The sequence below is a fragment of the Rhinichthys klamathensis genome, unplaced genomic scaffold (assembly GCF_029890125.1).
Source record: "Rhinichthys klamathensis goyatoka isolate OS25496 unplaced genomic scaffold, OSU_Roscu_1.1 h1tg000114l_1, whole genome shotgun sequence".
NCBI classification, from domain to species: domain Eukaryota; kingdom Metazoa; phylum Chordata; class Actinopteri; order Cypriniformes; family Leuciscidae; genus Rhinichthys; species Rhinichthys klamathensis.
This window is the reverse complement of record NW_026606651.1, coordinates 1,763,223-1,907,401: the sequence shown is the minus strand read 5'-3', so window position 1 is coordinate 1,907,401 and position 144,179 is coordinate 1,763,223. Positions and strand designations below refer to the sequence as shown.

General features: G+C 38.1%; 4 protein-coding genes across 6 annotated transcripts; 2 read left to right on the top strand and 2 right to left on the bottom strand.

The window, feature by feature from the left end:
* Positions 1-44,960: 44,960 nt before the first annotated feature.
* nf2a (NF2, moesin-ezrin-radixin like (MERLIN) tumor suppressor a) lies at positions 44,961-81,559 on the bottom strand. The gene is given in 20 exon segments (XM_056254765.1): positions 44,961-45,664; positions 45,667-45,691; positions 52,112-52,271; positions 52,927-53,054; positions 54,558-54,663; positions 55,246-55,346; positions 55,441-55,557; positions 56,819-56,941; positions 59,033-59,146; positions 59,512-59,586; positions 59,686-59,820; positions 60,152-60,227; positions 61,656-61,738; positions 63,015-63,083; positions 68,419-68,502; positions 75,409-75,531; positions 76,430-76,555; positions 80,712-80,848; positions 81,015-81,083; positions 81,442-81,559. Coding segments are annotated over 18 exon segments (1,782 nt in total). The 5' UTR covers positions 80,826-80,848; positions 81,015-81,083; positions 81,442-81,559; the 3' UTR covers positions 44,961-45,641.
* Positions 81,560-82,288: 729 nt separating this feature from the next.
* On the top strand, positions 82,289-99,190 carry fbxo21 (F-box protein 21). Of its 3 annotated transcripts, none has more exons than XM_056254762.1 (12): positions 82,289-82,546; positions 83,158-83,293; positions 83,459-83,553; positions 83,652-83,773; positions 84,903-85,049; positions 85,320-85,456; positions 87,756-87,892; positions 88,034-88,213; positions 88,880-89,012; positions 92,750-92,940; positions 94,410-94,567; positions 98,268-99,190. In XM_056254762.1, exons 1-12 carry the CDS (start codon positions 82,323-82,325, stop codon positions 98,504-98,506), a joined length of 1,899 nt encoding a protein of 632 aa, XP_056110737.1. In that variant the 5' UTR covers positions 82,289-82,322; the 3' UTR covers positions 98,507-99,190. The 3 variants fall into 3 exon arrangements, with proteins under 3 accessions (XP_056110737.1, XP_056110736.1, XP_056110738.1); XM_056254761.1 differs by having other exon boundaries at positions 83,444-83,553; XM_056254763.1 differs by having other exon boundaries at positions 82,353-82,520; positions 83,444-83,553.
* A 1,084-nt stretch (positions 99,191-100,274) lies between these two features.
* On the top strand, positions 100,275-112,698 carry tesca (tescalcin a). The gene is made up of 8 exons (XM_056254767.1): positions 100,275-100,382; positions 103,325-103,394; positions 103,714-103,794; positions 108,035-108,174; positions 108,641-108,702; positions 108,782-108,889; positions 111,140-111,187; positions 111,871-112,698. Exons 1-8 carry the CDS (start codon positions 100,322-100,324, stop codon positions 111,946-111,948), a joined length of 648 nt encoding a protein of 215 aa, XP_056110742.1. The 5' UTR covers positions 100,275-100,321; the 3' UTR covers positions 111,949-112,698.
* A 644-nt stretch (positions 112,699-113,342) lies between these two features.
* On the bottom strand, positions 113,343-140,687 carry fbxw8 (F-box and WD repeat domain containing 8). Its single transcript, XM_056254764.1, has 11 exons — positions 140,058-140,687; positions 139,870-139,974; positions 138,885-139,049; positions 138,610-138,698; positions 138,359-138,510; positions 137,136-137,332; positions 136,716-136,940; positions 126,669-126,796; positions 115,350-115,523; positions 114,043-114,159; positions 113,343-113,958 (listed from the first exon to the last, which is right to left on the bottom strand). The coding sequence occupies exons 1-11, from the start codon at positions 140,430-140,432 to the stop codon at positions 113,805-113,807; spliced, it is 1,881 nt and encodes a 626-aa protein (XP_056110739.1). The 5' UTR covers positions 140,433-140,687; the 3' UTR covers positions 113,343-113,804.
* Positions 140,688-144,179: the final 3,492 nt, after the last annotated feature.

Below are 144,179 nucleotides of genomic sequence, written 5' to 3'. Positions count from 1 at the left end.
TATACTAGCGTTATACTAGATTTATAGGCTAAACTGTTTGTAGAGATAAAACTATTTACATTCGATAATCATGAAAACAAATCTCAGATAACGGTTGACGGAGTTCTCCTTTAAATGCCCTAATTGGACTAAGGCCTTATCCTGGATTAATCCATACCTGACAACACTCCCGTTTCTCTCGGGAAACTCCCGTAATTTCTATGGCCTGTAGTGTTACAAACTTATTAAATGTTTAATTAGGTTCCAATTCAATAGTATTTAAACTGTACACAGTGTTTTCCATTTTGAGGCATAGATGATGAGATTTAAAGAAGTTTAAGTCAAGCCACCCTGCTTGCTGACATTAACCTTTTGTCACTTCTCAAAGTACAGCTGGGCCTTTGTCTCTATGATAATGTTAAGGTTTGAGTGATCTAATCAGGCTGATTGGATCACCATCTATACATGACACTGTTATGCTGATGAGATCAGGGCTGGGGAATTTCCGGTAACGAGCTGAATCCTGTACTTCATTTACATGCTTTGTTTCAGAGTGTCTCCACCTCTATGTAATCCCTCCCCCTTGAAAGGTATATAAACTACAATGTATACTGCCTTAGTTAGACTTGTCTTGACGTTACTGCAGCTACCAACAGCTCGTGTTTCTTAATAAAGAATCCTGCTGAAGATACAACCAAGTCTCCTGGTCTTCGCTTCTGAGTTTCCTACACTTTAGTAGAAAAAAGTTCACAACAGGCCCAAACCTCGTTATATGAATAATCACATGTATATTAGGCTATTCCAAGATTTTTCAGTTGCCACATCTTGTATGAAATGCGTCCTACTCGATCGAAACATCATACAAATTGTAGCAACCTACAACTCAGTTGCGCTGTTAATATCTGCACAGGTAGTAGAGGCGGGAAGTTGAAATCGAGCATCACTGGTAGAAATGGGAGGAGAAGTCGGCACGATAGCCTCGTGGGAAGCGCGTTGACATATTTCGCTGTTGCGCTTCGGGCGACCCGAGTTCAAGTCCCGGCTCGTGGACCTTTCCCAATCCCGTACCCCTCTCTCTCCCACCTTGCTTCCTGTCCACTCTATAACATCCTATCACAATAAAGGCAAAAATCATCAAAAATAAATCGCTTTTAAAAAAAAAATTGTGAGGAGAAGATCAGGTAGTGCGGAAAAAAATATATATATATGTCAATTTAACAACAGCTGGACTGAAGAATTAAATTTCATATCTCGAAGCCATATCGACATTTCCAACGCCTTTTGCAAAGTGTGTCGCACTGATTCGGACACGGTGGGGACAAATGACGTCACTCAGCACATTAAATCACAACGGCACAATCGCGCAGCGGAGGCACAGAAGGGAAGACCGGCCATATTGACCTTCATCACTAAGGTGTTTAACTGCTGTGCAGTGTTTCTGTTTATGTAACTCAATTTGGAATAATGGTAAAAATAAATGGTTTTAAATGGTATTAAAAGAAACCTGTACACACGTACGTACAAGAGACTGAATGTGATAAAAGGCCGGATATTCTCACGACAAAGTTCTTTACATTTTTTGTTTAGAAGTAAAAAGATGTTTGAAATACCTTTGCAGAAATATACTGTTAACGAACATTGTACCACGTCCTCTCAATGACAAAATAAATTCACAACAAAATTGACAACGGCTAAAAAACAGCGGTTAAGAGAGCATCTGATCATAGCGATGTGGATATGTTTGCACAAGCTGTGTGATTCACATCCATCATGTCGATAGATAAGATCATTAAAATTAGTTATGATAAAAGTTATCATTATTATTATAATTAAGTTATTATTAAGTATATGTGAGACTATAGACTATATCGATCTGACTATGTGAGGCTATAGTTTGAATGAATTCCTTTTTCTTTGCATGACAGATTGACATTACAGTACAGAATGACTTTTTAGCCATTATCCTGAACATGAGCATTTATTTCCAAGGCAATTACGCATAGGATTGAAGAGATGCTCTTGAGGGCCTGCACAAATGCCCCGAGTGCTTCAAAATAGTCTATAGTCAACCTATATGATGTCGGGGAAGGTCTCGTTTTTGTTTGTTTTTTACTTTCGTTACAAGCTGTTCGCATAATGGCAATAAAATTAATTCTTACATATACCCCTTTAAGAAATAATGCAATCACATGCTCATCAAAATGGAGGCAAACACTTCTCAGTTGACTGAAAAGAGCAAAGCCTCATTTGAAAGCAATTAAATCTGATAACATTAGTGTATGAGAACAGAACTGTTTCTACCGTTTCCACTACATATGTGAACCCTTTGGTTACCACAATATCACCACCATCTGAATCCATATGCAAATAATGTTATATTGGTACCATTTATTGATCCTGAAGAAAATGTTGTACAGGTTAATTTGAAAATTCATTATTCAATCCACAGCATAGGTTACAAGCAAGAACAATAAATTGAGAACAATATTTACAAAGCCTGCTTTATTTCTGTCTTCAGACTTCCGTCAGTAAATGTGAATGTTTGACCTTTAGGTCAGAACATTCCGTATTGAATCCTGCATCTTATATTTCATCATCATCATCATCATCATCATCATCATTTTTGCGTATAAATTACACGATAAACACACTGCGTGCTATAGAGACGCATTTAGTGTGATCGGGTTGCACAGATAGTACGACAAATACTATAACAGTCTCCTTATCTTGCAGTTTCTAGGAAGCCTTGAAACTTTGGGGTGTTTATTTTTTATCATTCTTGATTTCTGAGGGGGGGGGGGGGGGAGAATGGCAAGACTGCAAACAAATCCATCTAACAGAACTAATAGAGATAGAAGAGCGAGCCAGAGACAGCAGAAGTGCTTTGTTAATTTGTAAAAGGGTCATGGCTGTGTGTGTTCAGGGAGAAATGTAAAGGGAGAAAAGTGCTGAAAAAATAAAACATCAAAGGAGAACCTTTGGCGTACCATTTTTTCTCTCAGACACAAAAACATGGGTATTTTTCTAGCATCCAAGTCTAGATATCTGAAAGCCACATCTGCAACAAAACATAGATATACATAGACCGGGGCTAGTTGTCACAGCAATGCTTGTTTTCTCTAGCAGTGGTTTTGTATGTTGATTCCATTTTAATATATTTTAAAAGGTAATTTATTCCTGTGATCAAAGCTGAATTTTCAGCATCATTACTCCAGTCTTCAGTGTCACATGATCCTTCAGAAATCATTCTAATATGCTGATTTGTTGCTCAAGAAACATTTTATTATCAATGCTGAAAAAAGCTGCACTGTTTAATAGAGGAAACTGTGCAGCTTTTTTCCCCCAGGATTTTTTGCCGAATAGAAAGTTCAATAAACATGATTTATTTTAAATAGATATCTTTTGTAACATAATACATGTCTTTACTGTCACTTTAGTTCAATTTAATGCATCCTTTCTGATTGAAAGTAGGCTTTCCTTAACAAAAAAGTAAAAAATACTGATCCCAAACTTTTGAACAGTAGTGTAAATATAGTATGACTTATTCAAACCACACCGATCTATCTCATACACAGACACTGCAGTACTTCAAAAGCTGATTGTTTCTCAGCACATTCTTTTGAAATCATTATCTATTTGAATGCTTGCAGTATCCATATACCCTCGAGTGAGTTTGACTAACAGCAGGTGAACGATCTAATTCTGAAGACAATTTGAAAAGAATTCTCCTCGTCAAAAAGCAATGGATTACCATTTAATGATGACTTCACGAAGAGAGGAGCAGTCTCAAGCTTTTCAAAGGAGCATCTCTGGTTCCTTAAGAAAGAAAATGTAAAAGTGTGTGTGTTACCCAAATATTATCTATGATCTTACGTTCTCTTTCTTTAAACCATAATGTGATTAATCAGCGAAACATGAATCAGATCTAAATGAGTGGGCGTCTCAGTGTATTAACAGAGCCGAATAAAACTGTGTGGAATTGCTCTAAGTATTGTAACGTGCATTTGCCGTTCTTTAAGGTGTACGTGTGAAAACCTGGAATGTGCTGAAGGCTCTGTCGTTGATGCTGCTAATGTCAGAACATGGACGTTCAAAGGTGTTTGTTAGTAGCCTGGTTAAAACCAGAACATTCTCAGTTGTAACTGAGTTATGGTCTGGCAAAGCGTCATAGACAAATCATTTCCAGAGGAGCGTCACCAACGGACGTCGCGGATAGACCTAAAACCAATCAGAGCGATGAAGGAGATGACGTATGCAGAGTGGCGGAGAAACATCTCCGAGTGTTGTTCTTTGCTCGGTTTTTAACAAAGGAAACGTTCAAATCGCTTAAAACAGACGCGATAGCTGATTCGAACGAGTGATGTTCGACGGCGAAATCCATCTTTGTAATGTAGGCTACAAAATCTGCTTCAAAATCCCAGCGCTGTCGTCATCGTGTAAAGCCCGCCCCAACGTTTCTGATTGGTGCCTCGAATTTCGACGGATTGGAAATGGGCTTGAATGAGCTCTTTGCCAGACTAACTTTCAGAGCAAATCTAAATTTGCCGGAAGTTGTCTGGGTTTTCCCCAGGCTAGTTTGTTAGGTAAAGTGGCATTCAAAGTCCACTATTTGGTCACTTAAACACACTTAAAATGTATGAATGTCATTGCATTAGATAACAAAATACTAAACCAAAATAAATATCCACTTCCGTTCAAATGTTTGAGGTCAGCTAAATGTTTTTTGAAAATAAATCAATAATTATATTTGGCAAGGATCCATTAAATTAAGCAAAATTGACAGTAAAGACATTTATAATGTTAACTTTCTTTTAAAAAAAATGTATCATGGTTTCCACAAAGATATTCAGCAGCACAACAGTTTTCAACATTGATAATAATAATAAATGTTTCTTGAGCAGCAAATCATCATATTAGAATGATTTCTGAAGGATCATGTGACATTGAAAACTAGGAGTAGTGATGCTAAAAATTCAGCTTTGATCACAGGAAAAAATTACGAAGATAAAAATATATTCAAATAGAAAACAGTTGTTTTATATCAAAATATTTCACAATATTTTTACTGTATTTTTAATACAATAAATGCAGCCTTGGTGAGCACTAAAGGCTTCTTACCAAAACAATATATTCAAAATAAAAACTTTGCACTAGTGTATTATAAAGAAAGATAACAAACACATACTTTTCAAGCAAAACATTTCACAAAAAAAAATACTTTTTTAGGCTTTACATGGTAAAACAGTAGATATACTATTCAAAGTGTTATCCCTGGAACAAAAAAGGAGAAAATTGGAGAACATTTTTCATTCAATTACATGAACTGAGGCATTTAAGCTTAAAAAAAGACACAAAAGAACCTTAAAATATTGTAGAAGTAAATTTGGCTAGTGTGCAATATGTAAAGCCTTTTTAAGCCATAGTTTAGTTTAGTTTATTTGCCAGACTCATGTCAAAAAACCAAGACAAATAACAACAAACAAAACAAGAAAAAACAAATACAAGAATTAAAATATAATTCTTTATTAATATAATATTATTCCATAGTATAGCTTTGTTTGAGAAACCTTATTGAGACTTTTTGACGAATGAAATGTAGAAACATTCTTCAAAATTTCTCCTTTTGGTATGAAAGAAAGTCATCCAGGTTTGCAACGACATCAGGGAGAGTATATGTTGACCGATTTTTGTTTGTTTTGGGGTGAACTATCCCTTCATGAACTACAGGAACAAAACCCCAAGCGTCTTATTTTCTCTGACGTGAACGGCAGAACTTCTTTTCATCGCAGTGCAAAACACCCTTCGTAACCTTCATTTTCCATCTGAAATCAATAGCTTATAGACAGGCGGAACAGCTCGACTGTAGTTCATTTGGGAACTGTACCTGTGGATCCTGCATTTGATTGTCTATCTATAGACCACAGCTCGATATTGCCACGCTATTTCATAATCCTTTAGCGCTGTAATGAGGAGATATCAAATATAGACCGTGCGATTGTCAGCCTTGCTCTCTAGCGTGACTGGTAATCAGCTCCTCCTCTTTTTTTCTTCTTCTTTAAGCAGCAGAGATTCCAGATGCATCAACCTTGATCCCTCATTAAGAGAGTGTCTTTATCCTATCCAGAACACAGCTGGAATATAAAGAGACTTCAGACAGCAATGAACACTTCATTCAATCCCGAACCGCCTGCTAAACCCTTCATATTGATCTGCTGGGCATGGAGAGGCTAGATAGATTTATCAAACAGGTTGTCGTAAAGGCGGCATTGGGGTGTCACAAAATCCCACCTGTCCAGGTGTAGTCCGATCTGTTATCTCTAAAACGCCCTAATACAACGCTGCATCTCTGCTAAGCCCATCAAAACCAGTAGCTGTATTTATAACCCAATGGCAACAGATGCTGCGAAGGGAGAGGGGTAGATGCAGCGGCACGATGCCTAAAAGGACATTAGTTTGGGCATCGCCAGGTGAGACAGGCTGAATGACACACGGCATTTTGACCCGTCGCTAACGAGACACTTCACAGGCCGGCTGAAGTGTCACTCCTAATGAGAGCCGTGTCTGGATGATGTGGCGACGTACCCAACAGGTGCTGCACGTGCTCATTAACAGCTGTTCACTTGCTCCATGTGCCGCTGATGCCCAGTGACTTTCAGAAAGAGAGTTTGGAGAGGAGGATGAGAGTAAGACAGAGATACTGCATATTGATGAAGGGATCATATAATAGAAAATAGAGACACACACCCCAGTCAATCCAGACTAATTATGGAAATTAAAAGGGTTATTAAAATAGAGGGTATGCATTGACGTCACTTTCCCAGAACACACCCCCCTCGGCCGGACTGAGTGGCAGAAGAGCTGCTGCGTGACTGGGTTTAATAGGGGAAACCGCGAAAACAGCAGTGAAACGAATGATTATCAGTTTAAACTAAAGGTTGGACTCGATATAGTGTTCCTTACAACTTACCAAAAATCCAGTGATCCATGGATATTGACATGCAGCCAGGAATCTTGTTTCCTGACAATTATTTGTGCCTGATTTAACCGCCTGGGAAAAAGGCCTATAAAGTGAACGCCTGTGAACGCTTAATATTACAATACAGGTAGGTCTAAAACATCCAATTATGCAGAATATACGATGGTAAATATTTAATTGATGATTTGTCAATACAATATATGTACACTCACCTAAAGGATTATTAGGAACACCTGTTCAAGTTCTCATTAATGCAATTATCTAATCAACCAATCACATGGCAGTTGTTTCAATGCATTTAGGGGTGTGGTCCTGGTCAAGACAATCTCCTGAACTCCAAACTGAATGTCAGAATGGGAAAGAAAGGTGATTTAAGCAATTTTGAGCGTGGCATGGTTGTTGGGCGAAAATGCCTTGTTGATGCTAGAGGTCAGAGGAGAATGGGCGACTGATTCAAGCTGATAGAAGAGCAACTTTGACTGAAATAACCACTCGTTACAACCGAGGTATGCAGCAAAGCATTTGTGAAGCCACAACACGCACAACCTTGAGGCGGATGGGCTACAACAGCAGAAGACCCCACCGGGTACCACTCATCTCCATTACAAATAGGAAAAAGAGGCTACAATTTGCAAGAGCTCACCAAAATTGGACAGTTAAAGACTGGAAAAATGTTGCCTGGTCTGATGAGTCTCGATTTCTGTTGAGACATTCAGATGGTTGAGTCAAAATTTGGTGTAAACAGAATGAGAACATGGATCCATCATGCCTTGTTACCACTGTGCAGGCTGGTGGTGGTGGTGTAATGGTGTGGGGGATGTTTTCTTGGCACACTTTAGGCCCCTTAGTGTCAATTGGGCATCGTTTAAATGCCACGGCCTACCTGAGCATTGTTTCTGACCATGTCCATCCCTTTATGGCCACCATGTACCCATCCTCTGATGGCTACTTCCAGCAGGATAAAGCACCATGTCACAAAGCTCGAATCATTTCAAATTGGTTTCTTGAACATGACAATGAGTTTACTGTACTAAAATGGCCCCCACAGTCACCAGATCTCAACCCAATAGAGCATCTTTGGGATGTGGTGGAACGGGAGCTTCTTGCCCTGGATGTGCATCCCACAAATCTCCATCAACTGCAAGATGCTATCCTATCAATATGGGCCAACATTTCTAAAGAATGCTTTCAGCACCTTGTTGAATCAATGCCACGTAGAATTATAGCAGTTCTGAAGGCAAAAGGGGGTCAAACACAGTATTAGTATGGTGTTCCTAATAATCCTTTAGGTGAGTGTATAAGATATGATTTTACCCCAAAATTCAACATATTGACACAAAATGATAACTGCAAATCCACATTTCGCTGCCTGGAGTCCAGTTGTTTCTATAAATTGCAGCGATCTATTTGCTTCTCTGTTCTGTAGCTTTCGGCAGTCTGTAAAAATATACCTCAGATTTCTTGTCAAATCGAGTTGTACAGTCAATTGCAAAGCTCTTTCCCGTTTTAGATGCGTTTAAGTGTGTTTTTCATTCACGCTGAAAACAAATGCTGCCGCTCAGTCTTTTTGCCACTTAGTGGTCATAACCGCAGTCACTCCGGCTGATGGTGACGTCACGCACATACCCTCTATAATTATAGTTATGATGTCACAACCATAAGTAAGAATGGAAATAGCAAGAAATGTAACAATTCCGATTATGTTTAATTCCGAAGTGCAGTTAAGAAAGCATCTGATCATAGTGATGTGGATATGTTTGCACCAGATCTGCAATTCACCGGCATCATTCAAAATTGCACTTTTATAGTTTGATTCTAAAGTATGTTTGAAACTATAGACTATATAGATCTGGCTATGTGAGACTATAGTTTGAATGAATCCCTTTTCTTTGCAGGACACATTGACATTACAGTACAGAATAGCTCTTTCGCCATTACCCTGAACCTTGTATAAACAGTATAAGTTTCATGTGTCATGAGAGTAGAAAATGGTCATGCAAAACAAAAACATAAATGGTTTTTGTGAATAAAAAATTTGACTAACATTATGAGTGGATTTCATTGGGGGTAAAAATTCTAAAAGTGCAGAATATGATTAATTGATACGCCATTAATTGAAGGTACAGAGAGACCTGGACTATATAATACAAATAAAAGGGTAAAAATCATGATGCATCAGTGAGCCAACGAGAATCAAAGCCCAAATCTAGATGGAAATGAGCTAGAGATAGATAGAAAGAAAGAGAGAGAGAGAGAGAGAGAGAGAGAAGAAAGGACAATAAGAGCTTCAATTTAAAAATTGTCACTACAGCAACTGCGCCTGTAATTGGCTTTATAGCCATAGTGTTCACTATGTTTCACTAAAGCAATTCACCATCTGGATCACGCCATGCACCGCCAATGCATGCTCAGCCTCTTCTGAGGAACACAACCATGATTTGAATGTCTCATATGCAGTATCAGTCTCCATCCAAAAAGTTTCACATCAGTTGTGCCAAAAGTTCTGAATTCAATTATATTTAAAGCACAAAGTCATAGCCACATTTCAGTGGGGATTTTGGGAAATGTGATTTGAATAGCAATATTTCTGAAGTCTACCCTGCAAAATCCACCCAGCTAATCACTTTGACAGCCTGCACTGATGTAGCACTGAGACAATTTAGCCACTGTCACCTTTAATGTGGTCCAGGGCTTCCGAGAACATTGTTTGGGACAGTCAGAACTAGGGGTGGGCGACATGACCAAAATCTTATATCACGATATGAGTCATTTTATTTCAGGATAATGATATACATAACGATATAGTTATTTTTGCTATAACAAACTTGTACTAAAGACAAGTAAACAGTGATAAAGAAAATACAATGAAACAAGCATCTAACAAACTAGAACAAAGACACAAATGAAATGGACCTCCCTGAAAAACTTCAAGCACTAGAAATAAGAAATACTTACATATATTGTATCAAGTAATCAAATGTATAAAAAAAAAACACTGTATAATCATCACTGTGTAAATTAAATATGCACATGTTCTTTAAAGGGTTAGTTCACCCAAAAATGAAAATTATGTCATTAATGACTCACCCTCATGTCGTTCCAAGCCCGTAAGACCTCCGTTCATCTTCGGAACACAGTTTAAGATATTTTAGATTTAGTCCGAGAGATTTCTGTCTGATTTTTGACAACAGAACCGGAAGAGAATACAATGCTGAATAAAGTCGTAGCTTTTGTTATTTTTGGACCAAAATGTATTTTCGATGCTTCAAAACATTCTAACTAACCCACTGATGTCACATGGACTACTTTGATGATGTCTTTATTCCCTTTCTGGACAAGGACAGTATACATACATTTTCAATGGAGGGACAGAAAGCTCTCGGACTAAATCTAAAATATCTTAAACTGTGTTCTGAAGATGAACGGAGGTCTTACGGGCTTGGAACGACATCAGGGTGAGTCATTAATGACATAACTTTCATTTTTGGGTGAACTAACCCTTTAAAGTCTATTAAAGTTACAAAAGTAATTCAGTCAAGAGCAGTGAGAGATTTTCTCTTTTGTTGTTTGATTAACATTAATGACAGATGGCAGCAGGTATATTAGGATGCTGTCACTTTAAAACTCAATGGATGGATCCAACATCATGCGTTTTCTTTCTCAACTGTTTACGTTCACTTAAGACATAAACGATTGTTTACTCGCAAAGACGTCATTATGACACATAAGTATGTGTTTTTAATATTCAAGCCCAATTAGGCGGTAAAAAGAACCGTGTTCAAGTTCTCACACGCTTTATGAGCGGCGGCTTCATGTGTGCGCATCTGTCAGACAGTGCCTATAAACCATCTCTCAGATAACATGTGCATATAGTGAAATGCTGTCTTTCTCTGCTTAGTGCTTACTGCGCTCAATGCTTAAAAACACATTCAAGTGATGCTTTCAGAGCGGCGCATGCACAGCAACGTCATGCAAGTTTAACCGCAATACAGACGTCTATACTGACTGACAAATTTTACCGGTTAATAGTGTCTACTGGTAAATCGCCCACCTCTTGTCAGGACTGAGTGGTTCTGGGCGGGAAGAATCGCTTCAGATCTCACTGAAGAATCTCATGACTTACTGAAGAACTGCACCCTAGCATCTCTCAAGGGCGTATGGACAGTTTGGGCAGAATTTGCAAAATACGAGAGAGACCTCCATTAACCTTCAGAATGTCTTGTAAAATATTAAAGTCTCTGAGGAAATCACTTCTCATTTTATTTCTGACTTATTTCATTTCCAGACATTGGCAGAAATCCACCAGTTATAATTTATTAATCATTCTCTGTTATTTTCTTGTGTGAAATGTAAAATAGACAAAACTTTATATGATGCCATCAGATGCCAGCCAATTAATTTACTGCAGTTGATATTATTAGCATTAGATCTTAAAAGTATATTTAAAATTGTTTATAAAACTATGTGCACATTATTGTGACTTTGATAATGTTACAAAGGGTTATAATGGTATACAAATATGTTGAAAATACATTAAATTTCCAAATAAATGCAGTCTTGGTGAGCTTGAGATTTCCTTATTTTTTTTCAAACTTTTGAAAAAAGGAAACGAAGAGTATTTTCAGTTTCCTATTACACCAGGCTTAAGTTGTGATCACACAAGTTTTTGAGCATGCAAAATCACTTCGGACTGCAACACTTCAAAGCATTACAGACTTCCGGTTCCCCGTGTCAACACGCGTTTGAAATGGAAATGAATGAGTGAGAATGAATGTGAAGTGTGACCACGGCTTGGCCTCTAGGCTCGACACCAGAAAACCTGCCATGCATCAATCACTCCAATCACATTCTGCCTTTCACATGTTGCCTAGAAAGCCTTCCAATTAACATCCATATTAAAAACGTGATATCCCAAACTAACAGTGTTCATTTGCATATAACATTTATGAACGCAAGTAGTTCAGCAAATCCATATCAGCGAGGCCCACCGGTTACGTGAGGCGCCAGCAGATCTCGCGCTGGTCTCGAATTAGGATTCTGTGAGTGTTCCTGCTGCAGATTTCATCTTTACCTAATGTTTAATGGCCAGAAACTGCACCGACCTGATGTTTATTTATTTATTTTATCCGTGCAATTGTGCCGCAGTGTCTGTCACATCGCAGGATCCTATTCATTTTAATTTTCCGCCTTCAAATATTTTGACACGATGGGAATGCGTGGTTTATTTATTTATTAGGCCAAACTAGCAATCCATTTGCAAACACAAATACAGCGATCTACCATGCACGCACGTTTTAGTAGGATGCAATGAATATTTCATCACTTATAATACCTGTCATTTCATGAGATAAAATGCCTTTGAATGGCAAGTGTAATTTAATCTGTAGCCCAGGTCTAAGTAAATTATCCTTCTGGGTTTCTGCTCTACACAATATTCCTGTCAATCAACGACTTGAATATCAACGTTCAATTCACCTTGAGGGTGTTTAAACTGAACTGCTATCTCCTGAGTGAGCATATTCGTTTTGTTTTCATTCGCGTATCTCGCAAATGTGACTCTCTCTGTGTGCCGTTTACGAGGAGCTTCCCTGGTTGTAATTTGAGTGTGATTTCTGCGGGTGTGTGTGTGTGTGTGTTTGTTTGTTAGCTCTCCTGTCAGGCAGCTCTCCCAGGGCTTGAGTGGAAAATCCCTGCAACGGAGCTGCTGTTCCATTAACATTCTCCACCACAAGCAGCGTAAGCCTTCACACGCTGCCGCAGCAGAAGAACTTCTTTATCACTCTCACTGTTTCTCTCCCTTTCCCCCGACACGTCTTTCTCTATCACATTGTCCACATTCGTATTGTGTTTTTCCCCTCGCTCCATCTCTCTGACCCTCTCCTCCTTTCTCGTTTTCTCAAGCTTTGTTCATCGTCCTGTAGATTTTCGTCGGATCTTCCCGTTTGACCGTTCTGCCAGGGGCAAGATTAATTCACCTCAATCTGACATCAAGAAATGAGCTGTGATCCCTGCACTGCTACACGTATGCACTAATAAAGTGGCTTAAAAGGTCATATCATACAATTCTTTTTTTTTTACTTTTTAAAGGGAGATCACCTATAATAGAAAATTCTCTCATCATTTACCCTCACGTTGTTCCAAACCCACCAACCTCATGTTGTTCCTCTTTCTTTTGTGGAAAACAAATAGTGAATTATTGAAGAATGTAATATAATGGGGACTTTTAATGGCAAAAAAAGGACATTTGGTCAAAATAAATTGATGTCCACTCAATATTATTTCCAGCTGAATACTGTTTCACTAGAAAATATCATATTACGTTTGCAAAGTGCTGGTTGATTTTTACAGTCAGCAGAACTGAAGTAAAAATGTGCAAAAATAATATTCCAATATCTAGTCTTTTGCATAATATCCATCAATTATAAATCCCATGCTAACTCTTTAAACTGCATCTGCTTTGATCATTCCTCCGTCGGGAAATACACTTCGGTCTGCCACAGCCTAAGCTCAAGCCAAGCAAAGCCAAAGCAAACTATTTACCACAGGATACTATCTAATAATTTCCTGTGATGGGAATTTTGATATATGTGGCTCTAGAGGATATACGTGCTCTGAATATCTGAAGAATGGTGAAGAAGTCCACCAAAGCGTCAAAAACTCATCGTGTGTGATACTCAGCTAATAGACTACAGGCAAAAGCATGCCAAACCAAATATTTCAAATTTTCAACTAATTTTCTTCTTCAACATCCTCGATAACACTGATATTATTAAAAATCACAAAAATGTTATTTTATTTTTGTATGCATACTCATATTCACTCACCGGGCACTTTATTAGCTACACCTTGCTAGTACTGGGTTTGACACCCTTTTGCCTTCAGAACTGCCTTAATTCTTCATGGCATAAATCCAAGGCTCTGGAAACATTCCTCAGAGATTATGGTTCATATTGTCATGATAGCATCACACAGTTGATGCAGATTTATCAGATGCACATCCATGATGCAATCTCCCGGTTCACCACATCCCAAAGGTGCTCTACTGGATTGATATCTGGAGACTGTGGAGGCCATTGAAGAAACCAGTTTGAGATGATTTGAGCTTTGTGAGATGGTGCATTATCCTGCTGGAAGTATCCATCAGAGGATGGGTTCACTGCGGTCATAAAGGGATGGACTTGATCAGCAACAATACTCAGGCTGTGGTGTTTAAACAATGCTCAGTTGGTACTAAGAGGCCAAAAGTATGCTGAGAAAACATCCCAGACACCATTACACCACCAGCAGCCTGAACCGTTGATACAAGACAGGATGAATACATGCTTTTATGTTGTTTACGCCAAATTCTGACCCGAACATCTGAATGTTGCAGTTGCAGTAGCCTTTTTATCAGCTCAAACCAGTCTGGTCATTCTCCTCTGACATCTGGCATCAACAAGGCACTTTCGCCCACAGAACTGCCGCTCACTGGATATTTCCTCTTTTTTCAGATCGTTCTAAACCCTAGACATGGTTGTGCGAGAAAATCCCAGTAAATACTCAGACCAGCCCGTCTGGCACCATCAACCATGCCACGTTCAAAGTCACTTAAATCCCCTTTCTTCCCCATTCGGATGCTCAGTTTGAACTTCAGCAGATCATCTTGACCATGGCTTCATGCCTAAGTGCATTGAGTTGCTGCCATGTGATTGGTTGATAAGATATTTGCATTAACGAGTAGTGAATAAAGTGGCCAGATCAAATTAATGATGCAAGACTGCACTTGAAATAAGTCTTCTTCAGACTTGTTCACTTTATCACACAGATATTTTTTCTCACCTTCCACTAAAGTTTTTAAAATACGTTTTAAAATATATTATACGATTCATTTAAACAATGTTTACTTCTTGATTTATGACACAAAGCATGGACAACAGCAGTGTATTTTCTTAAATTAACAACATCATAATTTCAGCTTCTGAAAAAAGTATTGTTTTTTTACTGACTATTTAAAAACATGTAAATGAGAAGAAGAATCTTAACCACTTATCACTCTATTCACCTGTAGCGTCTAACCAACTGGTTAATATGCACCGTACAATCAGTGCTTGTTTGTGAAAGAAAAATATATTCCAATGTGAAAAGCTAGAGGTGTTTTCTTGAAATGTATATACATTTAAAAGACACAATTTAATCCAACTAATAAAGAAGCCAATTATTAAAACCTGTTTAAACTGTATAAGCACACAAAGAAATCAATTAAATGTCAACTACGTACACAAAAATAGACAAAAATTAATTATCTTCCTTTATCCATCTTCATGATTTGCTAGATGGCATGATTTTCATTTAAAACAATAGGCCTACTAAATAAACTTTAAAAAAATGTTGAAACTCTCATTTGAATTCCCCACATGAGGGATATACACAGAGAGAGAGAGATGTATTGCTTTTCTTGTTTGTTTCATTCCATTCTCTCTAGGAAAAAGAGGTTTAATTTTACACGGCTGACCTTTATAGAGATGACACAGTTTGCTGCATTGTGCACCGCAATGTGTTTATGTTTATACATCCGCAGGAGGAAGCCAGAGCGAACGCTTCACAAAGAGAGAGAGAAAGCACATAATGACATTCAATTCCTAAACAGTGACTGATGCTTTTTGTACGAGAACAGTAATACATCAGTGTGACCCGCACACCACAGACAGGGATATCCTCATGATGTGCTTCGCAATGAATCCACATCTCAGTCAATAACATCCTCTGACAAAACCCATCACAACAACCCCACTACCTGCTCGCTGCAAGTCAAACAGACAAGATGACATTTTGGATGTCATAACTCATGATTCAAACTGGTTTACAGGCTCTATCCTTGGCACGACTCAATTCCGACCCCTTCCCTGACCCTGAAAACCATCAACCAAAATCACTGCCTGACCGTACCTCAAAACATGCTCATTACCTGCATGCGGGATACAAGCGCGACAGCATGACATCACACATGAGAGGTCATCATCAGCTTTAAGAGCGCTCGAGAGGAGCCGGGTGATAAATAAAGAACTCGGATGCGCTGCTCACATGGACTTCATTACATTCCCGGGTGTGTGGGTGGGATGCATCAGGTCTCTTGCTGATGGATCAGTGAGGTTAATGCAGTTCAGGCAGAGGCAAACAGGTAGAGATCGACTCGGATGTAGGGCTTCATATCACCCACGGTACATTATGCAGATAGATATCATTTGACATTAAGTGGCAATTAACCCCTATTCGCAAATTCTGAACTACTACAAACACAGGTTTGGGTAAGTGTCCGATCCAGCTTACATAATATACCATCACAACCATTATGCCCACTTGGTTTTGTGGCTTCCGCTGCACAGTGTAATGATATACTTGGTAACCTGCATAATATTATGTTCAAATCAGCAGTTATCTCTTTGGTTGCAGTTAAAGAATTAGTTGCCCTTTCTGTTCTGATGGATTAAAGTTGAACTTTTATTTTGGCAATACTTTTTGGAAATAACATTTAAAACTCACAATGACTCTTTACCTTGGGAAAGGAATAGTTCACCCAAAAATTAAAAAGTTGTCGTCATTTACTCACCCTCATGTTGTTACAAACCTATGAATTTCTTTTTCTGTTGAAGAAAAGAAGATATTTTAAATAATTTTGGTAACGTATCTCTTAAAAAATTTGTTCACCTCAAAATGAAAATTTCCTGATAATTTACTCACCCCAATGCCATCCAAGATGTTCATGTCTTTCTTTCTTCAGTGGAAAAGAAATTAAGTTTTTTGAGGAAAACATTTAAGGATTTTTCTCCACACAATGGACTTCAACGGTAACCAAATTGTTGAAGTCCAAATCAATGCAGTTTCAAAGAGCTTCAAACGGCTCTGCACGATCCCAGCTGAGGAATAGGGTCTTATCTGGCGAAACGAATGGTCATTTTCTAAAAATAAAATAAAAATGTATATACTTTTTAACCACAATTGTTCATCCTGCGCTGGGTCACGCTGGACGTAGGCGGAAGTACCGCCCCATTGTTTTAAACATCCAAGATACGCACACGAAAGGACCATTTTAAACAATAAACTGACACAAAGACATAAATATGTCATTCAACATACAATAAAATTTAAACAATCCTCCTTCTCCAAGCTTTTAAACAACGGGGCAGTACTTCAGCCTACTTCCAGCGTGACCTTTCCAATGCCTATTAGTATCTTCATATTATTAATATTACTATTATTTTTATATATTATTTATTAATATTGTTTTTTTAGTCCTCTATCGGCATGGTCCTTTTATATCGTGGTGCCTCTATTTGGGTTTTACATTTCTTTTAATGTTGTGCATGTTGTGTCAATGAGTTACTTTTATTTTTTATTGACATGGCAGATTGTAGCAAAAATGACAGTGCTCCAATAACATTTGCTAGCTGAATACATTAATAAATAACATTGAACACGATATTGACGTAATGAAGACCAAGTTCCAGTGAAATAGTTCATGCAGCTTCTCTCTGCAGATGATGAGGTTATGATACGTGACAGCATCTGAAATACACAATTGAGTTTAGAGTTACATTGTGTCTCTTCCATTTGATTATGTAAAACCAATTATGTTAAAAAGGCCAAATTTAGCAAAAATGGACAGTATGAGCCCTTTAAAGGGATAGTTCACTTGGAAATTAATTTTTGATATGTTTTAGCTTACCTCAAGGGCATCCAAGATGTAGGTGTCTTTGTTTCCGCAGTAGTTTCAATTTTGATATTTTTAGGTCAAACCGTTCTTGTCTGTCAGTCATATAATGCAGGTCTATGGTCACCACCTCAAAGAGCATGCACAGAGAAGTCCAAATTAAACATGATTTAATGACTCGTAAATGTAAGTACACATTGATGGCCTAAGACACGAAACGAGCGGTTTGTGTGAGAAAACGAAAAGTATTATATCGTTTTTACCTCTTGTAAACACAGCCACGTCCAAGTGATCTGACGGCGCGGGCGCTTCGGTCTTTTCCGGAAAGCACCGGAAGTGATCTCTCGCGCGTGTACGTCACTCATTGTTTATACAGAACAGAGATTGTAGGTAAGACGGCTAATTAAAATGGTACTAATTTGCGCTTATCCGGGATGTTTAAACCGTCGTAAAAAAATAAAAATAAATAAAAATAATAAAAAAAATTGTATGAGTGACGTACACGCAGGGATTATAAATTCCATATCTGTTACTTACGTTGTGGAGAAGAGAAGATGAGTATCCTGAACAGAGCTGCTCACACTTACATGTTCTGTTAAACTAAAAAGAGAAAAAAGACATGATTGGTAGGAAACCAGTTACAAGTTATAATTTATAGACATTTTGAGAAAGAAATAATTTACCTGTTGAGAGTATGTTGACAGTCTGTGTAGTAACTGTAGTTGTATAGCTGAGCTCCAGAAAATCAGTAATGAGGTGACTGACAGTTACAGATTTGAAAAACAAAAAGGCGGGAATAAAGAACCCTAAACTCTAAAACAAAGAATCATTTCAGTAAAGGGTTCTTCAGGACGATACGGTTCTAAATAGAACTGTTACTACATGTAAAGAACCTTTAAAGAGCCTTCTTTTTTAGCCATTGACTTCCCTAGTTACTTATAGTTACTGTCTTTGAGCTTTTGCTTTCAGGCCTTTATAAAAATAAAAAACAATATAAAGTGAATCAAGGAATAGGGTATGTTTAATGAACCGGGCTGCAAAAAAGCTCTGGATCCAGTTACGGACCTTTAAATGGCAAGGGGAAGACCTCTCCACCGAAACATTAGTAATATATTCCAATTAGTATGGTAGGACGTTCAACTAGGCTACATTTGCATTCGGTTAAGCGCCTACATTTGAGGATAAGAGTATGTGTGTGTGGGTATAGAGAGTGCTCACATAATAATTCTTCTTCAAACAGGAAAAGAAAGTAACCGAAACTGCGGATAAGAACATAAATTAAAGTGTGGCGCTTTGAATTACTCTTAAAATGTTTCATAGAGGAACATTTGAAAAGACAACACATTTAAACATGAATGGTGTTTTTCTGAAGCACATATTCGATTTAGACAGCTGAATATCCAAGTCAGAATGAAACCAGGGTCAAAAGATTCTCAGAGGAAGGGACAGTCCATTCAGCAAACCATGAATATCTTTTCATTCTTTTCAGTTTTTGAGAAGCAGTCACACAATATCAATGTCAAAGCATGAGCTATCGCTCTCTCGCTTGCTTTGACAGACTGAAGAAAACTGCAAGTGTCTCAAATGCAATATTTCTCAGTTCTCAGTTACATTATTTGATCTATTACATAGGCTAAAATTCAAAAACAGGCTTTTCACGGCCCGTCACGGGCTGCTGTTCTTGGAGGACAAGCTATAATAATTCAAGAGAGGCAATCTCTAGCGGTACTATGCAGCGTAATTCAAAATCACAGCAGTTTGATTGCAGGTTTAGAGCGCAAACTCTCTTGTTACATTCTGCAGTGGGTGATTAAGTGTCAATTGAATCACAGCCGTAATTGCAAACCACACTGATGGTTTACCTAGCAGGCTAGAAGCTAGAGAGCATGAAATACGTTTTTGCCAGAGCCCACATCTCCCTTCTCTCACAAAGTTTAACAAAAAAGTGCAAAACTTTTCTTGCTTTGGGAAAGCACTGAAAATAATTTCACTGGTCAAACAATAGACCAGCAGGGTGTCTTCAACCAATTTCAGGCCGGGGCTTTGGCTGAAGTTAACTTAATATTGTATTTTAGTTTAACATATGTTCATCTTAAACTAATCAAACAATGATCAAACAATGACAGACAGACCCCCTGTTGAAGACTCTTCACCACAATGTTCATTTTACTGTTTAATAAAATTAGTATGGACCTTAGTTTAATTTGACAAAAGAGAAAATGAGGCCTGTGAGAGACAGACAAACAGTCTGTTAAATGGGATTTAATGTTGTGTACTTTCCCAGCCAACATTTGTATGTGGGGCACATATGGGTATGAAATGGGCTGAAATATGCGTCGTATATAAAGGATTGTCTACGGGTTCCATTATCGCCCCATGTTAACTGCCCATATGAATTTAATATGATTGCATTAACCAACTGGGCAACATGCGCAAGACCAATTTCTGTCCCAGCTTTAGTGCCTGAATAAATGAATATTTTCATGAATTATGAAATACTACAAGTATTACAGTAAAATAGTAGACTTCTAGAATACTTATAAATTGACTTGTAGTACAGATGCAGCACAAATGAGGAACATAGTTGTGAACTAGTTGTGCACACAAAAAATTGCCAATTAAAGGGTATAACTAAACACTGAAACAACTTTTTTTAGTTAATGATCTGTAAGAATGGAGCTTCATAAATGCTGTTCTTTGATTCGAGTACATTTTTTGACATTTGGGTATAAAGTGTTTTAATTTTCAAATATATGGTGTAAAAACGTATGAGTGCTGCCCTCTTCAGGTTAAACGGAAAGCTCCTGCAGTAGGGATACTCTCTGACGTAGGATACTCTCTGACGTAACTCTGTCACGCCCTTGGTGCGAGCTCACCACGCCCTTGGCAGCCCCTGGTATAAAAAGCATCTGGTTCCGTCAAAACTACTGTAGCGAGTCAGGAGTTGGAATTACGAGTATTGAAAACGATCAGGGGTGCTCTATTGGTAACGACGGAACTTGCGACCATAGTTGGCTAACGATGCTTTCGGGAAACGCACCCCAGGATAGTTTTATATTTGAAAATCAACAAACAACAAATAAAACAAGCAGCTCTATGCACTTTTTAAGGCAAGATTCTATTCTGTGGCATTTCCTTCTGACCGTCGTCAATAGCAACGCATTATAAACACAGTGCAAATCCATGCATCACAACGGACGCGCTCTCTCGTTTCATTCAAATACAATTTGCCGTCTTGCGTCTTCGTTTTTGATTGTATTGAAAATAAAATCAGAGTTAATTTATTGTTTACAGAGTTTGATAATATTGTTGTGATCATCTTGTCTGGACGATTGTTTTGTACGCTGTACAAAATGGATTTATAAACAGGTAAGATTTAAAACATTAATGCGAACTTTTCTTCGTGGAAGCTTCACGTTTATTTCAAGTGAGTGAGATAAAATATTTCAACTCAAAACAACATTTTGAAGTGCATTGCAGCGACTTTTTTGTGCATGTTCTGCAGACAGGGTGACCATCATCGATTAAGTTTCCCTCAGGACTTTTGTAAAAGCCAAAATATGACCACACACCTCAGATTTGGCCCTCTTAAAAGGCAGAAAAATCAGATGAAGGTGGGGAAGAAAATACTTCAAATGACCGCTCTGTTGCAAAGCTACTTGCGTACTCCAGTCGGTCTCCATTTTAGCGAGTTTGACAGCAGCTGTCAATCAATCCCTCACTGCGGTCTAAGTTCTCTTACGAGAGTATCTCTCGTACTGCGTAATAGCTTACGCTAGGGGAAAAACTCTTTTCCACGAGATATTGAAGCCAAAAATTATCCTTAATTTTTTATTAATGTAAAACGCTTTGCAGCAGCAAGCAGACATAGGCGAAACAGCTCGCGCGCCTATTGGTTGCTCTGCAGCAAATGCAGCAGCCTATCGAGAGAGACTCTGCGTGACGTAATGACCAATGGGGGCAATTCGCGCCCATATCGTCACGTCCCGCCAGAAGGGGCGTGGTCTCACCCTATAAATATGCTCGTTAGGCTGGTACAAGCTGATTTTTATCTCTTCAGCGACGCACACGCATCGCTGGATCCGGAGTGAGAAGCCGCGCTGTCGAAGCAAGCCTTTCAGCGGGACGAGCTCTGGAGTCGCTGGCCTCGCCGCCTTCAACTGCCGTACCTGCTGCGCTTTCCGGCGTTCTATATCCTTTTATACTCTGTGTGTATTTACTCTGTTGAGAGTGTTTGCTCGCTTACTTGACGCGACTCACACTTCTCTCACAAAAGAGCTGCGTCTTTTTAAAGATGCCTTCATGTGGCTCGTGCCGCGCCCCGCTCAGCGATGGAGACCGGCACGTCATCTGTGTTTCCTGCCTGGGTGAGGATCACGCGGCTCTCGCGCTCGCTGACGGCGGATGCCCTCATTGCGAGTTTTTGCCTATGGTGACTCTGAGGACTCGCCTGGCATCATTCTCCGAGCCTTCACCGCAGCCCGCCGTGGTGCCGCGCCGCAAGAAGCGCCGCGCCCAGCGCGCTCCCGAGCTTTCTCCAGCCCGCCAAAGCTCACCGGTTCGCCCGCCAGCTTCGCCGGCTTCGCTCGAGTCGCTCACTGATGGACAACGGCCGCCGCCTGCCGTCGCGTCCATCCACGAGTTTGACGAACCCACCGAGGCGTGTTCTCTTCTGGCATCCGATAGCGAGGATTGGGCGAGCTCCGTGGACCTCCCCTCCGCTAGCGTTTCCCGCCAGACCACTGGTAAGAGAGCCGGCATTGAGACTGAGCTGATGCGTCTGCTCTCTCAGGCCGTGGAAAGCATCGGCCTCGATTGGGAGGCGCCCGCGCAACCGCCGCGCAACAGGCGAGCTTTGTGGACCTCCGCCTTCTGTCCGCGAGTCGTCAAGGAAACGGGCCAGCATCAAGACCGCGAGCCCTAAAACCGCGGCTAGCTTTCTTTACGTTATAAGAAATTTACCCCGCCCCCCATGGGCGTGCGTCACCGGCAAATGAGAAAAGAGTGTGTTTTTGTCCCCGCCGAGGCCGGACTAATCTCCATTTCTTAAACATTTCTCAGCTCCTAGTTTGAGCGGCTGAAAATGTCATTATTGCAGCAATGAGCCTGTTGTATAACACGCACACCTGCATACAAACGCCGACACACACAAAACTGTGATGACACTCTCTTATCTGCTTGCGCTAGTGTAGTTCTCCCTGTGGCCCAGTGGCGGAACCCGAAGCTTTCACGCGAGAGACCCGTGTTCGATCCCGGCTCTCGCAGCAGATAAAAATTTAGTCTCGCCGCGGCCAGACTTCCACCAAAAACTTTTCGCTCGTTCAGTTCCAGAAAATGCGACTGTTCCAGTGTATTTTGCAGTAAACAAGCTGGTACCACGGCCCGCTTGCCTGCACATAAAGGCTGTTTCCACGGCGACCCAGAAAAATCATGTAATCATTGTATTTCTGGTTTTCCGGCCACAGCCGATGGTGTTATAAGTGTAATAAAATGCTCACAGCCCAGTGTTCATTTCTACACACAAACACAGCCCGCCACGGTACAGGGCTCGCACAAATGAAATCGACGCATGTCAATTGTGCATTAAATGTAGTGAATGTGCCCACAACCCAGTGCCCACAAACACTACTACGGTTTCTGTAAAACGAAACCAACACAAGTCTTCCTAGCCTCCTAGGAAATCGACGGTGTTTCAGTCTCGCCGTGGCCAGACTTCCACTGAAATTTTCGCTCGTTCAGTTCCAGAAAATGTGACTGTTCCAGTGTATTTTGCAGTAAGCAAGCCAGTACCATGCCCGCTTGCCTGCACACAAATGCTGTTCCCACGGCGACCCAGATAAATCACATAAATGGTGTATTTTCTGGTATTCCGGCCACAGCCGATGGTGTTATGAGTGTATTGAAAATGCCTACAACCCAGGGCTCATTTCTACACACAAACACAGCCCGCAAAAATGCAGGGCTCGCACAAACAAAATCGCCTCATGTCGATTGTGCACTAAATGTAGTGAATGTGCCTACGTCTCAGTGCCCACAAACACTACACACCACATGTCCCATGGGTTCTGTGAAAACGAAACCAACACGCATTCAGTCAGCTCAGGCCGACGGTGTTTTTCAGTGCAGTAAATGTGCCCGCTGTCCTGCGCCCACATTCACTCACAGACATGTTAAGCCCCACGGGGCTCGCCCCGCTCTCTCTCCCTCAGCAAACTGCTATAAGGGTTTTGAGCGCGGCCAGGCTGCCCGCGGCGATCGGCGCGCCCCCCGCCTCACACACTGTAAACACAGTGTCTGCGTTACAGCACGCCGGAGCTCTCTTGCCGTCACTATGTCTCGGCCAGAGCCCAGATCTCATTCTACCCCTAGCTATTCACGCGAAAGTGTGGGCACAGCTTCCTGGGGTATCAGAATGGGTGCTGAACACTATAAAAAGAGGCTATTCGCTACAGTTCGCTCGACGTCCCCGCCGTTATACGGCGCGCGTCGAGACGACGGTGGAAAACGAAGTATCTCATCTACTTCGAGCCGAGATAGCGAAACTACTGAGCAAAGGTGCTATAGAACCTTTATCTCAAGCTCAGAGCAAAGGGGGCCTACACAGCAGATATTTTCTGGTACCGAAAAAAGATGGAGGTCTCAGACCCATTTTAGATCTGCGACAGCTGAACAGAGCGCTTGTGAAGCGCCAGTTCAGAATGCTTACGACCAGGAAAATCCTCGCGCAAGTGCGCCACGGGGACTGGTTTATGTCAATAGATCTGAAAGACGCCTATTTCCAAATACAAATAGCGTCCCATCACAGGGCCAGGGCCCTTCGAGGGCCAGGCATATCAATACACAGTCCTGCCGTTCGGCCTGTCCCTAGCACCTCGTACATTCACGAAGTGCATGGACGCGGCGCTCGCACCCCTGAGACTTCAGGGCATGCGAGTCCTGAACTACTTGGACGATTGGCTGATTCTAGCTCGATCACGATCGGAGCTCATAGAACACAGGGCCGCATTACTCGAGCACCTCGAGGAGCTGGGCCTCACAGTCAATTGGGCGAAGAGCTCACTGTCTCCCAGTCAGAACATTTCCTTTCTGGGAACAGTGTTGGACTCGCTGTCCATGACAGCACGCCTGTCACCAGAGCGCGGGCTAAATATTCAGCGCGGCGCGAAATCCTTCCGCCACGGCGCGATAGTTCCGCTCAAAAGGTTTCAGAAAATGCTGGGGCTGATGGCCTCAGCAGCCTCTGTACTCCAGTTGGGCTTGCTCCGCATGCGCCCACTGCAGATGTGGCTGAAAGCGCGGGTTCCACCCAGGGCATGGACAGCGGGTCTGTTTCGCCTCAGGGTCGACCTTCAGTGTGTTTCAGCTCTGGAACCTTGGAAAATAACCGACTGGTATCAGTCAGGTGTGAGTCTGAGGGGACCGCTTCGAGTGTGAAGGTGGTGTCTACGGACGCCTCCACCTCGGGGTGGGGAGCGCTGCTCGAGGGCAGACCGCTAGCTGGCCTGTGGTCAGAACGGGAAAAGCTCCTTCACATAAACTGCTTGGAGATGATAGCAGTCGACAAAGCGCTACGGCGTTTTTGTCCCCAGGTAACAGGCCACCACGTCTTGGTCCGGTCGGACAACATGTCAGTGGTGGCATACATAAATCGCCAGGGCGGCGTCAGGTCACGAAACCTTCACAGGCTGACGGAACGCCTCCTGGTCTGGGCTCAGCACAACCTGCTCTCACTGAGAGCAGCGCACGTGCCTGGTCACCTGAATGTGGGACCAGACAGACTGTCCAGGAACAATGTTCCAGCAGGGGAATGGTCGCTGCACCCGCAGACGGTCCAGCTGCTGTGGAAAACGTTCGGCAGAGCACAGGTGGACCTATTCGCGTCCCACGAAAACGCCCATTGCCCGGAGTTTTTCTCGAAAAGCAAGGACGCGCTGGCTCATGTTTGGCCCCGCTGCCCCCTATATGCTTTTCCTCCTGTCTCGCTCCTGCCTCAGGTGTTGGAACGAATCAGGGAGAACGGATGCCCAGTGTTGCTCGTAGCTCCGCTCTGGACAAACCAGACGTGGTTCCCTGCCCTGATGCAGCTGACCAGCACTGCCCCATGGCCTGTACCATTGAGGAGAGACCTCCTCTCTCAGGCGGAGGGCTCGATTTGGCACCCTCGCCCGGAGTTGTGGTCCCTGCACGCATGGGCCATCAACGGGTACCCGCTAGCTTCCCAGAAGGAGTGTTAAACACGATCGCGCAGGCTAGAGCTCCGTCTACCAGGCGGCTCTACTCCTCGAAATGGTCTGTTTTCTCTGCATGGTGTCAAGCCCAGAGCTTTTCACCTGTGGAATGCGGGGTTTCGGAAGTGCTTTCCTTCCTTCAAGAGCTACTGGATAAGGGCAGGACCCCATCCACGCTCAAAGTATATGTGGCGGCCATAGCAACGTTTGCAAAACCGGTGTCTGGCCAGTCGCTGGGGAAAAACGACTTAGTCGTGCGTTTCCTTAGGGGAGCTCGGAGGCTGAACCCTCCCAGGCCCCCTTCAGTCCCGAGGTGGGACCTTTCCACGGTCCTGGAGGCCATGAAAGGCGCCCCGTTCGAGCCAATCCAGCTGGTGGACATGAAACACCTGTCGTTCAAAACAGTGTTTCTCATGGCTCTCGCTTCAGTGAAGCGCATAGGGGACTTACAGGCGCTTTCAGTAAGCGCGTCGTGTATGGAGTTTGGGCCTAATGACTCGAAGGTCATTCTCAAACCAAAGCACGGGTATGTCCCGAAATCCCTCAATACACCGTTCAGGGCCCAGGTAATTTCCCTGTCCGCCCTTCCGGTTCTCAGTGAGGAGGAGGATGCGAGTCTCCTTTGCCCCGTCAGGGCATTGAGAGCTTATGTGTCACGGTCGCCTGTTTTCAGACAGACGGAGCAGCTTTTTGTTTTGTTTGGCGGGGGTTCCAAGGGACTCGCCGCCTCAAAACCGAGCCTATCCAGATGGATAGTGGATGCCATTGCGCTCGCTTACTCTGCGAAGGGCCTACAGTGCCCCTTGGGTGTCAGAGCGCACTCCACGAGAGGCGTGGCCTCTTCGTGGGCGTGGTCGAGCGGGGTTTCCCTGCAAGATATCTGTACGGCCGCGGGCTGGGCCTCGCCGTCTACATTTATAAAATACTATAACCTGGAGGTACCCGCCTTACAAGCTAAGCTTTTGGCGGTCTAAAATTCAGTGCTATCTGCCCCGCTGTGCGGCCCAGATGCTGAGTTTACTGCAGCCCCATGAGTGTTGACACACGTATGGCCACCCAGATCAGGCTGAAAGCTTTCACCCTGGCTGCGCGTTTTATTGTCATATGATAGCCCCGCTGGGTGCTTTTTTATAGGGAATGACGCTTCCAGCCTCTCTTCCTCCACTCTATGTGAGTTTATGGTGATTATACACTACATGAGCCCTGGGCTTCGGCCCCCGGGACTTTGGTGTTGGATCCCTGTACGCACGGCGTGTTGCATTGTGTTCCCCTAGCGTAAGCTATTACGCAGTACGAGAGATACTCTCGTAAGAGAACGTACTCGGTTACTAACGTAACCTCGGTTCTCTCTAGAGAGGGAACGAGTACTGCGTATCTTGCCGTGCTTGGAATACGCTCTGGTTCGCTTCAGCGATAAAAACCAGCTTGTACCAGCCTAACGAGCATATTTATAGGGTGAGACCACGCCCCTTCTGGCGGGACGTGACGATATGGGCGCGAATTGCCCCCATTGGTCATTACGTCACGCAGAGTCTCTCTCGATAGGCTGCTGCATTTGCTGCAGAGCAACCAATAGGCGCGCGAGCTGTTTCGCCTATGTCTGCTTGCTGCTGCAAAGCGTTTTACATTAATAAAAAATTAAGGATAATTTTTGGCTTCAATATCTCGTGGAAAAGAGTTTTTCCCCTAGCGTAAGCTATTACGCAGTACTCGTTCCCTCTCTAGAGAGAACCGAGGTTACGTTAGTAACCGAGTACGTTCGTCCCCTCTATCTCCGCTGGGCTCTGCCCACTTTTCCAGCATTTTTCAAATATTGCCAGTGGGTGGAGTCAGGCTCTGACCAGGGGTTTAGTTACCCTTTAAGTCCCAATTAAGCAATATTGAAATAGTACACTAAAAAGTTTACTACTAGTTTACTGATATTACTTACTAGAGAGATAGAACGACAGACAGATAGAACGACAATAAGAGATAGAACGACAGACAGAGAGATAGATTAATAGAGAGAACGACAGACAGACAGACAGGTGAAAATGTTCCAAAGTTTTAGTGGTGTGCTGATAAACGCTGGCAGAGAGACATTGCCTAATAAGAGTGTGTTAATCATGCCAGTTTGAAGCTCAACCTGACTAGTCTTGCCACTGATAGGGCGGGCCTGATGAAATATCGTTATAATTAAAACCACTCATGTGTTTAAAATAAATGTCGGGCCATGTCCCTTGCCAGAGCATCGACACCACTGGGAGACGATGGCAATTACAGTCAATATTTCTCATTTCCACTAAGCTGTAGTGGAGGAATAGTCTTCTCCGTGACTCCATGGACTATTGGCAAAATGAAATTCATTTGCCAACTCATACACAGTGGCATCACTGTTTTTGGCAATATGTTATGACATTTAAAGCCTGATATAAAGGATGAAATGCATCACACACTTCCAGGGAGTAACCAGATGAGTGAATCAACTACAAATGAGATGAATGGGAATGCTAACAAATGGGAATGGTAGTGGACCTCCTTGGCTAGCACCCAATTACCAGCTAAAATCAGCTAATTAATATTCATGAGACAAACTTATACACTGTACAGTGTGTCCTCACCACACAGCAAGAAAAAGCTACATTGATGGGCTAGAAAAGCATCTCAAAAACTCTATTTAAAATCCAGATAAACAAGATGCTGAATCAGAGCATACATAATAATCCCCTGCGATACGCGTTGACTCTGTGGTCGTCTAATTAGGCCTTAATACATGATGAGGAGAGGTACTAATAACAGCACACTTATGCATATTCTGTGCTTTGGCTCACCATCCTTGGCCTCGGGAGTCTCTGGGGAGGATGTTCTGTGAATGTAGGTGAATTATGAAATCCTTTGCCTTTCATGTGTTTATTTAATATTAATTGCTGAGGTTTTCTCAATGGATGTGGCACAGTTAATAAAACAAGAGTCCAGCAGACACAGACATAATAGAGAGAGAGAGAGAGAGAGAGAGAGAGAGAGAGAGAGAGAGAGAGAGAGAGAGAGAGAGAGAGAGAGAGAGAGAGAGAGAGAGAGAGAGAGAGAGAGAGAGAGAGAGAGAGAGACTCTGTCTAATGATTCTTTGAATTGTGAAAGCCTCATGGATCGCTCTTGTGCAGAATCCAGGTCAAAGCGGCAGAGTTCCCCGACTGGCACACAGAAAAGTGGGGCAAACTCAAACTTTCCCCCCTCCTTTTCCAGTGAGTAAGCAGTATGACACACTCCCTCACAGAAAACATCACCAGCCATCATACCGAAGCGAGACGGAGGGAAGGAAGCGAAGATTTAAGAGAAAAATAAAGAGGGAAAACACATTAATGAAAGAAGGAAGTAAAGCAGGGAAAGATGGAAATAATGATGAATGTAAGTGGAATGAGAGAACCGGAAAAAACAGCTTTTTTCTTTTTTTTAATGTACCAGATTAAATGCTATACTGTAGGTCTTACAGAAAGTTACTTATGCCGTATTCTAGGATGTGGTGTAGCATAAATAGTGTGAGTAGTGTATTCACACTGAAAATTCCAAAAAAGGAAAAAATGCAATTTAAATACCCAGATGGCACACTTAATTAACCGGAAAAAAACCAAAGAGTGTAATGTTGGGCACTTCATGCACTCAACTGTGACAGCTTTAAATACACAATAGGGGCTATCAGGCTCCAATGTTGATTGACAAAATAACCATATAAAATTCATACACTACACAGTTGAGTACACAGTGCATTTGGGACACAACTAATGTTTCCAGGGCAGCGCTGTGTGGTTGCTAGGGCGTTTCTAGTCAGTTGCAGGGTTGTTCTACTTGGTGATAGGGCACTGGAAGGTAAGCCCTGCTTCTGATGGACGGACGGAACAATATATTGAACGATAGAATGACAGAACGATAGAACAACAGACAGACAGAACGAAGTATGTATGTATGCATGCATGCATGAATGGACGGACGGACGGAACGACAGACGGAGAGAACGATAGAACGACAGACGGATGGAACGACAGACGGAGAGAACGATAGAACAACAGACGGACGGACGGAACAACAGACAGAGAGAACGATAGAACAACAGACAGAAAAATAGAACAACGGATGGATGGATGGATGGATGGAACGTCAGACAGAGAGAACGATAGAACTACAGACAGACACAGACAGACAGACAGACAGACAGACAGACAGACAGACAGAACAATAGACAACGAATGAATGGATGGATGGATGGATGGATGTCTGTTGGATGGATTATACGATATATGGAATAATATACTGAACGATAGAACGACAGACAGAGAAAGATAAACAACAGACAGAGATATATATTTGAATTAAGGGATTAAGACCGTTAACGGAGGCATGTACAATGACAGAATGTTGTTCTTGTCAAAAAAAAAAACAATGACACGACTGCCACAATACAGTCTGAAGTCAAGGAGTCCACACAGACAGACAAAAGGAGGTGGGAGAAGAGAGAGGGAACACAAGGGATGAAAGGTAGACAGTGTGACAGAAGAGCAAGTTAGCTGAGGTTGAAAGAATTAGAGGATGAGAAGAGGACTGAGAGAGAGAGAGAGAGAGAGAGAGAGAGAGAGAAGCTTTTGAAGAAAGCAAGGCCATCAAAAAAGCAAGAGAGGCTCTCAGTTGTTTTATGTCATCCGTTTCTCTAAAAATAGAGAGGTGAAAATACTGACAAGCAGTGACACATTGAGCGTTGTTTCCCGCATTGATGGAACAAACACGTATGTGGCGGGAAAACCGCTGTGTCGGGGTTAAAAGAGAGAAAGAAAACCTGTTTTTGTATATTAAGCAGAACGCTTGCAGTCTTCTCTCTGTGCTTGATCTTAGTGAGGTGTGAATGTGTGACAGAACATGCATGTGAATTCTGGAAGTCAAAAAGACGACAATGGACTTACAAAAAAAATCAAACAAAACTACAAAAAAATCAAACAAAACTACAAGAAAAGGTTGTGTTTAGATCAGTGTTTCCCGACCGTTTGAACTCTGTATTTTTTATATTGTTTAGCTAAAATAAAATGTCCTTATCTTATCATCAATGTTGAAAACAAATGTTACTGATCCAAACTGTATGTGTGTCTATAAAATACATAATCTATCATCGTCCCATAAGCACACAAGCAGGAACTTTACAAAAGCCTGACAGACAGTTTGAGCATCTGAAAAGGTCTTTAAATCAGCTCTGCAGATATTAATAACTAGCTGACCTTTACAGTGACCCATGACTCTGTGCTTTAGTTCATGTTGTTTCTGTAAAAAATAAATACATAAATATTAGATGGTTATGCGGATCTTAGACCAATTAAAAAAGGTGTTTCAGAGCACACAGTCTAACAGAGAGAATTGTTCATGGTTAAATTTAATAACTGAAACTCATGTTATAATGAGAGCAGTGTAATAATGATGCAGACCTCTCTGTTCATTTAGTGGCAGCTCATGACACAAAGGATAATACATTTATCTTAGACACACACACACGTAACTGAATGGAGAGTTTTTCAGTAATACACTAACTGCAGAACAGGGCCAAAGCAGTCAAAAACCAATGACAGAATTCCAAAATTAAATGTTAGAGAACATGTACAATAAATGTAGTTTCTCCTCAAATACTGAGCATATAAAAATAAAGATTTACGGTAAGTTGGTATTAGCCACCACTGTAATGAAAAAAGACACATATATACACGCATTTAAAGGATTATTAGGAACACCATAGTAATACTGTGTTTGACCCCCTTTTGCCTTCAGAACTGCTATAATTCTACGTGGCATTGATTCAACAAGGTGCTGAAAGCATTCTTTAGAAATGTTGGCCCATATTGATAGGATAGCATCTTGCAGTTGATGGAGATTTGTGGGATGCACATCCAGGGCAAGAAGCTCCCGTTCCACCACATCCCAAAGATGCTCTATTGGGTTGAGATCTGGTGACTGTGGGGGCCATTTTAGTACAGTGAACTCATTGTCATGTTCAAGAAACCAATTTGAAATGATTCGAGCTTTGTGACATGGTGCATTATCCTGCTGGAAGTAGCCATCAGAGGATGGGTACATGGTGGCCATAAAGGGATGGACATGGTCAGAAACAATGCTCAGGTAGGCCGTGGCATTTAAACGATGCCCAATTGGGACTATAAGGGGCCTAAAGTGTGCCAAGAAAACATCCCCCACACCATTCCACCACCACCACCAGCCTGCACAGTGGTAACAAGGCATGATGGATCCATGTTCTCATTCTGTTTACGCCAAATTCTGACTCTACCATCTGAATGTCTCAACAGAAATCGAGACTCATCAGACCAGGCAACATTTTTCCAGTCTTCAACTGTCCAATTTTGGTGAGCTCTTGCAAATTGTAGCCTCTTTTTCCTATTTGTAGTGGAGATGAGTGGTACCCGGTGGGGTCTTCTGCTGTTGTAGCCCATCCGCCTCAAGGTTGTGCGTGTTGTGGCTTCACAAATGCTTTGCTGCATACCTCGGTTGTAACGAGTGGTTATTTCAGTCAAAGTTGCTCTTCTATCAGCTTGAATCAGTCGGCCCATTCTCCTCTGACCTCTAGCATCAACAAGGCATTTTCGCCCACAGGACTGCCGCATACTGGATGTTTTTCCCTTTTCACACCATTCTTTGTAAACCCTACAAATGGTTGTGCGTGAAAATCCCAGTAAATGAGCAGATTGTGAAATACTCAGACCGGCCCGTCTGGCACCAACAACCATGCCACGCTCAAAATTGCTTAAAATCACCTTTCTTTCCCATTCTGACATTCAGTTTGGAGTTCAGGAGATTGTCTTGACCAGGACCACACCCCTAAATGCATTGAAGCAACTGGCATGTGATTGGTTGATTAGATAATTGCATTAATGAGAAATTGAACAGGTGTTCCTAATAATCCTTTAGGCGAGTGTATATATACATATAAAAACAGAATAACAGACAGACCAAAGGATAGAAGGATGGATGGGAAGACAGATAAGATAGATGGACAGACAGACAGACGACTGGACAGAAACATGGATCAGATGGCAATATCGAGAGAGACTTGAATTGAATCCCGTTTAGAGCCTACAACAACGGAGCGGTTCACACCACAAGCGGTCCACACCACAAGCGGTCAGGGTCGTTTACGGTAACGGTGCTATATCCTCTAAAATTTTATCTAGAGCCAAGCAAGCGAGCCTTATTTCAAGCCCTTTCTGCTCCGTGTGTGTTGCTTCTCTCTCCCGCTAAAGACGTGACGCGCCACATTAAAGGGATTCTCTACTGGTTTTTCATATTAAACTATGTTATTCCCTTAACCAAGACGAGTTGATACATACCTCTCTCGTCTCAGTGCGTGCACTAAATCGCTGTCTTGTGGCGAAACTTTGTTAGATCTTATCTCAGCACTGTTCATTCAATACGTGCCAAGAAGAGAAGCGACCAAACACCTCCACGTTTTCCCTATTTAAATATTACTCGGCACAGTAATATCATCACTCGTGAAAAATCCTCTCCCCCCGCTCACTCTCCTCCTCCCTCTCATTTCAACGGGAGCGGGCTTTTCACGAGTGATGATATTACTGTGCCGAGTCGAAGTGCTGCCAAGCATTTGCTATGGTATTCTTCCATACAATATAGTTATCCATTTTACACGCTTAGAAAAGCGCAACGTTTTATTTTGTGTCACCGTTCTTGGTCGAGTTACACTACTCGTGTAACTGTATTTAAATAGGGAAAACGTGGAGGTGTTTGGTGGCTTCTCTTCTTGACACTGAAGATACAATTTTTTTATACTTTTGCTAAAAAACTGCAGAAAACGAGAATGCAGCAAATACAATTATTTGTATCTGGCATACATGACTCCGATCGTTTAACTAAAGCAGGTTTGTGACAATTGAACGAGTGGTGCCTTTAGTAAATTTAGTTTTTCCCCCCCATTCATTTAGCATTAGACTATTAATCAGCGTATTAAAAGAATTTCACAATAAACAATGATGTAATTTGGAAAATGATTTAGAGATGGCAAGGGAAGACAAAAAAACGTTGAAATTAGTTAACTTTATTTTGTGCTCATAATGAGAGTTTTGATTATTAGATTATAAAATGGCCCATACTTTTCTTAAGAATTATGTCTTCTCAGTCCCAATGCCTTCTGTGGTCTAAATGTAAAAAATAATAATAATAATAGCCTGATAAAACATCTGATCTTACCTTTTCATATTCATATCCAGTTGGGATTAATCTACTACCGCTGCGCTGGTAGAAATGTATGACTGTTCCAAATAAGTATTGTCTGGACCTCTGCTGGGAAGGAAATATAGAGACTGGACCTCTTGGAACTTTAATTCAATACCCCTGCTATATAAGGATGAACATGGGCATGTAAGGGAGTTAGTCAAAGATAAAAAGCAATTTCAATATGGTGGGCTATTGAGCCTATTACACAAGGGCAGGACTCAGTTAACCTCTTCTAGAATTAAGTATTCATGAGAAATTAGAAATGCACAAACGGACAGGGTGATAACTAAAAAGTACAAGATTTTACTGATTAAAATTCAGAAAGACTTCTCTGCGTGTTGGGAGTTAACATAAATATTTTCAAAACTCTGCAGGAGTCTTACTGTGCTAAATACCGGGCTGCATATTAAATCTCATTTGCCTCATGAAAATCTCATGAATTAATTTCCCTTGCTGATAAACTGACAGATCAACAGAAGTTACTGTTGGTTTTACTGGGCTTTTCTAACATGCGACACTTCAGAGCATATAGTAAAGCGCCTGTGTGGACCGTGTCAGAGTTTGATTGATGGTCTGGAATGCAAAACGGTGGTCTTAAAATAGGCGGATTGGCCCCCCTGCTGTGATTGGACAGCCTAATGAGTGCAGAGTGATTGTGCTCAGGTAACACTTCCCCGCGTCCACCACCCATCGATGGACTGACACCACACTAGACTGGAAAGACGTGAGGATGGGGAGGATAATAAAATATGATTGGGGAACAAAGAGACAGTTATAAAATGCTCTGCTTGAGTCACTGCATGAATGATTTGAGGCTGTCATTGTTCAAGTACTCACTAATTCACTCTCATACTCGTTTAAACATACAGCACTCCTGTTTTGGATCCAATCAGCCGCCCATGAAATTAATAAGAGTTCATTTTTAATCCTACAAGATTCGAGTGTGAGCAGTTTTAACATCTACACGATTTATCAAATGTCCACAAACACAGGAGAATTTCCTAAATTCATTTCACTTTATAAAATTGCAATTCATCTTACATTCAAGCACATATTAATCCACAGAACAACCACAAAATATCCATTCACAAGTACAGCACTAATCATGTCTGTGTATATATAGAAACAGCAATATTGTGAAATATTATTACAATTAAAATAAATCTTTTTCAATTTAATATTTTAAAATGTAATTTGTTCCTGTGACGCAAAGCTGAAGTTTCAGCATCGTTACTCCAGTCTTCAGTCACATGATCCTTCAGAAATCACTCTAATATGCTGATTTACTGCTCAAGAAACATTTCTTATGATTATCAATGTTGAAAACAGTTGTGCTGCTTACCATGGAAACCATAATTTGTCAGTGTTTTCCAGGATTCCATTCCATTTCATTATTTGATGGGATAGAAAATGAAAAGGTTCAGCATTTATTTGATATAGAAACCCTTCGTAATATTATAAATGTCTTCTTTGCTGTCACTATTCATTGATTCAATGTGTACTTGCTGTAAAAAAATTTTTTTATTTATTTCTCTTTTTTAAATCAGAGCATAGTTACAGTAAACCAAATACTTAGTCAGTTATTATTTCTTCCATTAATGATTTATTTAACATTAAAACCTAGAATTTCATGATTCTATTAAATTATTATATAATAAACTATGTGCCATAAATGTAGTGCATAAACATAACAGGGGGGGGCTTATAGAATCAAAAGAATTCAGTTCTTTATGAAATAAATGTTTTTCTCCAATACTTGTTGGCCACAATTATTGGCACCCCTAGAAATTCTTATGAGTAAAATATCTCTGAAGTATTTACATATTTACGATTAGATAGGTTTGGTGCAAACAGGGATAAAAAGTACCCATTGCCCAAGGTTTACTATACTGCTGGATTATGGGTCTATCTTTCTGCCAGAGGTCCTGGACATCTTGTTCAGATACATAGTATCATGGATTAAGACCAACAGATAAATCAAAACCTGACAGCCCCTGATAGAAATATTATAATGGGCCGTGGTTGGATCTTCCATTAGGACAGCGATCCAAAAACAAACATCAAAATCAACACAAAAATGGGTCACTAAATACAAAATGAAGCTTCTGCCTGGACCGTCCCAGTCCGCTTACCTGAACCCTAGAAAATAAGTGGGCTGAACTGAAGAGAAGAAGCACCAACATGGATCTGGGAATCTGAAGGATCTGGAGGAATGGTCTCTGATCTCCAAACTCATCCGGCATTATAGGAAAAAACTCAGAGCTGTTATCTAGGGAAAAGGAGGTTGCAAACAGTATTGAATAAAAAGAAAAAACATTTGAAGAAAAACAGGTTTTTCAGTCCATTTTCAATTATTTTACTTCAACGCAAGGGTTCGATTTTTGTGAATTTTTTGGATAAAACAACAAAAGGATTAACAAAGGCTTCTTTGTTCATATTTACCATAATTCTGACCATGACTGTATGTGACCAATGATCATAAGTTCCAGGTGAACAACAGGTCACCAGAATCACATAAAGGTGTCTCGTTTGTCTTATGACTTCACACTGCAGAAACAAGAGGACCTGCAACATAAGAAAGAAAGTTTGAAATATTGAAATATTAAAAATTAATGCACCCCCCGAGGTGGTAATATGGACACAATGTTATGCAGTCACACCTCAAGAGTGCATTCATTTTCAACAATTCACAGGTCTGGAATCAGTAATTCTGCTTAATATATTACGGTTATCGTATACGATGGGTGCAATTGTTCATTTCAAATCATTTTTCATGTCCCTAAAACTACTTACACCACAGACAAAATGGCTGCTTAGAAACAGCCCAAGTTGCTATTACTAGTTTGAAACCATAGCTTGGATTTTAAAGGCACAAAATATACGATTTTTAGATTAAAATATCCACTAGAACAATGTTATACTGTATATTCTGTTGACGTGTGTACTTGCATTATCCCAAACATTTCCAACAATGTTTAAATCCAGAGAAATCAGCAATTTTAACCAGTCTAACGGCCCGTGTCATTGCGTCTCCTGTCAATGACGTCATATCCGCGTATGACATAACTTTTAACAGACTCAAACGTATTTAGTATGCTTGTTTTAACCATGTCAAACAGCGCTGCGTTACCCCGCATAAGCAACGAAAAGAGTGGAAGCGGCAAGCGTATTTCATTAGCATTCACTCAAGCGGACTCGTTCCGCTCCCACAGCTCTCGGCCCGCCCTGCTTCATACTAAAGTAACATTAATAAAACTTTAATGCATTAGCTCATCCATGAACATGATTTCTGCCCGAGTCCGTCGGATTAATGTCAATCGGCTGTGGAGGAGAGAGGACAACAACTCCCATGAATCCCCTCTCATCCACGGCATCATCAAGCTACGCCTTTGTTTTGAATACGTGAGCTAAAGCGGCGAAAACTACATATTGTGTCTTTAACTCCAAGGGATTGTTCACCTCATATCGTTCCAAACTTTAAAGACGAACATAAGGGTCCAAACAGCATTGGACCCCACTGACTTTCATTGTATGGACAAACAGAGATACATGTTTTGTTCCACAGAAAAAAGTCGGTTATAAATGTTAGGAAGTCTTATGTATATAAACTGAAACAATTTGGAAAGAATTCAGCGACATGATCTAGAACCATAATGTGTCGTAATAGCAGTGCAGTTACAGAACATTAATCAAGACTCTGAAACAACTGTCAGCCAATCAGAATCAAGCATTCAATCATAGTTGGTATAAATGGTACAATAAACAGGATGCGAGCGAGGACAAAAGAGCTAAACTGATTATACACCCCTTGACATTTCAACACATGCCACATTCAAACATATTCTGTCGCATGGATATGATTTGCATAAATTTATGAAGTGTGTGAGTGTATGCGCCCGGCCCAGGCTTGATGCTCCCCATTGATCATCTAAAAGGCTCGTAGTGATTTTTGCAGCCAGTCCTTTGAGATAACAGTTATGTCCTACTGTTATATCCAGTGATGCAAATACAAAACAAAGCAGGCGTTGCATGGACGTGAGGGCAAAGCATAATCACACACACACACACACACACACACACACACACACACACGGCTTTCTTCCATCCTGTCAAGGGGTATTTGTAAGTCACCTGAAGCCTATTAAAGCAATTTAAGCAGAGAAATGAATAACTGAACTCAATGTCATTTATTAGCGTCTCAGGTAACGTGGTGAATCAGCTCCGTGAAAAACAAGCGCTGACATCCAATCAGCAATCCAGTCAGCCTACAGTATCTCAACAATGAAGGGTGAAGTGTATTTTTTATAACGTTTTCTGAAGTTTAAAATCTTTTGAAAAGAGATGTGAAGTTTCAAGGTTATATAAACCTTGAGTTGATTAGTTTCAAGTTGTAATATATGCCTTTCTATTTGCTGAGGTGCCGTGAGTTTACTAGGTGCTTACTAAAACTCAAAGTGCAAGTTCAAGTTAAGCTCAATCAACGTACTGCATAATAATAATTAGCAAAAAGAGTTAATATACACTTGTCCTTTTAAAAAAGAAAGAAAGAAAAAAGAAAAGAAAAAAAGTAAGACACTTTGTAAACATTAAAAAAAAACTCTCACTGTTTTAACAGTGTAACCACAAGACACGACAAAAAATATGTGCTAACATGATTTGACGAGAATGAGAAAAACATTACAGCTCAAATAATATGCAATTTGTAACAAAATGAAAATTACTTAAATGAAACTTAAAGTTTGTTGAAGTATGAAAAGTTAAATAGAAATTGTATTATATAAAAAAGCACAAAGTTACCAAAACTAAAATTAAGACTATAAATAAAAGATAATTCAAATGAATAAATACAACAATAATGTATAAATAATTTGATAACAACACTGATTATAAGCTTGACATTTCTGCTTTAAACCCCTTCAAAAACTGGCCCCATTACCTCCACTTTAAGTGTCTTTGTAATCCAGAATTGTTTTTGTTGTTTTTTTGAAAGACAACATGGTATGGGACCAATTTATTTTGTGCTAATCAACATTACACCACAGAAGCTGTCAATTTAGCTTATTTTTTATTACTTGTATTAAACCCAGATTATTCCTTTAAAGGGTTAGTTCACCCAAAAATGAAAATTCTGTCAGTAATTACTCACCCTCATGTTGTTCCAACCCCGTAAGACCTTCGTTCATCTTCGGAACACGAATTAAGATATTTTTGATGAAATCTGAGAGCTGGATCACTCCTCCATAGGATTCTTCAGGGATTGAACTTGCCGGCCTCGAAAAGTTATTAAAGAGATCGTTAAAATAGTCCAAGTGACTACAGTGGCTCAATCTTAAGTTTATCAAGCGACGAGAATACTTTTTGTGCGCAAAAACAAACAAAAATAATGACTTTATTTCAACTATTCATTTCCTTCTCTTTGGGCCTCTAGTCAGTTAACGTAGTGTGATTCCGTAGAGCTACGTCACACGTAGGCTCACTATTGGCCGACCTTGAAGCTTACGCTATTACATTAGTGAACTGACTCGAGGCACAGAGAAGGAAATGAATAGTTGAAATAAAGTCGTTATTTTTGTTTGTTTTTGCGCACAAAAAGTATTCTCGTCGCTTGATAAACTTAAGATTGAGCCACTGTAGTCACTTGGACTATTTTAACGATGTCTTTAATAACTTTTTCGAGGCCGGCAAGTTCAATTTCTGAAGAAGCCTATGGACTAGTATGGAGGAGTGATCCAGCTCTCAGATTTCATCAAAAATATCTTAACTCGTGTTCCGAAGATGAACGAAGGTCTTACGGGGTTGGAACAACATGAGGGTGAGTAATTACTGACAGAATTTTCATTTTTGGGTGAACTAACGTTAACCCTTTAAGAACTAGTCAAAGAAGATAGAAAATGCCAATTAAACAAAAGAAGATAAAGGTGGAAAGTATAATAACGGATGTGCGTGGAGGTCTGAAGATACCGGCTGCATCTGAAATCACGTACTTCCCTACAGGTCCTTCTCAAAAAATTAGCATATTGTGATAAAGTTCATTATTTTCATAATGTAATGATAAAAATTAAACTTTCATATATTTTAGATTCATTGCACACCAATATTTCAGGTATTTTATTGTTTTAATACTGATGATTTCGGCATAGTAGCTCATGAAAACCCAAAATTCCTGTCTCAAAAAATTAGCATATTATGTTCAGTTATGCACTCAATAGTCAATACTTGGTCGGGAATCCTTTTGCAGAAATGACTGCTTCAATGCGGCGTGGCATGGAGGCAATCAGCCTGTGGCACTGCTGAGGTGTTATGGAGGCCCAGGATGCTTCAATAGCGGCCTTAAGCTCATCCAGAGTGTTGGGTCTTGCGTCTCTCAACTTTCTCTTCACAATATCCCACAGATTCTCTATGGGGTTCAGGTCAGGAGAGTTGGCAGGCCAATTGAGCACAGTAATACCATGGTCAGTAAACCATTTACCAGTGGTTTTGGCACTGTGAGCAGGTGCCAGGTCGTGCTGAAAAATGAAATCTTCATCTCCATAAAGCTTTTCAGCAGATGGAAGCATGAAGTGCTCCAAAATCTCCTCATAGCTAGCTGCATTGACCCTGCCCTTGATAAAACACAGTGCACCAACACCAGCAGCTGACATGGCACCCCAGACCATCACTGACTGTGGGTACTTGACACTGGACTTCAGGCATTTGGCCAATTCCTTCTCCCCAGTCTTCCTCCAGACTCTGGCACCTTGATTTCCGAATGACATGCAAAACTGAGCAACAGTCCAGTGCTGCTTCTCTGTAGCCCAGGTCAGGCGCTTCTGCCGCTGTTTCTGGTTCAAAAGTGGCTTGACCTGGGGAATGCGGCACCTGTAGCCCATTTCCTGCACACGGCTGTGCACGGTGGCTCTGGATGTTTCTACTCCAGACTCAGTCCACTGCTTCCGCAGGTCCCCCAGGGTCTGGAATCGGTCCTTCTCCACAATCTTCCTCAGGGTCAGGTCACCTCTTCTCGTTGTGCAGCGTTTTTTGCCACACTTTTTCCTTCCCACAGACTTCCCACTGAGGTGCCTTGATACAGCACTCTGGGAACAGCCTATTTGTTCAGAAATTTCTTTCTTTCTTACCCTCTTGCTTGAGGGTGTCAATGATGGCCTTCTGGACAGCAGTAAGGTCGGCAGTCTTACCCATGATTGCAGGTTTTGAGTAATGAAACAGGCTGGGAGATTTTAAAAGCCTCAGGAATCTTTTGCAGGTGTTTAGAGTTAATTAGTTGATTCAGATGATTAAGTTAATAGCTCGTTAAGAGACCCTTTTCATGATATGCTAATTATTTGAGACAGGAATTTTGGGTTTTCATGAGCTGTATGCCAAAATCATCAGTATTAAAACAATAAAAAAACTGAAATATTTCAGTTGGTGTGCAATAAATCTAAAATATATGAAAGTTTAATTTTTATCATTACATTATGGAAAATAATGAACTTTATCACAATATGCTAATTTTATGAGAAGGACCTGTATAGTAGGCGAAAAAACTGTATGAGACAAAAGTAGTACGTCTGAATTCACAGTACTCATAAAAGAGTAGGCAAAAATGACCAACTACTTCCGGCGAGATTCTGAAGTGTGCATACGATCAAAGCCTGTCAACGGAAAGCCTGGCCACTCCCTATTAAGTCCTATTGTACCGAATTTTGGTTGTAGTTCCACCAGAGTTCCACTGGGGGCGATCGTCCGAGTGCAAAATGAATGGGAGTCAATGGGGCTAGACGGCTAAATTTGTCTCTTTTACCCGATTGTCATTGGAAATCTCAGATTTGAATGTAGGTTCTGCAAGTTCAACATGGGTTATAGGTCAAAATTTAAATGAACGAGTGCTTATGTCCTTTCGATTTCTTACAGGTTGAGTTGTTGTTGGCCATAACACGCTAGCATTTTGCTAATGGACGCTGATTGGTCAGTGAAGGACTGATTACGACCAGAGACACCGCTTGATGGCATCGTGGCATCCGAAGCGGGACCAATGTTAAGGCCATAGTAACCCCGCCCCCTGGGCGAGATGCCCCAAAATTTATGAGTCCCATGCGCAAAAGCACAAGTGAATGAAGGATTGCGGTAAAGCAAGTTTCTGGTCGTACGATGTGTATGACGTCATTGACATTTTAAAAGACTTTTTAAAGCAAATAAGTGACTCTAAAAAAGCTAACACCCAGTAATGTGTAATTTTGTTGCATCTTCTTTCGAATACAACATTCAAATTACTAGACAAATTATATCCTGAGAAAAGTGGATTTTTAGGGGTATTGCTCCATAGACCTCCATTCATTCTGCACTCCGCCTGTGAGCGCCCTCATATGGACCTAGAGTGGAACTGCAACCAGTTCAGACCCCGGAAGTTTAATGTGAGTGGGAGTTCTCCCCATATTAGACATTCTCTGATACGATGGACACTTAACTATCCCATGAGGCCACAGGAGAATGTAAATGACAGTGAAGCGACGCAACAGACTCTAGTAAGTCACATGATATAGACAACATGGCGATTGTAGTAGGTCCGAATGATTACATTCATATTATACATATTGATATTATAGAACATCCTTTTTAGCAGTCGCAAATTACTTATTCAAAATAAGTACCTACTCAAGAGAGTACGTGATATCAGACTGGGTGCTTTCCTCTGCAGTTCAGGTGGAGTGTTGGCAACCTACGACTGGCTTATTAATGTCTCTGCATGTAAAACTGCAATAGGAGAAAGCATTTTAATATATTAAAAAAAGACATTAAATCCAAGGTTTCCAGAGATCAGAAACAAAGCTTGCCCTCAGAGAACAGCCTGGGCAATCAAATTGCACGCGAACTGTGTAATCCAAGTAAGCTGCAATCAAACTATAATAAATTCCCAAGGCAAAAAGTTGACATTGATTATCACTGCCTCTGATTTTCTCACCTTCAGTAAAGCTATTCTTCTGTTCACCTTGGTACCACCTACAGATGCAGTATTATCTCCCAAGGCCTCCATCTGCCACCCCAAGGACTGATGGGACGCTTAGTGACATGGTCACCTCCTAAGGCACATCCCTCTGATTGTGACAGCCTGTCAATATGCCTGGAACCAGCCATCAATCAAAGCTGTCATCTGTCCAGACATGCAGACGATGTGTTGAGGAAGGAGTGATGCTGGGTCGTATTTGTCTCAGGCTGTGATAATGATAACCAGGATTATGGGAAGTGTGATACATGAAGCAAAATTGTGTTTACCGTCTTGATTGGTAACAAATATTACAAAGTGCTTTGAGTTTAATGAGCTATTACAATAATCGTGATACTGAATTCTAATTCACAGTCTACCTTCATGCTATAAATGAGACGGTTGCAGTTTTCATGTAACAAATACAAATTGTTAATTTTAGGCTGATTATATTGATTTACCTTGTGTAACATTCTCCAGGAAGACGAAATCCCAACAGACTGCCTGTTGCTGTTCTCAATACATCGCTGTCCTTTCAAACATACACACATAAACACAAAACATCGCAAAACACAATGGAGCGTAATAGTCGGGTTCTAAAAATCTCAGGCACGTTCTCCATTGAGAAATTGATTTTTAATAATCACTTATAAACCCTTCAAGAATGACCTGCCATGCACTCTGGAGTTAAGTGATGATATATGCATCTCTTGAAGCCACTTCGGATCTCAATTTCATTTTTAAAACGGCTGAATAGCTGAAATTCTGAAGTCTACATATTCATATTATAAGGCAAGGCAAGTTTATTTATAGCACATTTTCCCATGGTGATTAAACGGTGTCTGTGGTGTTCTTTCGCCTAAGAAATCTATTGGACGTCTCCAATGGACCTGATTTTTTCCCTAAAATCGGACAGGAGGAGCCCTAGGACTGACTCACGGGGTAACCTCGGGTTCACTACCCCATCAGTCCGCACCCCAAAAACCCATTTGTTCGGAAGCAATGGAGGCACCCCACAGAACCTCGAGTTTAATCACACATCAAACTCACTATCCACCACAGACCCAGGTCACCTGCAGGGTTTCATCTCTCAAGTTCCCCAATTAAGTCATTTATGTTTGTCTCTTACCCAATTCTCAGTGCCATTTGAGTTCGGTTTAGAATCAAAAGAAGGAATACAGTGCAATCAGTCGGACAGTGTTTTTTTTTTTTTAATAATTAAAAGAGTAATGAGATTATACATAAATAAACTTCTCATCTGGCAAAACACTGGTGTACCATATTTTGCACCGTTTTACTGTGAGATTTTCCCATATTATAATTCATAAGTTGCTTTGAAATAAACCACTGTTTTTACTCAGTTAGGTCATTCACAATGCTTTATGGGCTGTGCCATTCATTTCATCAAGAAAATAATATATGTACACTTTTTTTTATTTTTTGCTTCATTTAAAAAATATATTTATAATAATATTTAATATATACTTTTATAATTCCTATGAGGAATATGAATGGGTAAAAATATTAAGGAACCAAGACTGCAGATAAAGTGGGCAGTAGATGTAAGCTCTATGAGGCATGCTAATGGACAAAATGCAGGGTATTTTTTTTGTGTGCCCGTTTTACTGCCCACCAGGTGAAAATTGTACATCTGATCACTGAAAAATAATAGGCGCATGATTTCAATCATGCCTGTGACACAATCGGTGTGGGTCAAGTTGCACACTAAAGTGTAAAACTTAGTGCTTGGGGGATGTGCAAAGCAAAGTGTTTCATCAAAAAAAGTTTTAAAAAGAACAGCCAAAGAATATTTAAGATAATTTCTATTCATTTATTTATCTGCACGAAAACATTTTCAAAAATATATTCATTTAAAAAAAAAAACATTGTAAAACATTTCAAGCCAAGTAAATGGTTTTTAAAAAATCCCAAATATTTCATATGTAAAAATGGTTTTCCACATGGTGTTCTCACAAATGCATTTTCTCCCCTAAAAATATCCTGTACTAACCTATCCTCTGAGAGAAAGTAAACACTTCTAAACTGTAACACAATAAGGTTTCATTCAGCCTTTATGAATGACCAGACTGCTCCATAGTAGAGCAAAAATATATACACCTAACACGGCACAAGGGTGCAATACCACTGCTTTAGCCAATTATTCTGACACATATTGATCGAAAGAGATATCTGCTGTGCAACTGGAGAGAGGAATTTACGATGCACTGCAGAGATATATGTAGTCAGTGAGTGTACACTGCTATTCGTAGTGTCTTTACAATGGGTTTTTGACCTCCTGCAGACAGGGATATTGGGAAACGATGTGTAGTGTGTGACTCTGTGTGTGAATGAGTTTATCTTAGTGTGTGTGTCCCTTTAAAAACATGTTCTCCCTCTGTAGTTCTGTTTAATTGAGGTCCTGGTCCTCTTAGAGTAATGCATGTAAACTTTACCCACATATACATTCTTCATCACCGGAATGTGCTAGGATCATATAGGAATGTGACAACGACACAACGGCACATTATTCAGACACTATAGTCCAGTCCGGCTGGATGGCTATAGCTCCTGGAAGAAGGCACTCTGGATTTGGTGCTCTGGAGAGTGAGCTGTGGAGAAAGATTGAAGAAGATTGAGAGGTGTAATGAATTGTGCTGCTAAGTTCCAAACTGATGCCCTTCATTTCTTATGAAGTGACAAGTAAGATAAAAAAAAAAGATAGATGTATATAAAATACACACATTACTTTTAAAAATTTGGGGTCAGTAAGTTTTTTCGTTTTTTTATTAATACTTTTATTCTGCAATAAATTGATCAGAGACATTTGCAATGTTACAACATTTTTCAATTTCAAATAAATGTTTGTCCTTTTGAACATTCTATTCATCAAGAATCCTCACAAGAAATGCATCAGTTTCCACAAAAATATTAAGCAGCACAACTGTTTTAAACATTAATAATAATAAAAGATAATAATCAGCAGCACTAAATCAGCATATAGAATATTTCTATTTTGTGTTTTAGTTAGGGTTGCCAATATATTAAAATAGCTTGATAAATCTCACAACTACTGCAGAAGATTAAAGTCACATTTTTTATTTGCTAAAATTAGTCAGTGACACTTTATAATAATAAATGTTCAATATCCTCAGTTAATGCAACAGGCAGAGAGCATGAAAAACAATGAACAATACTTTTACAGCATTTCCATATACTAATATATGTGCATGGTGTATTATAATGTATTATGAACAAACTATGGAAGCTTATTTCCATCAAGGATAAAAAATAATACAGGTAATTTGAGTTGAGAGATATAAACTTGGAATTGCAAGAAAAAGCCTATTGTGAGATTTAAACACGCAATTAAAAATAATAATTGTGACTTTATCTCACAATTTAGACAGTTTATAACTAGCAAATCCACCTTTTTTTTCTCAGAATTTGAGATATAAACTCACAATTGCGAGTTATAAAGTCCGAATTGTGAGATGTAAACTTGCACTTGTGGGGCAAAAAGATAAAAAGTCACAATTACCCATTTTATATTTTGGCAAAAAACAAGCTTCCGTAACAAACATGGATTAAAAACAAAAACAGTATATTTATAAATAAATGTATTATTAAATTTAAAACATTAACAAAGGATAGTTTTTAAGAAGCATGAACTGATAATTAATGTGTGTGGTGTGTGTGTGTGTGTGTATATATATATATATATATATATATTATATATATATATAAAAGGTTTGTGCATTATACCATGTTAAATTATGCTGTAAATTCTATAAATTTTTGTTTTAACTTTGGCAGGCGTCATTTTTTCATTATTTTGCTCATGCCATGAGAAACATTAGACATGTATGACACGTTCAATACCTCGGAGTCATGCAGAATTCATAGCGAGAGAGAGAGAGAGAGAGAGAGAGAGAGAGAGAGAGAGGAGAGAGAGAGAGGAGAGAGAGAGAGAGAGTGAGAGAGAGAGAGAGAGAGAGAGAGAGAGAGAGAGAGAGAGAGAGAAGAGAGAGAGAGAGAGAGAGAGAGGAGAGAGAGAGAAGAGAGAGAGAGAGAGAGAGAGAGAGAGAGAGAAAAGAGAGAGAGAGAGAGAGAGAGAGAGAGAGAGAGAGAAGTGTGTGTGTGTCTGATCAGCTGTCACTAGTCTGTGTGAGTCCACTGACGGTGATGTTAAAGGACACTTCAAGACAGAATCCCTCATGGTGTAAACAAACAAGAAGAGACGGAAGAGAGATACAGAAATGGGAAAATGATGAATTAACGCTATATGAAGATGGTACATTTCTGCTTCATTATTGAACTATTTGCAGAATATATGGCACAAGTACTTCACCCTGAAATACCCTAATCTGCTCAGTGGTTTCCACACATGCTCCAGACATCTTGAGATATAAATGTCACTAGAAATACACTAAAAATAAAGACAAAGTCTGTGGTTACTCAGCTAGGACAACTGTGTGAACTTGAGGAGAACTGACTTCAACATCCACTATAGATCACCTTGAGACCAGATGGTTGGAAGTAATTGCAAAATGCCTCAGAAAAGTGCAAAAATTCATGTCTTCATATCCGCCACCGACAACGACAGGATACTGAAGTCGAGTAGGAACGTCTACTGGAAAGCGAAAGTACAAAAACTTGCGGCCCTCCAGTAATTGAATTACTGTTAGTATGAACACTGTGATGACTTTGAGGAATTACATTTCTTATTTGATATTTAGGAGACACTATTTTTATTCTTTTTTTTTGTTTTTCTTCACTGTTAGAGAAACTGGCCAACTCTTCAATTCATAGAGCTTAAAAGTTTAAATCTAAGACTTTGAGATTAACATATCAGCCAGATCAGAAAAGTGAAGCTAGTTTTCTGAGAAAGTTCTAATATATTTTTGCAGATGCCAATTGGCTTTACATTTTGTATATATTTTATTAATTTCATTTATTTCTAATGGCAAAGCTGAATTTTCAGCATAATTACTCCAGTCTTCAGTGTCACATGATCCTTCAGAAATCATTTAAACATGCTGATTTGATGCTCAAGAAACAATTTCTTATTATTATCAATGTTAAAAACAATTTCATATTTTTGTGGAAACTGATAATTTTTTCCTAATTCCTAGTTTAAAAGAACAGCATTTATTTGAAACAGAAATCTTTTGTACATTATAAATGCATTTACTGTCACTTTTGATCAATTTAATGCATCTTTGATAAATAAAAGTAGTAATTTGTGCAACAAAATTAATAATGATCGTGAAATTTTGTAACCTTCATACAAGTAAGCATGTAAAAATCAATGGCTTACTAAAAAAAAAAATAACCTACAAGGAAAAAAAGTAGATCAACATCAATGCAGGTTAATTGACTTTTAACCTGTTAAGCTTCAAGCCATTTTGAAAAAGTCCCCAGATATGGCATTCCCAAACTGAAACAGATACAGTTCATGAACCTTTGTACTAAAAGCACAAGTAAGATCTCATTTGAAAGCTGACACCTGGTAGTTTATTGTAAATGTAGAATTAATTATTGTCATAATGAAAAAAAATAGTTATAAATAGCTTCAAAGTTTTGTAAAGTTATTATACATTTATTTTTATGAAACATCTTCATGAAAATAAAATTGAAGTTGGCATTGTAGCAACTCTAGAAATGCACTGCAGCTAAAGCCACATGTCTAACCATGTTAATTTAAATCTGAAGATGATAAGTCTAAAACTCTGTATTTAGTTCAATGTTTTTTTTTGTGTCTTTTTATTTTATAAAAGTTCTCACTTCACAGTGAAACTGTATCAAATGCCCTTTTTGAAAAACGAAACATTCAGTAAGCATTCTTATTTAGAAAAAAAATCATAAAATTACATCGAAGTTAGGTAGCAGGTGCTCAGTACTAGCTAGCATGTTAGCTTAGCACACCCTCAATACACGACAATTTATGAGAATAAAACTATGTTTGTGCTCCAACTTACTTTATAGCGCAAGTCGAGTGTTTTAAATAACTTTCTGTAATCTGATTTGGCTTCAGATAAAAAAATCAGATAGAAAATATATTATTTTATTGTATTCTGCACAATTTGAAAGTCTATCTCGATTAGCATTACATTATACATATAATCTATTATTATGAAAATACCTGACATGACTCGAAGAACACAGGTAAATCAAATATCATTGCAATCATGTTTATTGTCTTCAAAACATCTTTATCTGCACTTTACAGCGATCTCGGATAGCTTTGTTTATGAATCACGACTTCCTGAATGTCACATGATTATGGCTCTTCTTCATGTGATCCATATATGGACTTTACTGTGCAACAGCGCCCCAGACTTCAGTATGAATGGATAACACAGTAAATCAGAGTATACAGCGCTCAAAATGATTACATCGACGCATTTGGGTATAAATTCAATAAATATTATTCCTGTCTATAGAAGTCTGATGTAAACCTATGAGAATCTATCAATATTTCTCCAAATCTGCACATGTTTGAGCTAAAAGCCCTGAGGGACGTTGTTTTGTGAATCGCTGTCATGACGATCGCACGGGAGTTTTTTTTCTGAATGAGAGCAGCTGACGCTCATAATTCATATTAAAGGTAACGACTCATTTTTTTATTTCATAACTCCTGACACAAATTAAGACATAACTGTCACTATAAGTTTCACAGAATACAATAGTGGTCAAATACTGAAACTTGAGTCTTATATCGTTTTAATGATGTATAGTTTGTCAAGTTAATCACATTAAATATGATAGTAACTTTGAACTATTTAAAAAAAAAAACGCTTCAGAGCGCCCACGCACTGGTGACGGTTAACAGGTTAACTGATCCAAAATCCAGTACAATTAACAAAGGTATGCTTGGACACTTACGTGCCACCGCTTCAATGGGGATTTTGATGGATCACCGCATCAACACATTCCGAGAACAGGTGAGACTGTCAGTACATTAAGATACTCTCACTACATCTCTGTCCCTCAGGCTATAGCTAGCAGCAGGACACACCAGGCTATGGAGAAAGGCCATTAATCATTTCACCAGCGTGACCTGGAAAGCCAGCGACCCTTGTCACTTGCTCCAAGGTCCAGTGCTCAAACTACCTGAGCAACAGTGATTTACAATGAGTTGGACAGTGTCCCGATACAGGCTTCCAATGCGGGCTCAACATGGGCTAAGAAAACAACAGCTGTCAAAGGGTGTAAGACCGAGTTGGGTTTTCTTGCTGCTGTTAGCATGAGAGCTGTAAAGCTGTTCCCCCAAGTGTCCGGCTTGATTTGCTCAAGCTCCGCTTCAATTAGACAATCACATCAAGGCAGAATGACTGAACACACGGAGGGCAATCCATCCGTCCAAACAACCGATCACAACACGGGAATCAATTAGCGTAGTGCAAACGAGACAATTTCACACACAGAAGGAAAGGATTCTATGGGTAAAATGGAGCTTTTAATCTACCGTTTCATAAGACTTGATGAAAATGTAGCTGAACCTTTCAGAAAGATGATGAATAAATTAATTTTGGATTATCGGTGCTCGTGGCGTGACTAACAGTATGATTAGGATCATATTTCATAGGAACTAGCCCTTCTGGGAAATGGTATTGCAACACAGGCTTTTCAGAAGAGTTTAGTGAACCTGCACTTCCATTTTCAAAATTATTCCCATCTCAAACACAAGTTCCAAAGTTTCACATTTAGGATATGGAATAATTCAAACAATATAGAGCTATTTGCTGCAACAAGCACTTCTGTAAGGTTGTAAAAAGCTGAACTTGAAGTTATTTGAGCATTGGACTACAACTTTTTTTAAGAATTAAAATCTGAAGAAACTTCAAAGTGTCTGTGCTGCTATATGATGATTTTACGAAATCATATTTCATTTTTAAGTGACATCTTTTTCTGCAAATCAACTGACAAACTCTATAACTCTCCAGTTCAGTTTCTCTTCCAGAGTTTGAAATGAATGCATTTCAGTTACCAGTTACCAAATTCATGAAACATTCTAAAGAATAAAATTCGTATTAAATGCAAATTTCATCTCATTTTCCAACTTAAGAATAAAGCTAAGAGTATTTTATATTCCCAAAAACACTTCAAAATGTTCTTATCTTTTTACTTAAAAATGTTCTAAAAACAAAACTTAAGAATAAATGTAATTCCTGATAAGAATGTTCTTAAAATCATCGTAACTAACCTCTTAAAAAACATTTTTACCTTTTATTTCGTAGGTAAAAAAGTTAGGATAACCTCAAACTTATCTTAAATCCCCTAAAGGAAAGATCTTTAATAAATGTATTGGGTTGGTTCAAATACTAAGCATTACAACAAAACACTAGCTACATTCAGTATAATGCGTTTTACTTTTACTAGTGATGTGCACAAGTACTCTGAAGTGACACTATATTATGTAAACAATAATCGGTCAATAATCAAGTCAGTTGCGGAAAAAAATGGAGTGCGCTCCTAGTATGATTATTACGGTAATCTGACCTATGCACTTTAGAATAACTTCTTAGAAATGATCTTAAGAAATTTCTTAACTTCTGAACTGATGTATAACCACTACTCTACCATACATGCAGATAACAGATATCTTAGAGAGTCTTAATACAGCTCAGGGACTTTGGAGCCAGCGACTGTTGTTCTCAAGTGGGCGAAGAAGGTTCGAATTCAGCTTGCAACAATTCTCTATACTATTCCCCATTACTTTCCTGTCATCTCTCAACTATTATATTAGATCTACTTTTTTTTTTCATTTTTAACTGTCTCAAACAGGGGTGTCCAAACCTGCTCCTGGAGGGCCACTGTCCTGCAGTTTAGCTCCAGCCCTCATTAAACACCTGAAACCAGCTAATCAAGGTCTTCAGACTCACTAGAAACTTCCAGGCAAGTGTGTTGGAGCTGGTTGGAGTTAAAATATGCAGGAGGTTGGCCCTCCAGGAGCAGGATTAGACACCCCTGGTCTCAAACCTTGTATCACACCATGTCTGGCTTTGTGAAGGATGCATTTAACCAACCTTTTTAAAGTTGCTCTGCTTGCTGGTGCCTTTCTCAGCATTCTCATTATGTAGGATGTCTAGAGGGGTTTCTCGGTCTTTTAGCTTTAATGACTCAATCTCAGTCTTCAGTTCATTCAGCTGCTCCTGAAGGTGTTTGCTCTTCTCCAAATATTCGACCCTGCCAAAGAGGACAGACATATAATGAAACAAAGCTGATCTCCTGGTTTTCATCTGTTTTAAGGCCTATTAACACCCAATTTTAAGCATGAAAAACTCCACACAAGTGAAATATCGTACTGAGATGACGTGCATTTGGGGGCAATTTTGAGGAAACCGGATACGTTTTTCAAGATTCTTTGATGAATAGAAAGCTCAAAATAACAGCATTTATTTAGATAGAAATCTTTTGTAACATTGTAAATGTCTTTATTGTGCATCCTTGCTGGATAAAAGTATTAATTTACTGCTCCCAAACTTTTGAATAGTAGTGTATTTCATCCACTGAGAACAGGCGTAGATTTTTAAGACGACGATCTTTCAGATCATGATAAATCGGACAATCAATATTTTTTAAGAATAACAGCACCATATTCTCATAAATCACCTCATTATTGACTGCCAACCTGAAAGTCATTGGTCATTCTAGTTGAATTGTCTAAACAAAGAATGGAATTTTATCACATAAAAACTAATCCACTACTCAGTTTAGCATCAGCAGAGAGGACACACTCCGGTACTGTTGATCTAACTGGTTCAAAAGATGTGTGCAGATGTGACACCAGCAGAAAGACTGTGATCAGGATGGACTGCTGCCTGAAATGGGCTGCACTCACTTCTCCTTTTCGATCTCCATGGACAGACGTTTCATGTCAGTGTCTTTGAAGTCAAAACTCAGGTTCTCCATGCTGAAGTTGAAGTTAGTGCCATCAGGAGGAAGAGCATTTGCAGACAACGGCACAGGCTAAGCAGTGAACGAGTGAAAGAGGAAGAAAGAAAAACACATTCAAATGAGCTGAGAACAAAATGTACACATAAAAATTAATCAATATCACACAAGCAGGAGTGCTGTACCAAACATATCAGTATTAAAATACTAATGCCAAATACTAATACCAAAAGCGGAACAGGACATTCAACAAGAAAATAATATTGTTTTATATATATATAGGCCTTGCAGCATATGAAAGAGTAGTTTCATATTGAAATAAGGGTCAGCTTTTTGACTGGTCAATTAAATGATCAGTGTGGCGACTAGAAAATCAAGCACCTACTGTAGTACGAGCTTCAAAAAACTGCCTTTACTTGCCTCAGGCAGGATGACGTACCTAAGCAAAGTCAAACTCAGGTTTGCCTTAGTTACCTATAGTTGGATTTTGTCAAAAGACCAAAGGACGCTTCAGGGTAAAAGAAAAATACACTACAAAATTCTCAGTTAAGACATCATGACCCGGAGATAGCAGCAATGCTCTAAAATGCCTCCTGGATTTTTAAGTAATCAAACAGATACAGCTAACATTAGCCACTCGTAGAAAGAGCTAATGTTTCAACTGATACGCTGACCTCCAGTCACCCCTTAACTCAGTGTGCATGTAAAATGTGCGGAAATGAGCCGTGGGATTTGCAAGAGTATCCGCAAAGCTTTGAAAGAGCAGAAGAGCTCAGTTCCCAAGTGCTTAGACCAATAATTAGGAAACTCATTGTAATATCCCTGAAATCCAGTTTCCAGGTAGAAAAACGTCCTCTCTGGGAACATTTATGTAGAAAAAACGAATTATATACAATTATATCCATTTCTACATTCAAGGCTTAGGACAATCCCTCATTTGCCGTGCATTTGAATCAGATATGAAGTGCACTCAGTCATCATGTGTATTTGAACCGGGTGGATATTCACAATGCATTTAATGGAGGTATTCAAGTTAACTGCGGTCTCTCGCTTTCAGTTTCCCTTTAAATAGCCAGACATTTGAACCCATTTGTAATCCAATTCTGAAAAGCCTTACAACCGTGCCACACTATTCCCGGGACCCTATATGGCTAGCTAACCATTTTTTTAAGTTGGACAGCTTAATATGAATATAAATAGTAATTTCTTATTGCATTAGGGTGGTTATTGCGAGGCTAAAAGACTCTCGAATGTTTCCCTGGATGAGTGGGGAAAGTTTCCCTGCAAGTAATGGAATGGCTGTCTGGCGCAACTTTTATTTAAACTAATTATCTTGACATTGACAAATGGCCAAGAGGCTAAATCAGACTAGCGTAAAACACTGTGCAGAGTTTAAACCCTTTTTCTCTTCGAGATAAAATCGAACTGGCTTCGGACACCAGGCTGATTAAGAATGACAAGCGTTGATGTAACGTCATTGGTGGAGATGTTGGAGAACGCAGTGGGGGAGTGTTTTGGTAAGGAATGGGTGATTACCAAAGCAGTGGGGGAGTGTTTTGGTAAGGAATGGGTGATTACCAAGTACGGCGATTTGCTGGTGATCTCCAGTAGTTTGGTTTTTGCTCTGCGCTCAGATTCTCTAGCCTCCTGCAGGTCCTGTTTCAGCTGGTCGGCCTCCTTCGCCCTGCGGAGAATAAATACATGGGGTTACTCACTCAAGGTTTGAACCCTTTGAAGTGGATACAGTACTGGGATCTCCAAAGCACAAATTCAGCTGGAAATTGTCAAATGGATGCTCAGATCAGCAGAAAATTGAGACTTTCACAGGCACCCAATAAAACAGCTATCGCAGCATGCACACCGACAGAGTGCCACATACTAAGTAAAGGCCCAGTAGATGGCTTTGAGAAGGGCCATCAGCATAGATCCAGCTGTGAGAGGAAGATCTGGGTGGTCTATGATAGCGCATGTTCACATTCTGAGTTCTGAGTGACTATATAACAGCCGATGATAGATTATAGGTGTAACTTGCTTTTAGCCAATGCTTCTAATCCACACTAATTTTTAATAGACTTTAGTGTAAGAATAAACACACTTTAGGCAAAATAAATAATAAATAATATATACACAATTAAAAGGGTCTTTTATCGATTAACCATTGGTACACCACTTAATACGTGTTATTTAAAATAACAGCATGAAAAGCAGTCATCTGATGAAAGAATTAAGAAATATTTATGCTGAACATGTATGTGCGTGATATTACCTCATTTCGGACTCTTCTGCCATCTTGAGTGCAAGCATCTCAGCTTCTAGCATCTTCTGTTCCATGAGTCTCTTCTCCTCCTCAGAGCGAATAGCTGTCAGCTTTATAGAGAATTATTCAGAGCATGATCAGTCATCAATGGTCCAAAAGGATCTTCTATGTGCAGCTGATGTGTTGATGTAAATGCTCACTAACCTTAATACGCTGCATCTCCTGTTCAGCCTCGGCGGCTTTCTGAGCCAACAGCTTGGCCTCCTCCTCAGCGATTTGTGCCTTCTCCGCCAACAGATCAGCTGTCTCCTCCGAACATAACTGAAAACAGAGAGACCGCACACTTTGCACAGATGCACATAGGTCATTTTGCTTCAATCGATTCCCTTGTTGATTAACGGCATTAGACGGTAAAGTTCAGCATTTTACTCCAATACAGCATTATTATTAAAAAAGCAATCTGAATTAATCTATATAAATTTACCTTTGGCTGTTTTACACAATTCCACACAATTTATGTGGAAAAACTCACAAAAAACTGTTACATAAAGCTCAGTCTAACACATTTACGTCATTTGCTTCACAGAAATCGTGTCACTAGGTTAGTCTTTTCTTCCCTAAATATATCTCTCGAAACAGATATACTTTTGGCAAGGATAGTGAAAAAAAACTCATCAATATTTGAGAGAGCGAGAGAGAAAGAAAATTTAGGACGAGAGAAAGAAAACTCAGGACTGGCTAAGGATATGAAACCATCTGATTAAAAATAATAAGACCTGTGCTATTCTGAGCTCTCTATAATTTGAATAAGCGTTATGCTGAGCACGGATAGTGAACTATTAAGAGAAATGCACATATCAGTGTTACTCACACTGATATCAGTTTAAAAGCAACAAAGACTTTCTTTTGTTTGCAAGAGTCAAAAAACCCTGAGAATGTGCACTGAACATTGAGTCTTAAAATGCCATGTGAAAAGAAAGAAATATAGCCTTAGAAATATTATTATATGCAATAATAAATGAAATGTACTAATATTTAGGCCGGATGGGTCCCAAAAAACTAAAGTGAATGCAAATTGAAAATTGGGCTTAGACTTTAAAGTGGCCAAAAAAGGTAAAAATCTGTAAATGTTCAGACTTCTGTTCAGGATATTACTTGTAACTGACTGATATGAATTTTGCTATGCATTTTAAAATAATCATTATTTAAATAATAAAAATACAAATTTAACAATAATACTAATAATAAATATTATTATTGTTGTTGTTGCCGTACTGGTACTTATTTACTTATGTACTAAGTACTTATGATACTTTGGTTAATTATGATTGGTTGATCATTGATAATCAAAATATGTCACTACTAAGACAGAACAAACACCTGCAACAAATGTTTGGGTGAAAAAGTGACTCACTAAACCAAAACTTCACTATTAAAAACATCATTATAAAAAATAAAATAAAAAACAGTAGGAGGCTCACGCACGTGGGTATAGTACAAGTATAGATACCGAAGTACTCTAGCAAGCACTGAAATGATTAGGGAAAGTATATGTAGTGTGGGTGATGTTTTAGTTTCTCACCAGTGCTTCATTGGCCATGTGAGCTTCGTCCTGTAACTGAATCAGTCTCCTCTCCAGTTCATCACGAGCTCTTTCTGCCTCCTCACGCAATTGTTTCTCTCTCTCCAGCCTCTGCCGTTCCATCTACAGAGAGGTGCAAAAAGCTCATCCATATTTCACCAGGATTGCAGCGTTGCTAAATGGGTCTAGTGGATCACAAATCCAGCACCTGGTTAAAGGTGCCTGAAGGTGCAATGCACATGGTGACCATGAAGTCTTAAGATTACCTAGCGAGGGAGGGAGGGAGGGATTTTGCTGACACTTGCCAAGCTTTCTAAAGCAAGATGATTATAGAATATTTATACTCATACACTGCCGTTCAAAATTTTGGGGTCAGTTACACCGTGCCCTAACCAGAAGTTACAATAAGATTCTGCCGACAACCAATTTGTCTGTCCACACCAGATGTGACGTGAAAAAATCCATCATAAATCACAGCCAATCAGAAGAGCGTGTGGGTGGGCTCTCTCTGCAAGTTCATAAATGTGAATTATCCATTGTTGCTTTCAGTATGGCTATAAAGAGCACACACAATATCTCAAATGTTAAATTTAACATTTAATATTCAATAATATTATTGATCTGCCTTACTTAAGGTGGATGTTGACGCAATTTCTTTTAGAAACAAACTTTGTTATATTGTTATATTGTTTTTGTTATATTGTTTTCATGTTATCACTGTGAAGCGCTTTGATACAATCTGTATTGTAAAAAGCGCTATATAAATAAAGGTGACTTGACTTGACTTGACAATATTCAAACTTGCATTAGACACTTTTAACATTAAAATAAAGCAAGCAAGCATGCAACTTTATTTATATAGCACATTTTCAAAAAAACAGACGTTGCCCCCAAGTGCAACATCTGAGATTATCAGTACCTGAGATTATCATTGTCATATTTTCTACTGTATGTTGTTTTTGTTTCAGCCATGATTTTAACCCTAACCCTAAAATAGAATTAAAGAAATGTCGAATAAATTACTTTTATTCAGCAAGTATGAAATAAATTGATCAAAAGTGACAGTATAGACCTTTACACTTCAGTTTTATCAACTGCAACTATTCTATTTTCGAAGTGGTATCTATTTTTGCGACGTCAGGCTGGAACAACAGCATTCAAAGTATGCCCATGATAATCTCAGGTACTGTTTATGTGCCTTATTTAATCTTAAAAGCATCTAATGTGAGTTTGAATATAATTTTGCGGGACCTTCATATCCATACTGAAAGAAAATGCATCACAGTTTTCACAAAAATATTAGACAACCGTTTTCATAATTGATAATACGAAATGTTTCTTGAGCAAAGAAGCATATTAGAATGATTTCTGAAGGATCATGTGACACTGAAGACTGGAGTAATGATGCTGAAAATTCAGCTTTGCAACAGAAATAAATTACATTTTAAAATACATTCAAATAGAAAAGAGTAATTTTAAAATGTAATAATATTTCACAATATTACTTGTTTTACTGTACTTTTGATCAAATAAATGCAGCCTTGTTGAGCAAGAGACTTTACAAAAACAATATAAATTATTTCCAACCCCAAATATTTGAATGGCAGTAATGTAAAAAAAAGGCCACCATCAAGGCTATGAAAAATGTACATGTATGCTGGTTTCTTTAATATAGTGAAATTCTTTTTCATCTGCACCTAGCTACATTGCTGGAGAAAGAAATATTTAGTCAGTGTTGTACATATTAACTTTTTGTACTCTCTTCTTATCTTTATTCGGGGAAGGATGGTGCAGTGGCTAAGACACATGCCTTTGGTGTGAGAGACCCGGGTTCGAATCCACTGCGAGACACCAATGTGTCCCTGGGCAAGACACTTAACCCCTAGTTGCTCCAGAGGCGTGCGACCTCTGACATATATAGCAATTGTAAGTCGCTTTGGATAAAAGCGTCAGCTAAATGAATAAATGTAAATGTAAATGTATTACTCTTTTATACTTTATATCTTTTTTTATATATATTCTCTATTTGTTTTTTTAATTTTCTTTCCTTTTAACTTTCTTATGTTGCTTTTCTCTTTTTATCCTTTAAGACTCAAACTCATTAAAAATCAAAGCCCAGAAAACAGCTTGCTTTTATTTATTTGTTTAGCATAAAAACAAACAATATTCTCTACGCGTTGCTGCTAATCATGAAATCATTCACTTTTCCCCGACCTGTTTGCGGGCTTTCTCTTCTCTAGCCTGCATCTTCATCTGCTGGACTTCCAACGAATCAACTCTGCGTCTCCTTATGAAGAGGTCATGATTTCCGATGCACAGCTGAAGAATCTTTAAACACACAAAAATTGCCTTATTAAAAGCTTAGTATACCCTTTAAAAAAAGTAAAATTTGTCATTCCAAACCTGTATGACTTTCTTTAACAAATAAAATTTCAGTCCATGTTTTACAAATGCCATCACATATATTCCAAGTCTTCAAGCCTTATCAGTTCTAAGTTGTAAAGACCATTTAATGATGTTTTTATGGTTTTATATGGTCATTGTCTTTAACTAACATAGGATTAATGACATAAATGTATTAAACATTCAATCTTTTGCCTTCCAGCGGAGATCTTTTAACCACCATGCCACACCACAGTGGATTTGTGAAGATCAAACAACTTATCTCTGCATTCACATCATGAAATACTCACCAGTTTATTGACTTTGAGTTTTGAGGAGTTGAATTTGAAGACATCTGCCCTCTTATCCACGGGCTTAATGGCAAACTGAAGAGACAGTTACAGAAATGAGTGCACCAACAGCATTAAACCACTCTTAGCATAGAGCAGGTTGGTTAAAGCATGAATTGTTCATAAAATAAGTACCTCTTTGTCGCTGTAGGAGATGTTTCTGATCTCATTCCAGGGAAAAGAAATTTTGGGCGTCAGTCTGTTATCCGGGTCATAAATGTGGAGGCCCAAAGCGTCAACACCCAGCAGTAAGCTAGTACCCTTTTTATTCTTAAAGAGAAGATATTAAAAAGACATACATTTATTTTACCATCATGATCTCACCGCCACAGCTTTTCAGAGTTAAACGGATAGCAAAAGTAATATTTCAAACAAAAAGGCAGAAATAATTATTCTCCTGAAAGTTTCAAGCAGGGTAGACACCAAAGAAAGTGGGAGATGATGCAAGTTAAAGGTGGTTAGGTCAACAATAATAAAAGGTTGGTTTATAACAAACAATAACAAAGGTATACGCTAATAAAAGTGTTTGGCTGTAAAGGCTTTAGCCGTCGGAAATCAGCTCAGATTGTTACTACCGTACAGCAGCGAAGGCATTTCTTACCCTAATGGAAAAGTAATTGACCCCATACATCTCCAGATCCTGAGCTATTTTTAAATACTCCATCTCGGCTTCATCTCTGCAGCACACAATAACAAACAAAAACGTGGGAGGGAGAGAGAAAGAAAAGGAGAAAGGGAGAGAGAATAAATTAGACAAAATAAAATTTTCCACCGCAGGGCTTTAATGAGACTTGGAGTGCAGAAACTAGAGGTCACGCAGTATGTCTTACAGTAACTGATAATGGCAATAAACACAAACACACACATACTCACCAATTAAATATTATACTAAATATCACTCTAAAAATCTGATTTTTTAGTACTAAAAATAACTAGATGTTTAGTACAGCCTTCATGTTCTTGCGAGTCTGCAGGGAACATGCCTCGTCAAACCGCACTTACCGAGAGCAAGAAGCACAGAATGAGTGAGGAGCCGCTCACACAGAATGGGTTTGTGCATTCAAAAACAGCCAGACGTAGTGCAACCGAATGCAAGGGTCTCAAAATTATCTACTTTTAAACTTATTTTTAAGATGGCCGTCTTAAAGTGTTAGTTCATGAAAAAATGAAAAAATTCTCATCAATTACTTAACCCTCATGTCTAACTTTAAAACAAAGATTTTTTTGATGAAATCGGAGAGATTTTATAAATGATCAAATAAAGAGATTTCTCTGCCAAAATGCTAGGGTTTCTATAAGGGCTTGTCAGGGTGTTGCTAAGGTAGTTGTTAGGATAGTTCTGGGTTTTTGTGTACTCTTTTTACTCTTATCATGTGAAAAAGTTAGCCAATCATAAGGGAGATAATTTACATATTGTATATTATTTACATATTTATATTATAATATACCAGTCCTAATGATACAATAACAAAATGGCTCAGAGACCTGAAAATGACTGTCATGAAACTATATAACAACTGTTTTGCTACAAGAAACCCTGACTTCAGGGAAAAAATAAAAAGCTATAAAAGTCCAATTAAGCTGGGTGTATGTGTGAATGAGAGAGATAAAACGAGAAGTGCAGAATGTGTATTTGTTGTGAGTGTGTCAGGAATGGAGTGCTATGCAATGATAAGGTCTGGAATAAGAAAGTGCCCTACATGCATCTAAAGGGTTGGGCTCTGAAGCAACACAGGAAGTCGGTTTGGTCATCAAGTAGACCAATTAGGGCTTAATTATTATTTATTTTTGCAGAGCAAGGCTATGCCCAGTTCTGCAAGAAGCAGGTCAGTTTTTCATCTTTTGAGGATCTTGACTTCCCAAAGTCACACGTGTGACGATGTGCGTTTATAGTATCGCAAAGCCAGACTGTTGGCTATCACCAATGTCTGGAACATTGCAAAGAACAGTTGTCTGAACATGCAACCAACACATTTTGCTTGTTGCACTTGAAAACTGCCATTTTAAAAGGCTTTTCTGTGCCATTTCTGTGTGTAAACTGCATCAAGTGAACATGAACAGTACGTGGGCAAGCCGTGCAAGACTGAGAATATGGTGTACAATACCTGGTTCTGCCCCTGTGCTCAGCGTAGCAGACCGTGATTCTCTCCTCCCACATCTCTGCAGTCATCTGGTACAGATTAATAACCTGCACAAGAGAAAGACACACAAAGATCAGTCATCAACTTGAACTAAGACTTTAACTCTCTCATAATGGGATTTTCACAACAGAGCTCTTGGTGCACATCAGACTCTGTTTGACATCAGTATTCATTTTGTTTGTTGGAATGAAAGCAGATTTCCACTTGAAAAGAGGGAAGTGAACAATTATTGACGACATACACTACCATTTAAAAGTTTGGGCATAGTAAGATTTTTGTTTTTTGTGAGAAAATTGATCTAAAGTGACAGAAATCTTTTGTAAAATTATAAACATTTACTATTTCAAATGAATGCTGTTCGTTCTTCATTTTCTATTCATCAAAGAAGCCTGAAAAAAATGTATCACGGTTTCCACAGAAATATTAAGCAGCACAACTATTTTCAACATTGATAATAATAAGAAATGTTTGTTGAGCAGCAAATTTGCATATTAGAATGATTTCTGAAAGATCATGTGACACTGAAGACTGGAGTAATGATGCTGAAAATACAGCTTTGCTTCACAGGAATTAATTACATTTTAAAATGTATGTAAATAGAAAATGTATTTTAAATTGTAATCATATTTTACAATATTATGATCAAATAAATCCCACCTTGGTGAGCAAAAGAGACTTCTTTAAAAAACATTTTAAAAAATCATACCAACCCCATGTTTTGAACAGCAGTGGCATATAATTATAATGTATTATATAAATTACCAAAGTAAAATAGCTCACATTCTTTGCATCGTTTGCAATGTTTCTGGGGCAGATAGTATGGTGTTACAGTAAGTTCTGGAATGGTTGTTGAAAACGAAGAGACTAAAACTAAAGTTTTTCTCCTACTGAGTCATTCTAGCTTTAGTGGTAAAAGGCTGCCACTAGTATTTATGGTGGAAAGGAAAACGTGTTGATTTCACGAATATAGCACATTTTTGTGCCAAACAACACAGTGTGGAAAATAAAGCATAAAAAAACAAGAATTAAAAGTGTGTAAAAAGAGTTAACAGAGCCAAACACAATGGCTAATAGAGCTGAAGGACATTTTCTAATTAAGTGTGACTATTTAAATCCTTCAGACGATTCTGAATGCCAGTGGAGTAAACAAACGCTCTCTCTCAGTACTTACTGACATGTGAGCGGATGCTTCCAGCCGAGAGCTTTCACTACATCTAACGCCCTACGGGAAGCCCGCTGAAGCCTTACAGGCTCGTTACGAGCTCTGCGAACATAATCAGCGTAATTAGCATGGAGTGACGCCCATCTCAACATCACACTCACCCTCTTTGGTAGCAGCTCCTCTTGGGACAGGAAGCCCGGCTTGTGGACATTAGGGTCGTAATCACCGTACTGCAGAAGCAAGATGACAAATCAAAATAAGCTCAATTATGAATATTGAGAAGAGGAAAAACATGAACTCATGCAGTCACAAAATTATATCCACCTGCTCTCACTTCAAGTGAATTGAGTAATACGTAGTTGCCTAAAACATGAAAGCACTTTCAAATCATAATGGGATGAAATTCAGCTCTGATTTTTATGAGAAATTATGGGTAAGATCAGTAGAGAGGCACTGCTGAGAGAGAAAGAAAATTGCACAATTACATTTTACACAGATGTTACAACTACATTGACGAGTGGACTTAAATGACGACAAATATTTTCAGGTCATTTAAAAAACAAAATCTTTATCACACTACCATTTAAAAGTTGGGGGTCAGAAGGTTTCTCTTATGCTCACCAAGGCTGAATTTATTTGATCAAAAATTCAGTAAAAACTGTAATATTGTGAAATATTATTACAATTTAAAATAACATGTATTGTTTTCATATTTGTTTATTATAATCAATATTTTTGTGGAAAGAATTTTTTTCAGGTTTCTTTGATGAATAGAAAGTTAAAAAGAACAGCATTTATTTGAAATAGAAATATTTTGTAACAATATAAACATCTTTACTGTCACTTTTGATCAATTTAATATTCCCTTGCTTAGTAAAAGTATTCATTTATTTATTTTTTATATAAAAAAAAATACCTTACTGACCCCAAACTTTGGAACACTGTGTACATCCACATTCCTTTCTGTTACCCTCACAAACTTACCAAAAAAAAGTAAACAAAAAACAAGTTTCATTCTTTCTTTCTTTTTTGCTGGCCCTGGTCTTATCCAAACACATTAATTAATTGTTATGGTTATACTTTCGGTACCGTGTGAAAGTGTTAAGTGTATTTATTGTCTATATGTTTGGTTTAAACACTGAGGAAATGGTCTGTGGTAAATCAACACCATGGCACAGATGCAGTACATAAAAATATCTCAGAAAACTCATGTATGACAAGGCATATGAAATCGTCCCAAATAAACAGCGAAGACACAACATTACAGATTGTGGACTGCTGTGCAGAAACTGAGGAACAAGCAGATATGCAGAAACAGAAAAGGCAAGACATTAAAATTCCTCAGTGTCCCGCTGGCATGTCATTTTGCTCCGGACAGATTCATGCTGCTCAGCTGCGATGAGACTGGCATGTGAAAGCATCCCCATTTGAAAGAGTAAATGGTTACTGTCTAAGCTTCACTCCTGCATTGAGAACAAGCTCTCTCTGTAAGAGAGAAAATGCTGCCATCTCAGCCTCTCCCCTCTTTCACTTTTTTCTTTCTTCCTTGATTTTTCTGCCTATGCCTCTTTTTTTATTCTTACTCCCTTTACACCTCCTCTTTCTCTCTGCTCTTGCCTTCTTTAACTTCCAGTCTCTTTGAATAACTCCAAACCTGCACCTGATGGTTTAAAAAAGAGACAGAAATTCGCAGCTTCTCACATTTCTAAAACAGATAAATCTGATTGACTGAGCCACATTCAAAGCCAATTAATGCACATCTGTGACTGCACATTAATTAAAATTATAATAATGCCACAAGTAGCAGATTACTAGCAGATGTAAAATTAACAAATTCTAAAATTACAGTACAAGTAATTTTATGTACTGCACTAGTAACGGTAAATTTTTGCATTATACAATGAAAAAATGGTTAATAAACATGGTAGTAACTTTTTTAGATAATTAATTGATTTAAAATACATAAATCAGATACACTGAATCAAATGCATTAATCAAATACATTAAACAGACTACTTTTTGAAATAATCATATTGTTCATTAAGGTTTGATAAATTCAGTAAAACTAATATTGTGAAATATTACTCCAATTTAAAATGTGTTTTCTATTATAATACATCTTAAAATGTAATTTATTCCTGTGACAAAAAGCTGAATTTTCAGCATCATTTCTCCAGTCTTCAGTGCCACATGATAATTAAGAAATTATTATAATTATTATCAATTATTATTGTCAGCATCAAAAAAACGGTTTTGCTGCTTAAATCTTTTTGGGAAAGCATAATTCAATTAATCAAAGAATCCTTTTTGTAACATTATAAATGTCTTTACTGTCACTTTTGATCAATTCAATGCATCCTTGCTGAATAAAATTATTAATTTCTTTAAAAAAAATCCTAGTATGCATGTATGCATGCATGTATGTATATATATATATATATATATAATAAATTAATACTTCTTAGTCAAGTCACCTTCATTTATATAGCGCTTTTAACAATATAGATTGTTTCAAAGCAGCTTTACAGTGATAATAGGAAATATAATTTTTTTTATCGCTTCCGCATAGCCACGTGAACCGGAATTATCCCGACAACGTTTTACGTACAGAGGTAAAGGGAAGGAGGCCTTCACAGGGGAGAGACTAGTTGTAGAGGCCTGCTACCCGACCCGAGCCCGACGGGTCCCGAAAAATGTGCGGCTTTCGGTTCGGGTTCGGGTTAATGTTTAATGAACAGCCTCGGGTTCGGGTTTTACTAAGAAAAACTAAATAGGCTATATATAGTTCGCGTGGCGTGTGCTTTGCCTGCTTGCTGTGTTGTGGTGACCGGCACGCGAGAGAGAGAGAAAGTAGCCTACATACGTGCGCAGATCTGCAATATGTGCATACACACAGTCAGACACACAGGCTCTCTCTCTCAAATATAATGATAATGAAAATTATATATATATATATATATATATATATATATATATATATATATATATATATATATATATATATATATATATATATATATATATATATATATATCATTATATATATATATATATATATATATATATATATAATTTTTTTAATTATTTGTTTTATTTTATCATATCATTTATATCACAAAACTGTTTTGCGCATGTGCCACCGCTCTCACGCGCTATTTCAGTCACAATACAGACAGACAGCAGACGACATGAGTCTGATAAAGCAAAAAATTACTTGGTAAGTTTTTTCTCTAACTGGTGTGCTGTCTGCTGATAGGGCCGCTGCGCCTACATGTATTTGTTTAATATGTCAAGCAATCATTAAATACAACATAGCATATTGCAAAAATGGTATTTGCTGTGAGAAAGAGAATGGACCTCGGGTTCGGGCTTAATATGTAAATGTAATTGTCGGGTCGGGCTAAAAGATCGCGGGTACGGGCTGGGTTCGGGCTTCAGTTTAAAGCCCGTGCAGACCTCTAACTAGTTGACACTTCAGAACTGCGTCGACGTCGGGTTCAGGCGCAGGTCCTTCATCAGATCTGGATACGGCCTGGATCCGGCGGACTGCGGTAAACCTCGGGATAGACAGACACTAATATTAGCGTAGACGCCATCCTTCTTATGATGTAACAAGTACATAAGGATTTATGGAAAGTGTTCCCGGTTCCGGCTGACCTAATCTATGCAGCCTAACATTGAATTATAGAAGTCTATAATGTGTTGTGTATGCAAGGTCAAAGAGATGTGTTTTTAGTCTAGATTTGAACTGACAGAGTGTGTCTGCTTCCCGGACAATGGTAAGAAGACTGTTCCAAAGTTTTGGTGCTAAATAGGAAAAAGATCTACCGCCAGCAGTCGATTTTGATATTCTAGGTATTATCAACTGGCCGGAATTTTGAGATAGACGTGAAGGATTATAATGCGTTAAGAGCTCGCTCAGGTACTGGGGAACTAAACCATTTAGTGCTTTGTAAGCAATCAGCATTATTTAAAAATGTATACAATGTTTAATAGGGAGCCAATGCAGTGTTGACAGAACCGGGCTAATATGGTCATACTTTCTGGTTCTGGTAAGAACTCGAGCTGCTGCATTTTGGACCAGATGTAGTTTGTTTATTAAGCGTGCAGGGCACCCACCCATAATAGCATTACAATAATATAGCCTTGATGTCATGAACTTACTGTTCCGCATTTGTCAATGAGAGCATATGACGTAATTTAGATATATTTTTAAGATGGAAAAATGCGGTTTTAAAGATACTAGACAAGTGAATTTCAAATGAAAGATTGGTATCAAAGAGCACAACCAGGTTCCTAACCGACGACGAAGACTTGAGAGAGCAGCCATCAAGTGTTAGACAGTATTCTAGGTTATTACGTGAGGAAGTTTTTTGTCCAATAATTGAAATCTCTGTTTTTTCAGAATTAAGTAGTAGGAAATTACTAGTCGTCCATTTTTATATCACCTATGCATTCCGTTAATTTTGTGAATTGGTAAGTTCGTCAGGGCGTGAAGAAAAATAGAGCTGAGTATCATCAGCATAACAGTGAAAACAAACGCCATGTTTCCTAATATCTCCTAATGGTAGCATGTACAGAGTGAACAGCAATGGTCCTAGTACTGAGCCTTGTGGTACGCCATACTGAACTTTTGATCGATAAGACATCTCTTCATTTGTCTTGAAGTCTTGACTCTTACTGTCCCCAAACTTTTGAATGATAGTATACTAATTTACTATCTAATTTGATTATTATTTTCTTTTATTTAAAACTTGGACTCAAACCAAAATATCTGGGATGTGCTTCCCAAAAGCATCATAAGCCTAAGTTGATCGTGGAGACCATTAGTGGTAATTGTTCTACGATCAACTTAATCTTACAATGATTTTGGGAAACGTGCCCCTGATTAACTGATTGATCTGGAATAAATGCTAAAACAGATTACGTAACAACAGTTGAGTTAAAAACACAAATAGGAAACTAATATACTAAAACAGATTAAATAACATTACGTTGTTCTGTTTTTTGATAAATCTATAATATCAAATAAAATAAAAAAACTGATCAGTTGTCCACAAATCACATACATGACAAACTTCAAATAAAAACGGGCAAATTTCTGAGTTTGCAGCACTGTAAAAAGCTTTGAAAAACCATCATAGACTAATGCACACCAACACAAGGACAAAAAAAAAACCCAGCTAAACCATGTGAAGCTTAAAGCAAACAAACGCTTTAGTAGATTCCCGTCCCGTTTTTAGAGCCATCTAGCGTTCCCTCTGTGTCTGACATGAGTCAGAGAGAAACAGAGTGCGCTTTCTGAATTGGCACAAAGTGAGCGGTGTGCAGTTAGCCGAGGCTTTTGGATAAATCACATGCTCTTGTTGCCCCTGAGCTGTCAATCAAACTGACACCTGCTTAATAAAATGCACTTCTTCTGTGGGAAGTGTAATGGGATAGATGCCGACCTTGAAGGGACGTCCACAGGAGGTTACGGTTAAGCTCTGACACCTTTCTGCGTGTCTATCAAAGAAAGAAAGTTTTTTTTTAAAGAAAAACAAGTGTGTTAGAAAGAGCACTGACCTTAGCGTGGACGGCGTAAGAGGCTAACAGCACCGAAGCCTCGGGAGGACAGTATATCTCCTCCTCTAAGATGTTCTTCTTTACCTGCAGGATGAATAGAATTTAATTATTATTTATCTCTATACATTTTGGGGAATTTTTTACCAAGAATTTTATGCAATGCCATCATGATAAATTACAGTGACAATCACCCTAAAACCACTTAACGTTAACTTAAGGATCTTGCTAAAGGGCACAACAGAGGTTTTTCAAGGATCATCCCTTTGCAGTGTTTGCCCAGACCTTTCACTACTAATGCTACTGCTAGCACGTATTATAGAACAACATTAGAGAAAGTATTTTTTTGCAAAAAAGGACCCATATGTCACTTTTGACTGCATGTTAGAAATATGGCTAAATCAAAAGAATGGTCCAAGAAGTTGAGAGAAGATATCATCGCCCTTCACAAACAAGAAACAGGATACAAAAAGATAGTAAAGGAATTAAATGTTCCTAGAGACACCGTTGGAAGCATACGGGGAAGCATTTCTTATTAATATAAATGCTGAAAACCTTGTGCTGCTTTATATTTTTGTGGAAATTGTGATGCACATTTTTAGGACACTTTGATGAATGGAAAGTTCAAAAGAACAGAATTTATTTGAAATATAAATCTTTTGTAACATTATACATATCTTTACGGTCGCTTTGAACAATAGAATGCATCCTTGCTGAATAAACTTATTTTTAATTTAAAAACTAAAGACACAAAATAAACAGTTTGTAAGTAGTATGTTGAATACAGCAAAGTATGGTGGTGGATTTTCAAAGTATGCATCCAAGTATAAAATTTCATTTAAATTTAAAATAATACTAAGCAACTTTTAAAGTAAATAATTTAGCTAGATGCTAACTATTTCATGGAAACAGAAACAACATGAGATAAAGTGGTCTGTGTATACGTCTTTCTACTTAAAGTAACTACAAACTGTGACCAAACCACAATGTCAGAAATAGATCCCCAAATAGTTAAAACTTCCATCGTCAAAGTCTAGAGAACTTTAATGCTTTACAGAAAACTAGATATTTTGGCAGGTACTTTCTGAATACACTGAGCAAACAACACTGTTTTTCAGCTATCCTTTCAACTATCCATTAGTAAGCCGGCAGAGGTTGTCTCCTTCAGGCTCTATGGACTGCAAAGCCCAGATGTCATTTAAGGCTGAAAATACAAAGCAAAAGCAGAATATTTCAGGGTCAGCTTTAAGAACTCTAGAAGTAGCAGATGCCTCACAGGTTACACAATGACTGCCACAGAGCTGCTAAGTTGAATTCCAAGTGGGGTTGTAGGGAAAAAAACTACTCTCCACCTCAGACGTCATGCGGACCACTGGCTGAACGTCTGATTCACATGGCACACAAAATGGTAAACACTTCAGAAGGTTTCAAGTCGTTGTCTGATTGGTTGAATTCTACAGGATTTCTGAGAGATGTTTATCAATGTCGCGTTCCTTATCCGTCCGCCTGGAAACAAAGATGCCGTGACGCCAAAACCCCTGATGGAAGAAGAAAGCTGTCGTTTTTACAACTGAGCACTTATCAGGACCAACTAAATGCTGGATTTTCAAAAGTATGTGAAGTTTGCAGCTCCATTGTTGCAGTATACTTGCCAACATTTTTGAATGGATAATTTATTAGATGCATGCCGGTATGGAACACCAAATTTACATTTTTAATCCCCTAAACATGATGCAAAAAAAAAAACTGTGATTGGTTGCTTTACATATCAGTCAGATGTCCTCTTAGGGGATCCTAGGCCAATGAAAGCTGCGATTGAGTGAGTCCAGACCTTCTGCCATCAGTCTGAAGGTCTAGCTACACGAGACTAGGAGAAAATAGGCGACCTGGGATAGGACTGCTCAGAGTCCTAGTGCAGACTCCTAATCCTGGTCATAATTTGAGTATCCATAATTTATACAATGAATAAATAGGATCTATTAGAGTTCCAATTCAAAAAATAAAGTTCAAGATTTCAGTAATAGGTTTAGATTTTTTTGCTCTGAATGTGTAGAATTTTTCAAATAAAATAAACAAAACAAAATAGTGAAACATTAAAATAAATCAATTTGAAAAATTTATATTTTGCTAATTAGAAACCAAAAAATACAATATATCAAATAGAATAAGTATTTAATAAGTACATGCTGAACTAATTCAAGAAACCTGTGGAAAAGAAAAAGAAAAAGTTTCAATGCAGTGCTGCCTTGCTAGCACTGTAACGACTAATTGATAGAATACTGAATGAATCAAAGAATCAAATTAATTAATTTAATTCCTGACTTCATGGTTCATCAAAAGAGAAAATTAATAAGGAATGGAGGAATAGACCTCTGACCTTTAAGAACAAAAGACGTGGGTAACAGAACAAAAAGGTTGTTTATGTACACAGTTTATAAATGCATAAATGTGTGTTCACACCAAAAGGTTAGTATTTAATTTTCAACAATGAACCAGTGCCAAATTCCGAGTAAAATACTGCAGCCTTGCCAAATGGGAGATGGCTGATCACTGTGCCGACCATTAACTGCTTGGCAAAATAAAAAATGATCTCATTTAATCATAACAAGAAAACAGATGCCAAAAAAAAAACTAAGTTTAACAACAGGGCCACAATTACCACAAGCTCGAACTCATTAAAAACCAACAATAAAACAACCAAATGCCAATCTATAAATGAACAACAGTTTGCTCAAAAACAAAAACTGTCATTATTTACATGTTTTGAACCTGTATGACGATCATTACAAAAATATTCTGGTTGCGGTTTTGTGGCTGGAAAGTATGCAAAAGTGTCATAACAGGGATCGGAACGACTCACACAGTTTATTATGTCTTATAGTGAGGAGGAACATATATATTTTTTTATCTTTATTAGAAACACTTTAAAATAAGGTTTCATTCGTTAACAAGAACTAATAATGAACTGCACAGTCTGCACTTTTACAGAATTTATTAAATGTTAATTTCAACATTTACTAATACATTATTAACATCAAAAGGTGTATTTGTTAACATTAGTTAATGCACTGAAAACTAACATTAACAAGCAACGACCAGTTGGATTTTCATAATGTGAACAAAGATTAACAAATACAGTAACAAATGTATTTGTTCATGATTAGTTAATACATTAAAGTTAACAAATGAAACCTTATTGTAAAGTGTTACCATATTATTCACTATTTAATACTGGCAGCCAAAAAAATATTTTTTTGAAAGAAATGTATACTTTATCAATTGAATGCATCCTTGCTGAATAAGTGACGGTTAATAATGTTAAAAAAGGTTTCCAATTCAAATAAATGCTCTTCTATGCCTCAAAAAATCCTGAAATAAAATGTACCACGGTTTCAACAAAAATATTAAAGCTGCAGTCCGTAGCTTTTTTTGGGTTAAAAATTATCCAAAATACATATTTGAGAAAAAATACATAACCAGCCAGTGTTCAAAACTATCTGCTTGCCTTAACTCGATTCAAAACGGTAAGCTTGTAATAATGTTTTTAATTCCAGTGGTACTGGTGGATTTCCGCGGGAGATTCAAGCATGTCTTTGCATCATTACGTCACATCTGTACACACACATCTGTACACATAAAGGAGGAGTCTCGGCTAGTAGGCTATATTGAGTCATTACGTCACATCTGTACACACACATCTGTACACATAAAGAAGGAGTCTCGGCTAGTAGGCTAGTAGGCAACGGTTTTCAACATTGATAATAATAAGAGGTTTCTAGAGCATCAAATCAGCATATTACAATGATTTCTGAAAATTGACATTGAAGATTGGAGTAATAATGCAGAAATTTCATTTTATAATATATTAAAACAGCTATTTTTAATTGTAATAATATTTCACAATATAACTGTTTTTACAGTATTTTTTATCAAATAAATCTAGCTTTGGTGAACATAAGAGACTTCTTTCAAAAACATAAAAAAAATCTTCTATTAAGAAGATTGTAATAATATTCTATAATTCATAACATTCTATAATATGATATACTATTCTTGTCATTTTGACAGCCCCAATCCTCATTCACCTTTGTTATATTGAAAAGAGTAGCAAGGATTTTCTTTAAAAATTCTTCTTTTGTGTTCCACAGAAGCAAGAAAGTAATATGGGTGTGAAACGACATGAGTACAGTAAATAACGACAGAATATTCATTTTTCAGGTAAACTATTAAGGCTTGCTTCAAAAAAAAAAAAAATTATGCATGCTCTTTTTTATCTGACTATCATTCAGTCTGAAAACAGTCACAAAAGGAGCATGCAACGTGTCAGTGACTGGTCAAAAAGGTTCTGGCTATTATGGTCGTCTTTTAAATCTGCTTTACAAATGTGACAGCACTTTAAGAGCGCAGTCTGGGAAGGGTGGCCGTTCCTGATAAGAGCCCATCCAGGCGAGCGCTTTTAAACAGGATCTGCACATCCAAACACGCGGCTCTATCCCAGCCTACATATGAGCAGAGGCTAAAAGAGAACAGACTCACCGTTCTCCAATCTCTTCCCAGAATTCATTAGCATCTTTTGAGAATTCATTACATTGGTTTTCAGAGTGCATTGCCATCCTGAAGCGGTGCAGCTCAACCTCCCATTACGTGTGAAGATAAGCTACTTAAGTTTTCTCAGAATGTTCATATCTTCTCCTTGTGCCCTTTGCTATGCATTAAATCCACTGGATTGATACAAGCACTGTAAATTGAAGGGCAAATTGCCACAACTTAACATTCGATCACAAGTGCATGCAAAACAGGTGCTTATTTACCTCCCATGCTGAGCAACCAACCTGCTCAATAAAAATGATTGATAATGTGCTCATTATCGAAAAGTTATTGCTTAATGTTTTCTGATCGCTGAGAAGGAACCTTGGCAGGAAGCCGTATTACGGTGGGAGGTGTTCCCCTGGGCTTATAGAATCAGAGACAGGGGCCCTGATGTGGAGCACACCGATTCCACATGACTGAACACAATCACACCAAACAATGAAAGAGCGCACTGAACCCGCAGACAGCAGCCCACAAGCCTCTCTTACAGAGAACTGCACGAGAAACCGAATACAGGAGCTCATTTCTGCTGCCAAGCCTATTGAAATGAAATGGCTTTTGAGTGCGGGTCAATGACACGTCATTACCTGCTGTTGTGTACAGACAATACTTGCAGTCCAACTAGATTACTTATGCACAACACTATGCAGAAATCAAATTAACAATAAATCAATTTTCTGCTCTTGCGCTTGGAGCATGAAGGTACCCGGGGTTCGGAGTTATGGCCCGTTCACACCAAGATCGATAACTATAACGATAATGATAAAGATATAGTTATAAAAGAATAGCAGAGTCCACACCAAAAAACTATAAAGATAACAGCCCAGAGAAACAATATTGTTGGAATCGCTTTCAGAGCGATTTTTTTTTTTTTTTTTCAATAAAAACATGATTTAAAGAGCTTGGGCATTTAACAGTAGCCCGACTACGTCAGACTTCGTACTTCCGCTCAATTTCATTTCGCTTCTGTACTCAGACTGAGACAGCGGCCTATCTATCCGTTTTCCTCCGGCCTGAAAACAGCCGGCCAATCAACGAACAGAGGGCGGGCTGAAAGCCGTGACGTAGTCGCTAAGCGCCGAGTTTAAGATTAGGTCAGGGAAATCGAAAACGACCGCGGATATGGAGACGCGGATGCAATTCGCTCAGTTGTGGAGAATATTCCCAGCATTAGCAAACTGAAGCCCGAACAAGAAGAGTGTGTATTAAACATTTTGAATGGAGGTGATGTTGTGGCCCTACTCCCTTTGGCAAAAGTTTAATTTATCAACTATTACCGATCGTCAGCGAGAAACTGGGGAGCCTTTTGACAGGTCAGTGTCTCCTTTCTTTTCCAGGTCTTAAATATTGCCATGACATGCTGTAATCTTGCAATTAAGTTGCAGCATTTCCGACAGACTCGAGATGAACAAAGAGCTGTGTTTAACAGAACTAATCCTAACTTTGACAGTTGGCTGCAAATATTTTTTTGTTTCTCTCTACTGTCAAATATCAGTTTAGAGGCCCTGATTGTACCGTGGATGCGTAGATTAACTTTGCATAATCTGCAAAAGTCGTTTACAGCCATGTTCACTACGGTATTTCGCTCGCATCATCAAGTGTTTACAGCAGGTTTACAGTGGAAGTTCGATCATAGATTTGAGTTCGATGCATGATGTCTGTGGTTCGATGCGGCTGTGTCGGCCCATAACATACGTCATATATAAACGTATCTGATTGGCTTACGGGTAACCAATGATTTTAAACTTCAGACAAGCGCCCCCTAGCGAGAGAGAAAACACTTCTCTATTATGCCATTCCAGACTCTGTCTACGAAGCAAAGTGAAGTAGCAGAGTCTGGTATTACCAGGCTAAATTAACAGAACAGACAACAAAACTGCAGCGCGCTTAGAATGACAGAACAATATTGTCCACTGATTTGAACGCTAATATAGTTATAGTTATCTTCATAGTTATAGATTTTGGCTATAAAGAAACTGCTCTGTTGTATGCAATTAAGAATGAATGTTAAAGGGATAGTTCACCCAAAAATTAAAATTCTGTCATTAATTACTCTCCCTCATGTGTCCAAAGACTTTCGTTCATCTTCGAAACACAAATGAAGATATTTTTTGATGAAATCTGAGAGATTTCTGTCCCTCCATTGACAGCTACGCAACTACCACTTTGACGGTGAGTAATTAACGACAGAACTTTAATTTTTGAGTAAACTAACTCTTTAATTCAATGAAATTTGCTGAAGCCATGACCTAGCAGTTAGCACACATGAGAGTTTCGTCACCTCTTTTTCTATTATATGCTGTCCTCTCTCTATCCTCCTATCAATAAAAGTGGCAACATGCCAAAAAAATCCAATTAATTTGATCTGTATTCCAGCTAAACCCATCTGAGCCAATGACTCACCTGCAGGAAGAAGAGGTGTTGCGTCATATCTTGCAGCAGCTCTTCCTCAGCGTTCTCTGGGTAAAACTTGGCCAGGAAATGAAACACTATAGGCTCCTCTTTGGGCATATCATGATCCAAAACCTATAACAAAGATAAGTCATGACCAATATTCTGCTGCGCATTGCATACTTTATATACACTGCCAATAGTAACATGAGTTTGGACATCATGATTCAAATGATAATGTCATGTCCTTTTTGGACATGTGCCAAAGTAGTACTATAGTATTCTTTGAAGTACAGCGAAAAGACCATGGTACAAGCCTTTAGTATTATCATATACCATCTAAAATCCTCACTGTGCCATTATAATGCCATAGTACTTGTTTTGTGTTGGGTTGGTTTTCATGAAAGTTTGTTTTAATGTACACTAGTTCAAAAGTTTGGGGTCGTTAAGATTTTTTTATTGTGTCTTATGCTCACCAAGGCATTTATTTGATCAAAAATACTGTAAAAACAAAATAAAAAATAATAATAATACTGTGAAATTGTATTACAATTTCAAATAACGGTTTCCTATTTTATATAATTGAATATGTAATGTATTCCTGTGATGGCAAAGCATAATTTCTCCAGTCTTCCGTCACATGATTCTTCAGAAATCGTTCTAATATGCTGATTTGCTGCTCAAGAAACATTTCTTATTATTGTCAATGTTGAAAACAGTTGTACTGCTCAATATTAATGCGGAACTTGTGATATGCGTTGTTTCCTCTTCAAGTTTCTTTGATGAACAGAAAGTTGAAAAGAACAGCATTTATTTGAAATAGAAATGTTGTAACAATGTAAAAGTCTTTATGATCTTACTGGCCCCAAACTTTTGAACTGTAGTGTATATCATTACTCAGAACAGTCAAAAATACTTTTAAAAGCCTAAATTAAGTAAATCAGAATATCATGATCTATGATAACAAAAGAATAGCATTTATCCGACTGCCGCTATTTGGAAAGTGAAGGAAAGTTCAACAGGAGTGTTTTACCTTCTTGTCCATTTTCAGCCATGCCACAGTGTCTTTGACGTCATACCGCAGACCAAAAAACCATGTCTCCCTGAGTCCCAGTGTCCGGCACACAAGTTCAAACAGATCCTTTCCTTTCCACTTCAGCTGCCCAAACAAAATGACAAAAAAGGGTTAGTAAGAAGTGCATGTTAAACTACAGGCTGAATTTAAAACTAATTTAAAGACCCATTCTGGTGTCATAATTCTTGTTCTGTTGAAACAAGAAGTTGAGCTGGGACATATACAGACATTGAACACAATTTAATCCCAAATTTAACATTTCAAAAAACTTTAACTCTCTTAAGGATTGCAACAGACTAATGGAATTCAGACTGACCACAAATCTGAACAGCTCCAGTATAATGAACAATGGCATTCCCCGAATAACCTAATTTCCACAAACCATGTGGACACAAGGAAGAGAAATGAGTCTGGGCATCATTACAAAGTCTCTGCTGTCAGTAAGACCATTCACTCGTTTTCGGACATATCAGTTCATCTTTTATCAGGACTACTGTCAGGTGGCCAGGGGGAAAAAAAAGACCATATTCAATAGGTGAATAACTGAAGATGCATATCGGTTGTTTATTTTTCAGTAAAATGACGAATTGTTTTGTGCATACAGTGTACTTGCACAGAATCAATGAAGGAACATCAAAACATTCATTATTACTACCAAAAGTACCTGCACAAGGCTGCATGTTTATCATTCATTTTATTGGTTAGATGGATTGGACTGAGAAAAGAAACTGACATTGGAAATAGCTGTCCATTTAATAACTTTGGATATCAGAATGCAATCTGCAGGAGTATATTAGCAGAATAACAATTCAAAACCTCATCTTGTGAGAATAATTCTCTTGTGTAAGCATCTGTGCTCGATTAGCCTTGTCATTAGTAGGATGCAGCTGAGCTAGATGTTAGTGTCTTGTGAACAATACACTTGCCACCTTGAATGATTAAAGTTATGACAGAGGACAGAAACTTGCTGTTATAAGTACTGACAACCTCCACAGTCTTGCAGACATCATCAACACTGCAAACTGTATTAGCATAACAGGGACAGGTGCTTTTCAAGATGCGGTTTCATCTTGCCTAATGTTTATGTATGAGAACATATGACAATATGCTGCCCCCCAGAGTCCAAGCAATTAAATATGCTGATGCTTCTCCTCTAGGAAGCTGACGGGCTGCCTTCAAGGATGACCGTCAGCTGGTGTAAACTTTCACAGAGAAATGAGGGGTTCGCTCACGGCCCTAAATATTCAGCAGAGAAGTTATGTGGCTATTTAGGGTGAAAAAAGTACAGCGTAACAGCACAAGAAAGAACAAAAGCAGTAACCTCAAAGTCAAATTCTGTCTATATCCAATATTGAGCCCCATGCTATTACCTCAAATCAGATTTTATTGACTGAACTACACCCAAGACTGTCTATCTTGTTATACGGCACAAGATTAGATGACATCAGCACACGTAATACCAGTCCGGTATCACACAGAGATGGATTAAAATAAATATTAGCCTAGAGCACAAATACAAATACAGATGAAATGTTTTGTATTCCGAATAGAAAATATGTAGCAGGCATTCTGTACTTCTAATAAGTTGCATGACAATGCTTAAACTGAAACCCATGAAAATATTTGAAACGCCTTTTTTCAGGTGACAATCTGTATGGAATCTGTTGTGCATTCTCACACTTCATTTTCACTTTAATAGCATGCTAAGTAAATATTTAAGAGCTAAAAAATAAAGTAAAACTGACTTTATGGTTTTCCCTCTAGTTTAAGGATTTTGGCTATGTTATTCATAACTGTTTGGGGACCTTTTTCTGTCACTGTGAATGAAATAATATCCATTACTATACACAAAGGTTCTAAAAATTGTGGTTTAGCAAACCCTGTAGATGACTTCAGTGCTGAGCTATTATCAGCTATGAATGATACGCAATAAAATCTCAATGTCTGTGAGGAGAGAGAAAAAGCGAAAGACTATAAGAGAAATGGATTTTGTTTTCTAAATCCATGCTGCCACCAAGTGGTGTTGTTTATGAAATCCAAAGATGCACCAAAAACGAATCTTAATTTTGTAGTCTTAATAAATATTCTGGGTTAAATATTACTACTTAAGCTCTGAATTTGCTCTAAATGCTGATGTTTACCACAGAAAAGAATTTAAATTCACCCCTTAGTTTATAAAAACACATGTTCAGTAATTATTGCACTTATAATGGAAGTCTATGGAGCTAAATGTTTTAACTTTTTAAATGTTTTTTTAAATGTTTTAAGTTTTTGATCCAATATTTAACGTCATGATTTAGTCAAAGCTGTCACAAAACCACCAAACAATACTATAAAATTGTTTACACGGAGCAAATTCCACTCACATGAATGACATCTGTAACAAATACCAATGTTAAAAGGGCATAGAACAGTATTGCAACTGCTAAAAGGATTTAGACAATTTTACTCAAATACAATTTTTGTTCAAAATAATTAAGTTAAAATACTGTTACTGTTTGTGGTAATCGATAGCATAAGCTTGAACCTGTAATATTCATCTATCAATATAACAAAAAAAAATGTGTCTAATGAAGAATATCTCAACCAGAGCTGCTACATCTTGCTCCCTTAATTCTAACTAGCCTATACATTTAGTTTTGTGTCTAAAGCCACTTTGTAGAAGGCTACATATATGCCCCCTTATCGGTATATGACAACAGCACCATGATCCCTCAGAACCTCACTGCCACCAAGGGAAATACTGTTAATGAGTGTGAAAGATCAAAAAAGAGTGAGAGACAGGCAAACACAGGCACAGGGCCTTGTAGAGTGGGACCGTCGTGCCTCATGGGACATTCACTCATGGTACCCGTCTGTCACGCAGTTCTCTTACCACCATCTGTTTTCCCTTAATTCAAAAACACTCTCTTGTGATGTTGTGTGTAAAAATAGGGCATCTTCCTGCAAGAAACTCAGTGCATGCTATGTGCAAATGAAGTGCAGCTCCACAGAGAAACCCTCTATATGCCTGCAGAACTCCCACTGGATCCACAGTTTGTAGAAAACACCTTTATATGCGGGAATGAGGATTACTGCGATACATGATGCTGCTTGCTTCATGTATCGCAGTAATCCTTTTTTAAAAGTTTGAGATAATTTTTAAAGAAATATTATCTTCACAAACACAAAAGGAGATGTTAGGCAGAATGTTCAAGCTTCTGTTTTCCACACAAGAAAATTGAATGGTGTGTTATGCAGCCAAGCTCCAAAAAGGACACTAAAAATGGTCTATATAACGTGTGCACTATATTTCTAGCCTTCTGATAGCTTTGTGTGAAGAAAAACAAACAAATTTAAAGTTGTTGTACATGGATCATCTTCACCTCAAAGTACTCATATCTCATTTACAGCAAAATTGTTCATTTGCAGTTTTGACAAGAACTAATTGCGTTTCACATAAATGACATAAAACCTGACTTGTTTTTAACTTGCATTAAAGGTATGAATTTTATAGGTTTATGCTAGAGCTGCACTTCACTTATAAGATCAGAGTGTATGTTTAAAAGTGGAGTTGAACGCAGCCTAGGATGAATCAGCGTTTTTGAACGAATCTCTTGAATGATTCAATGACACAATCTTGATACAATGTTTACTTGAAGCCTCAAGTTATTTTCAAAAGGTGATTTACTTTTATGGTGCTTTTTCATTGGCTTGGTGATATAAATCATCATCCCACGTTTGAGGTATGCAAGCTCTAGCTTGTACATTCTCGTGTATTCACAAAAAAATAAAAAATAAAATACACTGGAATGACACGAGGGGAGTAAATGACAGAATTTCCGTTTTGGGAAGAGCTATTCCTTAAGTCCACTGAACCGTTTCTCCATTCAAACAAAAAGCTGCAACAGCAGACAGGAATGTCTTGATGCAGCTCCGCTGGAGAAACAGGTCAGGTTGAGTGACTTGCTCAAGGGCACAACAGTGAGCCGGGACGTTAAAATGTCCAAAGCCTGGTGCCTTCCCTAAGCTATGCTTACAAGCCCTCTGGTTGCTGATAAGAAGCATTGATCACTGACAGTACAGGTATGGTGGTACGCTACAATAGGTTTACAACCATAATATAGCATGAATGCGATATGCACTCCTACATAGACAGCTTAAACTTAATTCTGTCATAATTCAGGGAGCTTCACCACCACATAAAAACAATGCATTTATACAAACATCACATTCATGCAAAATGCTCCAAGCCACTTACCTCGCAGCTAAACTCCAAGTCAGCATCCATTGTAACAATTGTGACGTTGAAGTTTTTGGCTTGTTTCCTCCAGAGGGAATTGAGTCCCATTTTTGATGCAAGGACACTTGCCATAATAGCTGCCTAACTTTCCACCTCTTTAGGAACAACATAAACCTGTTGACTAACTATATCTGAAGCATAGCTTGTGATGAAACATTAAGTGTTGACCTCTTGTTAAAAGCTTCAACCTAGCATTACTGGCAAATGTAACAATACATGTGATTAAAGTGCATGTCTAAAGGCATGATGTTGACAAACCACCTGCATTAACTGTTAACTAGCAGCTGGGCACATACTATCCCTTTTACTTCCTCTAAAGCGCCATTAAGCCTGTAAGAAGAAGATAAAAGGAAAAGAAAATAGCATAAGTTTACTGATGAATAACTTATTTGCTAGTAATATACTGCATGTGCAATAACAACAGACAAAAGAAGCTAATTTTAAACTACTAGGCTATAAGCGTGATATAAGATGACAGATAACTGAGAACAAACATTAACCTATTATATAACACTTAACTATACATTCGTGTAGCAAAATACTAACATTTACAATACTTCACAACATTTGACGTACTTATAAACGCTTGTTTATGCTAATCTACGGTTTCATGCCTCATTGTTTTGTTTTGTTATGAGTGTTTTTGATGGAATTGGACAGACAGCTCGTTAACCGGTTAATAACTCACCTGTCGAGCCGGAAACACAGCTCAATTCCTGCGGTGTGTGTGTGATTCAAGTATGTTTTAACACCTGACACACAAACACCGCTCCTGGTTTGACTCTTTCGGGCCAAAACTGCAGCTGAAACTTCGCCTGCGCGTGCACGAGGAGGAAAGACATGCGCAAAAGTGCGCGTCATTGAGCTAGTTAAAAGCCCCCTTTTTTGTCAGGAGATAATACATCGCACAATACCCTAATTATTATAAAATTAAAGCACTTCCAGTCATTTATTTCCAAAAAGTAAAACTAAGATATTATTTTGGACATGCTGTAAAAATGCTAAGAATATTGTACATCAGTACATTTAGAGTAAATTCTTAACATAAAACGATTGTTAATCACCTTAAAATTGTTTACTAATTTATACATTTATTACTTTGAATTGTTATTTATAAATAGGTCATTAGTATTAATAATTTAAATCAAATTAGGAATGTAAATATAATATACGCTACAAAGTATCTACATTTCCAGATTAAATGCGAAATCTATGTTCAGTTTTTATTTTAAATGTTAAATTCAAATGAACGGAAAATAAATAAAATAAAACTAAAATAAAATAAAATAGATTGGTTAACTACTTTAAATATGATGTCCTTTACTAATGTATGCCTGAATTGTATTTTTATTTTACAATATATACAATTCTAAATTGTATACACTATAATATATTATAAATTAATATTTATAATAAATGTTAAATTTACGTGTTTCATTCAAATATAAATGGGTATATTCGGCTTATTTCACGATATTCTCAAAGTTCAGCCCTTTGCACCAGAAAGGGGCGTGCTTTCGTTGACAACTGGGCGGGGCTTCGATGAGGTCATCGGAGTAAACAGAAAAGATGGCGACGCCATACACGGGAGATCGAGTTTTAGGGACAAATACGGATATTTCAGAGAGTTTCGCTAAGCAGTTAACCGATTTACCCGCCGAATTATTAGAGCATATATTGTGCTTTCCCGTTCTAAACCATATCGACATTAGCAACGTTTCCTGCACGTGCAAGAGGCTGCATGACGTGTGCCATGGCAGAGGAAAGGTCTGGGCGCATCAGTACAAACTCAGGTGGCATAAATTAAACACATTTCTAAAGCTTTATACCTCCATCAACCTCGAGATTTTTTAAACCATAAGAAATGTGTTTGATCCCTGATAGGTGGTTTAAGATGTGTATTGAATGCGTGACTTGAGAGCTGTCAGGTCGTGTTCTCATTCTGCTGATGCACCAAATTCGGTCCAGTGTGCACATGCAGAGAGATGCATAACATGTAATATTTAACTATTACGGACTCACCTCCTATACGTTGAAAGAACGAAATGCACTTATAATTGTTTACAACGTTAAACACAAAAATGCATGAAATTCTGCTTATAATAAATTAACATATAGGCCTACATGAAAAAAAAACCTTCTTTAAATAGAACTATGGTTTTAAGTTTATTAATGTTATAGTCACTATTGTGTTTTAGTGTATACTATAGTTAGTTATGCTTTGGCAGATACATGCAAATTACAGTTTAGAGCTTTTTTGTTACATTTTGCATGAAATTAAATTGCATCCTCTTAATCTAGGTGATATATAAACAAATATACTTTATAATATGACACACAACATTATCCTAGCCACATTTATATATACATGTCAAACATTACTGATGTATCATTAATGTTTTAGGTGGCCCAGGCTGCAGAGATTTTATCGGCATAATGAGTCATACGATTGGCTAAAGGAATTCAAGAGCCGGGACATGGTTGGTCAACAGATAAGAAGAACAGTAGAGTCTATTTCCAAGAGGTTCTTCACAGAAGTTGTAAGTGACTCTACAAGAGACTGTCACAATGTGCTGAAAATATCATCATATTTATGGCATGACAATTACGCACTGCTTTGTACAGGTATTGTACAACTTACTCCTTTCCGTAAGGTAAGTTGTATTTAATCTATTATTTCTGTAACTCAGCCTTGCGTTGGTCAGGTTCTTGGAGACAGCTTTGCAGAAATCGAGTCTCTTGGTGCCCCAGAACACTTCTGTGAGGATGAGCTGCTTGGTATTTTGAACTCCGAGAAAAGGTTAGAGATGAGCTCACGCTTACGATATGTATTTTTTTCTGAGCACTAAATGGTTTAACTGAATTTATGAATGTCCTCCTTTCCTATGATGGCTTCAGGAAAAGTTTGACACTTAAGTACTATGCAAAGAAAATCCTGTACTTCCTCCGGCAGCAGAACATTTTGAGGAATTTGAAGGTTTTCTTTGAGCGACTACCAGAACAGCAATCAGCCCTGGAAGGTAAGCTCACAAAAGACTAACAAAAAGCAATGTTTTATTTCTTATTAATGGAAAACAAATTGCCCCTATTTGGCTATTTTAAAGGTTCTTAATTTTGTTTGGAGGTCTCCTACAATAGGTTTACATGCATCCAAGGTCAAAACAATACTTTTATTTTCACATAATATACATTGCAACATCACCTCTTTTCTCACAGTGTCTGTAATGATTCAGTAAAGGAATCAGTCTCTCTAAGCCCCTCCTTTCCGTGAGCTACTCTGCTCTGATTGGTCAGATGGCCTTGTCTGTTGTTATTGGTCTACCGTTTACAGTACGTGTCGGAAACCAAACAGCCATTACCATATCTGAAGTTCAGCTCCGGGGGCTTCCTCAGCACTTGATACACACACTGATACCAACAGTAATGATGGCGTCAGTTTTACTGTATCAATTCAAACCTCATACTCATATTTTGGAAGTGTGTGCAAAGTGTATTTGCTTTGGCAGCGCAGAAAACAACGTCTTCTCGACATGTCGACAACACAAACCAAATTCTTCCCGTCCTCAGCTACATCTTTGAGGGCGGGTCAAAATGACGTTGGTCTTGAATAGCCAATGAAGAACATAGGCTGGCATTATGCAAATTTGCTACAAACCTACATAGGTTTGTGCAGGAAGGAAGTAAAACTGGAAATGCTGACAACTCGTTTCAGGCAATTCAGAATCGGTTCTTTCTTTTGCGAGAGAATAACTCCTTTTATTGTACACTTTGATCTATGAAACTTTGCAGACCTTTTACATTCACAAACAGGTATATTACACACTGCTGGAAAGGTAATATCTGAAAATGCTACTATGCTTTATAATACCAGGGACGAGGCCACATAAAGGCCAGGTTAATCGAATAATATCTGTCATACTATAAAGGTTATCATATATAATAATCATAGCTCAAATCAAATTAAATGTGCAGCCACATAGTAGACTCGTATACAGGCTTACCAAAGTCATGCACAGCATATTATTCACAATGTAATTTAGGATGACCCTATCTCACCAAAGTTTACTCACTTCATTATTATGGATGATTGAGGTTGAACATGGAATTATAGTTTAAGTCAACAACACATGTCCGTCTGTTTAATTCCAGGTGCTGTTTTGGTCGACCAGTATTGCAACCCTCTGACTGATTTTACCCTTGAGAGCATTTCTGCACAGATAGAAGAAATCACTGACAAGGTGAAGAAGCATCTGCGAGTAAAAAACGCCACACACCCAATTCTACGAGCCAGTCAAGGTCAGTCCACAAAGAGAGATCCGGAAAATTCAATTTACTGTTCTCATGAGGTCTATTAGTCAGACCCGTGTAGCCAGACTTATGTTCTCCCTGTCGTCCGATAAAAGCTCTCAGCTCGATGTCGATGACATAAATGTCTTGTTTGTCTCTTAGCTTAATTTTTAACATTTTTTTAATTTACTTTGGACTGCACTGGGAAACCACGACAGCATTGTTGTTCTTAAAGCTGTAGCGTCCTATATCTGTCTTCACTAGACACTGTTTTTCCAGGTGAATGCTTCGTTCTGGAAGACTTGGAGTTTCAAAGGCAAGTCATATGCGCTCTGAACGCTGTTCTATATGACCAGCTACAGTACAAGGGCAATGAGCGGGACTACTACAATCCGCTGAACTCATACATACATCAGGTACTGGAGTCACATGGATATCATACTCATTTCCAAAACACTTTACAGCCATACACATATGCACGTATACAATGTGCATTACATAAACAAATAACTTTGAGTAACATGTAAATTTACATAGTAATATCAGTTTTTTTTTTCAAATGAGGAACATTACTTGACTTTATTTCATTTATAATATATATATGTATATATATATATATATAAATGATATAAAGTATATATAATTTATTCAAAGAATACAAAAGGGTGCAAGCATTTTATGAGTTGTTATAGTTCTAGGAGGTGTTTGTTTATCAGCAAAATTTTTGTCCACTCTGAGGTTTATTTTGTAAAAATTATCATAATTCTGCTAACAAATTAAAAAACCTGTACTTATTATCTCCAGACAATATAGCAGAACAGAATTTGAGTGATGCAACAGAGCAGGTACTGTTGCCAATTAATTACGTCATTATCCTGACAACATCTTTGTGCCGATATGTTATTGTATTTAAACTAAGATACGGTTTACAAGTTTGCAGTGGGTACGATTTTTTTATGTGTTTGAAAGAAGTCTCTTCTGCTCACCAAGGCTGAGTTTATTTGATCAAAAATACAGTGTCAATACAATATTTTTTACAATATACACTCACCTAAAGGATTATTAGGAACACCATACTAATACTGTGTTTGACCCCCTTTCGCCTTCAGAACTGCCTTAATTCTACATGGCATTGATTCAACAAGGTGCTGAAAGCATTCTTTAGAAATGTTGGCCCATATTGATAGGATAGCATCTTGCAGTTGATGGAGATTTGTGGGATGCACATCCAGGGCACGAAGCTCCCGTTCCACCACATCCCAAAGATGCTCTATTGGGTTGAGATCTGGTGACTGTGGGGGCCATTTTAGTACAGTGAACTCATTGTCATGTTCAAGAAACCAATTTGAAATGATTCGAGCTTTGTGACATGGTGCATTATCCTGCTGGAAGTAGCCATCAGAGGATGGGTACATGGTGGCCATAAAGGGATGGACATGGTCAGAAACAATGCTCAGGTAGGCCATGGCATTTAAACGATGCCCAATTGGCACTAAGGGGCCTAAAGTGTGCCAAGAAAACATCCCCCACACCATTACACCACCACCACCAGCCTGCACAGTGGTAACAAGGCATGATGGATCCATGTTCTCATTCTGTTTACGCCAAATTCTGACTCTACCATCTGAATGTCTCAACAGAAATCGAGACTCATCAGACCAGGCACCATTTTTCCAGTCTTCAACTGTCCAATTTTGGTGAGCTCTTGCAAATCGTAGCCTTTTTTTCCTATTTGTAGTGGAGATGAGAGGTACCTGGTGGGGTCTTCTGCTGTTGTAGCCCATCCGCCTCAAGGTTGTGCGTGTTGTGGCTTCACAAATGCTTTGCTGCATACCTCGGTTGTAACGAGTGGTTATTTCAGTCAAAGTTGCTCTTCTATCAGCTTGAATCAGTCGGCCCATTCTCCTCTGACCTCTAGCATCAACAAGGCATTTTCGCCCACAGGACTGCCGCATACTGGATGTTTTTCCCTTTTCACACCATTCTTTGTAAACCCTAGAAATGGTTGTGCGTGAAAATCCCAGTAACTGTGCAGATTGTGAAATACTCAGACCGGCCCGTCTGGCACCAACAACCATGCCACGCTCAAAATTGCTTAAATCACCTTTCTTTCCCATTCTGACATTCAGTTTGGAGTTCAGGAGATTGTCTTGACCAGGACCACACCCCTAAATGCATTGAAGCACCTGCCATGTGATTGGTTGATTAGATAATTGCATTATTGAGAAATTGAACAGGTGTTCCTAATAATCCTTTAGGTGAGTGTATTTTAATATGTTATTTAATTTTACATGTATTTAAAATGATTACAAATATCAGGATTGTTTGATGAATATAAATATCAAAAGAACAGTGTTTATTTGAAATAGTATTAAAACTACTTTATAAAAGTCGTGTGATTAATCGAATGCATCCTTGCTAAATGAAAGTATTCTCTTTTTTCTTTTCTTTTTTAATCTACTGACCCCAAACTTTTGAACAGGACAGTATGTTGGGGTGATAAACTCTCATCCACAGCAAAAGAAGAAAAAAAACACTTCCAAAGTAAAATAAACACCTGTAATCGAACAAAACACTAAAGGAACATAATGTTACCTTCCATCTAATTGTGCTGAACGTAAACACATCGTATTAACATTAAAGCATTGTATTGTATGTGTAAGTGTAGACAGAAGTGTAGTTTATTTCTCACAGTGTTGGCCCCTTTGTGGTCAGGTGCTGGTCCGTCATACAGGCATTCCCATCAGCCTCTCTGTGCTCTACATGACTCTGGCCAGGAAGTTAGGAGTTCCTCTGGAGCCTGTCAATTTCCCCAACCATTTCCTGCTCCGCTGGTGCCAAAATCAAAGCAGGTGCGTGTTTTTCACTTTCCAGCTATTGCAATCTGTCAAAATGAAATCACATACAGTAGCAAACAAATATGCTTAAAACAATTGAGTTGTGCTTGTATTAAAAGTTAAACGACAACGTAAGTTGACTGATGTGTTTTGCAGGAATGGCGACATCTACGACTATGTATACATTGACGCGTTTGGAAATGGAAAGCAGCTGGCTGCTAAAGAGTGTGAGTATCTGATCCGACACCAGGTGACAGCAGATTACTACAGCGCTATAAGCACCAGCGAGCTGCTGCTGAGGATGGTGGGAAACCTGCTTAACATTGGCAAGAGAGGGTGAGACTCAGGGGCCGTTTACACCACACCGTTTACAACTAAAAACGGAAAAGTTTTTATGCGTTTTGGTCGTTCATTTACCTGAGAACATCGTTTTGGGGGCCTGAAGATGCAAACTTTTGAAAGCGGGTTTAACATTTTTTGAAAACGATACTGTTATTGTCTCGGTAAACTACAAAAAACGCGAATTTGTGCAAACGGTAATGTCATGCGCATGCGTATTACGTGTTCAGTCTATAGGCACGTAGCGTTTGTTTACAAAATGATATCGCCAACTACTGGCCTGTCAGCAGAATACAGTGTTTTTAGTCGTTTTTTTTCAGATTGGTGTGAATGGAGATCGTTTTGACAATGTTTTTGTCCGTACACGAAAAACACGACAGAAACACTGTTTTTAGTACTTCGTTGTTGTGTAAACGTGCCCTCATGCTTCCATTACTGTACTTGTGATTTTATGCTTCATAAACTGTTCTTTTATATTCTTATTGTCAGAATATAAAACCTATTTCATGCTGCATGTGTACTCATTAGTAAACCAGTCAGGGGATTCTGCAGTTTAGACTGTTTTGTGTAAATGAAATTAGTTTTCTTGGCTGTCAGCTAAACTTGTGAATTAGTGAGACCCATGTTTGTTACAAAATGTGCTTGCTTTTGCTTTTTGTCTAGGGAAGGGAATGAGAAATCATATCAGCTCCTGCGGGACTCTCTGGATCTCTATCTCACGATTAACCCTGATAACGTGCAGTATCTTCTGCTGCAGGCCCGCCTCTACTTCCATCTGGGCATCTGGCCTGAGAAAGTGAGTTCAGTCTCACAGATCAGACTTGAATGTCAGTAACAATCCACACAATTCACAGTAGAAAACCTATGCTTAATATACACTCACCTAAAGGATAATTAGGAACTCCTGTTCAATTTCTCATTAATGCAATTATCTAATCAACCAATCACATGGCAGTTGCTTCAATGCATTTAGGGGTGTGGTCCTGGTCAAGACAATCTCCTGAACTCCAAACTGAATGTCAGAATGGGAAAGAAAGGTGATTTAAGCAATTTTGAGCGTGGCATGGTTGTTGGTGCCAGACGGGCCGGTCTGAGTATTTCACAATCTGCTCAGTTACTGGGATTTTCACGCACAACCATTTCTAGGGTTTACAAAGAATGGATTGAAAAGGGAAAAACATCCAGTATGCGGGAGTCCTGTGGACGAAAATGCCTTATCTTATGCAGCAAAGCATTTGTGAAGCCACAACACGCACAACCTTGAGGCGGATGGGCTACAACAGCAGAAGACCCCACCGGGTACCACTCATCTCCACTGCAAATAGGAAAAAGAGGCTACAATTTGCAAGAGCTCACCAAAATTGGACAGTTGAAGACTGGAAAAATGTTGCCTGGTCTGATGAGTCTCGATTTCTGTTGAGACATTCAGATGGTAGAGTCAGAATTTGGCGTAAACAGAATGAGAATATGGATCCATCATGCCTTGTTACCACTGTGCAGGCTGGTGGTGGTGGTGTTATGGTGTGGGGGATGTTTTCTTGGCACACTTTAGGCCCCTTAGTGCCAATTGGGCATCCTTTAAATGCCACGGCCTACCTGAGCATTGTTTCTGACCATGTCCATCCCTTTATGGCAACCATGTACCCATACTCTGATGGCTACTTCCAGCAGGATAATGCACCATGTCACAAAGCTCGAATCATTTCAAATTGGTTTCTTGAACATGACAATGAGTTCACTGTACTAAAATGCCCTTTAAATATAAAGGTGGTGGCTCTTTACTAGGGCTGGGTACCGAGTTCGGTACTTTTTAGGTACCGACCGAATTGCCTCGATACTACCGAGTATCGAAACATGTCTTGTTTTTCGGTACCACATTTCGGTACCTAAGTGGTTAATCTCGTCAACGTCAGTGAAACAATAAGCATGCAGCATGATTGGCTGTGGCGGAAAAACACTAGTTTACGCGGCTGCCCAGAGACGCGGCTCGTCGCACGTGAGGCTGCAGTGTGTGTGTGTGTGTGTGTAGCGTGCGTCCCAACCCAGATAGATAGAAAATATGTGGAAATGATCCAAAGTGTACCTATGTCATGTGCCAGACTCGATGCCAGATGCACGCTATGCAATATTTTCGACAAGATCATTGCTGCCAAGACCGGGAACACGGTAAATCTAGGCACTGAAGCGCACAAAATACACTTGAGAGTAATGGTGTTCACATCGAACGCGAATAGAGCGTCAAATACGCGTCTATCGCGTCTAGTTCGACGCTTGAATCTTTAGCTCGAGTTCAAATTTTTCAACTTGCACGGAAGACGTTCGCGTCAAACGCGTCGCCCAATTCGCGTCATTCGCAACGCCCGGCGCGAATGATGCGTCTATTCGCGTCTTTGCATTGACTATGTATGTAATCTACTCGCACAAATAATTAAATTCGCGTTCGGTGTGAACACACCATTAGTAAACACTTGTTCATTATTAAACAATTAAAATATCTCCTTGCTATTGTTTCCACATCCATAATCATTAGGCTACTTTTGCCTGTGCTTTGCAGCAAGCTTCACGTGCAGGTATATATCCCGCCCCCCAGTAGCCTATATTTAATTTAATTCACATTTATTTGTATAGCATTTTTCACAATACATATCGTTTCAAAGCAGCTTTACAGAAAATGCATGTCTAAATTACAATTTAGAGTGATCTGTTATCAGAGGTGACAGTGTAATGCATTTCAATTAATTTTCATTCAGTTTCATCGTTAATTAATGCATTAAGTTAAAGCAGAAACAATGAGCTCATTGAAGTAAAGAATACATGTTGTTAAATGATTAGGAAACATAGAAAACTTTAGCATTGGTGCTTTTTTACATACTCAAAATATGAGTGTAAAAAAGTCAACAAACTGAAAAAAAAATTAGGTAATGTTATATTGTTAAACCTGGTTACATAAAATTGGTATCGAAAAAAGTATCGTCCAGGAACCGGTATCGAAGTCAAGGTATCGGTATCGGTATCGGTACCGAACATTTTGTTACGATACCCAGCCCTACTCTTTACACTAAGTGATAAAGGGTTAGTTCACCCAAAAATGAATTAATTACTCACCCTCATGTCGTTCCAGACCCATTCGACTTTCGCTCGTCTTCAGAACACAAATGAAGACATTGGTGCTCTTTGGTCATTCTTGACCGAAAAATATTGTTTTGTTTTTTTACTTCATCGTAATGTTATGAAACTTAGTGAAGGTTTTGGCACTTGCTATGTGAACACGCAACAATGATTGGACATGATTTGAAAAGGTTAAATGGTCCTGAAAAAAATTGTCACACTTGTGCTCCTTGCGGGCAAAAACGACCACTTTGGAAATGAATGGGAAACGAATTTTAATTAGTGGGAACTTTTAGTACTGCGCCCAAACAAAATTTACTGAAAGCTCATTTTTTGAGATATTAACCTCAAGTTCGGAACACAACTTGTCTAGATTTATGAATTATCTTTGTGCATTTTTCATAACAATAAACGTAAAATCCTTTTATAACTATAACTCACTTTTTTAAAGCTTTTCTGCAATAATCTGCCTAGTGTCATCTTTAAAAGAGACCAAACTTAAATCTGTGCTCCAAAACATTTAAGATTTACTACAATTAATTTGGAAATTTTATTTTCAGGTCTATGTTAAAAAAGTGAATGAATGGATTATAACTACTTTATAAATATAATATAGTACCATAAAATACCCTAAAAATACAAAATATGAAATAGAAAACATTATAGATCTAAAATATAGTATTCATTTTATTGACAAAATCTGTAATTTTTGACTGCCATCAGAGGTTTAATGAAATCTGAGAGATGTCTGTCCCTCCATTGAAACTGTATACACCCAAAACTCTGACAGTTCAAGGGTCAAGTGTGAATAGACTTTATATAGAGACAGAAATCTCTTGAGATTTCATTAAAAATATCTTCATTTGTGTTTCAAAGATGAAGGAAAGTATATGGTTTTGGAATTACATGAGTGTGAGTAATTGGGTAGACTATCCCTTTCAAGAGGGTAATTGCTATTTTGAAGGTGGATACTGTTTGCACCATGTATAAATAGCACTAAATAGCACCCCTGGTTACACTAAGTGCAAATAATGACATGTTATTCACAAAGTGTGTAAACAAAAGTAATATGCTATTTTACTAAGGGTATATTATCCGTGCAATCTGCCAAAAAGATTGGCTATTTGCACAAAATAAAAAAGGACAGTGAATATTGAGCATGGGGAATATTAAGCATCACTTTTACATTTCTAATAGATCTTTTTCACACCTAACACATAACTTAAAAGGGAATGTATATGTTGCACTTGCATTGGGAATTTGTTTAATATTGCGATTAAACCACAAAGTACTCATCATCTTTTTATGATTAAGGGTAATAATTGAATTTCATCATTGTCTGTATTAATATTTGAATGGAAGCAAAGTGTAAGCAGCGTGTTTTCTAATAAGCAGGTTTGTTTGATGTGATTGTCTTTGTCTCAGGTGTTGGATATTCTGCAGCACATTCAGGCTCTGGACCCGTCCCAGCACGGAGCGGTCGGGTATCTGGTGCAGCATACGCTCGAGCACATCCAGCATAAGAGACATCCAGAAGAGCCGGAGGTGAAGAGACGCAGCGCGCCGGAGCACAGGGACGTACAGTACTCTGTAGGCCTCGTCATGAAACATAAGAGGTGGGTTCCTGTCTGTGTGAGCTGCAAACTTATGAACTACATGGAGCCTGAAACTTTTAGAACAGCAACATAAACTTCTATCTTGAAAACTAACTAACCAACATGGCTATACTATAATACTGCAAAGTACATTGCAAAAAGTCCTTTTGCCTCTTTTCTCTGTTCCGGGTGAAATATTCCCTGTGCACTACCAGTCAAAAGTTTGAAATATATAAGAATTTCTTTGAATGAAGTTGCTTATTTTTACTGATGAATGTAAAATATACGGTAAAAACAGTAACATTGTGAAATATTATTAAAATTCAACTGTTTTCTATTTGAATATATTTTAAAATGTAATTTATTCCTGTGATGCAAATCTGTATTTTCTATATCATTACTCCGGTGTCACATGATCCTTCAATAATCATTCTAATATGCTGATTTGGTGCTCAGTTATCATCAATTGATATTGGTACTCGATTATTAATAATGGTTTTTAATATTATCAATGTTGAAAACAGTTTTTGCTGCTTAATATTTTTGTGGAAACCATGATCAAATTTTTTCATAGAAAGTTCATTGAACAGAATTTATTTCAAATATAAATAATTTGTTCCATTAATATCTATTTGTTACGTCTAATATCTATTAATATCATAAATATCTTTACTGTCACTTTTTATATATTTTTAATGTGTCCTTTATGAATAAATTTTTTTTTTTTTTTTGTTTTTTTATCTTACTTAACCCATAGTGATAGTGATAGTGTATCACGGTCTCTACAAAAATAATAAGCAGCAGCAAAAAAAAACAAAAAAAAACCTGATGATAAAAATAAATATTTCTTGCACACCAAATCAGCAAATTAGAATGATTTCTGAAGGATCATGTTACACTGAAGACTGGAGTAATGATGCTGAAAATTCAGCTTTCCTGTCACAAGAATAATTACATTTTTAAATATTTTAATATTTCGCAATATTACTGTTTTTAATGTATTTTTAATCAAATAAATGCAGGCTTGGTGAGCACAAGAGACTTCTTTCAAATAAAAAAAATAAAAAATCCTTAGTTGGTCCTACTTTTCCGATTTTATTTTTATTATTATTATTTATTTAAATTTTACATTTATATTTTACATTCAAAAGCTTGTGGTCAGTAAAATTGAAGTGAATGCTTCCACAAATAATTACTTTTTCAATATGAATGGAAAACTTACTTTTCCAGTAAAAAGTGAATCTCTTCCAATGCAAATGAAACACAAACGCACAAGTTTAGCTAGTAGAAACACACAAGTTTAGCTAGTAGAAACACACAAGTTTAGCTAGTAAAAGCAAAGGACAGGAGTAAAAAGAGCAGCTGCCGTCAGTGCTCAAGGTGGTACTTGTGTGTTTGTATGATGCCAAATAACACAATGTGAAAAGAGGCTAATTTACAATAGGAATATTTGGTTAAGAATGTTCTCAAACTGTCCCATGTCCTCACAGGTCAGGCTACAACTGCGTTATCTATGGATGGGACCCTAAATGCACCATGAGTCAGGAGTGGATTAACACCATGAGGGTCCATCAACTGTCTAAGGGGGCTGATCAGCCATTTTACAACGTCCTAGTGCAGGACGGGACCTGTAGATACGCTGCGCAAGGTGAGACTTTCCGCGAGCCAAGATCAGTGGGATCATTTTAGCAATGGAAATTATTTGATTCTTTTTTTAATTATTATTTTTAATTTTATAGGTTGTGCATATAGTTTCGGAGACTGGTATCTGAAAACTGGGTCTTTATCCTAATTGCTCTTAATTTCATTAGCAGCAGGGAATCATTTCTTTGGGGGCAAATGGGTCAGGGGTTAATATATATTATATAATATAATACCTGCTTTTTGGCATGTTCGCAGTTTAGGAATTAGGAACGATTTTAGTTTTAGGAACTCCTTTTGGAGGAACTAATTAAGCTCCTATTTCAGAGTAGGGTCAAAACCAGCACTATAGGAACTACCAGTGACACAAGTGTACACTGACTGGCCGAACGCACGCGAAAGACCAGCACCCATCATTTTTTAAAAGCCATGTACACACAGATTATAGCCTTTATGTTTACTCCATGAACTAACTCTACGAACATGGAAAACAGAAAAATAAAAAATAGATGGGCCTCTTAACCTTTACGCTAAGGAGAAAATCCAACGCAACTTTGAGGGGACCAAGAGAAACATGATTGTGTATTTATGCTCAGCTAGAAACACTGTACATCAACCACACGGCAAAAGCTAATATTTTTTCATATACTGTCTACTTTCTTTGTATAACAGTTCTATCTAATAACGTGTTTGACTTGACGGTTAGACAGATCGTAAACTAATGAACATGGAGAATGTGTGCTCTGGCATTCTCAGCGCCGTCAAAATAAAAGTCACAATGACATGCGCGGCTTAAAGGGATACTCCACTTTTTTTGGAAATAGGCTCATTTTACAACTCCCCCAGAGTTAAACTGTTGAGTTTTACCGTTTTTGAATCCATTCAGCCGATCTCCGGTTCTGGCGGTACCACTTTTAGCATAACTTAGCATACATCACTGAAGTGGACAAGACCATTAGCATTTCTCAAAAAAAAATGACCAAAGAGTTTCGATATTTTTCCTATTTAAAACTTGACTCTTCTGTAGTTACATCGTGCACTAAGACCGACGGAAAATGTAAAGTTGCGATTTTCTAGGCTGATATGGCTAGGAACTATACTCTCATTCCTGCGTAATAATCAAGAAACTTCACTGCCGTACCATGAGTGCAGCAGGCGTAATGATATGACGCAGCGCCTGAAAATAGTTCCGTTGTGTTGAAGGAAGGTGGCCTATTTTCAGGCGCTGCGTCATATCATTACGCCTGCTGCTCTCATGGTACGGTAGTAAAGTTTCTTGATTATTACTAGGGATGTGCACGAATATTCGAATTTTCGAATATTCGATCTGTAATTATTATTCGAAAAATAAAACACTATTCGAATTTTACTACGTTGCTTTGCTGGCCGTAAATGCAGTGAATCCATGATAAATCCCAAGCACTAACTCGCAGTTATAATTAAATGCACTGGGTGGCGCTGTGGAGTGTGTTAACAAGTTGTGTGTATTTGATCACATAATGTTGTCATCTGCCTCGCGAAGTTTGGAATTACTTGAAAATGATCTTACTAAATGGAATTACTTTTGATCGAATTAATTAATTAATTAATCTGAGTTATAATATCATCAACACAATGAGAAATCACATGAAATCCAAACAGTCGAATGAAGAAAGACAGCTGTCCATCACTGCATTCACGACTGCAGGTAAGCGCAGCTGGACCCCGCGTGATCCGAAATGATAACTTATCTTATAGCAAAATGATTTTGAGACATATACTTCCTTTAAGTTTTGTTGAGGGAGACAGGTTTAAGAACAGAAAACGCAAAGTGCTGTTAGAAACTTAGAACACCGTTATCTTTGTGTCTCTGAAGCGTCTGTCAGATAAGCGCCTTTTCTCCCTCGAGCATAAATTGCTGGCGGCGCCCCTGCATGTGGATATTGTTTTTCTCAATAAAAACGTGAAACAATATAAACACGATAATCATATGCTGACGTGTGTGTGTGTGTGTACGTTCTGTACGATATCTGGCACAATCTGCTTTATTAGGCGTTTTTTTTCCCGTTCGCGCTGCTTAAGCATGCTTTTATTAATGCTTTTGTTTTTTATATTTTTTGTTTACACATAGGCCTACTGTTTAATGTTTTCAACTAAAAGAAAACTTTAACATATATTGTAAGCTTGTTGTGTATATTGCCTAATTGTAAGCTTGTTCAGAAATGGTGACAAAAACGTGAAAAAAAAAAAACTTAAAAAATAACATCTTTTTCATTAAACGTCATTTAAATAAATGAATATTCGAATATTCGATTTTTATGAGCCCGAATATTCGAATGCAATATTTTTGAAAAATGCCCATCCCTAATTATTACGCAGGAATGAGAGTATAGTTCCTAGCCATATCAGCCTAGAAAATCGCAACTTTACATTTTCCGTCGGTCTTAGTGCACGATGTAACTACAGAAGAGTCAAGTTTTAAATAGGAAAAATATAGAAACTCTTTGGTCATTTTTTTTTTTAGAAATGCTAATGGTCTTGTCCACTCCAATGATGTATGCTAAGCTATGCTAAAAGTGGTACCGCCAGAACCGGAGATCGGCTGAATGGATTCAAAAACGGTAAAACTGAACAGTTTAACTCTGGGGGAGTTGTAAAATGAGCCTATTTCCAAAAAAAGTGGAGTATCCCTTTAAGTCGCTTCAGAGTTCCTACTGGCGGTCCGAATGCAACCAGATAAATGGCCTTAGGTGAAGATTCAGTTCTCAGGGAACCACCCTGGTTGTTAGTTCCCATAACTAAGTTCCAAGAACTACCTGGTACAAAAGGATTTCGAATAATTCCCACCCAAGGCAAATGCGAAAAAGGAGCCGACGCCTGGTTGAGTACCGTTAGTAGTGTGTTGAAACCAAGCTACACCCGTCCGGTCTCTCTCTTGAATCCAACACTGAAGTGATTTAAACTGCAATTCATCGACTGCCCGCTAGAGACTGGCTGCAAAAGAGAGTCAATCCCATAAACCCCCCATGGTAATATGCCCAACTTTACAGCAGAAATTTTTTTTTACAACCTTTTATAAAAAGTAGTTTTGATCTATATTGCTAATGTTGCCCTTTATGACAACTGGGCGGTGATTTTTTTTATTTTTTTATTTAAACTCGTAAGTTTAAATGATATTAAGCCTTAAAGTTCTGCATAATTAAGGGCGTGGCCACTTGAGTGACAGGTGGATTGCCGCTGCTGTCACTACTAGCCGTTTGTCTGCTGTCTGTTAGCTGTCACGTCACCTCAGCTAATCCCGCCTCTTTGCCCATTTTCCGTTATCCGAGAGTGACGCGCTGCCAAGATGGCGACGGCCGGCTCCGCCCACTTTGGACTTCAGAAATGCTCTTCAGAAACCTACGGGTGACGTCATGGACACTGCGTCCATATTTTTTTTACAGTCCATGGTTGAAACTCGCGGTTATGGTAAGGGGCGTTACATTTCCGAAACGCACTCGAAGTGGACAAGCGGTTGACCAATAACTACACACTGGTCCAGCCGACCAATCAAGGGTCTTTATAGAAACAGGAGCTAAACAGAGCATTACTGACAGACTGGGAAGAGAGGAGCTGCCATTGTAAAATATGTGAAAGTGTCTTTGAACATTCAAGCATGAAAACCTATAGTAGAGCCCAAAAAACTAAATCAAATCTAAGAAACCCTCACTTTCTCTGTTCATTTGCAGAGAATCTGGAGCCTCACTCTGCCCCGCTGGAGATCGCTCACCCCGAGGTCGGCCGCTACTTCTCTGAGTTTTCTGACACACACTACATCGCTAATGAAGAGCTCCAGGCGCGTTACCCAGAGGACATGTGCAAGACCCACAGGACTGTAGAGGAGCTTTACCACGGCCTCAACCCAAACTCAGGCCAACCATCCGAGCCAACCGCCAACTTCCAGGACCATGATTTATTAGATCCGTAGACCAGAATGCCACCTCTTTCCCTCCCTCCCCACTTTAAATGCGAAAAGTCACTCAATTTGTCCTGTACTATTACAGGAAGTTGCTCAATACAACTGACAATGGACCGAATTTGATGTTTGGAGTTCTTGTAAAGGCCAAACCCAGTAGTTTTTATTTAATTCATTTCCTTTGTACAACATCCTGGTCCTAGATCAGTTTTACAGGCAACTTTGACCCAGAGCTGCAAATGTAGTCTGAAAGAAACTACATATGTTGTATAATTTGAGTGGTTGAGTACAAATGATGTGGTCGAGTTACAGTATTTGTGGATACAAAACATACTCTGGATAATATATATAGAGATTATATGAAGTTACACTACGGGAGGGTCTGAACATCTGTACAGTATATGTGTTGATGATCAGCTTCAGGCCTGTCCATTATGTCGTCATTCAACACATCTCACTAAACTAATGCACTAATTTCATATATGTTAATATGTTAACAAACATGCACTTGACATGAAGTAAAATGTCTAACACTGTCACCTTGAAATATTTTGTAATGTTTACTTCAAAGTTATTAAAAAAAAAAAAAAAAGACCTAGAGAACAAGGGCTCAAGGAATTCTTGGCTCATGGTTGTAAATACAAAAGCATTGAGAATATAAGAATGAATCACAATAAAAAAAAAGAATCTCCATTTCTAGTGGTTCAGTTATTTATTTATTTGTTTTAAATGTGTTTAAATGTTTTATTTGTATGACTTATCTATAGCTTTGTAAGTTTAAGGAGATTTTAAGATTCCCTTTCAATATTTTATTATTCAGATGATAAAATATTAATTTGGTATATTAAGAAAAAAATAAAAAATGTAAAATATTGTGGTGGCTTTGGGTAAATAATTGAGATTCCATTTTCAAGTTTCTCTCAAGCAAAACTTGTTTGAGGTCACCAAACAAATGTATGCACATTTGAGACATTGATCACGTGAACTCTTTTGTACAGATGGTAGGATTTCCTTGCTTATGCACAAGATGCTCTTTAGAATATTCTAATTTAGATAATTTTTAGGTGAGATACAAATCAAATATTAAAATATTCTGAAATCCAACTTTTTACTTAAATTGTTATGCTGATCATTTTATATTTTCACTCGTAGTCTCAGTCTATTGTTTCCCACTGTATATAGCAATATATCTACAGCAATTCACTGTTTTATCAAGCATAGAACACCTAAAATTGAAAGTCAAAAAACGACAAACAAGTCAGGGTGCGGTGTCCCGCCTCTTGTATCCAAAGCATGTGTTTGCATTAACTTTAATTCTCATCCTAAGTCACACAACCTCAAATATTTATAATGCAAATATACAAGCATCTGCCACACTATACCTTTCTCCGGCTGCAGAAGATGGAATGGGTAAATGTCACAAACACATTATTTAATGCATTGTTGTTTTAATGGCAACCAAGAACATCTTACTGTTCTAAGTTGCCATAAAAACAATATTTTTAAGAAACTTATAAACTGAACTCAATTTAATTAGATTCGTTTTATTTATTAATTTATATTTTATATATATTTACTAATTATCTATGACCACGACCCCAAATATTGCTATGACAGAAACGCCAGGATGTCTTCTTTTATGGAGATTATCAAATGTAAATGTCTGGGTCTCAAATGTTCGGATCGCAAACCCAGCAAAAACCGGACGAGCCATGTGTGTGTGTGTCACTGCTGCTTATTTGGATATTTCATGAGAGGGGCGGAGCTTTGCTGTCAAAGTGTGAGCGTACATTGCGAAAGTTGTGATTGTCTCTTCCGGACGTTAACATGGGAGCTTCTCAGTCAGGACGAGTGCCTGAGTTCCAAGATCTGGCTGATAAAACTGGCTGTGAGTATCTATTTTCCAGGTGTGCTTAGACCTAGACTCTTACAAAAAAGTACTATGGTACAGTGATGGTACATACCTGGAGGTCTGCCAACTTTTGAGTTTAGCTTGGAGTGAGAATGGAATGGAGAATGGAATGGAATGGAGTGGGTGGGGGATTGGGGGATTGGGGGATGAAAATACTGCATCACAATAAGTGTATTGTGATTGTCAAAACATTTTAGTAACTAAACAGAATTGTATTAGGTTTAGTGACAACATGTTACAATGTTTACATGGTACAATTTCTGGTAAGCTACGGTTTTTTATTATTGCTTGACACAAATTTCACGATTTCAATTAAATTCTTGTGAGTTGATTCAATATTGATTCATTTGGATAAATATTAGGTACTCGTTATGTTCATTTTTCTCAAGAAATAAAATCTCACCTAATTAATGCTGTAAACATACAGAGAGGGAGCCCTATCAGCTGGTAGTATTTAAGGTTAAAAATAGGCTAACTCAAATAAAATGTGTTTTTTTTAAATTATATTAACAACTTCATTTAATGATATATAAGTAAACATATAATAAATATGTAATGGTACACATAGCCTATTTAGCAAAAATAAATACTCTAGCTCTTTTTTCTAGCCAATAACGTGATTACGGTCACGTCAGGTCATGGCTTTCCTGAGGTAAATGTTATGGGACACAATTGTTCTCCAGCTGTTTTATTGACCTCTTTCCGCGTTTGAAAAACACTTGACTGATCGACATTATGTATAAGGAATATACAACATTGTTCATTCGTGATTATTTACTATTAACTACTAGTAGAGATGAATGATCGGTTCACGTGCCGCTTGAACTGGCGCTAGTAGGGATCTGTCACGTCACATTTACAAGCGCCAAAACGGTAGGCCTATTTATTGTTTGAATTTCGTAATAGAAATTACAGAATCTGAGAGCTGTTTTATATATATATATATCATAAGTAAGTAATCTGCTCTGTCTTGTCTGTCGGTCTCCGTGTCCTCTTTGCTTCGCGATTTTTCTGTGCGTGAGAAAATGTGTGGCGTGAGAGCGTGTGAATATTGTCAAATGCGTGAGTCTCACGCTGAATGCGTGAGAGTTGGCAGCCCGTATTCATATAGCCTACAATACTCCAATCAATGTGCTTCAAAGAATGGTTAAAAAACCCCACACATGTACATTCAAATGTATTATTAGTGATATGTTTGCATTAGCCTATATTATGTTTGTTAATGACCCTTGATCTTTATTCTTATATTTCGATGACTGTATAACAAATATATGCATATTAAAATGCTTAGTGCATACTATACAGTAATGCAATGCAATAAAGTAATGAACTGTCAACACACAACAGCCTAAATCTAACTAACCCCGAATTTCATTGTTTAAATGTAGAAGTAGAAGGACTTTTGGAGAATCACAAGTAATCCCACTCATAACTGTGAATATAACTGTGCGAATAGCTCATTATTGTGAAAAGGTGTTTCCACAAAAGTTATTTGCTGTACAACTGTGTGAATGTGCATATATTTAAAACCAAGCATAAATTCCACAGTGCGAATCTTCCCCAAACAAACTGTACCTCTCAAAATAGAGTATAATCAACTCAATTGTGATAGAATAAATGTGAAATAGATATTGCTTCCTTTACACAAATTACTATTCTTCTGTTTTTCTGGTTTTACTGGTTTTTTGTTTCTCGTGAGTATTTTTGTGTGAACTATAGCCTAATTTACTTCATGTCATTTCCAGCATTACAGAGAAGTGTTTCAGTTAACGGTTAAAATAATAGTTTACATCAGGGTTTTGTAAAAGGAACTGCAGGGTGTTCGTTAATTCATTAAATCATAAAAAATTACAAATTAAAATCAATAATTCATTAAAAAATCAAATATTTTATTTTCTATATGTCACTTTAAAATCATTTTCATACAGAAATTGCTAGTAAATTTCACAAATAAATTACAAAGAAATGGTGAAATTTTGAAGTAAAAAAACTGATGCAGAATTTTCTTGTAAAACGTTCTCCAGTAGTCTTTGTTTTAGGTCACACTTTACAATAAGTAAACATTAGTTAATGCATTAACATGAACTAACAATGAACAATATATTTTTACAGCATTTATTATATAGCCTAGTGTACAGTTACCACATACTAGACATCTCAAAGGCATATTGTATGAGCAATAATAATAGTGAGTGTTTTGATTTGGTGTCAGCTGTCATAAGATCAGGGATTGATTGCACATTCCATTTTGGTTGACTAAATATCTATAAATAAAATTTGTACTGTGGCATGTTGACAGTGTTGTACATTGAGTCCATCACCTCCCTCCTGTTGTAATACGAGGTTGGAACCACATTAGAGGTTATTATGGTTACCTAATAAAACATGCATTGTTTAACAACTCAGTTTGATGATATGATTCATTATCAATTCATCTTGACTTGCACCCCACCCACACACACATGACATAACGGCTGCATCTGAAATCGCATACTTCACTACTATATGGTAGGAGAAAAACAGGACGTGACAAAAGAAGTATGTCCTAATTCAAAGTATCATAAAAGCCAAAAATGTAGATGACCAACAACTTCCGATGAGATTCTGAAGTGTGCATGGACACTTTACTATCCCATGAGGCCACAGGAGAGGATTTTTAAATGGAAGTGAAGCAACGCAACTGACACTGGTAGGGTCACATGACAATGACAACATGGGGATTGTAGTACGTCTGGATTACATTCTACACACACTCATTATATATAGAACATATATATGTTAGTGATTCAAAATAAGCAGCTACTCAAGAGAGTAAGCGATTTCGGATGCAGCCTGTTCTTATAGCTTTAACTGTCACTGCATTGACCTGCAAAGTTATTTGAAATCTTCCTGAATTTGCTGTCTTTTTCTCACTTTAGTTTCCATAGAGCAGATAAAAAACCTCCATAACAGATTTATATACCTGACTCAAGATGAAGGCACTTTAAGGTACTGTACAAATGACTTGATCCCACTCATTTAGACTATACTGACTGTAAACAAATACTGTCATAACGGTCATCTATCACACCCTTTATATTAATGCCTGTGTTAGGGCAGAGCCATTGGTCTGCAAATTATGGACGCAGATTTTTTGAGTTACAGTTTAACAATAAGCAAAATCTGTTGTTGCAATATGTTGTTTTTACCAATTAGCTTTTCTCATTTTGATGCAAGTTCTGCTTAATATCATATGACACAGTATTATTGAATTGTGTCCTTTATAATGAAATGTAGTGTAAAAAGAACCGTTTCTTCTAAATTTCAGACGTGAACACCTTGAGAATATGACCGATTTGGCCCTCAACCCAATCCGAAGACAGATCATTGAGGCCTTCTTTGATACAAGGTGTGTACAGAAAAGGAAAGGGGTCCATGTTAGAATTAGAATCAGCTAATAATCAATGCTGATAGTTAGAGAGTCAGACTGGTATCCCGAAGGTTGTGGGATCGATTCTCAATACCGGCAGGAACTGACTGAGATGCCCTTGAGGAATGCATCTAACCCCCAATCGCTCCCCAGGTGCCACAGTGAATGGCTGGCCACTGCTCCCGGTGTGTGTGTGTGTGTGTGTTTACACTGCTCTAAATGTGTGTTCACTAACTTGGATGGGTTAAATGCAGAGGACAAATTCTGAGTATGGGTTGGGGTGTCACAATATATCGCAATACAAAAATGCAACAATATGTATCGTGGATAGTGACTGACAATATGTATTGTGTATAGTTACCCAAAATGAAAATTACTGTGTGAGAAAAAAATGCAAGTTTACAGAGTTTTAGTGTCAGTACTACATTAAACTACTATATAATGTTGAATATAATTTATTATAATGCAATGGGGGAATATTTGTGGGTCCTGATAATGCCAAATGTCTTATGTTACCAGTAAATAGTGGCCTACATTATTTTAAATATCTAGTCAGTGAAAGAGTGCAAGCATATTAGTCTAAAATAATTCTGTATTTTAAGCTTCAGAATCATTCTGGTGTCACTATTGTCCAGTGCATTAGGTTACCAACACCAAGTCCAAGCCTATTCATTTCCACACCCAATGTAATAGAGAGAGCGACACGCGTCATAATCTGAAAACCACGCCCACCGGGGGGAAACCAATCCAACCGTCTCCATTGACTTTGTATTGCCTGAGGCTGCCTCCTTGCCATTTTTGACTTATAACAAAAAACAAAACAATGTCTAAAAGCTGCTATGTGACAGGGTGTACAGCAAACAAGCTAAAAAAAACAGAACTAAGTTTTTATAAGCTGTCGACCCAAAAGTGGATACAGGCAATAAGACATGGATGGGTAAATGGTGGGCTCTGACACTCAGTATGCACTAAAAATACACTACGTGTGCAGTAAACATTTTGTCACTGGTAAGTCAAATATCCAAATGTCAGTTATAGTATATTTAATTTCTGTAAGCTAGGCTATCCCTTTCGCCGATTACGTTCCCCTCGAGTGGGCGTAGTTCTCAGAGTAATATTACATGTTGCACTCTGTCTCAATTACCTGTATCCACTTTTGTCACCTTAAATGCTCGTTTGTTGGGGTCGACAGCTTATAAAAATGTTTGTTTTGTTTTTTTAGCTTGTTTGCTGTACACTCTGTCACATAGCAGCTTTTAGTCAAGTCAAGTCAAGTCTTCTTCATTTATATAGCGCTTTTAACAATGGAGATTGTTTCAAGGCAGCTTTACAGAGATAAACATACAATTTACGGTAACAGAGAATGTTTTGGCTTTATAGCGATTTTGAAGACATTGTTTTGTTTTTGTCAGAACTGTCAGAACTCACAAGGAGGCAGCTTCAGGCAATACAAAGTCAATGAAGACGGTCGGATTGTTTCCCCCCGGTGTGGGCGTGGCCTAAATGTGCTCTGTCTCTACCGAATTTTGCATTTTAAATCAACAGTACATTTTTTGTTAACCTTTTACCATATGTCTTGGAGTATCGCAATAATATCATATCATAAGAGTTCAAGTATCGTTATCGTGATATATATCGAATCGTGACTTGAGGTTATCGTTACACTCCTATGGTTACCATACTTGGCCTTCACATGTCACCTAAAATATAAAAGTATAAAGACACAGTTAGGTTTAGTCATAAAAAACATATTTACAGATTATGAATAAATTGAATTTACAAAGATATTGCACTAAGCAGTGGGGTACTGCACTTACAGGCAAATGCTTAGGGAGGCATTTAACTCTTTAAAGACCCACTCCGATGAAAATAATGTTTTTCTAGGTGTTAACATGTTCTTGTGGCATTTTTCTGATGTTAGAGGACATACCTTGAGAAAAATAAGCTCAAAGTTGTATTTCTGAGTATTTCTACATTCAAATGGCTGTGAATCAGTAGCAGACGCTAAAATGCCGGCTAAAATAGACTGGAGTTGTGACGTAGTAACTCCACTGGGCGTCTCCACACGCGACGTCTTGGAGTGAAATAATGATCGGTGATCGGTGATAACTTTGATTAACTTCGGATAATAATAATTAACGTGTATATAATACTGTTGCCCCACCGGTATTGGGGATGTAAGCTAGCGGGAGAGACAGAGCTCTCAGCAACGGGCAGGGGGAGGGTCGTCTCCGTGCCAACGGCTCCGCCCACAACGCAGAGGCGAATTGCTAATGAGCTACTGCCGCTCTGCTGAAGCGAAGTCCCAGAATACGGCACAGGTTTTGTGATTTTGGCTAAAAATGGCATAATCATAATTTAAAGACCACTGGCAATGTTTAAAAATAGCTCAAAATATGATCGGAGTGGGACTTTAAGAGTGAAAGGGCCTGTGGGAAAAAAGTTGTTCCTGTGCCTATATGTGCTAGTGCCCAGTGATCTGAGGCAACAGGGTGAGTGGAGTGTGATGATTTTACCTGCCCTTTTCTTCACTCTAGAGTAAAGGTCAGGAGAACACCAATAATCCTCTCAGCAGTCCGCACTGTCCGTTGTAATCTTCTGAACCAAACCAGACAGTTAAAGAAGCACATAGAGCAGACTCCATGACGGCTGAGTAGAATTGTGTCAGCAGCTCCCATGGAAGGTTGAACTTCCTCAGCTAGCGAAGGAAGCGCAACTTCTGCTGGGCCTTTTTCACAACAGAGTCTATGTGAGTGCCCCTCTTCAGGTCCTGAGAGATGGGGGTGACCAGGAACCTGAATGACTCCACTGTTTATGATGGAGAATGAGGTGTTCCTCCTGAAGTCCACTATCATCTCTCCACTGTTTTGAGCGTGTTCAGCTCCTGGTTGTTATGACTGCACCAGGCAGCCAGTTGTACGACCTCCTGTCTGTATGCAGACTTGTCACCGTTGTGGATGAGGCCGATGACAGTGGTGTCGTCTGCAAACTTGAGGAGCTTAACAGAGTTTTTTTTTACAGTGTAGTCATTTGTGTACATTGAGAAGAGTTGTGGGGAGAGGACGTAACCCTGTGCTGATGCTCCTGGATGTGAGTTTCCCCAGTCTCACTAGCTGCTGCCTATCTGTCAGAAAGCTGGTGATCCACTGACAGATTGGGGTGGGCATGGAGAGCTTGATCAGTTTGGCTGTGAGAAGGTCAGGCGTGATGTTATTGAAGGCCAAACTTGTGTAAGCTCCAGGTCTGTCGAGATGTTGCAGGATGTGATGCAGTCCCATGTTGACTGCATCATCCACAGACCTGTTCTCTCTGTATGCAAACTGAAGAGGATCCAGCAAGGGTCCAGTGATGTCGTTCAGGTAGGCCAACACCAGTCTCTCAAACGACTTCATGACCACAGATGTGAGAGCGACAGGTCTGTTGTCATTAAATCCAGTGATTTGGGGTTTTTGGGGGGACCGGAATGATAGTGGAGCGTTTGAGGCAGCAGGGAACTCCACACTCCTCCAGTGATCTGTTGAAGATCTGTGTGAAGATGGGGGCCAGTTGGTCAGCGCAGACTTTTAAACAGGCAGGTGAAACACCATCTGGGCCTGGTGGATGGCAGGAGGGGGAGTGCAGGTGCTGGGTGCAGGTGTTGGTTGTAGGTATCAGTTTTTAAAAAGGAAAGTCGCGTTTTTCGAGTAAAGTCGGGAACGTCGTCAAAATGATCCCCGTTCACACGGATCCGTGAAAACGACTAAAAACGCTGTATTCCGCTACCAGGCCAGTAGTTGGCGATGACACTTTGTAAAGAAACACTATACTTGCCTATAGACTGAACACATAACGTGCATGCAACATGATGTCACTGTTTTCTCAAATTTGCCTTTCCGTAGTTTACATGGATAACAGTATCGTTTTCAAAAATTTGCACTTTGAAACCGTTTTCAAAAGTTTGCATTTTCAGGCCCCCAAAACGCTGTGTAAATAAACGGCCAAAACGCATAAAACAATAGTTGAAAACAGTGTTGTGTGAACGGCCCTTAAAAATGTGTACAGTCAATATATATATATATACTGTATGTATGCTGGTAAAGTTGGAGATGCATGCATATATATCCAACTTTATTTTTAAGAGTTAGGCTATAAAATTTTACATTTTGCAATGAAATAAAAAGATTATCTAGTTATAGTTCTATATATACTCAGTGGATAATGTCTGTGTGTTGTCATCAAGGAACTTGGGTCATAAGGAGAAGGGCTGTTTGCAGGAGATCGGTTTTGAGGAATTCGTTACCGTCCTGGCCTTTTTCAAACCACCCAAACCACACATTGCTGAGGAGGAGAGAAAAACCATCAAGAAGGAGAAACTACGCTGTGAGAATAAGGAAATAAAGACCGCAAATAGATGTTCTTTCAAATGCAGTTTTGATCAAAACAAGTTGATATACAAGTTTTGCAGATCTCACACTGCAATGGAACTTTAAAGGGATAGTTCACCCAAAAATGAAAATTCTGTTATCTTTTACTCACCCTTATGTTATTCCAAACCTGTATGAGTTTTTGTCTTCTGTTGAAAACAAAAGAAGATATTTTGAAGAATGTTGGTAACCAGACAGTTGACGGAAGCCATTGACTCCCAATAAGAAATAAACTCGTACAGGTGTGTGAAAACATCTAAACAACGGTTAAGCGCCACTATAAATGCCCCTTTTAACATAATTTGAGATACTATTTGAAACAATTTCTCTCAGTATACTATTAATACAGTTTTGCTAATTTACATTTTTATTTTATGCGCACCACACAACTACTTGGTAAAAGCATATTTCCTTCTCTGTAGTTTTGTTCAACATGCACGACACTGACAATGATGGCGTCATCACTCTGGATGAATATAGACGTGTAAGAACCATTTGACTTCTACTTTTATGGCTACAAACACAGTAACACAATTTGATACTGATTGTAATTGTGATTGCAGGTGGTAAAGGAGCTGCTGTCTAGCACTGAAACCATAGGAGCAGAAACAGCCAAAGCCATTACAGATGCTGCTATGCTGGAAGTCGCCAGTGAGACAGTGGGTCAGATGGTACGGTGACTTTCCATGATCAGTGTTGCCAACTATTTTCAATGGAGAGTACTTAGTTAGTTTATCTGGGTCTCGTCTACAATTGACGTCCCCGAACGTCTACAGTCGACGTTAGTTTATCTGGGTCTCGTCTACAATCAACGTCCCCGAACGTCTACAGTCGACGTTAGTTTATCTGGGTCTCGTCTACAATCGACGTCCCCGAACGTCTACAGTCGATGTTAGTTTATCTGGATCTCGTCTACAATTGACGTCCCCGAACATCTACAGTCAACGTTAGTTTATCTGGGTCTCGTCTACAATCAACGTCCCCGAACGTCTACAGTCGACGTTAGTTTATCTGGGTCTCGTCTACAATCGACGTCCCCGAACGTCTACAGTCGACGTTAGTTTATCTGGGTCTCGTCTACAATCGACGTCCCCGAACGTCTACAGTCAACGTTAGTTTATCTGGGTCTCGTCTACAATCAACGTCCCCGAATGTCTACAGTCGACGTTAGTTTATCTGGGTCTCGTCTACAATCAACGTCCCCGAATGTCTACAGTCGACGTTAGTTTATCTGGGTCTCGTCTACAATCGACGTCCCCGAACATCTACAGTCAACGTTAGTTTATCTGGGTCTCGTCTACAATCAACGTCCCCGAATGTCTACAGTCGACGTTAGTTTATCTGGGTCTCGTCTACAATCAACGTCCCCGAATGTCTACAGTCGACGTTAGTTTATCTGGATCTCGTCTACAATGGACGTCCCCGAACGTCTACAGTCGACGTTAGTTTATCTGGGTCTCGTCTACAATCAACGTCCCCGAATGTCTACAGTCGACGTTAGTTTATCTGGGTCTCGTCTACAATCAACGTCCCCGAACGTCTACAGTCGACGTTAGTTTATCTGGGTCTCGTCTACAATCAACGTCCCCGAATGTCTACAGTCGACGTTAGTTTATCTGGGTCTCGTCTACAATCAACGTCCCCGAATGTCTACAGTCGACGTTAGTTTATCTGGGTCTCGTCTACAATCAACGTCCCCGAATGTCTACAGTCGACGTTAGTTTATCTGGGTCTCGTCTACAATCAACGTCCCCGAACGTCTACAGTCGACGTTAGTTTATCTGGATCTCGTCTACAATTGACGTCCCTGAACATCTACAGTCGACGTTAGTTTATCTGGGTCTCGTCTACAATCAACGTCCCCGAATGTCTACAGTCGACGTTAGTTTATCTGTATCTCGTCTACAATGGACGTCCCCGAATGTCTACAGTCGACGTTAGTTTATCTGGGTCTCGTCTACAATCGACGTTAGTTTATCTGGATCTCGTCTACAATGGACGTCCCCGAATGTCTACAGTCGACGTTAGTTTATCTGGATCTCGTCAACAATCGACGTTAGTTTATCTGGATCTCGTCTACAATGGACGTCCCCGAATGTCTACAGTCGACGTTAGTTTATCTGGATCTCGTCAACAATCGACGTTAGTTTATCTGGATCTCGTCTACAATCAACGTCCCCGGACGTCTACAGTCAACGTTAGTTTATCTGGATCTCGTCTACAATCGACGTCCCCGAACGTCTACAGTCGACGTTAGTTTATCTGGGTCTCGTCTACAGTCCCCGAACGTCTGTATAGTTTATCTGACGTTAGTTTATCTGGGTCTCGTCTACAATCGACGTCCCCGAACAATAATATTTATACTCTAGAGCGTCTCCTCATCGACGTCGACCGAGTCCCCTGACCCTAACTTGCTGCGCAAGCGATAACCGACAGACTTCATACAATGCCTTTCGAATATGCTTTAAATCACGGCCGGAGGATCTCAAACAAATTACAGAGAGAATCCCACCCGCAAAAGGAATACAACAGTTTTTATAGAATAGGAGCATGGCGAAAATGACATGATACATTACATAATTTCCCTACAATTTGATTGGTTCTTCATAGGCAAACCCTTCTGTTACTAGGTAGAAGCAAACTGTTTTTGTGATTACTTCATAATCACAAGTTTTGAAACCTAGACATCTGTCTAGTTTCATTTCCCCTATTTGTTATTTATACAAGGGTAAACAAGTCACAAGTTTTGGACCAAAGGGTTTGGAAATATACAACATTCAAAAGCATATGAATGTTGTTCCTGCAAGAAAAATAAATCCATCACAGATGCTTCTCTTAATTGTGAATTCATCTGATTTCCAAATCAATTTCAGTTAGAAATTTCTGATGTGATTTTCTAACTGAAACCTTTTTGTTTTTAGGGTCCTGATGAATTTTATGAGGGAATCACCTTTGAACAGTTCATGCAGGTTTGCACTCTATAACATTTTAAACTTCATTTTCTGTGTTCTGCTCCATCTTTTAAAACCTTTTAAAGTATAGTCCTTTGGCCGTGAGCACGGAAAGCCACATTCGGCGTGTGCATACTATCTAGTAAACTTTGTTTTCAAGCACTCGTCACTCATACATGTGCTGTTGTACGCGCACTGTCCACATGGACACAGAAATTAGGCTGCACACCGTCTGCGGACCCTCCTGATGACGAAAATGACTTCAGGCGGAAGTATACTTTGAAGTTGACATGGAACGGAAGTTGCGACAGTCTTCTCTTTCCTATTGTGACATATATCTGAGTGAAACGACTTCATGAATAAAAAATAAATGTAAGGCGGGACTTTATTTTGTCCATTGGGAATTGATTGGATCGAATCGCTGTGATCTCATGTAAGTGATAGGTTGTCCCGCCCCCGCTCCAGTAAACATGTCATCAGAGAAGAGATGGAGAAAATATTTTGATTAAAGATTACGAGGCCACATAATTGTTTTGGGTTTTTTTTGTAAATGGTGCGAACAGATAAATAATTAAAAATAAATACTGCAATATTCCATAAAAAACTAGAATTGTCCATTTTGATTTCATTGTGACTTTAAATCTAATAATAAAATTACATGCATGCAATTCATACCTCAACTTTCAACATCTCTCCAACAGATATTGAAAGACATCGAGATCGAGACCAAGATGAATGTTCACTTTTGGAACTTGGAAACCATGCATTGTGGGAAGTGAGAGTCATTTCCGCTTCTGAACGGCACTTTTTCAGCACAGTCTTTATTTTAGATTAAAACATCCGATGTTTGTCCCACGGATTCAAGAATTGAGTTTACTTGGGTTTCTTTCTCTGAAATATCTCCAATGATGGAGATATGGTGGAAGTGACCACAACATGCTCTGGGGGATACACTTCAGAGTCCAGACCTCTGAGGCAAAGCGAACATACAGTGTGTTTATACATATTTGAAAGATATTTAACAACCCCTTGAGGCCCGGCTGTTTTTGTGGCTTCTTATCTCAACTCTACTCTGACATGCTCGCAAACACTTTGATTCATACATACTTTCAGATACACTATGTAGTATGTATACTGTATTTTTAGCAGGGTTGTTGAGACTGCAAAACTGAACCTTGTGATTGCAAATTTCCCTTTTTATTGTTTTGTAATGGAGGAAGACTTCCTTAACAAACCAGTGCTAAAACACTCCACACCCTAAGTTAATGAATCCACAAATCTTATCATTTACCTCAAAAACAACAGGGAGCGATTGTTTTGTTGCCCTTATGTAATACATCTGGCTTCCTTCCACCAAGGTTATATGATAAATGATACAGGGTGTGTAAAGTTTTTACACCAACAGCATTTACTGTAGGATATTACAGTGCAATATTTTTGTACATTATTGTCATTTGAAATCCTCACAACTGTCACTAAACATTTTCTTTATATTGAAGAGAATAAAATAACCATTGTTTTAAAAGTTGCATTTATTCCTATTGTGCATTTTGTAGATGCATTCTGTCTGAAATCATTAATCTATGCAAGTTTATAAAATGCTTCCCATACTATATTTAGAGGTTGTTCGTTCAGTCAAACTCGGTGGTATTTTGGTGCAAATTCATCTTTTACTTGGTTGAAGATAGCCAAATTAGGCAAATGACAACATGACATCCTCGGAAAAACAAAACTACAGTGAAATAAACCAGATTAAATACGGGTTTGTTTGCAATTGTTAAACATGGTTTGTTTGTCGATTATGTACTCTACTGTTCAAAAGTTTAGGTTTTTTTCAACAAAGTACTTTTTTAGTACTTTTATTCAACAAGGACACATTAAACTGATCCAAAGTGCCAGTAAAGATATTTAAAATGTTACAAAAAAAATTGTATTTCCAATAAATGCAGTTGTCTATTCGTCAAATAATCCTGGAAATATAATGTATCCCAGTTTCCACAAAAATATCAAGCAGCACAACTGTTTTCAACACTGATAATGATAAGAAATCTGCATATTACAATGATTTCTGAGGATCATGTGACACTGAAGACTGGAGTAATGATGCTGAAAATTCAGCTTTGCATCACAGGAATAAATGACATTTTTAAATATATTACAATATAAAAAAATATTAAAATACTGTATTTTACTGTACTGTACTTTTACTTTCGATCAAATAAATCTTGTCTAGGTGAGCATAAGAGTCTTCTTACAAAATCATAACGACCTCAAACATTTGAAGGATTGTGTGATTTGTGTGTTGAATTGGAGAACATTAAAACCACTGGAACTTAATTTTGTATGATTTGTATTTCATCTTCTCAGATGATGATTTAATAGTATTGTATACTAAACTGTGCAAGGACAGAACATGATACAATACATGTATAAAAAGACCTAGAATGAATTAATACTAGTCCTCAAACACATCTTAATGTGTCATCCAAACACAAAGTTTTGAAATTACACAAATTATGATTAAATAAAGAAATAGTTTTAAGGAATATGAGCCTAGATTATCTTAAAATAGCAAATTCAATGGCATTCTTCCCAGTCCAACTTGCCTCAAAAGCACAGCGTATCAGATCCCGATCTAAGGGCCACTCAGTATGTCATAAGGCACCGCCAAGCCAATGTTATAGCTGTAGCCCGAGGACTCGATGTAGTTGGACCTACAGATGGGCAGAACGTGGTCCTGTGTAGATGAGTCCATTGAGAAGTCGTAGTGACAGATCAGACCTCTGTATCTAAAGACGTAATAAAAGTGCAAAATAAACAGATGGAAAAACAATAGCAAAGATAACACAACATAATGTGATATCTGTGTTTACCTGCGGTGAGCGGTGAGGTCATCGTCTGTGATACAAGCCCCGCGAGGGCTCTTCTCATCAGGGATGTTGGCCGTCACCAGAGTGCTGCTGTTGAACCGTATGTGGCGAACCGGGTGCCTGTTTACAGACAGAACAATTATGTGGCCGCAATGCAGTTCTGCTTTTGAAAACAATGAGGATCTGAACCATGTAAAGCCTGACATAGGAAATAATAGTCAGAAAAATCTTTGGTCACACTTTAGATTAGGGTCCAATTCTCACTATTAACTATGACTTTTGCCTCAATAAATTAATTACTGCTTATTAATAGTTAGTAAGGTAGTTGTTAAGTTTAGGTATTATAGGATTAAGGGATGTAGAATATGGTCATGCAGAATAAGGCATTAATATGTACTTTTTATAAGTATTAATAAACAGCCAATATCCTAGAAATATGATGGCTAATAAGCAACTAGTTAATAGTGAGAATTGGAAAAACCTAAACTAAAGTGACACCAAATCTTTTTTTTTTATGGAACAGTTTATTTAAAAATAAGTCTATCATATTTGATGCATCAGGCTATTATGGCTCATATAGTATGCTATAGGAGAAAATGGAGCTCATACTTAACAAGGAAAAAAAAAATTATTCAGAGGCACAAACTAAGCAAAAATATGCAATATTGCTGATAATTTTGTGGCCAAAATGTAAGATGAAATTGTTATAGTTTGTAATTAGTGGTACAGCAGAATGTCTACTTAAATAAAACGCATATAAATATCAGTTGTCACTATATGTCCCAATAATATGTCTTAGCAAGATGATATTTAAATGCTTAGTTTTATGATCAAAGCTCTGTAGTTTTTATTGTGGTGGGCAAAACATGTAATGATGATTGAGAGATGTACAAACATTCCTTTTAAAAGCCTGATTCTTACATTTTAATGACTTTTCTACAAAAATGAGGTATGGATAATCAGGCGAACCTAAGTTGCTTCAGTTCTGTAAGTGTTTATCTTGAAATAGTACTAGCAATAGAAAAGTTATTCTTACGTTTACTTTATACAAATCTGTAAAGATTTCACAGCAAAAAGACACGTGAACCACGACCTAATGGTGGACTTTTCTTTACAATAACACTAAAAGTACTTGCTAAAATCAATCATAGATTGTATGTTTGAAGTTTTTATCATGTTGATCATTTATTTTGCGTATCTGTATGGATAATCAGGCTTTATTGGATTAAATGATTCTTATCCATATAAATTATTATTTCCATTTATGCATTTGGCAGAGGCTTTTATCTGAAGCGTTCAAACATTCTCACCTGTTGTGCATTTCCCAGAGTTTGGCTCCTATCCTCATCTCCCACACACTGACCAATCCCTCGCCGCCTCCGCTCACAACCTTCCAATCATCTGCCTGGACGGTGGTCACGCCCATGTGATGGGCATACAAAGAGACGACAGACGAGCCAGTACGCAAGTCAAACACTCTCACTCTGGAAAAGAGAAACAACTGGATGTCATTACAGCGTCAAATACATTACACTTAATGTGGAAATGAAGCAGTCAGTCAAGTTTACATTATTTAGTAAACTGATTTCCACTTTAATAAGTGAGAGTAGTCCATGCACAGACCGTTTAATAGGGGTGCATGATTAATCGAAATTAAAACAAAATTGCGATAGGGTTCAGTACGATTATAAAAAAGTGCAAAGCATGAGATTTTATGCACCAATACATGGCTCTCTGAAATACTTGATTCTGATCAGTCAGTCGTGACATTCCGAGGTCAGTTATTCCCTGATAATGGCCGTCATCAAACCTGGTATTTGAAGGTGGCGCTTCTTTCATGTCTCTCGTATCACACCGATTAAATTTCATATTTGATATCAGAAATGAAATCTGACTATTTTGGATTATTATTTTTTTGTTTCACTTTATTTGATGGTCCCTTTTACACATTCTGTTGACTATAAGCAACGATGCACCTACATGTCTACTAACTCTCATTAGAGTTTTACTAGAGTATTAGTAGACTGGTAGGGTTAGAATAAGTTGACATGTAGTTGCAAAGTTACTTATAGTCAGTAGAATGTCTGTTGGAGGAGCATCACAATAAAAAGTTAACAGATATTAAGCAGAGTCTACTAATACTCTAATGAGAGTTAGTTGACATGTAGTTGCAAAGTTATTTAAAGTCAACAATGTTCAAAAGGGACAAACAAAATTAAGTGTTACCTTTTGTTTTAAAATTCGAAAAATCGAAATAAATTTTTTTTTTCAGTCTGTCTGATGCATACTGCACACAAAGGCCCGGTTCACACAGATCGCATTTTTGCTGTTAAAAACGTGAGACACAGGTCAGTGAAACGAAAAAAGCGGAGTTGGGTTTCTTTTAATTTGAGCGCCACATTTTTAGAATCGCGTGTCATACATGAGACGCTGCAAAAGACGAGAGTCCCGAGCGCAGCGGTCAAAGACGTCCGTCTAGCGCGTTTACATCGAAAAACCATGGAAAAGTATAGCGCAGTGGAATGGAAAAAAGTTTTGTGTGAACGGCCACATACGTTACTGTGCAAGTTCTGAATGGATCTGATTCTGATTGGCTGACTTCTAGGATACTCTGAGCATTTAGTAGCAAGCAAAATTGTATTATTCAAAACAGTACATTATAATAAAGGAATAGTTAACTCAAAAATGATTGTCTAAAAAATCATTGTGGCGAGCAGGACGAGGTCGAGGGCCGTGGGAGAGCGGCGCGAGGCCGGTGGCGTGATTGATAATGAGCGACACCTGCGTCTCGTATCTCTCACGGAGGAGGGGAAGCATAAACGGAGGAGCGACGACAGTGAAGGACGAGAGAGGCCAGGCCTGCATTTATGTTTCTGTTTTATTATGTGTGGCGGCAGTCGTCCGTGAGGGGCTGTCGTCTTTACTTTTGTTTTTGTATGTGTTTATTTATTTTATTAAAAGTTGTTGAATGTTCGCCGGTTCCCGCCTCCTCCTTCCCACAACCTCTAACTATGTTACAATCATTTACTTACCTTCAAGTTGTTCCAAACTTGTATCAATTTCTTTCTTCTGTTGAACACAAAAGAAGATATTTTGAAGAATGTTAGTAACCAAACAGTTGATGGGACCCTTTTTTCCATACTATGAAAGTCAATGAGGCCCATTAACTGCTGTTTGGTTATCCATATTCTTCAAAATATCTTCTTTTGTGTTCAGCAGAAGAAAGAAATTCATGCCCGTTTGGAACAACTTGAGGGTGAGTAAATAATGACAGAATTTTCCTTTTGGGTCGAACTAACCCTTTAAAGGCCATGTTGCAGGGTTTATTTTTCAACGAATTTGTGCAATTTGCTTGCTGGTAATAAACATTTAAACTGTTATCCATTGTATTTTATGTTGTTGGGTATCACAAAACGGAATATAATACGAAAAAGTAGGTACTATCTTACAGCGGTTTGCAGCGATTCTCCTTTCCCCCACAATGCATTGCATTACGTCACCTTGGGGAGAGAATTTACCAAAGCCCGCCTTGAGAGCATTGAGAGTGACTAGAGAGACGAGTAGTAGACGAGAGTATTCAGATAAATACATAGATATAGATAAGACTAGATAGGCCTATATAGATAGACAGATAGATAGATAGGCTAGTATAGAGAGAGATAGGCAGACAGCCAGATAGCATAACGTTAGCATAGATAGCTAGCAGCTAGATAGATAAATAGATAGAAATATATAGTAGGTAGATTGACAATGGTGAGGCACGTCACATCTGGTCACGGGGTGAGCTCCTCGGCCAGCGACCAAAACGCACTCACTTCCCTACAGCACAAGCTTTCCAACGCAGTTTCCAGCTCGTAGACTAGCTCCAGTGCTCATTGCTGCATTGCTAAATGATAGCAACTCACCAGGACACTTCACCAACTCTCCACTCATTCTCCTCAGACCATGCATTTAATTGGCTTTGACGGCCATCAGTTCTTGGCAATTCCTCATTTGCCCTCTCACGTCTGGCAGGTTCGAAATTATACGGCTGCGGGCCATCATACATGTTGGCTCTTGCCACCTCTTCCTCATCCCAGTCAGCCGCCATAGTTCTAATACTAGGCTGAGGCTACCTTTCCTCCACTTCTCCCCAACGTGATCACCGAAAAAAAAAGTTAATACCAAAAACGTAAAAAACTGGTCTTTAAGACCATTTTTGAGACATTTTAAAAATGAAATACATATCTTGAGTGATTTGTGCACCCATTAATCAACAGTGGTGGTTAACCTGCAACACAGCCTTTAAAGCAGAGCTCCGGCGCAAAATGAACCTTTGGTCTAATAAAACATTTGTACCTAGTCAACCGTTCTCTGAGATTTGTTTTCATGATAATCGAATGTAAAGAGTTTTATCTCTAAAAACTGTTTAGCGTATAACGCTAGTAATGGGGGCATATAATAAGTAAAAAGAAATCGCTAGTTTATACCACTAACAAGGCTCAAAATAGCCACACAGTAACATAATGAGGGTCCCTACATGCAAAACGAAGCATTGAGAACTTTGTAAGTGTACAGACCGTTTAATAAGAAGATAAAGATAAAGACAGTCCACTTCGTGTATACAGACAGGAGCCATCTTTGGAAAACAGTCTTGACTAATCAAACCACGAACGACGTGCTAAGTGAGCTGAACTGTATGAAGTTCAGTGAACTTCTGAACTGTATGAATGGCGTTCGTGGTTTGATTAGTCGAGACTGTTTTCCAGTTTTTTGTTTTTTGTTTTTTGTTTTGTAACTGTTTTTTGTTACATGCTGTGCAATTACTTGAATAATTTTTTCCCCACATTTTCCTATTATTGTAATATTTATATACAGGTAGTAACACATTATATATAATATATTAATATATTAACTATTGTAATACCCTATTTTAGAAAAACCCGTGCATAAACTGAGAAGAAAATGAACTATGGTAAGCATTGTGTGTCCAACAGTCACAAAATGGTCGGATCTTGGCCAGAATAAACTGCAAAGTGGACCATACTTTAGTCAAAGTCTGACTATGCAAGACTAATGTGTTCGAGAAATTGCAATATGACAGCTCTCTCCCTCTAACAGAGCACCACTGTGAGATGACATTAGTAGCTGGTATAAAGAAATTAGTTTTACAGGCCCAAAGGAGCTCAATTCCATCTGTCCTCTTTAATGGTACCGAAGGCAGCCAAAGAATGACTCCATGCTGGTGCTTTCCAAAAGATAATCGACAAAATTAAATTTTGCCTGGACCAAAAAAAAAAAAAAAACACTTGGAGGACAAAAGATATATTAGTCACAATGAATCGTTAATGCATAGCCAAGCAGGATTTAATGCTGTGAGTAATTATGTGGATGTGCCTATCTGCTGTCCTGTTTTAATTTCATCGAAGCATTTATTGTTGCATGAGGCTGTAATATATTTACTGGTAGGTTGCAGTGGCCATAAATCTAAAGCTAAAACAAGATCTAGTTTCACTGAGCTGTCAGCAGACAGGCTTCGTTCAATTAATCAAGAATATTATTCTCAGGCACTTCCAATGCCACCAACCGTGAGCAAAAAGACAACAGGACACACACGGCCATGACAAGCATATGTACACACAACACACAAGGGCTGCCTCACCATCATCATCATCATTAACTGAACCACATTTATAAGCAGTGAAACAAAATCTCAGGTGTTTAGCTTCAACATAACAATAGAATCCAAAAAAATATTACTTGTTTTTTTTTCTTAACACTTTCTTTTTTAAACCTTCAAATTACACCTTCAAATGACAAACAGGCATTTTCATGGTTAAAAACACAGTAAATCCAAGTAAAAATATATATGTAAAAAATAAATAAAAGAAAAAAGAGAAAAAGAGAGAGAAAAGGTCACTGATAAAAGATTTAGCCAATGAAACTTTTGGATCTTTGATTCAAGTTATAGAGCTTAAAAGCTTGTTTCCACCACAGAATAAAAAATCAAAATATCAATGTTGCAATTCTGACTTCTTGCATGATATGAAGTAGCTATTGTGAGTTATTAAGTCAGAATTGCGTGATATAAAGTCACAATTGTGTGTTATACTTAGAATTGCAAGATATATAAACTAAATTTAAAAAAAAATAAAAAAAATTATCTTTAAATAAATGCTGTAGAAGTATTGTTAATTCTTATTTCATGTTAACTAAAGTAGTTTACTAATGTAAACTAATGAAACCTTACTGTAAAGTGAGACCACTTTTGTTGATGCCATCCAACTTAACAACTTTAAATGAATAGTTTAATATTTCAACACTGGGATAATGTCATTCGCAATGCTTCATGGGATTGTAGTTCTTTACCTCCTTATAGCCATTAAGTACACAGTCTTTGTACCTTTGCCTTTTTGTCCGATTTTCAAATACGTTTTTGCTTCAAATAAAAGTGTGTAATGTTGTGATTCACTTTGTAGGTTGGTTAGGTTGGTTCATGGCTTAGAATGCTTTAACTAAAAACTTTTAATAAATCCCTATAGGGAAAATGAATGGGGAAAAAATTTATCTGGAACAAATGCAACTGAAAAAGTGGGCCGACACCATAGACTGTAAAAAAAATATGGACGTAGTGTCTGTGACGTCACCCGTAAGTTTCTTAAGAGAATTTTGAAGCCCAAAGTGGGCGGAGCCGGCCGTCGCCATCTTGGCAGCGCGTCACTCTCGGATAACCGAAAATGGGAAAAGAGGCGGGATTAGCTGAGGTGACGTGACGGCTAACAGACAGCAGACAAACGGCTAGTAGTGACAGCAGCGTCAATCCACCTGTCACTCAAGTGGCCACGCCCTTAATTATGCAGAACTTACAAAATCACGCCCCTCACAGTTGTCACGAGGGGCAAAATTAGCTATATAGACCAAAACCACTTGTTGTACCAGGCTGTAAACATATTTTGTTCTGCTGTAAAGTTGGGCATATTAACATGGGGGGTTTATGGGATTGACTCTCTTTTGGAGACTGTCTCTAGCGGCCAGTCGATGAATTGCAGTTTAAGTCACTTCTGTGTTGGATTCAAGGAAGAGATCGGAAGGTTGCCGCTTGGTTGACACTAATGCACTACACTCACCTAAAGGATTATTAGGAACACCTGTTCAATTTCTCATTAATGCAACTATCTAATCAACCAATCACATGGCAGTTGCTTCAATGCATTTAGGGGTGTGGTCCAAACTGAATGTCAGAATGGGAAAGAAAGGTGATTTAAGCAATTTTGAGCGTGGCATGGTTGTTGGTGCCAGACGGGCCGGTCTGAGTATTTCACAATCTGCTCAGTTACTGGGATTTTCACGCACAACCATTTCTAGGGTTTACAAAGAATGGTGTGAAAAGGGAATAACATCCAGTATGCGGCAGTCCTGTGGGCGAAAATGCCTTGTTGATGCTAGAGGTCAGAGGAGAATGGGCCGACTGATTCAAGCTGATAGAAGAGCAACTTTGACTGAAATAACCACTCGTTACAACCGAGGTATGCAGCAAAGCATTTGTGAAGCCACAACACGCACAACCTTGAGGCGGATGGGCTACAACAGCAGAAGACCCCACCGGGTACCACTCATCTCCACTACAAATAGGAAAAAGAGGCTACAATTTGCAAGAGCTCACCAAAATTGGACAGTTGAAGACTGGAAAAATGTTGCCTGGTCTGATGAGTCTCGATTTCTGTTGAGACATTCAGATGGTATATAGAGTCAGAATTTGGAGTAAACAGAATGAGAACATGGATCCATCATGCCTTGTTACCACTGTGCAGGCTGGTGGTGGTGGTGTAATGGTGTGGGGGATGTTTTCTTGGCACACTTTAGGCCCCTTAGTGCCACTTGGGCATCGTTTAAATGCCACGGCCTACCTGAGCATTGTTTCTGACCATGTCCATCCCTTTATGGCCACCATGTACCCATCCTCTGATGGCTACTTCCAGCAGGATAATGCAACATGTCACAAAGCTCGAATCATTTCAAATTGGTTTCTTGAACATGACAATGAGTTCACTGTACTAAAATGGCCCCCACAGTCACCAGATCTCAACCCAATAGAGCATCTTTGGGATGTGGTGGAACGGGAGCTTCGTGCCCTGGATGTGCATCCCACAAATCTCCATCAACTGCAAGATGCTATCCTATCAATATGGGCCAACATTTCTAAAGAATGCTTTCAGCACCTTGTTGAATCAATGCCACGTAGAATTAAGGCAGTTCTGAAGGCGAAAGGGGGTCAAACACAATATTAGTATGGTGTTCCTAATAATCCTTTAGGTGAGTGTACATAAATTAGCATGTGAATTTTCCATTGTTTCTGTTTCTAACAAAAAAGCAACAGCCATCATCAATCTGTTCGCAATTTCCATGCGTGGAGCTGAACAGACCAATCACTTATGGCTCCTATCCGTGTGCTCTTCCTGTTCAGATGTCTGTCCAGGCAGATCCAATCAGGCACAACAACACAAACAGAGATTCCTCTCTCTCCGCAGCACTGAGGCTGAACAAATTGGAAAGCAGAACTGATGCATTAGGTCCTGGCCTTTGGCCACGCTAATAAAGGGCAGGACCCGAGCCCTCGTTTCCTCTGAGCTGTTTGGTGTTTTGCCCACAGATGAATCAGATGGGGTCAAATCATTACAGCCAAAATGACACTCCAAGGAGCGTTTCGCTTCGTTCATTCATCAAAGACGAACAAAAGGTGAGAGCTTTTGCTTTGTCGGAACCGTGGAAAGACAGACAGAGAAAGACACAAAAAGGAGATGTTTTAGAAGACACCGCAGCTGGCCAGAGAGACATCATGTCCTCCCTCTTGGCACTCTATATAGTGTCTGAGCGAAGATGCAGTTGGAATTTATTTACAAAGACCTGCCAAGCATCTCCACCTGCCAAAGTAGCGCTCCCGCTGTCACAAGTGTCAATGAAATGGCTCTTTATTCGGCAAAGACTAATTGAGACACAAGCATCAGATGTGGACCGCGTTCGTGGTTCTGTATTGAGTCCGCTGGCCAGATGTACCGCGTCTCTCCTCGTCTCCAACATCTCTTTGTCCACTAAATCAATAGCCCTCGGTGATGCACCGCTGACAATAACACCATCCTTTCAAACCGAGAGCTTTCATTATTCCCATTCCCACTTCTATAAGTGCCTGAGCTTTTCAGATGCTTTTCCGTGAAATGATTTTCAAGGTAAGCCAAAAATAGTTGAGAGCAAGACAGAGTGCTTGTCGTGCTTTTAAAAAGGACCACAGCTGTGGGGGGAAAAAGTTTTTCCACTTTGGAAATAATTAGGAGTGTTTTATTCTAAGTGCTTTAATCTTGTATATATAATGCAAATCTATTAAACTATCCAAATCTGCTGTATGTGGCCAGCAGACAATGAACCAACACATAAAAAAAAAGAAAAAAAAAGAAAAAAAAAGTGCACATGTGGTTAGCGCACATGTTCCAGATACATTGAGCTGTGGTGCACATGTGGGAGGTTCGAAGTCAGACTTTGTCCTGATTTCTTTTGCCTCCTTAATCACATCATTTCTTTTATACTCTCTAGTCTAGATGAATCTAAATTTGCCTTTTAAAGTTTTTAAAGCCTTGCAAAGTTAGAATTTCCAATTACCTTCTTGGAAAAGTGAATAGAATGTGAATAAATTGCTATAGAACATTAAAAAAAATTGCATGCATGCAAACATGGCAGAGCCCAGGCAGATTAATTTTTAGCAAAAATTTCTAAAGTGTCATTAAAAATTCAGCATATTCCTATTATTACAATGTTAAATGATATTTTTTGGGGGGTGAAACGTTGGATTCGTTAGAATCAAAAGAAAATGATTTATTTGTGTTGCAATGGTACGAAACGAAACATATCGTAAAAATGAAAGTATTACACGATTTTGGTCTGCATTTCCACTCTGTTTAACTGCAAAAAATAGAAGTATGACGCTAAAAAAACAATACCTTTACCCAATTTTATTATATGAGAAAAAAAGAAAAGAAACATTCAATAGATCTGGCTATTCTGGAAAAAAGAACACTTTGTTGTTGTTTTTTAATAAATAAATACATGTATTAGTTTGTTAGCTTTTTGTTTACATACAGACCCAATATCACTTTGATCAACTGTAAAAGCAACAAAATCCCATTCCTTTTTACTGTAATGGGAAAAAACACTACCGTTCAAAAGTTTGGGTTCAGTGCGTTTCATAATTTTATTCAGCAAGGATGCATTAAATTGGTCAATTGACAGTAGTAAAGACATTTATAATGCTACAAACAAATTGCATTTCAAATAAATTCTGTTCTTTTCAATGTTCAATGAATATCCATTAATTCTGGTTATTAAAATGTATTACGTTTTCCACAAAAATGTTGTATACGCTGTTTTAAGATAAACTGCTTTCAACATTACTACTAATAAGAAATGTTTCTTGAGCACCAAATCAGCATATCAGAATGATAGGATCATGTGACAACAATGAAGATGGAATAAATTACATTTTAAAATATATTAAAATAGAAAACAGTCATTTTAAATTGTAATATTTCACAATATTACTGTTTTTACCATGCATTTGATCAAATAGAAGCAGCCTTGGTGAGAAAAAGAGTTTTTTTCTTTAACCCCTTAGCTGTCACCCCCCTTTTTGAGAATGGGGGTTAAAATGCACTATTCAAACTTAAATGGTTGTAATTCAAGAATGCTTTGGAATATATACCCAAATTTGGTCTTGTTTTAAAGAAAACACTCAGCAGATTATTGCTGAGGTGAGAACACTTCAAAAAATTAAAGTATGAAAAAGTTATGGAAGTTTAAATTTACAGTAAATCAAATATTCTGTACTATATATTTTTTATTTTATATAATATATATTTTACAAAATATTTTTTAGTCTAAAATTACTATAAAATCAAAGCCATAAATCTAACCAAGTTATGTTCCAAATTTGAAGTTGATATCACAAAAATTGAAGTTCCCATGAGATTTTGTTTAGGCGTAGTACCAAAAATAGCCACCGGGTGCCATTGAATTCCATTGAATTTAGTTGTATACATTCTGCCTTAACAAATTAATACATTTCTGTCCAAATATCAATTCTGTCACAAAATTTGGAACCTTGAGACACAGACCTTTCTGACAATATGTGTTTTGTCAAGATTAGAAAAGGTTTTGATCATAAATTATGAAATATAATGATGCCTAAAAGGGGAGGAGCCTGATAAAATAATTTAGAGTACCGTTTCTATGGTAACGCAACGTTCAATAATAAAACGGTTTTCACAGGATGAATTCTGAGTTTATAAGCTTTCAAATGATACCTAATTTATGATAACTGTGATATAATAAAAAAGGCGATAAAAAAAATAATATTATATTTTAGAGGATAATATATATATATTATAATTTTTAGAGGATAATATTATATTATAATTTTTTATTGAAAAATACTAGATTATATGTTTTATTATGAACTTTTCGTATAAAAACAGAAGTTTCAATCATTAAAAGTGGGTGCATCGACTTTTTGTGACAAAGGTCAGACCTCCTATTATGATGCAGATTTTTTGAGGTGCACTCTTGTCATAAATTCATCAATTACTCTTCCTACATAATTTATAACACAAAACAGGGGTAGAATATCTATTTAGAAGTCTTTGACCTTTCCAACGATATATAATTTGTCATAATTAGATTAGGATTTAATAGAAATATAGTGAAGTAAAGTTAGGCGTCCCGGTAGCAGGACGGTGACAGTTAAGGGGTTAAAACACAAGAAAAAAAATTAACGACCCCAAACTTTTAAACAGTAGTGTAAAAACATTTCTACTTTACATGTAAAGTAAAGTACTAAATGTACTTTACAATACATTCAGTGAATGCATTGTACTGAATGTAAGTTATTGTTAAAAGATTTTTTTAAAAAGAACAAGTTGAACACAAAAGAATATATTTTGAAGAATGTTGGTAACCAGAAAGTTGACGGAACGTCCATAGTATTTTTTTTCCCTACAATGGAAGTCAATGGCAACCGTCAACTGTTTGATTACCAACATTCTTCAAAATATCTTCTTTTGTGTTCAAGAAACTCATTCAGGTTTGGAACAACTTGAGGGTGAGTAAATGATGACAAAATTTAAATTTTTGGGTGAACTATCCCTTTAATGGTCATAAAAATAGGCATCATTGTGATTATGCAAAACATGCTCTTAAAAGGTTTTGTGAGATTCACCTACAGAGGGATGAGAGTTGGGAATGAGATGAACACACGTCAAACCTGTCTCACATGAACACCAAGGCTCAATGTGTCAACAGGCTTCATTATATACAGCCATTCAAAATGTCCCCCCTAACTCTAAAAAAATAACACTAGTTGCATTAGAAAAATGCAATACAACCTAAAAAACCCAAACAGAATTCACACCAGCTGCAGGTGTAAATGAGAAATGCTACTATTCCGTCGGAACTCATTAAACTCTCAGTGTTTAAGAAACTCAAGCCACAGGAGGCTTTAGTTTGCCAGACAGAAGACAGAAACGCATGTGTGTGTGTGTGTGTGTGTGTGTGTGTGTGTGAATGTAACAGTGATAGATGAGGTACACATGTTTGCGAGTGTGTCGTACCGCCTGTCTTTGTTCCCACACACCAGCAGGTGAGGAGGGCTGTCTCTCAGGTTGACGCAGGTGAAGTCTCCCGCCGAGTTCCCCACGGTCAGCTCACACTGGCTGGTCTCCAGGCTGTACACCTGAATCTGAGGAGAGAGGACGATTGCTCCTGGTGAGATGGAAGATAGATTGTAAAACTGGCAGGATTGTGCAGTAACACCTGCGAAGGTTCAAATGTCAGGCCCACAGCTTGCATCCACAGATGCCAGATAGCACATTTCTGAAGTCTTGCATGCCTTCTGAACTTCTAACACACTTTTAACACTTCAGGTACACAATCAGTATAAACCAACAGAACTGGCATTTTAGCTTTTTTAAGATTCTCACTTATGCAGATGCTTTTATCTAAAGATAATTGATGTTCCATTGAATTGAACAGTACACTACCGTTCAAAATGTTGGTGTCACTAAGCAATTTTTTAATAAGAAAATAATACATTTATTTATCAAATGAAATAAATGCTGTTCATTTCAACTTTCTACTCTTTAAAAAAAATCATGAAAAAAGAAAATATATCAGTTTCAATAATAATATTAAGTGGCACAACCGTTTTCAACATTGATAATAATAATAATAAATATTTCTTGAGCAGCAAATCCGCATATTAGAATAATTCCGGAAGGATCATGTGACGCTGAAGACTGGAGTAATGATGCTGAAAATTCAGCTTTGATCACAGGAATAAATTACATTTAAAAAATATATTCAAAAAGAAAATAGTTTTTTTTTATTGTTATGAACTGCAATACTGTTATAGTGCGCATAAGAGATTTCTTTCAAAAGCATTAAAAAGTCTTACCAACCCCAACCTTTTGAGCATTAGTGTTTACTTCTACTTGTATACTAAGTATACTAAGGTGTCATTTGCAGTGAGTCCTTTACTTTTTGCCATGATCAAAACAGAAAATCATTGTGCAATTGAGAGTGAATGTAATTGGTTTACATTTAGTTTTGCCTTGAAAATCCACAAATACATTTTTACAGATATTCATGAGCTAAGCTGTCTTTAAACATGCAATGTGACCAACCACATGTTTATGGGTCCATACATAGAAATAAGATATAAACATTAAAAGCAAAGTGTAAACAGGGTAGTGCAAATGCAATCAGGTATCAATATGCAATTCTCGCAATAGTGCATTGATATTTTAGAGCATACTTTCATTTATGTGTGCATTTATAAATTTCCTACAGTTCAATTCATTATAAGAAGCAGGTCTTTAAAACTTCAAACTCTGACACTCACTTCTTGTGAAGACCACAAAGAAACAAAAAAAGTGTTCAATGATCGATTATGAACCATTGTACCGTTCCGAAGCATCTGAAGCTTTTGACTAATCCGCTCACATTAAACTGTCTCTGAGGTAATTCAATCCTTAAAAAAGAGACTGGTTAACTGATTGCATCAGCTGCCATTTAAACAGTGAGCAAAGGACACACAACGACACGGGCCAAATTGGACGCAAACTTTGAGGCAACAGATAGAGACGTTAAACAAAAGAGGGAGAAGAGAGAAGAACTGCATGATGTCAGATTTGAGCTCATGCCAGCTGTTTAGTGCCTTCAGTTTGGGCCAGACACACTTAATTGCGAGCCACAGTGCTGCCAGCCAAAATCCTTGAGAGGACCCAAAAATGACAGCCAATGGGAGTTTGTCATCAAGACACGAGTACAGCTTCCAATGTGTAAAGCTACAATATGTAAAGACTTGAGGAGGAAAGCTGATTAGAATGAATCCGCGATGAAGTGCATATGTCACAGGCGGGAAGACAGACTACTGGGATTATGTTGGGGATTTATTCATCATTACAGGATTCAGGAGGTTATGGAGACGTTTACACAAGTAAACAACGATTTAGCTGCTGCGTTGGGGTTGAGTACATTTCACAAATAGCATTTTCATATACACATCACTCATATATGCATCAAAATTAAATTTTGCCATGTGAAAATACACAATTTTCAATTCATTAAAATGTGCACAACTGTTCAAAAGTTTGGGGTCAGGTTGTGATAAATCAATTCATGATTTTATTCAGAAAGGACGTAGTGAATGTATTTTTAAAGTTATAAAAACTTTGTTTTTCAATGCCGGTTCTTTCTATTCATCACAGAATCCTGAAAAAATGTATCACGGTTTCCACAAAAACATTGCGCACCACAACTGTTTTCAGCATTGATAATATTAAGAAATGTTCGAATAATTTCTGAAGGATCATGTGCTGAAAATTCAGCTTTGCCACTACAGTAAATACTTTTTTAAATATATCAAAAGACAAAATGATTCTTTTAAATTGTAATAATATTTCACAATATTACAGTTTTACTGTATTATTGATCAAATAAATAAATCCTTGGTGAGCAGAAGATACTTCTATCTAAAACAAAAAATATCTTACAGACTTCTAAAATCTTATAGGAATGTATTAAAGTAAAGAATACATTTGGTATTTAAAAATTTTTATAACAGAATATGTTTTTTGTATTGTGAATTTGTGACTGTTGAAGTTTTGGTCACGCTTTAGATTAGGGTCAAATTCTCACTATTAAAGGTTCTCTAAGCGATGTCGGGTGACGTCACTTCTTGTTGACGTTTAAAGTATTGTCAAACAAAACGGAGGCTAGCTAGACCCTCCCTCCTCCTCATCCGCACACTAACCCCCCAAACCACCCCCCAAACCCTTCTTGTCGGTCATTGGCTGGAACAGTTTGTTATGTTTCGTGGTGCGGGTTAGCCCAGTTTGTTTTTGTTGTTGTTTGTGGAGCCTGGGGTGTCTGCAGAGACCGCGTTTCTTTACAGTGTGTTCAGGGGACAGGCAGCTAGCGGATAGTGAGGAGATGTTTGCTGTATGTGACAAAAAAAGTTGTGGCCTAAAAAACGTGTGACATCGCTTAGAGCACCTTTAACTAACAATTAACTACAACTTTTGCCTCAACAAACTCATAATTACTGCTTATTAATAGTTAGTAAGGTAGTTGTTAAGTTTAGGTATTATAGGATTAAAGGGTTAGTTCACCCAAAAAATAAAATTAGCCCATGATTTATTCACCCTCAAGTCATCCCAGGTGTATATGACATTCTTCTTTCAGACGAATACAATCGGAGTAATATTAAAAAATGTCCTGGCTCTTCCAAGCTCTATAATGGCAGTGATCAGCACTTTTATGATGGACAGATGCACTTTTATGGACTTCAAAACTTAAACGGCCATTCACTGCCATTATAAAGCTTGGAAAAGCTGTTGTCACTGGTGATTGTCGTTTGAACCTTTCTGGATGCGCCATCAAATTGATAAGTTTATATCAAGTGCTGTGAGAAAAGGCTATAAATCTCCACCACCAACATCCTCACACGCAATATAGCCTACTAGCCGAGACTCTTCTTTATGTGTACAGATGTGACGTAATGACTCAATATAGCCTACTAGCTGAGACTCTTCTTTATGTGTACAGATGTGACGTAATGACTCAATATAGCCTATTAGCCGAGACTCTTCTTTATGTGTACAGATGTGACGTAATGACTCAATATAGCCTACTAGCCGAGACTCTTCTTTATGTGTACAGATGTGACGTATAATGACGCAAATACATTATTACAAGCTTATCGTTTTGAATCGAGCTAAGGCAAGCAGATAGTTTTGAACACTGGCTGGTTATGTACTTGCTCAATTTATTTTGGATAATATTTAACCCAAAAAAGTTACGGACTGCAGCTTTAAATAAAAGTCAAAATCTAAAATTAAGCCTTGGTACCTACAATGAAGCAAATATAGCACTTTGTTTACTGGATGAAAGAGATATAAAATCAAATAAAAACAATTAAAATCAAATTAAAATTGATTGGTTATTATAATCCTTGGATGTTTGGTAGTAATTAGACATTTTTCTAGGTGGAAAATTAAACTGTTAAATACATCTAAAAAAAATCATCAAATCATTTACATTTGTAATGCGTCCCCTGACATTTGGTATAATTATACATTTTTTATTATCTTCCAGAAATTCGATCAGAGTGAAGATGTTAATCAGATTCATACTGATCTCACGAGACACTGCATGTCTCTGATTTTCAGCACCTGGAGGTGCAACAGTGTGCCACATTTTCACCAGCCTATCTGGCTGTTAAACATGAAAGTGGCGCCTCAGGGTTTGCCAGCATGATCTGCATGTGCGTGTGTGTGTGTGTGTCTGGGTCAGTGCTTCAAACACACACATACACAACAGATGCCCAGAGCTTCCAGTCTTCCAGCTTAAAAACAAAGATGATTACAACAGAAAGCTAAAATAACACACTTGACTATCACATTCACTAAATATAGCAGCTAGAGAAAAACAAACCAATACAGATTGAAACATGTAAAAGTGTCTACTCTAGACATCTTGGTAAAAACTGCTGAGATCCCAATCTCATCCTAATCATTACATGTAATCATAGACGTGCAGTGGTAATAATAGTAATTCAAAAGTCCAAATAGTGCTAAAGTTCAGAAATAAACACCAAAACATGTATGACTCACTCTGTTACTCCATTTGCCTCCTTTGTTTTTGACAAGTTTTAATGAGGCATATGTCTTCTCATTTAATAACACACAAACACCTTGGATTCACCAGCGTCAGTTCTGGCACGTCTGACTTCCCTCTCGCAGTTTGAAAATCCTGTCAACATGCAACACGGCTGACAGACATGGCATTACACACGGATGCGAAAGGTGCTAATCATGAATAGAATGGAAACTTGTAGAGTATGGTATTCTCAGAGGAGTGACACAACATGAAACAAATGAGTATGATTCCAGCTAAATGTGCTGCAATAATAGTGCCAGATAAAGTCCTGAGATTCTAGATAGTCTAAAGAAAGATGCGTCAAAATAATTTCCACATCTTAGTAGAATGATGGTAAATGACAGTGGAAAACAACACATTAGCCTTGTTAGACATATAATCGTTAACATACACAAAAATGTTTTTAAAAGAAGTCTCTTGTGCTCACAAAGACTGCATTTATTTGATCAAAAATACAGTAATATTGTAAAATATTATTACAATTTAAAACAACTGTTTTCTATTTGAAAATCATTTACAATGTAATTTATTCCTGATGACAAAGCTGAATTTTCAGCATCATTACTCCAGTCTTCAGTGTCACATGATTCATAACTTTCTTATAACAAATTTTCTTTACGTTTACACATCACAATCAAGCATTGCACTGCCTGTGCACTCTGTGCGTATAAGTGGGCAACAAATAAAGACTTTGCTTCCACCACACTGTAAAAACTAAAGGTGGTAAACTCATCAAAATTAGTTTTTTTTTATAAGTTATACAAGATTCAACTAATTTAAATCAGTTTAACGTAATTTAAGTCGAAATGACTTAAACATCCAAGGTGATTATACTTGCAATTTTTTTAGTTTGTCAAAAATTAGTACAAGAAATATTCTTGTAACACCTTCCATTAAAGAGTGAAACAAGACAGTCCACTAGAGGCTGACTTTGACAAACTGTCCTGTCGTTCAAACTCTCGGCTCACTCTAAATAGCCGCCCCGGTGCCCGTTTGGTTAATGAGAGTGTTTAAATGGGGGTGATGTCAGTGGAGAAAGAGAGCCAAAGCATTGTGTGATACAACAGGACACCATCTGCATCCATCTATCAAGCACTCATCTGATTACTGTCAACATGTACGGCTTTCGCTTCACTGAAAAACTACCAGTTTCCCCTGAGAAAACCCATCCCTCCCCCTCGAGCACTGATCTCCCCCTAGACATGAATGCTGTCTATTTAAACGGGTGCATAAATACGCTGGGGACTTGCAGGGAGGCTATTGTGATATGGAGAGGTTTGTTTTAAGGTCTATTTTCACATGATGTTTGGGCTTTTAATCAGGAGAGTACTAGTACAAGACTTCACTGGGTCAAACTCAAAGCTCTGGAGAAACAGGGTTATTATTATCGTTAACTGAAACAATAAAAACTGTTCATTATTTTAAATAAAACATTACCTGAAATAAAATCAACTGTATAAAGATCGGCTTATTTCTAGCCATTTATCTGTGTGACTATTCTAGCTAGTTCCCAAGCCAACATTTCTCATTTTTGTTTAGTTTAAGAAATAAAATAAACAAACTAAAACTTAATAAAAACTATATACTTGTTTTTAAACAAAACCAAAACACAACAAAATGATTAAAACTAACTTATAATCAAATTAAAAGAGAAAATATAAAAATAAAATCTAATAAAAAAATATTAAAGGTGCACTGTGTAACTTTTTTTTGTTCAAAATTAACAAAATTCAGAAGTCAATACACCATTAATCCTTCTTATCTTCCAAAATGTGTTTTTGTCTTACCCTGATTCACTATGGTAACGGTAAGCCTATTATAAGTGTTTATATTTTTGATGAACGGAATGATTTTCAAGGGAAATTGTGTACTTGCGTCACTCGTCCATGTGCATCTCGTCATATATACCCGTAAACAGAGAAAAGTTGCTCCGGCTACTTTGACGCATGTTGGGTGGCATAGGTTAGTTGTCACAACGAGCAAGAAAGGTTGACATGAAGCGCTAAATCTCCAACCTCCGAGGATGAAGAGGATCTAACCCCGAACAGAGGTGCTTAGCGCACAAAAAACAAACAGAGCTCGTAATAAAACAAGAATCAACATTGGCTTGGCTTTTCAGAGATGGCGAGAATTGAGGGATTTTAAATGTAAAAGTGTCGCAGAGATGACTTTTTATTACTCAACATATTACTTTAACATCCATGGAACCTTTCAATTCCACAAAAAGTTCTTTAGATTTTTGTATATAATAGTTCTTTTAAGGTTCTTTGGGGAACAAAAATCGTTCTTCTATGGCATCACTGTGAAAATCCCCTTTTGGAACCTTTATTTTTATTAAGAGTGATTAGTGCTACTAAAATAACACTGCTTTGCACCATATACGGCACGCCAGAGTTAGAAACAAACTAGGGACTCTTGGGAGAAGCATTGGGACCCAATTTTGTGTTAATTAAAGTAACTGGTCTATTCCTAAGATAATAACATGAGCACAGAGCAACTTTCTATTCATCGTGACTTTGGGAATACGGTCACAATGCACTTCACTAGTGGGCTCAAATTATGTAAACAACAGGGATCGGCCACATGAGATCACCAGACCGCACTTGTTGACATCATGTGGTGGTGCGACTTAGTGGTCAAAGCAGGTAAGCCAAAAAAAACTGTAGATTCAAACCTCATGAGAAATGATTCTTAAAATATCACCACTGTGCCCTTGAGCAACACGCTCTAAACCTCAGGTTACTCCCCATTGACCTCAAAAATTTATTTTATATAAAACTAACAACACAAAAAAAAATAATCAAATTAAATGTTGTTTTAGTAAGAGATTACTCTGGTAAGAGACTGCTTAAAAGAATCAAATCTCGAAAACCTAATGTCTCCTCTGATGCATAAATTAACCAATCAGAATGGATATGCAAATAAAAGGCAGCTTAAAATGGGAAATGGAGAAAGAAATGAAATTTGCCTCCATCTGTAAAAATAGCCAATCATTTATCAGAAGTGGCCTCTCAAACCTGTATGGCACAGCAAGATTTGCCCCATTAGTTTTCTACATTGACAATAAGATATTCAACGGAAAAAATGTATGTTGGGACTTGATTTAATTTTTTATAAATTGATTTGATTATGAAAAGTGGCATTGCATAACAGAATGGTATTGAAAAATAAGAGTGCTTGGTGAGGTCAGGCAACAAAAGAAGGTCGTTTTGTCGGAGCCGATAGCCTCATGGGCAGTGCTCTGACATATAGCGTGATTACGCATCGGCGACACGAGTTTGAGTCCCGATCCCGTCCCCCTCTCTATCTCCCACTTAGCTTTCTCTAACTCTATACTATAGTATTGCAATAAAGGCAAAAACAATGTGTTAAGGCAAATAAATGTGTTAAACAAGATAAATGCCGTATGCTTAATTTCACGATAAGTGTGCGATTAATCACACAACAAAAGTGATTAATCTGATAAAAAAAACGTAATTGATTGACAGCACTAATATATACTGTATATATTTACACTCTACCATAAAGGTTGGGGTCGATTAGATTTTTTTATGTTTCTGAAAGATTTTTCTGTAACAGTTTACATTAAAGTGTCTATGTCAGGTTAAATTTTTTTTTTTAGATATATTAAATAAGGGTTAGATGTCTGAGTGAAAATGTAATTATCATTAAAATTATTACTGTAATTACCCTACAGTAAGCTTTATAGCCATTTCTGTCAAGATCATATTTTTAAAACACAGCTGAGCTGTGACGTCAGAAGAGGGAGTCGTGCCACAAACGTTCTATTCAAGTATGGGGAGTTTTGAGTCTGAGCAGATCCAAAATCCCCCTCAAAATCCCCCCACAGCCATACACTTTTGAGCCTCCCAGGCGTGAGACAGATGAGGAGGCAAACAGAAATTTAAATAATTCCTATCGAAGAAACATAAATATCTGGTGTGAAGATAACCAGTGGAGAGTTGGGCAGGTGCATAGGCATAACTTAGAGGTGGAACGTTACATGTATACCGAAACGGTACGGGCGTCACGGTTCAGTGCATGAATACACGAGTATTAAAATAAATAAAACTCGCGTGCACATTAATTAATGCGGAACTACTGTTAGATACGCGGGTTATTTAGGGACACATAATCTGTAGCTCCGCCTTAGCTCTGAAGCTCCGTGGCTATAATGAACAGGCTTCGATGTCAAGATTGCAATGCTGGAATATGTTGGTGTTGGTGTGTGTGTGTGTGTGTGTGAAGCAGCACTAAAGTAGAGAGAGAGACGCGCGAGAGAGAGAGAGACGCGCGAGAGAGAGAGAGACGCGAGAGAGAGAGAGAGACGCGCGAGAGAGAGAGAGACGCGAGAGAGAGAGAGAGACGCGCGAGAGAGAGAGAGACGCGAGAGAGAGAGAGATAGAGAGAGAGAGAGACACGCGGGCGCGATCGAACAGTGGAAACATAAAAACTGGAAGAAATGTGCGCTGCAAATGACCGAAGTCTTGGATACCGAAGCAGCACTGAAGTCAGCGCGTTTGGTCCGAACAAAGTTGACCCAGGCACGGAACACAGACCTGCTTTTTGGGAAAAAGTGGACTCTGTGACCGGTTTTAACTGTGTTTTAGCACCCAGCACTACCGTAGTAATTCACCATTGTGAAAATACGCCTGCATATACCTAACTAACTACCTAACTTAAATAGCTAACTAACTAACTAAATGTCCTAATCACTAATTCTCTCGCTCTATCACTCGTACAATTATCAACACAGCTCACAGACTCACTTTCTCAGCGCTCTGGGGAGACGTCTCCCTCTTATGACGTCAAACGATCCGTTTGGGCGGAGGAGCAGTTTTAAGTGAGTCCTGAAAATAACGAACTTTTTCATCTTATATTCTGCCTTTAGGTATCGAAAATCATACAAAACAATACAACAACTTGTCAAACGTGCATTTCCCCTAACTATTTTGTGTTAATCCTAATTACAAATTTAACCTGACATACGCACTTTAAGGTTTCATTTGTTAACAACATGAACTAACAGGAGCAAAACATTTGTAACTGTATTCATTAATCTTTGTTAACATTAGTTGATAAAAATACAGTTGTTCATTATTTGTTCATGTTACTTCACAGGGCATTAACTAATGTTAACTAATGAAACCTTATTGAAAAGTGTTACCGAAGCTTCTTATGCTCACTATAGTTGTATTTATTTGAACAAAAATAGGCAAAAAAAGTAATGTAATTTATTCCTGTGATGTAAAGCTGTATTTTCAGCATCATTACTCCAGTCTTCAGTGTCACATGATTCTTCAGAAATCATTCTAATATGCCGATTTACTGCTCAAGAAACATTTCTTATAATTATCAATGTTGAAAACAGTTCTATTTTTTGTAATATTTTTGTGGAGACAATGATACATTCTTTTTAGGATTCTGGACACAGATACCTTGTTGCCTCCGTCATTCATGCCCCATCCGCAGCTCTTGATCCCCAGGACGGCTCTGCAGGATGACACGTCCACACAGGTCACTGGATGGTCGTACACAAAGTGAAGAACTCTTGGCTCCTGTTCTTCCTTCCATCTGGAATCCAGCAGGTAAACGCTCTCACCTGCCCATGCTGTGACCAAAGGGAAGTCCCGTCTCCCTGGCACCACCAATACCCCATCTACCTGAAGAACACAGTTTCTCTGATGAATACATGACTGGTTAGTGCTTATGCACTATTCTGTGTGAGTTGTGGATGCATCAAACGACTTAATTCTATGGAATGCCTTGCTGGTGCCAAAATCACCCACATGCATGACTCATTTCGTCAACTGTTACTATGGTTGGCATCTGCTCTGCATGTCTCAGATTAGACTTACAGGCTTTGGTAACTGAACGAGACATCGTGATTTCCAGTAGCCCTTCTCATCTGGCGTGTCCACCCGCACTTCTGGTCCTGATGCAGAGGCCAAAGCAGGACTGTCAGGACTTAGATCCAGTGCATGAACCCTACGGAGGTGCTGGTACCGGTGAATGGGCTCAAGACCGGTTTCAGTGCTCCACACATCTACACACCCTTAACATACACAACAAAATGTATTATCAGAATTACAATTTCAGTTAAAAGTCTAGTTAAATTTATTTCATGCATTAACCATTATTAACTTGAAAGTGAGCTATACATGTGTTGCAGTATTAATCTTTATTAACATATAAAATAAATTCAAACTAGTGAAAAGAAAACATCCAAAATACACTTTTAAGTGTTTTTTTTTTTTTTTTTTTTGTCTGTAGATTTCTCAGAAATTTCCACTTCAACAGTACTTACATACACCAAATCTATGATTTATATTCATATTTACATATGATTTATGGAGTCGTCACATTATTTATATAGTGCTTTATACCATACAGATTGTCTCAAAGCAGCTTTACAGGGATAAAAAATTATAATTTAATGATGCAAACAGAATTGAATTCTGCTGTAAAGCAGCTCTAAACAAGACAATAGTGTCATTATTCACCTGAAGTCAATTCAGTGTTGATTCAGGTCAGTTAAAATGACTGTGTAAATTATTAAATGAGTTCAATTAGCAGAGTGATAATCAATCAATGGAGCAATAAAATGGAGGTATCCACAATCCGCTCTGTATAAATCTAATACGTCAAAAAAATGAAACGAGAATTAGAATCTGTTCAACGTGTTCAAATTTCTGTTCTGGAAATGTATACAAATTAGTGCATATTTAATTATATCAAGCCAAATTAGCATATACAATTACAAACATAACATTTTAGAACACAAAAAAACTTTAGCAATACTTAACGTAATCAGGGGGAACTGGGAGAACTATATATGGTGATATATATTTTAATTACATTTGTTACATTATTCACTTGGCGTGTCTTAAAAATACTAATATTAACTAAGATTAATAAATGCTTTAGAAGTATTTTTTCATTGCTAGTTCTTGCTAACTAATGTAGTTTACTAATAGTAACAAAGAAGTGTAAGATGTGTAACCAATTTGTTTGTTTTGTTTTTTTAAAAATGTGTTATCCTTTAAGCAAAAAGAAAAATAAAAAAGTAAAAATCTCTTACCATTCTCATAAGCAGCTGTGGCTACAGTCTTATTGACACGTACGTGACTAACATACGGGGCAGGGGTTTCATCTCTGATGGAATGTGTGGGGTGCAGGTATGATTTGTCCCAGTGAAGCGTGTCCCACATACGGACATCACCAGAGGTGTAACTGTATAGAACAGATGCACACAATGATTATAGGATCAGTAGTGTTTGGATAATTGAAAACAAAGAGTTTATTAATTATATGCGCCTTAGTAATACACACCCAGCGATAACAAGACCAGCACAGGAACTGACGTCACACAACACCTTTCCTAACTCGTACTGCAGGTGACGAATGGATCCAACACGATTCTATTTATTTAAAAAGTGTAAAAACATATTTTTAAGACAAATTAAATTGCTTATAATTTACTCATATTATATATATATATATAAATAATTAAAGTTATTGAACAAAAAAATTAATATTAATTGTGATATAAATTTTCTTGTTTAAGAATAAAATGTATTCTGGGACCGTAATGGCATGGTGCTGACCTTCCAGTTTGACTTCACCCCGTTCTCTGTGTTGCGGCAGTCTCTGAGCGTGCTCTTCCAGCAGGGGGAGTCAGAGATACTGGCCCCATTGTGAAAACCTTCCTCCACACACAATCTATGCCACAGGACCTCATCCTCAGCCAGCACCTTCCAGGATTTACTCACCTGAAGTAAAAGCAAAGAAGATAATATTAACCACTTTACTTCTATATAATAAATGTCACAAGACATCCATAAAGTATTTAGATGATAATTACACCAATTGTGTTGCTTTGTGGCAGTGAGAAACCAAATATTCTCTGAATATAATATAATTGTCCAGTACTTTCCAAACGTGATTACGTAATGTGTGAAGTCGTGGACGTGCAAGACGAGCATTCCTGGTTAAAAAGTATATACATTTAGATTTTTTTTAACAAAATGACAGATTGTTTCACTAGATAAAAGCCTTATTCCTCGGCTGGGATCGTGTAGAGTCTTTTGAAGCTGCATTGAAACTGCAATTTGGAACTTCAAACCGTTGGTTCCCGTTGAAGTCCACTATATGGAGAAAAATCCTGGAATGTTTCCTCAAAAACCTTAATTCCTTTTCGACTGAAGAAAGAAAGACGTGAACATCTTGGATGACATGGGGTTGAGTAAATTATCAGGATATTTTAATTCTGAAGTGAACTAATCCTTTAAAAGAATAGTTCACCCAAAAATGAAAATGGTAACCAGACAGTTGGTGGCACCCACATCCTGCACTCCATAGTATTTATTTCCTACTATGGAAGTCAACTGTCTGGTTACCAACATACTTTAAAATATCTTCTTTTGTGTTCAGCAGAAGAAAGAAACTCTTACAGGTTTGGAACAACCTGAGGGTGAACTATTGTTCACGGTTGTGTCCCTGCTATTCCTATGTCAGTGGAAATCATGTATAATAGATTAGAATAGAATAGAACAGAATAGAATGGACATTTATGCACTCATTTATATTTACCTGAGCACATCGTCCTAGATCCGTTCTGCCCATGAAGCGGAAAATCTTTAGCGCCAGCTCGTAGGGCAACTCCACGTCAAAGAATGGGATGTCATTCACTTCATTCTAAAGTAAACACATAATATCCGGGTTTATTATTAAGACAAGCACAGTTAATATCATGAACAGCTACATAACAGGAGCGTTACCAGGTCCTGAAGGAACTGCTCAAGCAGTTTCTGTCTTTTGTTTTCTTTTTGGGGGGGCGCGTGTGTGTTGTTGAGCGCGTCGCTGCCGGGAGCGCGTTTCCTGCGCGTTCTCTCTTGCTCGATTCTGTCTAGCAGTGGACTACTTCTCCCGTCTAACAAACCCTCGGCGATCGACACATACTCCGGCTGCTCTTTTGATGTGGGCTGAGTTTGCTGGGACGCATTGCTCTGCTTCTCCCAAAAGCTAGTGCTTTGGTGAACAGATGAACTGTCTTTACTGAGATGCCCAAAATATCCCTCTTTGTCTGTGTTTTTCTCTAACTCCTGCTTCCAGCGCTCTCGAAAAGCCAAAAGCTCAGCCTCTTCCATCCCCATTTAATTAAGTTATTTTTTCACTCATATTTATAAATGTCATTCACACAAGTATTGTGGAATACCGCTGTTGCCATCAAAACAAACAGTGATCCGACTGCGAAATGGCCTCGGCTGGAACATCATGTTCACGTGAAGTGTTCCGCATGGCGCATATTCCTCACCCAACCAAAAGAACAATTATTTACAACACAAGACAATGACTGTGTCTCAGAGATTAATAAAACATTTCGAGCATCATCAGCGGAGCTGCAAAAAATGCTCGCCTAAAATTAATTAAACTTAAAATTGTGACAAACATTTATTAAATGTATAGAAATGTTTGAGACAAAATTTCTAGACTTCTATTCTGTTCTGTTGTTCTGTTCTGTTCTGTTCTGTTCTATTCTATTCTATTCTATTCTATTCCATTCCATTCTATTCTATATGGGTCTGTTGATGCCCAAATATATTACATCACTGATTACTGTGGTCTGAGACAAAGGCTTCAAAACGGAAACAATAAAGGCATCAGATTCTGTCGGATGTGTGTTTATCACTCAATATGGGTTAGCACCATCCGATAGGCTATTCAAAGATGTGTAATTTATAACTATTGACAAATCATATCATGGAGGCCTATATTGCCATTTAAAAAATGTAGTACAATATTGACAAATATAATTCATGTCAATGAAAGAATGAATTAGGGCTACAGGTTACTAGATCCTTATTGAATTACTATTTTGTTACATGTATTAAATGCAGTATCTATTTTGGGCTACACTTTGATATTGATATTGCCATTTACCCATTTCAATGTTATGTTATTTGCTTGCTTTTAATTTAATGCCATGCTTGAATGATTGTGAAATTGGAAAGTGCATGCAGTACTTCCTTTGATTATTATAAGATGACGAATAAGCAACAGTTGTGAAAGTTAGGTTCTTGAGTTTGATACTTTTGTAACCAACCACAAAGGTTAACAAGAGTGTACACAGGGGTGAAGAGAGCATGCTGCAATGAGGGACGCTTAACCGCATCTATAATATTGCTGTTTAGAGATTAAGAAAACTTTTATTTTGCATTAACTGCTTTGTATTTGATTTGATTTGATTTGACTATCCTTACCCTACCTGAATAATCATAGGGTCAAAGGTGTAAGATAAAAGGTCACATCCATTAACAATATTTAAGCACTGAGTAATATTAATGAACAACATGTTACTATAGGGTATAGGATCAGGGCTTGGTTGAGGGTAGTTGCATGTAATTATGCATAATTTACTGTTATTACTATGGTAAGTGCATGTAACATATGTGGACACTGTAAAATAACACATTACCCTATTTTGTTTTGTTGCTTCTGCAGCTAATAGGATTTATGAAATTTGGTATTAAATCCCAAGTAGTTTTACAATTTGTGTGAGCAAAGTTGACATGGTTGTGAGTGTAACAGAAAATATGAGCGCAATTACTTGAATGAAAAAATGCAATGTTGCTGAACTTGTAGCAGGTGAAATGTAAATAAAGGACCTTCAGGATGAAAAATGACTTTAATTCTCCCTGAGTTTATAAAGGTTTTCATAAATACCTCATGATATAATGGCAGTTGAAGTTGTAGGACATGTTTTATTAGCATCAGTAAAATGTATCAGACAAATAAAGATATAACTAACTAAGATATAATTCAATTGTATATAGGCTATGGAATATAATGAAGTTGTCTTATGTAGTTAAGGGGTTTTATTTGTTTATTTGGAATATCAGGGAATTTTAAAAACGTGATTTCTATGCTTTTTAATTGTGTTTATTCTATTTATTTTTATGAGCTTTTTTAAAAAAAAGCCTTTTAACACAACCTTTTTCTTTAAAAAAAAATATAAATATTTGAATATCAGTTTTAAAATGTCATGTTGTTCCAATGCCGGTGCGAACAATATACAAAAGGATAGAGTAAAATAGAGTAATATAACAGGTAGTTATGCACTCATTCAACTTTTCTGCAAAAATGCACATGTATGATTCAAAAATTACATATAAAAGATTTTCTATTGTACTAAAAATTTAACATTCTTCTACTTTATTGGAGTCTATAATGTACACTATAAATGTTGTCTAGGTAGACGCTTAATAGGGTTTGAGACGCAGCCGATGTTTTTAATGTTAACATGCATTCAAAATCTCATCAATAGAGTAACAGCTCAAATTCGAATGAGCATAACCGATACAACACATCACATATGCAATTCATAATCAGTAAATGTCTGTAGCCTGAATAATTTGCGCGACCACCCACCCACCCCCTTGTTGCAGGAAAGACAAAGCGCGTGACGCAGAGAACAGGACAGGGAAGAGTTAACCATTACCGCTGTCTTTGGGGAGATGGTGATGTAAACCCCTAAACCATGTGACACTTTAATAAATCATAGCGCCGACAGAAACAAACACACACTGTTCCATCGACAGGCGAACAAAACACCATTCTCCACGTCTAAATCAAAGACCGCAGCGGGAAAAGAAGCCTAGACCGAGCGCGCGCGCGGAAGGATGTGCTGTCTGCCGGTGGAGGAGCAGACTTTAGGCGCGCGCGGAGACTCGGTGTGTCGCGGGCGCGCTCCGCTGCCGTTTGCGCACCGACTGCGCTGGATCGGAGACCAGCTGGAGAAGAGATGGGCTGCAAACGACAAAAGCTCCGGCGGTGGACAACGAAGCGGCGGGGAAAACATCATCAAAAGCTTCCAAATAGTGTGCACGGTCATTCAAGTAACGCTTCTGGTGTTTTTAGTCAAAAAGCGACACCTGTAGGTGAGACGAGGCTCTGCTGGTCTACAGCAACAGGTAAGAATGACCGAGAGGACAGTTAGGACTTTATTGACATGCGTAGTGGCTTTCTTGGAAATACTTTGTTTACATGTTACACGTTATATTGGAGTAATATGCATTCATGTATTAATAGCAATTATAATGTACACTTTGCAAGCTAGCAAATTGCTTATAAAGAGGAGGCAATACAGATAATAGGCTAAAATCTTTTTGAAATTAAACTTTTAAGACTGACAATTTAGACTTTATATTCAGTTTGCTGACTAATGTGACTAAAAACGGCTTTAAACAGAAGTGAAACAATGTAAATTAATAAAACAAAGTATTTATGAAGCTGTTATTTTTTATGTTTTCAACAGTTTGAAGGTATGCAAAGTACTATGGAAAGTAGAAATTTCTAAGTCCTTCTAAAATCAATTAATTATATTTTTTTAAATACACGTAAATGGAAGATGCTAGAAGTAAAAAGTAAGTCTAAAACTTTGCCGGTGCTTTAATTAAAATGCAACTTTGCTATATTAAAAATATATTGTTTTGTATTGGAACCCCACAACTTATAAATTAAACGCAAAATATACACAATTTCGGTGTATTACATCATAAGTCAGATTCAACAAGTAGTTAGTAATCTTTAACAAAATATCAAATATTATTAAAGATTTATATTGAATTCATGTCATTTCATTAGCTTTTTGCATTGATTGCAACTTCTGCGCATTGATACATAATGCTAAATCAGCTTAATTCCCAATTTTCCCCCCATTAGATGAATCTTCAGATTCTCCTGGGACGATCCGCTCCAGATTTATCGGAGAGGAGAAGGTGCCGGTCACGTCTGCACTCTGTAGAAACTTGCCGTGCAAACAGTGGGTCAATGTTTTCTCATCCATGTATATCTCACAACCTTTGCAGTAGTGTTGTAATGGAAACATGCAAACAGCAGAC

Bases quoted from the DNA above. Each gene is read 5' to 3' on its own strand.
- fbxw8 (XM_056254764.1), bottom strand. From the start codon at position 140,432: ATGGGGATGGAAGAGGCTGAGCTTTTGGCTTTTCGAGAGCGCTGGAAG. The intron at 138,511-138,609 runs GTGTGTATTACT...TGTTCTATACAG, and splicing joins GCTGGTCTTGTTATCGCTGG to TTACACCTCTGGTGATGTCC. The intron at 126,797-136,715 runs GTATCTGTGTCC...CTCTCTCCTCAG, and splicing joins TGAATGACGGAGGCAACAAG to ATTCAGGTGTACAGCCTGGA.
- tesca (XM_056254767.1), top strand. From the start codon at position 100,322: ATGGGAGCTTCTCAGTCAGGACGAGTGCCTGAGTTCCAAGATCTGGCT. The intron at 100,383-103,324 runs GTGAGTATCTAT...TTCTCACTTTAG, and splicing joins TCTGGCTGATAAAACTGGCT to TTTCCATAGAGCAGATAAAA. The intron at 103,795-108,034 runs GTGTGTACAGAA...GTTGTCATCAAG, and splicing joins GAGGCCTTCTTTGATACAAG to GAACTTGGGTCATAAGGAGA.
- fbxo21 (XM_056254761.1), top strand. From the start codon at position 82,323: ATGGCGACGCCATACACGGGAGATCGAGTTTTAGGGACAAATACGGAT. The intron at 83,294-83,443 runs GTAAGTGACTCT...TCTGTAACTCAG, and splicing joins AGAGGTTCTTCACAGAAGTT to CCTTGCGTTGGTCAGGTTCT. The intron at 83,554-83,651 runs GTTAGAGATGAG...TGATGGCTTCAG, and splicing joins ATTTTGAACTCCGAGAAAAG to GAAAAGTTTGACACTTAAGT.